At 41.4% G+C, this 105,152-nt stretch overlaps 1 protein-coding gene across 2 annotated transcripts; it reads right to left on the bottom strand.

Moving 5' to 3' along the window:
* Nucleotides 1–10,284: 10,284 nt before the first annotated feature.
* On the bottom strand, nt 10,285–96,089 carry dlc1 (DLC1 Rho GTPase activating protein). 2 transcript variants are annotated; one of them, XM_085276828.1, is made up of 18 exons: nt 95,647–96,089; nt 92,799–94,716; nt 88,401–88,535; nt 88,152–88,283; nt 70,882–70,915; nt 26,279–26,350; nt 24,869–24,950; nt 23,724–23,787; nt 20,129–21,774; nt 18,815–18,994; nt 17,169–17,328; nt 16,122–16,329; nt 15,409–15,625; nt 14,894–15,008; nt 13,531–13,746; nt 12,352–12,569; nt 12,062–12,235; nt 10,285–11,971 (listed from the first exon to the last, which is right to left on the bottom strand). In XM_085276828.1, exons 2-18 carry the CDS (start codon nt 94,650–94,652, stop codon nt 11,872–11,874), a joined length of 5,607 nt encoding a protein of 1,868 aa, XP_085132954.1. In that variant the 5' UTR covers nt 94,653–94,716; nt 95,647–96,089; the 3' UTR covers nt 10,285–11,871. The 2 variants fall into 2 exon arrangements, with proteins under 2 accessions (XP_085132954.1, XP_085132955.1); XM_085276829.1 differs by having other exon boundaries at nt 95,945–96,088.
* Between the last annotated feature and the right edge of the window lie 9,063 nt (nt 96,090–105,152).

Below are 105,152 nucleotides of genomic sequence, written 5' to 3'. Positions count from 1 at the left end.
GACTGACCAACATGTCATGGAGTGGGTGGGAGGTGTTATCCAACATTGTCTTTATCTTGGACAGCATCCGCCTCTCCGACACCACCTTGAGGGAGTCCAGCTCCATCCCCACAACATTGCTGGCCTTACGGATCAGTTTATTAAGTCTGTTGGCATCTGCGACCCTCAGCCTGCTCCCCCAGCATGCAACAGCATAGAGGATCGCACTGGCCACCACAGACTCATAGAAAATCCTCAGCATTTTCTGGCAGATGTTGAAGGACCTCAGTCGCCTCAAAAAATAGTGACGACTCTGGCCCTTCCTGTAAAGTGCTGTGGTGTTTTTAGCCCAGTCCAGTTTATTGTCAATGTGTACTCCAAGGTATTTATAGTCCTCCACAATGTCAACACTGACCCCCTGGATTGAAACAGGGGTCAAGTGTTTCCTGGTCTTCCTGAAGTCCACGATCAGTTCCTTGGTCTTTGCCACGTTGAGCTGCAGATGATTCTGCTCACACCACGTGACAAAGGAGTCGACCACAGCCCGGTACTCTGTCTCATCATCCCTGCTGATGCATCCAACCACCGCAGAGTCATCAGAAAACTTCTGAAGATGGCAGGTCTCTGTGCAGTGGCTGAAGTCTGTGGTGTAGAGGGTGAAGAGGAAGGGGGAGAGGACAGTCCCCTGTGGTGCCCCTGTGTTGCTAATCACCTTGTCAGACACACACTGTGGGAGACGTACATATTGTGGTCTTCCTGTCAGGTAATCAACAATCCAGGACACCAGAGAAGCATCCACCTGCATCGCTGCTAACTTATCACCCAGGAGGGTCGGCCTGATGGTGTTGAAAGCACTGGAAAAGTCAAAAAACATGACCCTCACAGTGCTCGCCGGCTGGTCCAGATGGGTGTAGACACGATTGAGCAGGTAGATGATGGCGTCCTCTGTTCCGAGACGAGGCTGATAAGCGAACTGAAGGGGATCCAGATGTGGTCTTACTATGGGTCGCAGCTGGTCCAGGATGAGCCTTTCCAGGGTCTTCATGATGTGGGAGGTCAGTGCCACGGGCCTGTAATCCTGGGGGCCACTGGGACGAGGCGTCTTTGGTACAGGGACGAGGCATGATGTCTTCCACATCACCGGGACCCTCTGCAGACTCAGACTCAGCATAAACAGTTTATGAAAGACTCCACACAGCTGGGGGGCACAGGCCTTGAGGACAAGGGGACTCACTCCGTCTGGTCCAGCAGACTTGCCTGAGTGAAGTCTCCTCATTTGCATCTCAACCTGGTATTGAGTGAAGGTGATGGGTGGGGGAGGGGTGTCAGGAATCTCACAGGAGGCAACATGTGAAGAGAGAGGCTGGCACAGTGGTGTGGCTCTGGATTCCAGGCTGACTGCAGGTGAGGTTGTGGGGGTGGGAGCAGACACTGTGGTGTCGAATCTATTGAAAAACAGATTCAACTCGTCGGCTCTATTCTCACCTCCCTCAGCTCCCCTGCTGTTGGTTGGCCTGAATCCAGTGATGGTCTTCATGCCCCTCCACACCTCTCTCATGCTGTTCTGCTGGAGTTTCCACTCCAGCTTCCTCCTGTAATTGTCCTTAGCCTCTCTGATCTTGTCCTTTAGTAACACCTGGACCTTCCTCACCTCCTCTTTGTTGCCCCCTCTGAAAGCCCTCTTCTTGTTGTTGAGGAGGGCTTTGATGTCCTTAGTCACCCACGGCTTGTTATTTGGGTAACAATGAACAGTCTGAGCTGGAACAATGGAGTCGGTGCAGAAAGTTATGTAGTCTGTGATACACTCAGTAAGCCCATTGATGTCCTCGGCGTGAGGCTCACAGAGTGTTTCCCAGTCGGTCACCTCGAAACAGCCCTGTAGTTCCGCTATTGCCTCCTCTGACCACCTCCTAACAGTCCTGGTGGTCACAGGTTCCCTCCTCACAATTGGCACATAGCGGGGGGTGAGGTGAATCAGGTTATGATCTGACCTACCAAGTGGGGGGAGGGAGGAGGAGCTGTATGCATCCTTGACGTTAGCATACAGTAAGTCTAAAGTTTTCTCTCCCCTGGTGGGACAGTCCACATATTGTTTGAATGTTGGTAGTGTATTGTCCAGTGATACATGGTTGAAGTCACCCGAGATCACAATAAAGGCACTCGGGTGCTGAGTCTGTAGCCGAGCTATGGCAGAGTGGATAGTGTCACATGCAGCTGTGGGGTTAGCAGAGGGGGGAACATAAACAGCCACCAAGATGACGTGAGAGAATTCCCTGGGTAAATAATACGGCCTGAGTCCAACAGCACACAGTTCAGTGTCCGGGCAACAAATCCTTTCTTTGATTGTTATGTTGGCAGGGTTACACCACCGGTTGTTAACTAAAACAGCAAGCCCACCTCCTTTACGCTTACCGCTAGCGATGCTGTCCCTGTCCGCCCGAACAGTGTGGAAGCCTTCCACGGAAGCATTCTCATCGGGAATGTCCTGGTGCAGCCATGATTCGGTGAAACACATCAGGCTACACTCTCGGTATTCCCTCTGACTCCGTACCAGTGCTGAGAGCTCGTCGATTTTACTTGCCAACGATCGCACATTTCCCATCACGATAGACGGCAGACACGGTTTAAACCTCCTCCTCGCTTCGAGCCTCCGCTGTCTCACCGTCACCTTTTTTCTTCTCTTCTGTCCTTGACCTCTGCATCCCCGATGTGTTTTCCTCCAAATTTCAGCTGGTACTTCTGCGGGCACTTCTGCGGGCCTATTATTTATGTTTATGTAAGGGGAAATTACCTTTCTCCAAAGGTAACAGGGCTTGAGGTCCGGTCTGGGGAGGTGTGTTTTTCTACCCCGGTATGCTTTTACTGCAGTGGCAGTGTGTTTGGGATCATTGTCATACTGATATATGAAGCTGTTGCCAATCAGATGGTTTCCAGATGGTATTGCACAGTGAATCAAAATCTAGCTGAAATACTATTGGTGTTGTTCCAAACCATGACAGCCTTTTTCCCTGTTTCTCTTCCATACGAATGTCTTCTTGACTAACTAACTAACCAACTAACTAACTAACTAACTAACTAACTAACTAACTAACTAACTAACTAACTAACTAACTATCTATCTATCTATCTATCTATCTATCTATCTATGTCCGAACATAGTTTGAAGGAAAAAGACGAAGGGCCAGTATTTATTTATTTCCTCTGTTTCTTCTCCTCTCCCTGATCCACAAGAAGTAATCAAAATATTCCAAAGCAAAAAGAAATCATTTTTTTAAATTAAACAAATTGTCTACATCTACACAAAATGAGGTTTTGTTTACAGTTTTTTTTATTGGTTTGGTGCAGTTTTCACAAGCAATTGGTACATTTTCAAAACTCTTAGTACTTATATCACAACAGATCATCAAAAGTGCACCTTTTTCAAACATTTCAGCATATTTTCAATTGTGTTAGTACAATACACATAATGACAAAATATCATTTTCACTACACAAAATAAGTGTTTCATCTAAATAAATGTTTCGTTCACAGTTACTGCCTTTCATAATGTTGTCACTATAAAATTTTTGATTTGCATCTCTTATTATTCAGTTTAATACATTTTTCTGTCATTTAATTCAACCGATCTTAATGTTTAATCAATGAATCATTCATTATGTCCATGGATTTTCAACTTGACTGATTGTTGTCTGGTCATTTGTAAGTTCCTTTTGAGAGGAACAATGTCCAGGTGAAACAACTGCGTTCAGAATATATTCAGGTACAACACTAAACTGGCATGCAATTACTGTAACAGAGGGTGATGGAGCTGGACGCTGCTGTGAATCATCACAAGTATATTTTTGTTGATGAGGGCGCTTTCAATCTAGCAAAAACTAGACACAGAGGACGTAACCTTATTTGGCTACCATCCACGTCCCTGGACAACGTGGGGGGAACATCTCAATGTGTGCAGCTATATCTGAAGATGGTGTGGTAGGCTGTAGACCAGTTCTAGGGTCATACAACACTGAACACCTGATAGTTTTTTTTAAATGAACTGGAGCAGGCCTGTCAGGGAGAAGACATCGTCTTTGTTGTTGTGTGGGACAATGTCAGCTTCCACCATGCACAGCTGGTTCAGGAATGGTTTCAAACACACCATATTCCCCTTTCCTCAACCCAATTGAGAAATTCTTCTCTACATGGAGGTGGAAGGTGTATGATCGCCATCCCCATGAGCATGTCTCCCTTCTTCAAGCCATGTGTGAAGCTTGTGGTGATATAACTGCTGAGCAATGTCAAGCCTGGATTCGTCATGCCAGGAGATTTTTCCCACGGTGCCTGAACAACGAAGACATCCACTGGGATGTTGATGAAAACTTATGGCCCAATGTTAATAACCGGCTTGATTAATTGTATAAAAGTGATAAAAATAAAATAAAAAATATATTGTGCTTATGTAAATGACTTGTTGTTTTTTCTCCCTTTTTCGTGTGTGTGTGTGTGTGTGTGTATGTGTATATATACATATACATACATATATATATATATATATATACATATACATACATATATATATATATATATATATATATAAATATATATATTAGGGGTGCAACGATACACAAAATTCACGGTTCGGTTCGGTTCGATACTTTGGTGTCACGGTTCAATATTTTTTCGATACAAAAAAATGTTCATGCCTTTTTAATTTGTCATTTATTAAAATTATAAATATATATTTTAACTCAAAAGTACAGTTTTTAAATTTAATGTTGCTGAAACAAAAGTAATTAAAAAAATAAATATATCTCAGGGCTCTCAAAATTTCAAAATCCCTGGTAGCCCTTCGGGCAGGGACTCTTCCGTTTTTGGTAGCCCAAAATAAATTTAAGTAGCCCGAATAAAAAAGAGCAATTTTTTTGATTGATGTTTTGTTTCCTTTACAATATTATACATTAAAGTATAATATTGTAAAGGAAACAAAACATTAATCAAAAAATTGTTGAAACACAAATTACAACATTGTATAAAAATTACAATCATCAACTCAAATACTTGGTTCTAATTGAACAGAAGTTTCTATCAACTTGTAAGAACTGTGTAGGACATGAATCAGTCTGTGTCAGATCCTGAATTTGAAATTTCCACTGAAGTCACGGGTAAGAGACAAGTGGAACCAAGATCGAGGCCATTTGCTTTTTGAAGTTTGCAAAGACTGCTAAATTTTGCCAGTGGTAGTTCACTCTTTGCAACATAGTACATGTTCTAAACTGATTTTTCAGGTTTATTTTTAGTATGTTATTTGCAATTGGTGTTTGTTCTGGGAAAGATATTGTGCAAATACAATGAACTCATGACATCAGATTTGAAAGAAAGAATGACTAGTGGTGTTACAAATGTGATCAAATGTGAGTTTTGTGCTGAGAGATTTGAAAATGCACACTTTAGTTGTGAAAATAGTACCAAACCAATTAAAAAAAACTGTAACATTTTACATTGTTCACACCAAACAGTTACTCTGATTGATCATCTGCCAGTTCCGAATCTGCTTCTTCAAACTGACTGTTGAGTCATTTCACCTCTCGGGGTCTGTCAAAATATGTTCTCCTGGCTGTAAGTTTCTGTGGCAATTGTGGTGATACTATGGTTACATTATTATAGCTATTGAACAGGATATCCACTCACGTCCCCTCATGCTTAACCACTCTTGGCTTTAATGATATACAGATGTTCAGAGCTCATCAGCTCTAAGGGAAAAGTAAAAGGGTGATTTGTGAAATTCTGCAATCTTTGGGGAAACGCTGTAAAAACGTTACACAGTGTAGCTGAGATTTTATGAGGCGGTGTGAACCTGATTGAGTTTTGTATAACGTGGAGGGACACCTCCCTCTAGTGGTTAAAGAATATTATTGCTTTAATGGACTTGTTTAAAAAAGTTTTATTTGTAAAAAGTTATTTATTTACAAAATGTCTGGATTGAATAAATACAATAAAATATGTATCTATTTTTAATCGAATGAATTTTAAAGCATGTCAAAGAAATGTTTTATACTGAAAAATAGAAATGTACATAGCATTAATGATCACTTGTCAACGTGCAGTTCATTATATGTAATATTTCGCACGGATCGCATTATTTGGTTCTTAGCACATTCTGATGGTACGCAATCCACAGAGAGCGCGATGAAGCAGTTTGCACTGTCATGTGATAGGCTTGTTATAAACACCCACTAGAGGGCAGTGTTGCACTGTGTAAACTGTGAGTCACAGCCTGCTCACTCGAATGATCAGATGCATAAACCAGCATACAGTTCCATGACTAACCTCAGGAGGTTAAACTTTCAGTTGAACTTTTTTTGTGTGTGATTTGTGCGTCCACACCAGAGGATGTGAATGAACAGGCTGGGTCTCACGAGGTTAAAACTGTGCAGACGCACAACTTGAATTTTGCTCATTTGCTACATTAAACACGTTACAGTGCCACTGATGATAACAGAGTCGGCACGCCCTCCTTTCATGAATCTTCCTTTCTCTTTCCTTGTCGCTCTCATATAATTTTAAATCCGATGTCACAAAAGCTAGAAAGGAAGTGTCATCCCCTATAATTTATTCTTGATCAACAATTTCCAATTAAATGTGTCTTTATTAAGAAGCTATACTTGACTGAGCCTTTTTATTTTTCTTTATTTAAGATCATCCCTCTTTATTTCTAGATCCTTGCAAATGTGCATCCGTATGGTTAATCTGAAGAGTTACAGACTAACCATAGTTTGCGGATTTGAAGCACAGAAGGAAATAATCAGTCCATATACTGATTTCAAAACCGATCACAAAATTTTACTATAGCAGATGTTACTTTGTATAACGATTATCTGACAGTTGCCCATTTTATGCAAACTATAAGTCTTCCTCACACGTGAATGATAGTTAGAGAGCAAACATGCTGGCCAAGATATGTTCTTTAACTGCCACATTAAACAAATCTCTACAACTGCCTTCTTTCACCTGTGCAACATTGTACAGATTAGGAACATCTGGTGTCACAGTGATTCTGGAAAACTAGTCCTGCGTTTGCCAGTTCAAGCCGGAATTATTGTAATTCTTTATTTTCCTTATTCCTTATTGTCCATCATCTCCTGTGGAGTGTAGTAAAGATGGCAGCCACTCTCTGTGATGATGCAATGCATAGGGCTGGTTCCGGTGCTGCTTTGCATGTCAGTAGCTTTGTGTGTTCTGTGTCAAATCGCTCCTTGTCTGTCTGTATATGGCCCTGAGTCTGAAGCTGCTCAGTAGTTACTGATTTAAAACAACAACAAAAACTGCTGTTTGTTTGGTTTGCCAGTCAGTGAAGACAGATGGCTGTTTTTCCTGAGAAAATTCTTTTGGAGCTTTCTTCCTGTTAAAGGAAGTTTTTTCTTCCTATACTCCCCACAGAGTGTTTGCACAAAGGGAATTTTTTTAATAACATAACAAAGCCTTCATATGGCATATTTTTAAAAAAGCAAGCAAGATTATTACCACACAAAAATACAGTTATAACAATTTGATCAATGCAAGATGCCCAATGTAACTAACCCCAGTTACAGATCCTAAGATTCAATTATCTCTTTACTTCCACTTACCTAGTTTGAGGGGTTGGGGGTCGTTTTTCACGCCATAAACAAAAAACAAGATAAAATGTATGGTATTTATCCACAAAACTGTGAAATGATTGTGCTACAGCATGCAAAACATTAAGCATACACAAATTAAGTAGATATTAAGTAAATATGACAAAATAACTCAAGAAAGATATAGTAAAGAGACAAAAGCAGAAGTACAATTACATAAAAATGAATTTAAAAAAGTGAAATAAGATAAAAGAGATTGGTGAATTTAGCAAGGAGCTTCTAGAGATCAGTAGAGCGATGGCTGAACAGTACCAAATTTGACAAGTTTCATCAACTCATTAGCATAAAGTCTGTAGCTCAGGCAATAGAACGGGTCAGCTACTAACTGGGAGGTTGGTGGTTCGATCCCTGGTTCCCGGTTGCTCCAGTCTGCATGTTAAATATCTCTGGGTAAGATATTAACCCCAAGTTGCCCCATATAAATAAGAGCACTTATGTAGAAGAAAGTGCTTCTATGAATGAAGTGCTTCGAGTGCTTGGGTAGAGTAGGAAAGGCCCATTTAAACGAACTGGGAACAAACTTCTTCCTTCTTCCCCTCTTAATTAATAACTTTGTGTGATTCTCAGGATCAAAAGCTTTAAAAGCATAAAACACATAAAGAGTGATGAGTTTCTCACTTTATAAATATTTACAGTCTCCCTTAAAGAATAATTACACAAACCAGTCACATTTACAGACACACTGGTTCTCAGTAGTTCATAAAACTATTTAATCTATCCAGCAGAATTCTTACAGTTACCAAGACTGCTGACTTTAACATGAAGCGTCCTGAGATATTGGGAACTGGCTTTTAGAAAAACATTGTATAAAATGAACGCAGGTCTGCAGACTCAGGCCTGCTTACCCGTGTGTTTATTGTACGTTGCATCATGTTCGTACACTGATGCATACGGTGTACTCGAGTGGTTCGCAGGCTTTGAATTTCTGAAATATAAAGATAATCAAAGGAACTACAGAAACACTGTGTGACTAAACCCTCGTTCTTTTCCCTGTTGACTCTTCAAATACAGTCTTATCACGATGACATACCATTTCTGTTGACAAAACAGTGCTACAGTTGATTTGTCAGAACATTCCAGTCCACGCGGAGATATGTGACACACACTTCCTCTCAGTTTGATATGTCTGTGGGACTGATAACGCTGGGAGAAAAAATAAAAAAAGTCCGGTGTGTAACATGTGCATCATAATGTGATGCTTAAACTGTAATAAGCAGGCAGCTTGCATGGTGTCGATCGTTTGACTTGTAAAGTAAAATGGAGAAAATGTGGTCACATAACGAGCCTCGACATATTTCTATCATTCAATCTGAAGCACAAAGGTTGTCTGTGCTGGTGTTATCTGTTTCAGAGTGGAATAAAATTGCATTATTCACTTAAGGAATAAAAAGAAAAAGACTGTGCAGAGCAACAAAATGCACACTGTTCTGAGCGTAGACGTCTTGAGAAATCTGGAGGAAGAATGCACACGCTCGTATTCATTTATCAATGTGGGAAACCTTCTGTGCCTGATTCTCAAACAGCTGTGCAGGAATGCAGCCCTGGTGGTGACTCTTGGTCAGCCTTATCTGGCCCTGCGTAATCTCCCAGAGGTGTTTGGGTTCTCAGGAGAAACACGTACTCAAGAACATGCAAAAAACACAGCAGCATTTCGAGTGTGCAAGCAAATGCACGTACACACACACACACACTAGAACTAGAGGGAGGAAGAGGTCACCTGGAGGTTTATGTTATTTGAAAGATTCTGTTAAACATTATGCGACAAATTCAAAGCCAAGCACGTGTGCGCACGTCTCCGGCTACGTGTATGATCTTGTTGGAGTCTCTGGTTTGTCTCCAGTTCTGTGTTGCACTCGAGTGTAAGAAGAAGTGTTCTTGATCCAACAGGGGGAAAAAAATGCGAGTGAGGATGCCAGCGTGAAATGTAAATGCCCCGTCTTAACTGTGGGCTTTCGCAGTCAAGTTAACACTTGTTTATGCTGTCGCTCTGTACGTATATGGAAAGTACTGAGACTTGAGCTATGAGAATACACGGTTCACGGTTAAGGATCATAACAATTCTTCTGTTTGGTTTACACCAGATCCTGAACAAAACATGTACAGCACGTGCGAAGGATGTTTTCCTGCCGCACATGGACACTTCTCACTTGGCCAAGTGGATAAAAACATAGATGGGTATGTTAGCTCCCCCCTGCTCTCAGCTCTAAACCCTGGAGCCCACCCCACCCTCCCTGCTTTGCCACATGACTGCTCTCCTCATTGTAGGGTCTGCTGTGTCCAAGCCAGGACAGCTGTGGTACAACAGGCCCCATTGTCTTCTGCTATATGACACTATTATGTAACAAACAGGACCGCGGGTGAGATCACCAAGATCTACCAAGCCTCTCTGGTCCCATCATGCGTTCACTGGTGTGGAGTAAACACAGAGAGCCGGCGATGAGGGGAAGCAAAAATGGAAGTCCAGTATCAGTCTGGAGCTGAGAAGGTGTAATTACTTGGAACAAACTGTTGTGCAAACAGGCGACCGAGCAGATTATGGGGGATCTGAAGAGCAAAGCCAGAACAAAGCCACAATACTTTGGCGTGAAAGTTGGCCGTGCTGTGGCCCTCCCTGTTTCTTTACAACTACATAACTCACAGGACACACACACGCGGTTATTATTTTAATACATTTAATAGTGCACTTTGATTAACCTGTACAGAAATAATATTATTAAAAAAGATAAAACATTTTCATTTACGTAACACAAAGCTTAACATGTACAATAAAACAGTATGATACAAAACAAACATATCTGAGGTATAAATATATTGGCTTTAAATTAACTGTCATTGTCATGCATTATTATTTGGCAGAGACACAGTTAAAACACTTGCGATGCGAACAATGGCTTAGTGGATTAATCGGACACGTCAGCGCGAACAACGCACAACCTCAGATTTAAGCACGAGTGTTACGAGTGAAGGTCAGCTGATACAATGTCTTTATTTTTTGAACACAGACGAGACAGCACAGCGAAAGAAGCTCACGCAAAGATATTTTCCTTCCTTCAAATTCACACATTCAGTCTGCCCTCCTCTTTACAGTAAAACCTGTAAAATCACCACCTTTATAAAAGGACCCCTCTTTTTTTTCCCCCTCTACTTTTCCTGTCGGACTACCTTTCTGTTCTCGTCTACATCAAAGCGACTGCGAAAGCATTATATGTTTTTAAAAACTTTGATAGCATACAAGCCTAAAATCTCAAAAACTGTGCTGTGCTTTAAACAAATCTAACACTTGTGACGGTGAGGAAAAGCTCACTGTGGGGAATCTACTGTTTTCATCTTGGGTTTTTAAAAAGAATTGGTCCATTAAATCAGTTTGGTCTTGCGTTTCGGTTCGTGACATCCATAAAGTGTGCCTATGCATCTCCGAGAACGCAAACAATGGCATCACACGCTCGAGAGACATTTGCCGCTTACTCAATTTGAATTCTTCTTGATGGAATTTAAGACATCTATCTGTATGTTAGTAAATGAGGCCCTTCCTTTGATCGCTCCTCTCAGTTTGGTGAGCCAGCCACCAGTACTCGTCTGTCTCTACCCTAAAACACTAAAACCCTTTGTGCTACCGGCCACCTGTCGTCTCACAACATCCTATCTATTGTCTCCGCTCAGTCTGCGCATTACCGTCTTTCTTCGCCCGTGGATTTATCAATCGGCTGACCATAATAATGTCTGCTGTGCTTTGCTGTAACAGAAAAAAAGGGGACAGAGGTAACGCAGGACATACGCCGACCTTTACTTTGAACAGACTACTTTATGTACACATTTTTCTGCTACTGGAAACCAGTATGACGAATCTGTGTTAACTGACGTATTCGCATACACGCTCTCACGCATACATTAAATCCCTCTTTTGCTTCTCAGAAGCAATAGCACCCTTTGGACAAACCATACATCCTGTATCAACATCGCCTCCTCTGGCCCAGATAAATGTTTGTCTGACATAAGTCCTCTTGGCAGCACGCTGGGAGGCCCCAAAAGAACAGTTTAAAAACATAACATCAATCTTGTTTGGACATAGGGGGGGAAAAAAATCACAAAAAAAGTCCTTCAATCCAGGATCCAGAGTTTGTCCTGATGTGAGGATGGAGGCTTGGACTTTGACCTCCCTGGTGGGATGGAGGTCAAAGTCCCACCCCCCAAAAAAAATTCCCCAAAACTGCCGCCGTCCAAATTGCACAGCGCTTTCTCATTTGTCCATGGGTGCAGTGAATGAGTCTCGTATCCGTGCCACCTCGGCAGCGCACAAGTGTCCATACAGTTTATTGTACCACTCTGGGAAACGACCCCTGATTAGACAAAGAAAGAGAGGAGGCTGTTAGCCTACTGCGTTGCTCTAAAACTTGATTTGTTTGTGGCTCTGGAAGTAATCCACTCACCTGCAGTCGGTTCGGGAAATGTGCGTGAGTCGGGATTTGCTCGCTCCACAGGGCTCTATGAAGTAGCGTGAAGTAAGAACATTGGCTCGGACGCCCACCGCAGACGCCCCTTCGTGATCTACAGAGGTACACACCAGTGCGCATGCTCCCTTTGGCAGGTCCGTTACCCATGTTCTGTTAGAAACCAATAAAGACACTTTAGATTAGAAACAGCATTAAATTAGATGTAAGATGAAAGATAAAGACAAAAGCAAAATAAACACAAAGAAGAGAAAAAGACAGCGATCTACCTGAGCACGACATGGTCTCTGGTAGGATGAGGCGCCATGGAGTTCCTGACATACTGGTAGACCTCTGTCCTGTCATCGAGGGTCTCCACTACACGGCTCTCGAGCAGGTCCTCATCCCAGTGTCCCTGCTCTCGCAGCACCCGGGTCAAAACCTCTTCGGGAGTTGCGGGAACCTCCACCGTTACTTTCCACAACCGCAGTGGATACCCATCATGGACCTAGAGAAACAGATGGCGAGACCCAGTTACTTTACTTGCAGTCCATTGATTTAAAGCACTTTATGTCATTAAAATCACAGAACAAAGACAGGAAATTACAGCAGACAGGAAATGTCATGCACACAGGTTCCTGCAGTTAGTTTTAAGGGCTTGAAAAGAAGGTGACTGGACTTGTTTAAGTATTTTCAAGACATTTCACCTCTCACCCAAGAGGCTTCGTCAGTTCAGTTTCACTCACAACCTCTGGTGGTAATATCTGACACCTTTTTCACAGTCGTGTAATAATGCACACGATTAATAATCAGTCAACGAGTGAGATGTCCTCAGCAAACTTAAAGAACACCAGTTGCCTTAATCTTATGCACAACAGCTAGGCTGTGTTTCAACATATTTCACTGCGCTCTGGCCAGGTCAGCTGCTTCTTTCTGCCATCATATGATAAAAAGCACACACTCTGTGCCTTGTGACTTTAAACTGGAGAAAAAGATAACCTCATCCAGGGCCTCGCAAACTGGACACAGGAAATGTAAGCCTGGGATAATGCAGAGGCTCTGTACGGGTTTGTGTTTGTGTGTGTGTGTCTCTATGTCAAGCTGATGTCATTCTGGGATGGAGTCCAGTACTGGGATGGGAATGAGATGCCAAGGGGCCAGGCCACTTTCGCACGGATTTGTTTTTACACAGGAAACCCTAACTGCAGGTTTTCCACTCGATATTTAGAGTTAAAAGAGAGGCAGGGCAAGGACTGAGAGGAAAAGAGAGGAGAGGAAACAGAGATGGTGTGCATGTTTCAGGAGTGACAGCTTGTTTACACTCTATAGAAAGATAATAAATCTTTCCTGTGAGCTGTCTGACAATTTTATCAATGTTTCCAGGCTGAAAGTAGCCGCACAGGCTGAACAGATGACATTTAAGAGGACCTAGAGATAGATTTTTAAAAAAAGAAAAAAAGAGGACCTACCTTCCTATATGCCAGGTCAGCATGCTCTGGCGTGGAGCAGCTGTCATATCCTTTGAACTTGTCTTTAGCCTCTTTGAGGAGAGTGTCCAGGCTATCTTGTAGGTACGCCCTGTAGCCTCCATGCGCAGCTTCTTCACCTGCAAGCTCCTCCAAGCGCTGCGGCAGCAAAGCCTGCTCCATATACGAGTTTCTGCAGCGATTCATTTCTTCTGGGATCTGTGAGAGAAGAGGAGATGGATGGTTAGAACAATTATTCATCTGCTTAGTCTGTTAGAGTTTAGGATAAAGAAATATCTTTTGGTTTGACAGACTTCTACAATTCCTACTGATGTTAGAGAAAACAAAGCACAGAAAACTTCAGAGAAAAAACTAAAAAATTAATTAAGACCCCCTTCACTAAAAATGATTGGCAGTGTGAGCTTACTGTGGGGAAAAACTATTATGTAAAACAGGTCTGATTTTAAAGATCTCAAAGCATTTCTGAATACGTGATTAACACTGAAGTCATGGTTTTTCTGGCTTTGTCATTATTACATTAATCCCATTAAACAAACTGGAAACACATCCTGTGTTTGCCTAGTGTATCCTCAATATAGTCTCCTTCATATCTTCCATTGTTAATTGCATCCTGACAGTGTTATCGTCAATCTTCCCTTTAAAAAAACCTCCATAAGCAAATGCAAATGTAATTAAAGAAATCATTTAAGGAGGTTAATTCGGTTTACTTGTGCAATGTGACCATGACAGGAAAGCAGGAAGCCTTTCCACAGCCTAATAGAATTTTAAACGACCTTAATGACCCACAGTGTGCAGCCTTTTAACATTTACTCTACCATGTCCAGAGAAGATGGCACAAGGCAAAGCACATTTCTGGCTTAATGTCAGTTTTAATTGGATCTGTAATGCTGTAGTTTTGCTGATTATTTCCTGTTGTGCTATCCATGTGGAGATGCCAAATCTCACTGACATGAATTTATGGATTTCTGACCCCTGTGATACTATGCTAGAGTTTGGGGGGCGTTTACTTGAACAGAGCTCTGGACAACATAGGTATTCAGCCCCCCGTAGCATGTTCACTTTCCATAATCCAAACTCCTCTTGAACGAATAACTGCATGAATTGGATCAATACCTTACATAACTGGGACTCTGTTTGTTGACAGGACAAACGCAGGGACACGAGGTATGCGGCAGGAAACCGGAGGTGACATTTATTCTGTCAGCAAACATACCCTCGTTACCTTAAATGGCAGTTTACTGTGAAGGTAGTAGCCAGTAACTCATTCTGCTTTTATTTTTTAAGCTAACTTTAAAAGTGAAGAGTTTGCTGCACAGGTTCTGCTACACGATTTTTAATCACTGACCCTAAAGAGTTTCCTGCACTCCTGGATCATGTGCGCCAGGCCGTGAGTGGCAGCAAGGTTTTCATTCAGGTCCCTCTGGTCTGGCTTTCCGAGTGTCTGCTTCCGGTTCATCACCCTTTGGGAAAGAAGGAAAAAGAAGAAGACATAATGAGGCTAATCAGAGCAATCACCACAAAAGAAAAGTAAAAAAAAAACTGGAGGAAATGGTTTAGCTGTATAAAGCTGATAAACCCTCACCTAGAAGTGCCAAATGTGGAACAATGCATGTGTTTTTTTATTTAGGTCTGGACGTTTATGTAACCTTTCTATTTCCTCTGTCTCTCCCCCTTCCTCTTCTCACCGGCTTTGCTCTCTTCCACACTATTCTGCCCTCGTGCTAGTTTGGAGTGACCCTTTCCTGTTTTCCAAAACTGCACAGGCATATTGTGCCCTTATGCAAGATGCTGCAACAAAAACTATTTTGATTAAAGGCATGAAACTGAACCGATTACAACGGCGCGCACTCAGACACACACCTCGGCGAGGAGCTCTCCTTCCGTCGAAGCGTGTTGAGGTGGAAAACGGATGGGGCCAGACAAACTGCTAGGTTGGTGGGAGTCATCTGATTCTCAGCCACGCTGGCCGTCACATCGCTGAGCAGACACAGCAGCGTCCGGAGTGCCTCTCGGTTCTCATCCGGCAGGAGCAGCACAGCAGCGCGAGCTGCCTGAAGGCGGAGCTCTTTAGGCATGTCTGGAGAAGAACATGGACTCCATCATCATTCCTTTTCAGTTCAATTTAGCACAAATTTATTTAGCTCCACAATAAGATTATCATATATAAAATTAAAAGCTCAAGGAGAGTCAGTCAGTACTAATATCTGTTGTCATACTACATCCTGTCATCGTTCTTTCCAGCTGTTGTTTAATTCAGGAAGTAGACCGTATCGGGCCTCCAATTACCTGCCAAAAACGAGTTATGATGGGATCTGTGTTGACCTGTTACATAAGCTATGTTACATAAGCTTATATGTATGGGTCCACTATATGCTTGACCTCTCATACATCACCTTACGCAAACGGTGTAGCGTCCACAGATGTGTGCTCATCTGTCTCATGTGTTTTTACAGCTCTATGGCTACAACATCTAAAACAAAGTATGTCAGCTGTGCAGTTGCATACGTCAAGCTGCGCGAGGAATGACGTAGACGAGCCTGGAAGAACATTTTCTGTGTTTTGTGTCTTCTTACACTGATAGATCTGCAGGAAGGTCTCTGAAAGTTTGCTGGTAAGCAAGGGCTCTGGTAAATCTCTGAAGTACTGCTTCAGCATGTCGGCAACGTCATAAGCTGACTGGCCCTCGTAGTTGACTCCTCCCCCGTCGGCGCCGCTCGCTTCATTCATCTGACGGAGGGCTTGGATACGAGATTTTACGCCCGATTTCCTGAAAAGACCCACCTGGGCGGGGAAACAAAGAAGAAAAGGGTTACGTCTCACATACCATGCAGAAACCTTTGAACTATAAAGTACCCGATCAAAGAGTATCAAAAATGACTCTCACAAACACACACACACACACACACGTCTTTTATTGCGTTAGGCTGTTGCATTAGGAAAATAACATTCTTGACTTATCCACAAATCCTCAGCTTACAGTCAATATGGTTACATCACAACAGATCCTGTTGACTGTATTTACAAGGAGCTCCAACAACAGCCAGTAGGCATTCTTGTAGTGAATGCTGTGTAGGACCTCATCAATGGCCTTTTAAGGCTGTGTGAAATGGCAATGTTGGGGAGGAGAAAAGAAGAAGACTGCTGGCTTGTTCACTGAATATTTTCCATGAGCTTTCACACTTCCAAACAGAGGCACTTTGTCTGTCCTTGAAAAGAGAGCCATCATTCTCTTTTGCATGATGCCATATTAAAAGCCATTTTTCAATTTGACTGCACCTTTCCTTCCTTTATAAATGCACAGACTGTGACAGACTGGGTATAGATTAAAGCGACACAGGTGACTGAGCACACTGACTCTCCCCTGGCACACAGAAAGTGTTTACACACTGAGTGGGCATCAGACTTTTTCCAATTCCCTGCCTCATGTTATGTAACACCAAGAGAAATATGCACATGTATTTAAATTGATATTTTATGCCGTTTGAGTAGCTTAAAGAAAACAAGTTAGCTAAAATAGTACTTAAAGCTAAAGCTGAGGTGGCCATTACATGTAAACTTGCAATTCCAGTGTATAAAAAGGTTTTGCACACATCTGTGCATATTTCTGTACTATATGTTACCTGGTCGAGGCACTGATTTCGTAAGTAGCGCATGGCCTGCTGGATTCCTTGAGGCAGGGGCTGTCCCGTCCGCTGGACGATGACTTGTAGTGGCACACCAAACACATTCCTGTCTTTGTAGTCGCGCACCTTGATGCGCTTCATAAACTTCGGCACAGCCCTGCAGCATACACACAAATTTGGATCTTTAAAATGGGTCAACATTATAATGACATACCTTCATTCTCTCTTTACTAACTGAGAGCCTAGACTGTAATCAACAAAAACACATCACAGTAATCAGGGCTAACACAGACATTCCACAAACACCTATTCATACACAGAAAATTGAATCACCGCCGCGTCAGAAATGCGTCAAATGGTTTATTTTTAGTTCAGATGCAATGTAAAACTCAAACAAATCCAATTAGGCCTTTTATCACACAGCGCTTGAGCCTTTTATGTGTGTGCAAGGCGAGTGTGAAAGTGAGCGAGTGCAGAGGTCCATCTGCAGGGTTACGGGGGGCGTGGGTAAAAAGGTAAGGGAAAAATGGGGATCGTGGAAAGGAGATGTACAAACCCGCTACTTTGTACATCTCCAGTCGACGTCCGTCTCCAGATTTGTCACTCTGGGCGAGCTTGTGTGCAAGGATTTGGTTCCTAGTGAACAGCAAGTCTCCATCCACAAACCCAGAGTTGAAACATGCAACCCTGACCGTTTCACAAGAATGTGCCCGCAGATTTATGGCTGAGTATCTGTCTGCATGGGTGTGAGTGTGTTTTGCACAGAGATGTTATGCGTGACTCAGGACAAGTGCGTCTTTGTAAGTGCTGGGGTTCACAAGACTCGGAGTGCTTCTTAGAAGCACGGTTTAGAAAAAAAAAACAAGAAGAAGAAAAAAAAAGAGCATGTTATGATCCCGGGCAGAATTCTGACTATGTTGTGGGCCTCCAGTGGCCAACAATTGGACACTGTCTTTCAGTGAGCCTCGACCTGTCATAAGACTGTCATAATGCCTTCTATTCCCGTTTAAAAGAAAGCCTCGAGCAGAAAAATAACACAGAATTAATGTGATTTTTCCACTTCTAGTCATCTTTTTTCCTTAACTTTAGCTTCTTCAAAACAGCCAATTCTAGGTAGCACTTTGGCTTATAGCAATTTAGCACAATGACACTTCAGTCTACTGTAATGTGAAGAATGTTCAGTGACATTCAGCTGCTTTCATTTCAGGGAATTACATTAGCCCAGACCTTAAGCTTAGAAGTGGTACAGAAGATAGCTTGGAAGGACAGTTATTGCGTGCAGCTCTTTTCAGCCTCGAGCTCAACACCTCGCGTGTGAACTGCCATGATTGCCCCGTTGAGAAAAAGACTATGTACGCCCCTTCCCAGCAATTATGGGCCTGGGAAAAGAATGTGAAACCCAACCTCTGTGGACAGCCATCCCCACACTATACAACAACCTGCAGATGGAGAGGATTTGGAGATGGGTAGGATTGAGAGGGTTAATAGCTGGCTGAATGGGTATATTAAAGGGCATTACTTAGAGGAACAATATGGCAGTGGCAGAAGCCATTTCACATGAAGCTTTAAAAAGAAAGAAAAACACTTCTTAATGCTTTCACCCTCCATTTCCCGTCCACAAGCCTTCCCTACAGTCCACTCACCAACTGAAGCCATGTTTGTTTGTAGGAGTGTGTTTCTCCAGTAGAGCAGTGAGCTGCAGAAGGGAGAGTTTCTGCAGCAGATTCATCTGTAGCACAGACTGGCAGCTAATCTGAAGCTGGGCGGAGGCCAAGCTGGGCCGATGGGAGTTCTGGAAGCTGGGCCAGCGGAGTTTCTGTGGTCTGGAGTACATCGGAGAAGAGCAGAGCACAAATTGAGATGTGAGAAGAATACTGACGATTGAGAAAGAACAAGTTTAACCCTCGGGATCTGCCTCATGCTTTTGTTCATGCATAAACGTTGACAATAAAACCCACGGCCACACACAGTATTTGTAGTTGTTATGTGCCAAGTGATCAGTTTGGGGATTACAAGGACTTATGTACACATCAATCAAGAGATTGTCTTTGAGACTAAAAGCCCGCCGAACGTAAGTCTGCCTGTGAATTCCTGAAAGCACAGGAACGGTCCCCATGGAAACCAAGCAGCATTCCAGAGCGCTCGGTAGCATTACATAAGGAGAGAAGTCTCAGCGTGTCCCCCTGTTTATCCTATGCTGTCACTTTTTATGTAAAACTCTTTTTGTTGGTACCTCAGTGCTGCATTCAGGTTTGCTTTGTCCTTTTACAGAAGAAAGACTGGCAGCATGAGACTTTCCACTTAGTATTAAAACTAAAAGTAGCACATAAAATTTTTCTTATATAAAAATATGCATGAAATTGTATTTTTGAGAATGGCTAACAGTGTGGTCTGGGAATTATTTAGAGTCAAAGTTGCTGTTTAATCTAGAGCAGGAGTATGAAATGGACCTGAGGGCCAGAACTGGCCTGGCAAAGACTTCAATCTGGCTCACTCCATATCTTAAGAAAATATGTGGAGGAGAGCATAAATTTTAGACTTTTAACTGTAGTTTTGGCTCCAAATAAAGATTCCCCCCACAGTTATTTATACAGCATTTCTTTATCATGTAGAAAAAGAGACATTGTGTTGAAACTGCACTTCTTTTTCTTACATCTCAGGTATTAAAAGTGTAGTTAAACTTCTTTACATTGATAAAAAAAGAGGGGTTTTACTGCTCGACCCACTTAAAATCAAAGTGGGCTGTATGTGCCCCATAGTGTAAAATGAATTAGACATCCCTGATTTAGGGACTATAGATATAAATGACCACATGTACTCTAACCTGGCATGTTTGCACCTTACTATAAAATGTAAGGATTTCAAACCTCTGATTTTTTTATTAAAATCTGGATGAACCGACCCTTCATTGATGATCTGCATTTGTAAAAAGATGGTTTTGAATTTTCTTCCCTCACCTGCTGGTTCGGGTTAGAGATGCTCCGACACCAGAGTCTCTTCTCTCCCTCATTCCTTCCTCCCCCTCGCCCAAGGGGTTTCCTGTGCTGTCTTGGTCGCTTCCGTTCTCGGCCTCCTCCAGGCGGTTCTGCAGAGGAGAGGATGGGCACGGGGAGGCCGAGTCCAGTGCTGAATCCGAGTCGCCTTCTTCCTCCTCATCTTCCTCCTCCTCCTCTTCACCAGCCGCATCCTCAGACCAGGCATTAACGAAACGCTGCAGGCCGCTGACGTGTTGAAGCACTTCCTCTAATTTGTGCTCATCCCCCTCTTCCTCCTCTCCCTCCACTCTCTCCGTGTAAGGGACGTTGTCATAAAAACTCAGACGGCTGTCGACCGAGCCCGATGAGCCACGGCGTTGACGTCTGCTGTGCCGTCCCCTGAGGATCACAGAGTTTCCATTATCATTAGTGCGTGAACTCCCATCCTGGAGGGCCTTGGGAAAGGTTCCAGGCTTATGGCCTTCTGGTAAATAGAAAAAGATCATGCCCTCCTCTTCCTCTTCTTCTTCCACTTGTCTGCTGCTGTCTTGCACGCTGTAGTTGTTCTTGCGGTTCTGCTCATCAACTGTCATCCCATTACTAGCGTGGCAGGGGATGGGTGGGGCAGATTTGGGAGCTTGCTGCTGATCTGAAGCTTGCTGGAGGAGGCTGAAAGGATCAAAACCTTCCAAATACATGCCCCCTCGCTTACTGGAGGTCGCTGCCGCACTGTGGCTGCGAGCTCGAGTCACTGGGCTCGGCGTGCTCACCGCACTCCCGCTGCTAGCTTCCGACTGGCTGCTCCCAGTACTTCCAGTACTTCCGTTGCTGGTCTGAGTGGAGTAGGATACAGAGCGATTGCGGTTAAGTGTCATAGTCTGGGTATTATTGCGATGGTGATTAAGATTCTGGTTGAGGTTGAGACTGGAGATGTCCACGCAGTTGAGCCTCCGCAGTTTGTCATCATCGAGACCCTCTTTGACGACAGGGCCGCTGATTTCTATTTTGCCTCCGCCGGTGCCCCCCTTCTTCTTTCTCTTAGAGGAGCTGCCACTGCGGAGCCGCAGACTCTCCATCCTCTTGAGAAAGCTCTTAGCTCTCGAACGTGTGCTTTTGCTGCTGCCGGATCCTCGGTCCAGACTTCCCCCTCGTCCGGCGACCCCCGTCTTTACATCAAAGGTAAACTGCCTGAGAGTCTCTAGGGGCGATGGAGGCAACCCGTCAGACAGAGAGTCCTCATTAGCACATCCTGACCCACCCGTGCCTGACGATGAACACATGCTAGCTATTGAGCTGGCACGGGTGGCATTAGGGGGCACAGCTTCGTTTACCAGAGCAGCACCGTGGGTCTTCTCTTCTCCTCTCCCTCCACTCCCACTGCTGTGGATGGAGCCGACTTCGGGCTGTTCACTGAGGTCGGTCAGCACACTCTCCGAGCTGTTGCCTTCTCGGAGGGTGAGCTTGCCCTTCTGGGATGCTTGGTCATTGGGAAAAGGGGGCTGGCAGGCATCTGTGGGCAGCGCGGAGAAAACCTCCAGCTCATCCATCCGAGACCAGCGCTTGCTGTCCCTCTGGAAGGTCCAGCGTCCACTGATGGCACAAGGCTCATCCTCATCTGAGTCCTCACTCTGAATGAATAAGGGGGCCAAGGAAGGGAGAGGGGAGAGAAAGGAATAGCAAGAAGAGACGGGGAAAAAAGAGAGGGAGGGAGAGAAACAGTTGGTGACATTATTCACTGCCACATTTTCCACTTCTTTTCCAGTATTCCTCACCTTGATCCAGGAAACTTTCTGTAGTTATGGAACTTATTTTAGAATGGATCTAATTTTAACCTACATGAAATATAATTATATACAATGGCTGTCAAAAGCTTCCATAACACAAGGCCTTTTATAAGAAGACATGTATAAATTTCAGCATGAAGCATGAGGTAATTATATTCATGGTCAGTCAGAAAACCTCAGAAAAATAAGTAGAATAAATTGGCCATTGCTGAGTCACATTTAATGTATATGAACCATTACAAAAATGCACACACCTCCCCCAGTTTGGTTAATCTGTCTCAGACCCCGAAGGGCGTTGAGGAAATTCCATTTTGACCCCATAGCTCTCAATGTAGCCGGCCAGACTGGGGTCACCCCCCGCCTACACCCACCTACACAGTCGTTATCTGATTGTGCACAGGCACTCATGGTTGGAGAGTAAAACAAGCGCCGTCACTGATATATTTTAAAATTTCTTATACAACCCACCTACAAAACTGGCGTCTATAGTATACAATCAAAGTCAAACACAGGCCTCAAATCTAAAATCTGAACTCATTAGAACACCAAAAACTTATAAATGAAGTTCCTATATAAAGGATCCTGGAGATAAGCACTTTGATTGAAAAAGGAAAAAAAAATCATCATTTTCAGAGTTCACAAAGGGCTTTATTATAGGCTTCGTTTCAAATAAAAGTGAATAAAGATTGTGATCTATCCTGGTACAAAGAGGATTCACCTAAAAAGAACAATTTAGTAATTTTGGCGACACTGCTCTATACGACCGTAGCCTGTTTCTCCAGTTACTCCGGTTGTAATGAGAGGTAACCAGCACTCACTGGTGATCATAGCTGGAACCATTTTTTACTGTCCACCCAGCAAATCATACTGATTGATACGCTGATTGCCACATCAATGAGGTCGCAGAATGAAAGCTATTCTTATAATCATCGGACAGTACGAGCAAACCACGAAGAACGGGAGACGAGGAGATGGAGATTTAAGAGAGGGAATGTAAAGACGTGACGAGATCAATGCATTCCTAAGCTGTCTGGGCGTGGGGGTGGGAGGCTGTTGTCCCGCAAGAGCGGAGGAGTCGAGGAGGCAAATAACCTCTTTGACTCCTCTGCTCTTCTCTGTTGACTCCTGAAATGAAAGGTGACACAGAAAGGGTCATCCTAATGAATACCACCACGCATAGAACAAGGATCTTCCTATGTAGCCCTTAAGGGCATTAGATTTGGTTGATTTGTAGAAAACAGAGAAATTCTTGTCACAAAGTGACAGTGTCTGTCAGTCTAGACTTTCTGCTTTAATTGAAACATGAGTGGTCTAAAAGTGGGATTTTTACATAATTATCCTAAGGAGGAAAAACACTTTCCACTAGGACGGCTTCCTTAAAAGAGACATTTAAGAGCTGGTGTTGGTGGGGGTTTAATTGGTGCGAAAAACTGCTTGAAAACATGCCTTTATAATACCTCTGAAATCATTGAAAGATGTATAAATACGAGGAAGTATTTTAGAAGAGAGAAGGTGAGCATACTTTAAATGAATGGGGGAGTTTTGGTCAAAGAAACCCCTTCATTTAGACATTAAAGCTCTCCTCCCTTCCCCTACTATCCCACAACCCATTTGGTATAGAAATGAACTCAACAGGTGCCTTCTCATTAAACGAGATGAGAGAAAATGCAGCTTTGCCCTGTGGCCAAGTGCGAACTGTGGGTTGAGGTGAGGCGGTGCAACTGTGGATAAGGAGATGTGCAAAGTGGCTTTTCACAAAGGAGGGTAGTTCAAGTGCTTGCATGTAGACTTACTCTTTTTCTTTGTGGCGAAATCTCCAGTCTCATTAAAGCGCACTTATTGAGGGTGTTCAGTCTCCTGCAAACACAAACACACGCACAACTGGTTAGATTTGAATTGCGTGGGCTTTAAATATTAAACCTCACCAACTTTCACTAGAACACAAGGATGTGTAAAGGAAGGAAAGATGAAACAAGGCAAAAAGGAACTGCGGTGCATCCAGTCTGGCTAATGAGATGCGGAGGGATAATCCCTACGTGGACAGGAAGAGAAGGAGAGAGTGCAAAGAGAATGAAATCTGCTGGAGTGCCGACGCAACCTCGGGGAGGGGACAGAAAGATTATCCCTTTAGCCACCTGGAGAAGGGGGTCCAACCTCTGAAGAGCTCTTAGAGCAGATCATGTAACAATGGAGAGATGAAGTGATGGGAACTCAAGGATAGCTGCGGATGTGGGGAAGGGATGAATGCTGCCAAAAGAGGAGACACTGAGATGATAGCTTCCAGATGTATGGAGGAACACCTGCTGTGGTTTATTACTTAAGGATCGAGTTCTGATGAAGAGGCTGAGTCCATTAAAGAACCATTAGTTCCCTCCTCATATGCTAAAAAGGACGGCAGGGGGACAAATTGAATGCAAACCCAGTCGTCTTCAATGATAATTGCAACCATTTGGATCACTTCACATATAAAATGAAGGCTCACAAAGCTCAGAGCCTTTTAAATGTTTATGTTTTAGGGAACAATTGCAGTCTAATTTTTTTTGTCCCCTACAACATAAAAAGAAAGATGCAGTGATGTAAGGAGAAAGATATGTGCCTGGGAGGATGGTACAAAAGACTCTAACGGCTAAGATAAACCCTATCAGTCCCAGATAAAGAAGAAAATAAAGGCGGAAGAAGGTAAGAACATAGTGAAACCAAACAGGGAGGGGAAGTGCACGGTTGCTTATCGTGCGATTCTTTTATCTCATCGGCAACTTTCCAAAGCATGGCTCTTTTTGAAGTCGTGCCCTCATGGTTTCATCAGAGGGAAAAGTAGTGATAGTACAAAAAAGAGAGAGAGAGAGAGAAGATGATGAGGAACAAGAAGAAAGGAACATACCATCAAAAGAAAGATAAAAGGCGTATGAAGGGTTTTAAGCATGACTTGTAATCTCACCTGCAGAGAGCCTCAATAGCATCCCGATCGAGGAAGTCGTGGTCTTTGGTGACTGAAGAAATGTCAATGGGAAACTGGGCGTCTAAAGAGAGAGAAGTGAGTCAGGTTACGTGAGGGCATCTCCCTGCCACTGATTGGATCAGTATGTTCAGATAAAACTAAAAGATACCACCCTCAGCTCCAAAGACACCCACCTACTCAAACACCCACCTTCCCCCTCTCACTCCCACCCACCCATACAGCCCTGATTAAAAGCTAAAAGAGGAAGTAGCGTCTTAGTCGACCAAACAAACACAGCTGCAGCTTTCAGACCCAGCAGGCAGGGGGGATATGCAGCACAGGGGGAGAGAACAGGGGACTGATTGAAGAATGACAATAGGTACTCCAATGTGGCTCAGAGGTCCCGCTTCCTTTTCTGCTTCTCACTCTTTCTCTCTGGTCTACCTGAATAACAAGGTCACTTGTTCGCCCAGTTGCTGGGCTGGTAAAAGCAGAGTGAGTATGCCTTGAAATTCTGTCTTGAATGCCAAGAATGACCAACTGGATATTACAAGGTTTTCTGGAATGTCGGACCAACCCAAAATGGGACTGTTGCATCCAAACCCTCAGGGGTCACGTTGATAAGAAAATGCTATCATGGGGCCAGCACCTTTAACCTGTACTGTACTGGAGCAGGCCTATCAGTCTGCCTATCTTTAGTGGGGCAATAGTCTCGACGGCACAGACAATAAAGAATCTCTTATGGAAATAAGGAAGGGAAATGTGTGTCACGTATCAACAGAGCAATTCCTACTACTACTACAAATGAGTCAAGCGCAGTTTTCAGCACTTTTGTATTGCTTTTTTTTTTTTGTCTGAAAGGTCTCAACACCTGTACAGAAACTCAAATAGGAAACCTTTCACAGTTAAGTGGAAATAAGCAGTGACCTGCTGACAATGGCAGCTCGGTACTGCTGTCATCATTCTGTAATTACATAAAGGGAACTGGTATGCCCCTGGCATGCAGTAGTATAGAAGACCTACAAGGAGTGAAGAATGTTTTATGTACTTTGGTGCTTATTTATATTTCAAGGGTCATGCAAAGTACTCTTTTTCAAGCAGTTGTCATTGCAGGTGTAGCTTTAGATGGAGCAGAAAGCTATAATTATATAGGTTACACTGTATTCAAAGCATAGGCAATGTTTGCAATACAGTACAGCTCGCTGGGGCTTACATGGATTTCTTTTCGGATGTAGAGCAAAAAAAAAAAACCCCACACACATCTCATTTGCTCTTCTGTAATGTTAGGCTGTGTGTTTAAATTTTGAAAACTAAATATAAAAATTATTCTTATTGCAAAGTGATAAAACCCAAACCCATCAGTCATGTACCAGTTTTGAGCAGGCTGCGGTGTCTCCTAGTGTTCCTTACCTTCATAAAGTTGGGCGTATTGCGGGAACCCTGCAGCTCGGAGCCACGTGCAGGCCTCTTTGGCTTCGATCTCTATGGAGAAGAACAAGTGAAACACACGTTAAGGGTTACAGAAGAACAGCATCATGTCAAAAAGCGTGTAGTAACATGAAAAGACATGAGCGTGGCTTTGGTAATAACATCACGAGTGTAAATGAAACATCATTTAATAAAGTTATCAAGTTTAAACACCAATCCAAGAAAACACTCTGGAACCCTCCAGCATGTTAGCAGCTTATCCAATGTGAACTGATTGACCTTATTAGCTATCTAACACTCCGTCACGCACGCCTCTCACATGTTTCTAGAGCTAAGAGCAACATACGTGCAAACTTCACACCATCACACTCTCAAGTGTCTTCCACTTAAGCTTCTTAGCTAGGTAATGCAGTGGAGTCACATATCTCTGACAGTAAACGTTGCCTAACCTTTTCCTCACGTGACACGAACAATGGTTGCCGTGGATCTGCATCCATGGAAAACATTTATTCTTTAAAGTATTAACATGTTACATTTTCTTTGCTTGTTGTCTAAGAGCATCTGTTTCCTCCTGTTACCATCACAAGTAAACTCTGAAGATTAGCGTGAGTATAGGAAAGGGAGTTTAACATTCAGATGTGTCATTCTGAGAGCTCGTACAGATTCTCCATAAAAGCCATTATTCCATACTTCTTAAAGGCTGACAAACAAATTCTCCCATAACTCCCTTAGAACACAAGCTGAGGTCTATAGTGTGTCACCGGTGCCACGAGGATGTCTCCCAGCTATCTGTGAAAGCTTTTTAGATGACATGTGCCAAATGGCTGCTCCAATCGCCATAAATGCTTCATTATCCCTGCAGCTACCTGTTTTTAGACAGGAGACCAAAAGAAGAGTTTTACAGTGTCCTAGTTCCTAGAATGATAGCAAGTACACACGCAGATCAACCTTGAGAGAAACAAAGCCTGAGTGACAAAATTGGTAAATGGCCTGTATTTGTATAGCGCTTTACATAGTCCCTAAGGACCCCAAAGCGCTTTACATAGTCCCTAAGGACCCCAAAGCGCTTTACACTACATTCAGTCATTCACACACTGGTGATGGCAGCTACATTGTAGCCACAGCTGTCCTGGGGCGCACTGACAGAGGCGAGGCTGCCAGACACTGGCGCCACCGGGCCCTCTGACCACCAGTAGTGAAGTGTCTTGCCCAAGGACACAACGACGAGACTGTCGGAGCCGGGGCTCAAACCGGCAACCTTCCGATTACAAGACAAACTGCCAACGTTTGAGCCACGATCGCCCCCGAGGCACAAAGCAAGTAAAAGACTTGGAGGACAGTCAAAAGTTCTTGCTTTTACAAACTGCTACACTGGCAAGTTTAATTGGGTTACTGTGTCTGGCTGAGTGTAATTAGCTAATCATAACCACCCGTAAAGAAACTGGATTTAGTGCATTATATCTTTGGTTCGCGCATTAAGCAGTTACACCCCATTTCAAAGCTAAATCGCTCCACACGTTATATATATCTTCCCACAAGAACACAAAAAGAGAACAACCTGAAAGGCAAGAAAAGTAACGAGAAACAGAGAGGTCAAGGAAGACTACAGCTGCAAAGGGTCTGGACTAAGCGATATGACATTTACATACCAACAACAAGCCTAGACGGCAGACAAACCCACTAACAACAAGGTGTGACACGACCAAGACAAGAGTCTCCCCACTGCCACTGCAGAGGCTCCAACTTCCTTTAAACAACTACCATGACACCAGCGCGCACCGCAGTGTCAAATGGCACATTAACAACTACACTCCGGCGTTATTTGTCAAACGTGCGCTATTTTTCCTTGTGGATGTGAAGCTGTATGCCTGAGAAAAAGTGTGTGTGTGTGTGTGTGTGTGTGTGTGTGTGTGTGTGTGTGTGTGTGTGTGTGTGTGTGTGTTTCAGCTGAGTATTTTTGGAGCGTAGTGAACCCAGAGGAAAGTACAAACCAAGCAATAATTATACCAGCATTCTTGAAAGCAAGCAGTGCACAGGGCCAGAGATTCCTGTGCTCGCTCGTGTTTAAATGTGTGTGCACAAGTAAGTCTGTCTGTGTGTGTTTGCATTGACTAACCTCATGTTTAAAGACAAACCACTCAAAAGACAGTAAAGCTATTGAAATGCAAATTAGACATGCAAACACATGGTTGGCCTTCCAACCCCACGCCCCCCTCCAGTCCCCAGAAAAGGAGCTACGCGAGCCAATAAGTGCCTTTTGCTGGGATGCTATGCAGTGACACACCCTACTGGGCTAGAATGTGTGTCAAATCTATTTTACAGTGAGATAATGTGAACTTAGTGTGCCGAGGAAATAAAATAAAGACAGCAGCATTCACCCCGCAGATGGATCCGACTGAATAATATTTGTCACTGAGCTACATTGTGTCCATTCATTCACAGAGTAAAAGCAAGAATATTTTTGTCTTTTGTTTGGCCACAGGAAGTGGACAGGGGCATGGGGCATCTGGCACAAACATTCTTAACAATAGAGCAGCACCCACTTGCACTAACATGCATCTGGAAGAATCAAAAGCCGGATCAACAAAGCAACAAAAGGAATTTACAAGAATATCCCAGGAACTCAGGCCATAAAAACATCATCTTTAACCAGACCTCCTAGCCATTAACATTTATGTTAGCTTCGATAGAAAAAGATTTGAGGGTGTATTTCAAATTTTTTCTTCACTCACTGTCCACCCTGGTTCCCTAGCCCTGATCAGGGAACTACCTCACTTCCCCTTCCTGCTTCCCTCACAGGAAGAAAGCTTAGCAGCGTGCAATGGCCACCGACCACTTGGCTGTACAGCCCTGCCTTCATTTGTTCCAGACCAGATAATAGACGGGGAGGCAGCCAAGACAAACACGGGCCCCGGCGATTGTGTGTACTTACCAAACGTCCTCGTGGTTAAAGATGGCTACAAAGCCACTCTAAACAAATATCTTGCGGCACCCACTTAGAGCCTCAACATTGCAGTGAGAAAGCAGAAAAGAGAGTTTTATCACCCTGATAATGACCGCGTTATTCAGCACGCGTGTGCCAAGTCGGCTCAAGAAGGGATAACACATACAGAGTGAGTCAAAGGTTCAAAGCCAGTGGCACCACTCAAAATGCTACATGTCCTGGCAAGCTCTTTACATCCAGCTCACTTCACTTCTCATCATGTTCAGTCTAATTCCTGGAGGATTTATCTTCTTGCTTTTGAAGGAAACTTATTGTACACCACTCTATGAGAACTTTGTCACTTCGTGCCATTAACTCGGGGTGTGAATAATGATGCGATTCTCAACTGGAAAAGATAATTATGCCAAACATCTCCCATGTTTGGCTGCTTCTTTTTTTTTAAGCCAGTTGCCACATGGTAGGTTTGGCACACTGTGGCCACTACAAGTGGGACCACTGATGATTAGTGGGAAAAAATAGGCCTGAAGCCAAGTATGATTTTTGTTTGAAAACTAAACAGGACTTTGCTGCTATAATACTTTGCTCCGTTTTGAATTTCAGTGTAGGGTGTGTTGTTTTTTCAGCTTCTAAGAACAAGTCTGAGAACCACTGGCGAGGTGACGGGCGCAGAACTTGGATAATCACAAGTTCAGAACAGACAAGAACGTCTGAAAGGAATGAGGCTTTGAGGTGACTTCGTCTAGACTTTCCAACAAATAATAAATATTCTGACATAATTAGCCACATTGATTTCTGAATCTTATAACCAAAAAATGAAGACAAGTCAGCTCCACACTAATCCTGACTGATATGAACAAGCAAAAACAACTCAGTGGGACACACTCCCTCTTGCTTGGAAAGATGAAGATGATTACAGAAGAACAGCAGATAACACAACTAATAAGATCCAAGCTGATGCTAATAGAGATTTCATATGGATCACGAGAATCTTTTCTCCTGCACATTGCCCAAAGCTAATCTGGTGAGCACCCAGTCAAGCTTTACCCACTTTCCCGAAGTATCAACTTCTAAAATTATCCACCACAGCTTTTCTTTGCTTTCCTTTTCCCTGCTCTCACCTTCATCTCCTGCGCTGTCTCTACTTATTTCAACTCTGCTCGCCACTTCTCTTCTCTCCCTTCCGGTAACAGGAAATTCTCACAATTGCCGACCACAGTCCCACCCCACCTCCCACCCCCAGTGCAGGAGGCAACGGGGTCTGGCTGGCTGAGTCTGAATGCTCAGCTCCAGTGGGAGTTTGTCAGCAGCAAGCAAACAAAGGATGCTGCTCCCCCACCTATAGCAAACTGGAGGTCAAGAGTCTCTATACAGTTAACAGTGATGCTGGGGCTTTGAAGCTGGCAGACTGAGAATAATGCTTGACTAACCACTGTTGTGAATTGAGGTGGCTTATCTTGAGTCATCTGATCACTGCTGAGTTTCCAAGTGCCCACTGCATAACAACCCAAAAAGCAGTCGTCAGATCCTAATGAAGTTCATTTCAGAGTGGGCCGTTCCAAAGTTGGTTTATATAGGTGATGTGATAAACCAGGCCAGACTGTGTGGCTAGCTCAGACGTAATAAGCAGAGCACCAGAGCCTGAATGCTGCCTTGCTTTTGTCCTTCACATAAGCACCGACAAGGATAAGCCTGTAAAAGACTTGAAAAAAAATTGAAATCACAACACACACATGTGAGAAAACCCAAGAACAACTGGACGTTGCAGATTTTTTAGCGTGACCAATGTAAAATCCCTCCTGTGCTCCACTAGTGGAATGTAAGGATGGACATTTTTTTTTCTTTCCTGATGGGTATCATGTTTTGTGATTCCACTGTGGAGACAGCTGGTGCTCACAGAGAAGGCCTGGCTGTTGGCTAAGTGATACGGTGCCAGGAATATTACCATCTGGCTGTTCTCAAACTATATCCCACTGACACAAACAAAAAAATAATCAAGTTACTAACATGCTCCATTCCAGTTATCAACCACCAGCTGGCGCAGGCATGCAGGCACGGATCCACGAGCACATCCACACGCAAACACACGGCTGTCCCAGATGGGTCATCGCAGCGCTAACCCCAAAGACCCCCTGACGACAGATTTATGCTCACATGGAGGGCCCTAGCCCTGGATCAGGTGACCAGGCATATTCAAAGCTTCTGAGAAGCTTTCAGCAACCAGATGACAGTCTACCTGCCTGCACCCCTCCCCTCCCTACCTCCCTCCCCTGATAGCAATCCATTAACATACAGATCCCAGGACAGCCCAGTACCTTCAGCCAAAGGAAGGTGAGAGCAACAGCGAACATATGACTTTTCTCACAGGACATGAAGAAAACAGCTGGATGTAAATCTTCCAGATAAGGTCACAGCTTCTTCCTGTTTCACAAAGAATCCAGATGAAGCATGTTTCCTTCATTTAGAACAACCCCAGTCTAAGGTGGTTTACCTCATCCCACATAGGCTTGAAAAAAGAAAAGAAAATGTGGTCTCTTTTACACTTTTGACTGGATAGTCCTTCTATTCCTAGTTTGCATAGTAGAATGATATCAGCATTATACTATTCCTGGATTAGTGGTTACTGTAGATAAAGTTCATTCATCTTGCATCATAATGGCTGGAAATGAGTATATACTGTGTGTGCGTGCGCGCCTTTGAGCACGTTCTTAATGCCTTTATGGCTCAACTGAACCTCAGCGCTCATATCTGTTCCAAACCTCAGGCAGCTGATAAGAAGCCATGTGTTGGAACAAACGTTGAAAACGGCTGGGACAAAGGAGAAGCAAACAAATCAAGCTAAGCCTGACAAAACTAAACTGAAAACAGGACTTAAACAGCCACAAAGCACCCCCTCAATATCCCCCCTCCCCTGCTTTTCGCAAAAGGTCGGCCGTCAGGCAAAAGGCAGTTAAGCAAACTGGAGGCGATAGGATGGCACTACTGTCGCGGGCTGGTACTATACCCAGGATAATCTCAAAACCAATTCAATATCAATAAGGCTACTTGAAATAGGCACATTTTGGAGAAGGTTTCATCACCACTATCGATTCTAACAGTGAAGTGTGCGCTGCTCTGCTAGAAACTTCTCTTGGCTGAGCGCGTAAAAGGGTCAGTCTTACAGTAGGTTTTTGGTTATGTGAGAAAATAGTCCCCATTTAGTATTGTGGAGGTCACCGATAAACAAACATACGAACAAAAACAAGCAAACAATCAAAGAAACAACAACAAAAACCGGACATATTCAGAGAATTGTGAACAGAGGTCGGGACTCCGTACGCGTCAGGCTGTGAGAATTTCTGACAGTCCGCAGCGCTGCGCCCCAAAGACGGTTTATCCAAAACCTCCACTCAAAACTAAACCTGCAGTAAAAGTTTTAAATCTTAAATTCCGAAAATAACCTTTAAAAAGTGCACTTTTGGGAACTCTTCACTCCCCGACGAACAGGAAACCGCTTCACTGGACGGACACGTTATTCATACAAACTGAAAACCATCACTTATCTAAACGCAGTTCGGTGGATAAGAATGAAATGAACTTACGTGTCAGTATCATTTTTAAGGTCTCAATTCCACCATAAAACCAAACTCCCGGCTGCACTCTGGCAGGGTAGACAGTTCAGTCAGATCTACTCCACCGTTAGGACGAAGTCCGCATGATAAATCCACTGTAGATAAAACGCAAACTAGAGAATCGGGTGCAAATGTTCTCCGACCGTTGGGCAAAGCGGTAACTCCATAGTCCTAACTAATCTTGCTGCGGCAAACAGAATTCCACAATATTCAAATCGTCCCAACACCACACCGGACCTTGAATGAAGCGGTTCCCAGCAGGAATGTGAATGGAGAGAGTAAAGTGTGATTCAAGCTTTAGGAATGGGCAGCTCTGCCGTGGCTCCACCCCGCCCCCCCCCCCCCCCCCCTCACTCTGCTGCTCCACACCTGATAAGGAGCTGGAGACATGCAGATGCACTCAGAACAACCTCTGCAGTTCATAATGTGCAGGGACTGGAGTTTGTTTGACGATCAGAGACACAACTTTGTGTCCAAACGCACTAACAGTTACAAACTGAGTTCCCCGCTACAAATGGCGACTTCATTCGATGATATCCGTTTCTAATTCATTTGCAAATGTATTTGCTCAGAACCGTAAAATATATTTTACAAATGTTACATGTAGATAAACTAAAGTTATTAACCGAGTTATATATTTTTAAAGACTTGCGTACTCTTTTCAGCTGCAGGATCTCTCCCGCTTCTACCACTCCCATAAGAAGTATTTGACTTGTAGGTTGGCACCCAGTTTGCATATCATTAGAAACTAATGGAGACAACTGTGAGACTCTCTTTTGTGACGCGGGATTTAGTCTGAAAAGCGCAAGTGGTGCCTTGAAAAGAAGTGTTGCAGGTATGGTAATGGCTGTGTCCATGACGCGCCAGGCGCACGTACACCATGCTCAGGCTGACTGCAGTGACAACACATTTAAATTCCTGACCGCAGGGCACATAGGACGAGATACTGAGATAATAAGACTTACAGTTCACTCGTTTATGTTTGGTATACTTAGAAACAGCCAGTTGAGTGTTGCAGATTCTGCCACATGCTCCCATGTGTGGACTTCTCATCTTTTCCTAGATCTCGTCAACTCTGTTATTGCCATGGTAACTCACAGCGCTGAAGCGGTGCAAATAAAAAAAAAGGGCGGCGAGTCAGTGGCACGGAAATATGTCTAATCCAGAGTTCGGACTGCCAGAAGGGGGAAAGGATGATGCAGAAAATCCTGGCTCTGTGCGCAGTCTGTCGCTGGCATTTATACCAGAACCAGCTGACGATGGAGTCACAAGTGATTCAGTCAGAACAGAGCCAGCCAACTACTGAAGTGAGCATGTTAGAGGCATATTGTTTTCATTTCTGATGGGTGATGAGAATAATTTGGAATTTTTGCCTTGAGTTTTCAGTTTTAACAAGAAGCAGTTTTTTTGTTTGTTTTTATAGCCCACAGAAGATTTCTAAACATTTAGTGTATGACTCGCAAAGACTGTCTATCATACATTTAGCACTGGTAATATGTCTAAAAGTCCCCAACACAAACATATTATTTCATTATATCTGGTCTTTGCAACCCTACCTCTAAAACTATAAAAAAGCGTGTATTGCTTGTGTTCTGCACTACTACTATTTGCTAAGTACTTTAAAGGCCTATCTTGTACTTACACAAATAATCAATAAAACAAGAGCAGTCCTTTATACATCCAACAAGACCTCCTATGTATACATTGAGTCACTAGCTCCTGAATTATGTATGGATTCAGATCCATTTGTGACATTTTCCTTGAAAACATAAAGACCACATTTCACACTTTTTCCTTTTTAAATTTAGTATGTATTTGGGAGGCTATATGATATGAAAATATTAGGTAATATGTCCAAATAATTTCCTGGATCCAGATCCGAATCAGTCTATGCAATCAAACTCCACCTTTGGCAAAATGTTCATGCCAAACTGTCAGCAAGTTTTTGCGTAACCCTGTAATAAATACACACACCACACATAACCACCTTGGCAGGTATTAAGCAGAAACAATGGATTTTCTCATATGCCACATGTGTGTGATTGATGCTGCCCATAATGTTTATACAGTACTATCCCTCCAAAAACTCCTGTAAGTACTTGTTCACAAGCTCTACAAGAGAGAGTTACACCTTTTTGGTGAGTGATGGAATCCAGACATTAGTACCTTCAGAATGACTATAGCATACACTCACCTTATCAGGTACACCCATTCAACCGCTCATTAGTGCAAATATCTATAACTGTCAAGATGACCTGCTAAAGTCCAGACTGAGCATTAGACTGGGAAAGAAAGGCGATTTCAAGTGATTTTGAATGTGGCATGGTTGTTGGTGCAAGATGGGCTGGTCTGAGTATTTCAGAAACTGCTGACGTACAGGAATCTTTCTCTCTAGGGTTTAAAGAGAATGGTTGAAAAAGACAAAATATTCAGTGAGCAGAATGAAAGGAGCCAAAGTGCTTTGAGCCAACAGAAAGGCAACGGTATATAACACAATATGAGAAATCTTGAAATCTAGGTAAGAGCATTGCTGAATGCAAAACACGCCTTGAAGAGGATAGGGTATAACAGCAAAAGACCACACCAGGTGCCACTCCAGAAGACTGGAAAAATGTTGCCTGCTCTTTATTGATTCCCAATTTGTGTTTCAACATACATATAAACAACAAGAGAACATTCTACCTTGTATCAACAGTTCAGGCTGCTGGTTATAGTTTCATGGAGTGGGGAATATTTTCTTGGCACACTTTGCAGCCGTCAAATCTGCAGTAACTGTGTGATGCTATCACGTCATTATGAACCAAAATCTCAGAGGAATGTTTTCAGCACCTTGTTAGATCTATGCCACAAAGAATTAGGGCAGTCCTGAAGAGAAAAGAGGATTTATCTCTGCTGACTTTTGGGGAGATGAAAATATCACATTTTCCATGTCCATTCACCATAACTATAAAATCTATGGTGATTCACGGTAGGGCAGTTTCGAGTGTTTGGAAAGAGCACAACAAGAAGCTCTTGGCCTCGAATCTGGTCGAGGCCTTTCTGTGTGTCCTCCCCAGGTACTCCAACTTCCTTCCACAGTCCAAGGATGGCAGTTAGTAGGTTAACTGGTAATTCTAAAGTGAATGTGATTGTATATGGTTGTAAGTCTCTCTCTGTTAGTCTTGTAACAGACGTGAAACTTGTCCATGGCAACTGAGATAGATAAGCACCCCTGGTGACCTTGAATTGAATAAGTGGAAGAAAATGGATGGATGAATGGATAAAATTCACGGTGGTGGTGATCTGTATAGTTTTTTTTTCCTTAAAAGAAATGTTTTAGCAATTTCTATTTTTAAACATTCCACATCAGATTTGTAAAAACCCAAAACAATCCAAAGTAAAGCCAATCTAAGCAAAACATACGGGACGGTACAAGCAGTCATACAAAAACATAACACACTCATATAAAAGTTCCTGATCCTATCTGATTTAAAAACTGAAGCTGTTTTCACACATGATATCCGGACAATGTCGGGACAGTCAGGTCAGAACACGGTTTACAGTTGTCAAATACAGCACAAGGCTGGAGAGACTTTGCATCAGCTGCACTCTCACTGCAGGAAACAGTCCAGGTTAAGCGATAAAGCATAAGTATGCAAATTATGCAAAAAAGATCAGCGTGATCACTGATGCATGAACATCAAAATATGCAATTTTATGAGCTCATAATCTGAAGGAACATCTCTTGTGATGACTATCCTTAACTTGTTACCTGAAGGGAGGAAGAAAGCTAATTGGGATTATTAGTCTGTGTGCGAGATAGAGGAAAAAGAGAGAAAGAGAGGGGAAAATGATAGAAGAATAGAGAGAGAAAGCAAAGAAAGGGACAAAAAGATGAAGACAGATTGCCAAACAAGGCCAAATCCCTGAGCCACATAACCCGACCACCCAGAGGCTGCAACCAAACCCCTAACCCAAAGCTACACTTGCTTGAGATGGGGCAACAACCCTGCAAAAAAATGAGGGGGGTGGGGGTTAACACTCTCAAGTTGGTTTGTGGCGATAAATGCACAATAATGCAAGTTGTTGTTGATGTATGTGTGTGGTAAATTGTCAAGAGATCAGACAAGCAGACTGCCGCTGCTGCCAGTTGCTCAGGGGAAAATGAGTGTGTCTCTCTCAAGTGTCTACAATTTTCATTCATCAAAGCTCGTCAGAGTCAGGCGTTTGTTTGGCTTATGATTCAGATACAGATCAAATACACATAAGTATAATGAGGGCTTTGGACAAAAGAAAGGAAATGGGGAGATGCATCAGTGTTGCACCAGACAGACACAGCGGATTAGAGCCGGCATTATGTGTAACTACCCTTTAGCAAAGGAATTAGAAAATACAAACATTACATTTAAGGCGGGGCAGTTTTAGTGGATTATCTTGTATAACGTAGTAAATTTTAAAACATGTCCCCTAGTGGTTCATAGTGATAACTTCCATACTGATGTCTTTTTTAAAAACAAAACAGACATCATCCAGCGTTTGTAGCTGGTTGTCTTAGGTGATGCTACTGTTGTAGGTTGTAAACTTTACAGTGTCACCTCTGACCCCGAGACACAGAGGGAGGGCCTGGAAGAGGGAAACGGGGAAAAGGAGGGTTAAAAAAATCATAAAAAATGAGTTGAGAAGAAGAAGAACGACTCAAAGCCAAATACATCAAACAGCAAAAAGCTTGAGAAAAATGAATGAAACTATTTCCCCTGCTGTAGAGACATGGGACAGCCTCGGGGTTTACACTCAGTCTTTTGCCATTCCTAACCCCGAACAGAAAGGCCAAGTGAGGGTCAGTGCAGGGAGGTGTCAGTCCAACTCACACATACACAAACACCCAAAGGCCATGTCAAAAAAGACTCACATAACAGATAACCAAACTGTGGGTTTGCAAAGGTCAATGAGGTCCACTGGAATCGGCAAAAAACTGAAGTTCTGTATTTATGACGGCACCACTTTGTCAACTTATTGTGTGCCTGTCATGTGATCTATTCATAAGCAAGGTAGAGGTAATGCATTTGCTTCTAAATTGGATCTACACAACTGTGAAGTCGAATCCTCTGATGGCAAGCGTTTGTCCTCTGCATTTCACTGATACAAAATGAGTTAAAGACTTTGAGACACAGAGAGATATAGTGCCATGAAAAAGTATTTGGCCTCTTCCTGATTTCTTTCTTTCTTTTTCTTTTTGCATATTTATCACACCTGTATGTTTCAGATCATGAAACAAATTTTAATATTAGCTCTACCTTCCTGGCCCTGTGTGAAGGAGTAATTGCCTCCTAAACTTAATAACAGGTTGTGCCGCCCTTGGCAGCAAGAACTGCAATCAAGCATTTGTAATAACTGGCAGTGAGTCTTGCTGGAATTTGGTCGTATTCATTGCAGAATTTTTATAATTCAGCTGCACTGGAGGACTTTGGAGCATGAACAGCCTGTTTAATGTCATATCAAAGCATCTCAATCTGATTTAAGTCCAGACTTTGACTAGGCCATTCCCAAACCATCATTTGGGGATTGTGGGATTTTTTCTTTGTGATTCAGAGGTGGATTTTATGGTGTCTCTCAGATCATTGTCCTGCTGAAAAGACCCAAGTGTGCTTGAGCATAAGGACATGTACAGATGGCTGAACATTCTCGTGCAGGATTTTCTGGTAGAGCACAGAATGAATGGTTCCATCAATTATGGTAAGTCATCTGGATCCTGAAGCAGCAAAGCATCCCCAGATGTTTGCACTATCACCACCAGGTTGGACTGTTGTTATGATGTTCATTTTATAAGATGCTGTGTTAGTTTTAGGCTAAATGTAACGAGATTCATACTTTCAGAAAAGTTACATTTTTGCAGTTCATTGGATGTCGTTTTGGGTTCTTTTGTGACCTCATGTGATTTTGGTAGGCTGACCACTCCTGGGAATGTTCACCACTGTATCATGTTCCATTTATGGCTCACACCATGGTTCAATAGAGTCCCCAAGCCTTTTGCAACCCTTTCCAGACTGATTGATGTCAATGACTCAATTATTTCTCTAGATCATGCTTTTTGACATCTTTTAGCCTACTTCACTTTGTCATACAGGTTATATTTCAGTGATTTCTTGTTAGTGAAACTGAACTAAGCTTTCCAAAAAATGTGGTTAATCGTTTGAAAATGACATTCTGTATTTACTTGCATTATCTTTGTCTAATATTAAAATCAGTTTGATGATCTGAAACACGTAAGTGTGTCAAATACACAAAAAACTTAGAAATCGGGAAGGACGAAAATACTTTTTCATAGCAATGTATACAGAAGAGTTATGGCGTTTAGGTGGGGTGGATGATCTTTTCATAACAGGAATCTCCAGAAATAGCTCATCCAGAGTCTTGGGGATCAACCCAATGAGACACTGATTAGAGAAAGAGAAAGAATGAGAGAGAGAAAGGGAGAGCGAGCATATGCTTCCATACACACAATGGCCGGGAGGAAGTGTGAGGAGACAGAGGCTTGGACCAGCACTCACACAAACACACACACAAACAAAGGAAGTGTGAAGCAGACAGTGGACCAAATGCCTTGCCAATACCTTCTCCAGGCTTTGATGGACTGACCATGATCACAATAGAGGCAGGAGCTAGTCATACACACACACTGACACAAACAATGGATCTCTGCACAGGCGACTAATACTTTGTATTTTCATCCATAGGGTGTGTTTAAAAAAATATACATACTATGGTGGATCCAGTTATCCCTTTGGTTTTACTTGTACATCACAGCAGAAGGAGTGTATTTAGATTATGGAGGTACAAAAACCTAAAGCAGGAAGAATGAACTATTGAAGGAGGGCTGCTTAAGATCTGTATTGTGCAGGGATAATGGGCTTTTAAGCTCCACAGTCTTGCATGCGGTTTGTTTTGCACGTCCACTTGAGACCACGTACTTACGCACATATCGTATCGAAGGTTTTCAGAACATCTCACATTTGAGATAACAGTTTCAAGACTTTCATTTATACATCACACATTTGCACATTAAGTCACAAAGCTACAGAAGATCCAGTCTTGGCTAGCATCGATGGGTTAACTTGGGATCTGGAAAACAAGTTCAGGCCCAAATTAGAGATGTACCGATCTAAAATCTGCCAGGTTTGCGACTGGTGAAGGATTGGTCAGCCTCACGTATGCCTGATTACGAGCAGCCCTTTTTATTCATGTCCAACATGCATACAACACTGCAGGTAAATTATCACATACATACAGTAACACGCTAACATGTCCTTAGCAAGGAAGCTCTTCACTGTGATCCAGAATGATCCAGCGACGTAACGTAGTAACGATACGTACAGTTAATTTATGAAATTACTGTAAAATTATGCAAATACTTGACATTTGTTTCATTACATAATTCTGTTGCACATGCTTAGGTAAAATATGTCCGGTAAAGGTTGATGTAGAGCAACTCATTTTTTAGTTGCTTTTTTGTTCCTCTTTCCAGTAGCAGAATATTTTGTTTTCAGTTATTTAAGTGAGAGGTGATCTTGTAACTTAGATCAGTTTGGTGGAAACTGTAAAGTGTAATAGTTTCATTTATATTTATATTATATTTTATATTTTATAGATAATATTTTGCATTGGAGAAAAGCCATTTTTGTTGCATAAACTGCTGTAGTCATAGCTCTGAGAAAGAGAACTTCAGCATCGGCAGGGCAGACTTTGGAATTGGGCAAAGAAAATTGCAATAATTGCAACTCTAGTCCAAATTATTTCCAGCCTGATTTGATTTTAATTTGGGGATTTGTCATATTGAGCCCAAGATTCAGGTGCTTGTGTAAAAATACAGATCAAATAACAAAGAGGCTGAATGATGATGATGAATAAGTAGAAATTTAAAACTATACAAAATTTATAAAACTTCAATTGTAGCCCAGATCTGTTCAGATTAGCCTGACTTTTTATAAAGCTTAAAAGTGTGTGTGTGTGTGTGTGTGTGTGTGTGTGTGTGTGTGTGTGTGTGTGTGTGTGTGTGTGTGTGTGTGTGACTAGAACTATCCGAACCCTTTGAGCAAGTTTTCAGTCTATTTTTAACGTCAGAATTAAGAGAATCTTGTTCTTGTCATCACTGATGTCTTAAAGGAGTTAAATCACTGTTTTCTTGTTAAGCGCTACCATATGTGGTATCTACTCAACCTTGGCTTTCGGACAGTTGCAGAGGGTATTACTGGCGAACACTGATGTGTAAATGCAAATGCAAACTCTGTGTAATGTAGCAAATACACACGTGTACACCAAATGCACACATAAGAACTGGATATTTGCATAGATGTTCATGTAGATATTTTATTCTGCACATTGCTGCACTCTCTTGTGTGTAATGCTTCATTAAGTGTTTGCCTACAAAAAACAAAAAAACCAGTCACTTTGTACAGAGACCAGGGGTGTCAAACTCAAATACACAGTGGGCCAAAATTCAAAACGGGAACAAAGTCGCGGGCTAACAGTAATATTTATTGAAATATATTTATTCCTCCAGATATAAGAATGAATCTTTTCTTATGGACTCAAACACGTTTTGCTGAAAAACTGAATATGGAACAAGCAAAGCTTAATACTAAACAATATATATATTAGCTGTATAATACCAGCAGGCCAGCTCTGATAGTAATTTGGTATGGCTTCGCGGGCCAAATGTAATTAGGCTGCGGGCACAATTTGGCCCGCGGGCCAGAGTTTGACACCTATGCTCTAGACGCTACACCGAAACAGGCACGTACAACAACGCAGACATTTAACAATTTCAGTGATTAGCAAACCACTTTAATGTTCCGATTAACATGAAAAAGGAACACACACATGCACAGAGCTCCAGATTACCTTCCATAGTTTTCATATTAGTCATGCTTGAAGAAAGCAGATTAGTGACGGTTTGCTTTTGGGTGAGAGATGGGCGCCAGAGGAAGAGCAGATCCAAAGGTACATTTAAAGATGTTTCCAAAAACACAGATCTCTCATGGAAACAAAAAGCTGGGCGTTGAATTTGAAGGACATGTGAAAACAGTAAAAAGGTTGGAAGTCAGTGTTATAAATGTGCAATGATCGTGGAAAAAAAAGAGAGAAAGATTGAGAGAATCTAAAACAAATAATAAAATCTGTTATCACTAAGTGTTATTCCACAGTACGTGACATTTTAAATAAGAAGAAGACTTTATTCCAACTTCCAAATTTGGTAAAAAAATAACTGTGGTGGGCTTTCTGCAAACACTGGTTGATTAATGCCATTAATTTCACTGCAAAAGACTGAAAAACAATGTTTTATTACAAAGTGCCGTTGTTACTGGCCTAAAATGAATGAAACAATTTGGCTTGATTTATTTCTACAGGCTGTGGGACTGGTAAAATGGCACTTAATCACATAAAGAGTTACTGTGTGCGCAACCACAGTTTCTAAGAATTACAAGAGGTGGAGGTCTGCCTGGGAAACTGAGATGAATTCTTAGGGAGTGGTTAATGATGCCAACCATATGGCTCTGAAATGAACACATATCCGCAGCTCCTCCGTAATGCCTGGAAATCTCCAGAATTCCTATTTCAACTAAGTGACGTACAATAATTACTCTATGGATTAAGGTGTACTCTTACAGGCCAGGCTTTCCAAACTAGAAACATAGAGAGAGCAAAACAATCCAAGTGAGCTCAAGTCTTTCATCCCATATCGCTTCAAGTTTAACAAACTAAAAAAACGACATCTCCAGCTCCACATTACTTATACAGATCACAATATCATCAATGTTTTAGAACAGCGACTTGGATTTGTCATAAAATCAAAGAAAGACTTACAATAATCCTCCGAGTGCACTACAGAAGCGTAGTGACACACGTCCGTAAGAATGTACGGCCTGCTGATAGCGTCTGACATCATGATGAATTGCCCTGAATGAAGGTGGGGTTGGTATATATGCAGCACTTGGAAGAGTTGCATGCCAACTACCTTTCAGCAACAATGAATTGCAAGGCCTTGGGTGCAAAGTTTAAGTTGCAGTGAGATTGAAATAAGCCCAGCAGCTATTGTGGAAGTTTGAGTGTGACTGAGTGAAGGGCAAGGTGAGAACAGATGGACGTTTGATATGCCAGGAAGATGAAGAAATATGACATCTGGGAGAAAAAATGGCTGCATGCCTGTATATGTTTGTGTGCCTGTTTTGTTTTGTTTTGTTTGTGTGAGTGGCATGCTTTTTTTTTTTAAACATATCACCGCATCCTGCACGTGCATGTTCTTGCTGAGGCATCCAAAAGAAGCTCTAACAACTCCCCTCGTCCCCTTTCTATTTTCTTTCCTGTTTTTGACTTTTGTCTTGGAGTTCTAATTGTGTCGTGCAAAGACCGAATTCCAAAGTACCATATATCCATTCTCTCTCTGTTTCTCTCTGTATAACCTGCCTGTGAGTAACACAGGAAGTTCATGCTTTGGTTCTTCCCTGCCCTGACCTGTGACCTCCTTTGAACCCTGACCTACAGCGAGCCACGTGACAAAGCATGCAGACTCGAAGGCTGTCACGATAAACACAAACCAGGTTCAGCTGGGAGATTATCACTGATCCTGGAGCTTCTTCGGCCATAGAGCACCAAGCAGGTTTCAATTTCAGAGTGATTTCTGCCAGCTACTACTCCTGTTTCATGTGACATTGTTCAGAAAATGAGTGAAAGTGCTCCTGCAGATCAAAGACAGCTGGGATAAATGACAAACATACCATGACAAATAATATACCAGAAAAAATGGAAAGAAGTGCATGAAATCAATTTTTTCACCTTTCCGTCGTAAAAAAACAAACAAACATTGTTTTGAACTGAAAGAATTTTAAACTAGAAATTTTGGTCTCACTGGAAATCTACTTGTGAATCTACATGAAACATAATTTCTTTTTGTAATATTTTATTATACTTCAATCAAGATCACATTGATTAAAAGATGATTATTATTTGCATCTATAGTAACATGCTCCCCCCATCCCGAGAACAGAGGAGGCATCGACGGCAGTGACCTAGTCGGACACAAGGAGGAGCTATAGTGGAGGTGGGTTGCAAAGCAGCTTGCACAGAAAGCAGAAACTATAGGGTTGATACTGTAAATCAAACAGAGACCTCTATAAGATCTGTCAGTTGGATGTCTAGACGGGTATCAGCTACCCGTACCTTCCAGCAGGTTTCTCTTTTTACTAGAGACCCTGCAAACAATCTTAAGTATGGAAAAGATAAAAAACTTGCGATGCAACTGACCATTGCATTTACTTGATAAAAATGCTGCATTTACTACATCAAATGCACAGTAGTGCAATAAGTGTTAGTGTTTACTATATTCTAGAAGCTAGAAGACTTTGTCTTTTTAAATGTCTCTTTGAGTTGAAGAACTTTGCTGATGAAAATAATAACCTTCCTCCTCTGGGTAAAACCCTGTGATTATTATTATTATTATTATTATTATTATTTTTTATCTCTCATTGCTCACTACTCCATTTCTGTGGGAGTAATTTTCTTCCCTTCGGCTCTGGTCTGTCAAATCACAGCAGGAAGGTCAGCCTGTGGATATTAACTCATTCCTCATGTGACAGCCTGACCTACTAAACTAGCGATGGACATGAGATTCACAAGACAAATGTCTGGCACACACAGGAACCTAAGGAGATTCAAGTAGAAACAATTTCACGTGTGTGCCTGTGCAAACCTACACGTACATTTATTTGCATGCTTGGCATTTTTTTACGTGGTCTTGTGTAAGCGCTGACCAAAAAAAGAAGCTTTTTGATATGTTTATGAAGGGCTGTAGTTCAATTGGGGAGTCTAAATGCTTGTCTTTATGCATAGCTGACCTGATTCTAGAGCATAGGAATCTAAGGAATCTGGTAAGCTAAATACAAATAAACTGAAAGAAGTAAGTGTATGTGTATAAGGAGAAGAAAGCAGCTCTGCACTTAGGCAGTGAATGGAAACATCTTGTAAATGGACTGCGACCCAGATGCAAATAGGATAAACGGGAATCAGGGTCAAGCACTTAATCAGCCAAATAAAAATGATCACTAATAAATGTGGTCCACTATTCTTACCAATTCTATTAATGAATTCTGTTTTAAATATAGCAGACTGGAGTTACATTAGATATAAAATATAAAAGTCTAATGTAGAAGGCTCTTATTTCTCGAGAGATTCTAAAACACGTTATGTGATTAACACTAATGCCCACATTCACCTAGACTGTCTTTTTGGCCTTCACAAAGCTGGTTTATTTACTTTGGGAGCTAATGGAAAGCACTGAAACGCTTTAGGGTGGGAAAACTATGTGATGAACAGGAGCCAGAGTTTAGACCTATGACTCCCCCCTCATCCCTCTGCTCCTCATTGGTCCCTGGAGGATGATAGCTCAAGCCTTGAGTACGGAGGGGGAATAATACCATCCAGCTGGAGGCTGGCAGCAGCGACAGAGCCCTCCATATGTCCAGCAGATTGGGTTATGGCTCTCATCACTGACCTTCCCCCATTCCTCCAGTTCTTCACATGTGAAGGAAGAAACGTGAGCAGATGGAAAAATTAAAACAGAGATGCTCTGAGAAAGAACTGTTTGAATGTGAATGAACACATTTCTGGCAACTTTGTGCTGCTGGTTTTGAATCTATCAGTGAGAGAATAACAATCATATAACAATCATACCATCAATATAAGGACCCACAAATATCAGCAGATACCTGGAGGTAGATCGCTGAAACTATAAAAGAAATTGAATGTAGTGGAAACAAATATGGGGAAAAATGTTTAACTTCAAAAAGAAAAAAAAATACCTGTAAAGATGAGTGGTGACCCAGGAGGGAAAAATGTCCCAGCATTTGGCACCACATATGAAACAACAGCTCATGACCTTGCTGTAATTAACATGTAATGCACCAGCATAAACATAAATGTAGGCAACAGCGTCGGTCACTGCAGAAGTCTTAATGAGGCATTAAAAGGTAGTATTTACGTGTAAATGCTGACATCATAAAATTAGTAAATAGGGATATACCGATTGTGAAATCAATAATTTTCAAAATAACAATTTAATTCTTGCTTATTAACCTATATAGGCCAAAAAGTGCGATTTTGGATGAAAAAAAAACTAGCAATATGCTCACAATCATAATGCATAAAGCATATAAGGCGTCAGTCATGCATGCATACTTGTCACCTCCAGTTGCTAGGGAACAATGTGTCCTCCATGCATACTATGGACATCCCAGAAATCTGGTCGTGACCACAAGGGTTTTTGTGCAACAGCCTCTTTGCAATCAATTTCATCCACTAACTACAAGGAACGTCCACCAACCACCCATCAAATAAGTTGGGAAACATAATTTTTTAAATCTTGAGTGGTGGTTATATCACATCTGATGTGGCGGACAACACTGAAGCAATGTGTGAATGATGTCACACAATGCGAGAGACCCCTGAAAGAGAAATCTGGCTTTCTTGCATTAAAACTGCAAATATAAGAGTTTATTCAAAGAAAAACACATGATGCTGGCACAAGACACAAACACCTGCCATTTTCTTTTTTCACAAACAATAATGTCCTTGTGACCAGGCAACAACCACACAACAAGAAACAACAAACAACAAACAAATTCCTCTTTGCGTCTTCAGGTGTTGTGTTAACAGCTTCATTGTGCAGTATTGAGGCATGTGAAGAGAAAAGGTTTCAGGGTTACTGTGCTCTTGGTTTATTCACACATAGTTTTAAATTTGATCTTCAAAAATGACATGCTCGGGAGGCACGAGTCATGTTTCAGTGAGCGCACATTGTTAGAGCCACTCAAGTGGTTCACATGACAGCTACACTGACCCCGAGGAAAGACAGGAGAAGACAATAAAAGACCTAGCATGTTTACCATTCATTAAGTTTCAAGTGAAAGGCATTTCAGAAAGAGACAGATGGTTGTGTTAGAAAGGAATTAAATAAATACTGCAGGTCCAAAGTCACCTCCAGAAGACTCAAACAAACCCTTCCTTTCATTATATCCTCAGAGAGATTTGTTCAGAACATTATAAACCTGCTGCTTTTATAACCTCGGGATAAAAAATGACTGTGTCCTTGGAAGCACGGGGCTATTGTGTAATCTGTCAGGGCAGTTAGCCCAAGGAACACTAAGTACACAATGCTCACTGACCCTGACCTCTACCACACAAGAACCAAAGACATTAAGGTGTCAAAATGTCACTTAGCTAACACGCTAACGCTAAGCGCCCCAGTGCTTCTTTTATTAGCAGCTATAAAGAGTTAAATGAAGTTTGGCTTGGATGTGGGGAGTGACAACACTTGGCGAGTAGCCTTGTGTTCACCTATTCAGGGTGGTAAAGAGGGTTAGGATCCCTGTGAAACCGCAAGGTAAAAGGTTGCAGGCAACACTTCCTGATGAAAAGGAGGAAGAAACATTCAAAGAGACTATTTTCAGGCTCCATTGAGGCGTCTAGGCAACACAACAGAAATGTAAGTTCAGCTGGAGAGACCATCTGAAGATGAGATATTTTAAACAGAATAAAAAGCAAGCACTTGCTTAAAAAACAAGAAAACACTGTAGTAACCTTTTAGCATCCAACGCAACTTGTGATCGATCACACTGTTGCCCTGATAAACCTTTTCCTTTGAGATTCTCAGAAAACAGTCTTTAAAAGACCAGAAGGAGCCTGAAGGCATCCTGTCTCAGCAGCTTATCAGAGCAGCTGATGCATTTTTATTGGCGCTGTTCATGGGTACAGACTTCTAACCAGTTCCCTGACTGATGACCAGATTGTTCTCAGATTGATCAAAATGGCATTTAGGTAATAGTTTTGTCCAAGCAAATTTAACGAAAACTAATTAGGACATGGAAAATGAAGAACATCCTTGCTCGAGGACCCAGAGTGTCTGCAAGCCATCTCCAGAGATGGGCAGTAACGCGTAACGCGTTACTGTAATCCGATTACTTTTTTCAAGTAACTAGTAAAGTAAGGGATTACAATTGCAAAAAAGGTAATTAGATTACCGTTACTTTCCCATAGGAACGCTGCGTTACTGCGTTACTAAAACCGTGATTTCTTTGCGAGAATGTCTCATGACAGTGACGTAAGCAAGTGCGACGTTCGTGACAACAGCTGTGTGCAGATCAACAGTGGATCATATATCGAGTGCGGGAGACAGTATGAGCGTGCAGCGTTTAAAGCGTGGAAGTACTGACCTTACTTTGAGTTTGATTCCATAAAAAGTGACAAAAACATTAGTGTCCGTTGTGCGTGGGAAGAAAACATCTTTTTACAGCGAAAAAAAACCCTAAACGTCCAAGCAAGCACCGAGTGCGCAACGACGTAATGGGAAATTCAGAGAGAAACTCGCGGATTCTTCCACTGACCGCTGCGGCACACCTGCACCAGGGTAAACCTCCGCCTACCCCACTCCTGCTTTACAGGTGAAAATAGAGCAAAAGGACCGCTGAGTCTTTGACTTTATTTATTTTCTGCTGTGTTTTACTTGCATCTATTTGAAAGAGTGAGTGTAAACACACAAAAAAATTATTTTATTTTATGTGCTGGAATGTGCAGAAAATAGGTTTAAATATTAAACTAATTTATTCAAGTCAGAGAATGTTGCAGATAATAAAATTTTTGCTTGATGCCTAAAGTTAAAAGATTAAAACTAATAAAACAAGTTTTAAAAAGAGACTTTTCCATTTGATTACATTTTGTATGATGGATTATGCAGAAAAAGTAGAATTGGGCTGAAAGATCTATCGCTTTATCACCTATTTGGGTTGTAAATCGTGTTTTTAAAAAGTAACTAAGTAACTAAGTAATTAATTACTTTTGAAAATAAGTAATCAGTAAAGTAACGGGATTACCTTTTGGGGGAAGTAATCAGTAATTAGTTACTGATTACTTTTTTCAAGTAACTTGACCAACACTGGCCATCTCACAGACAGAAAATAGGAGTCACTTTCCAGCTTTATGAAAATGAGTCAGAAACCAGATCTGGCATAAGTCGCAGGAGGTTTTTAAGCAGAGCGTCCTTGATTCTATTTCTAGATTTTGGAAATCCATCTGTAATTGATTTCTCTCGCTCCTCATATATCAATGATCTTCTCCCCATTTTCTATTTGGTTAAAAGCAGTATTTTAGCAAGATACCGGAAAGAAATTCAAACCACAACACTGGTACAGTACTTGAAACAAAATATGGGCCGTTCTGTGTTAGCATGGTTTCCCCGTGTCTCGGGGTACTCCGGTTTCCTCCCTTAGTCCAAAGACACGGGCATGGGCTGTACCTTTCTCTTGCACTGTAACATGATTTAAATTGCACCTTTCCTATTCCCAACAACAAAACTAGATTTAGAGAGAAAGTTTCCAATTAATGGTATACAAAGGGTCAAAAATATAAACAAGAACAACAAGATTAGCCAAAAAGCTCCCGTCGACGGCTCAGTAAATTAAAGATAGCTAACCCCCTGAGAACTGTTAGAGGGCTGAAAGCAGCAGACACACAGGAAATGAAGGCCCACTGGAGAGTAAACAAGCAACATACCATAAGATCAGGCACCCCAAGAGGTAGTTAACTCACGAGAGATGAGACTGTTTTAATGGGGCACTAAAACTTGTTTTAAGTACACATCTGGAGTAGATTCTTCCAGAATGTGGCTGTTTTACAGCTAATGACCGGTGACGAATCGTCACGCCATCATCCTCTCTCACAAGTCATTTCCAACTATGAACAGCTAAAAAGGCAGGCACTAAAACTTGGAGCTTGTGAGACACAAAGACCTTGGACATAAAGTATTAAAAAGATTCTGACAGATGTGTAGATACACCTGTCTTGTGCAACTGCAGTACAGTTCATAGTGGGATTAATGTGCATTCACTGTGCAAGTAAAAGATGCTCAAATCGTTTTAAATGCACAATCACTCATTCTTACAGCTTCTATCCAGAGTGAATGTATCCTCATGATATTATTGTTTTTTAATTTTCACTAAAGATTATTATCTTATATAAAAGATACGAAGGCCAGATAAGAAAAATCTACGGCAGCAAAAACCTTAATAAAATATGGAGAACACAATAGTTTGCTCAATCATAATTAAAATATAAATATGATGCAAAAAGGAGCTCAAATCTACGATGAGGTGTTGTGGTTTGAGTTTTTAGCGATTTTTAGTATCTGTTCTTGAGGCAGCGGTGATGAAAGACGTGTTAGTGAAAGTGTTCAGCTGCATGTCTAGTAAGTGCTGGAGAGAATAGTTTGGATCCATTAATTATCCACATCCATTCGCCACAGATGCAGCCATTTGGATGAACTCTGCACCAACTGATGGAGCGTGTGGATTCAAACAGCACCAGCAACGGTGATTAATATGAATTTGCATTCCAATTGCATGAAGTTCAAAAATTCATCCCACAGAAATGTTCCTTTGCATTAGCGTGTCCGCGATTATGCTGCTTTTCAATTACGTGCAACCCCTCTGTATTTCTTCGTTCTACTCAGTTTAATGTTCCTGTACAGCTGAAAAGTCCTTAAGCCAGCTACGGTCACACTGCATTCCAGGAAATGTGAGTGTGGCAATGTCTTGCTGCAACGCTCCATGACATCAAACTACACTCGCTGTGTTCCCTCTGGTCTTAATCATCTCACGAGGCCTTCCATATTATTGATATAGCCATTGCATAAACACCTCCTTTTATTAGAGCACAAAATCACATGACAGGCTCACTTTGTCCTCCAGTGTATATTACATTTTTATATTGCAAACACAAGCATTCTATTCTCAAGTATTTATCGAGCCATAAATTCTAGCCTCCCTTTCTAGCCATAAAATTTATGGATTAAAGAAATAACTGTGATTATTTATTTATCATTTTCTTCTACAAAAAAGTCTCACAGGCTGTCTGCAGACGTGAAATACGTGTTTTGCTCTGATTTACTCTCTCTCCCTGGTTCTGTAATTGACAGTGCATGACTCCTCTCAGCACGACACAACCTGCTGTATTGATTAAAGCTGGGGAGGCACATATTACACGGTGACTCAAGCTAATGTGAAAAGGTCCATGTCTGCTGACAAAGCAGCACTGCCCCAAAGAGAAATCCCACATTTCTGCAACTGCAGGGAGTAAAGACGTAGGAGTGGACGGGCCACAAAAGACTGTGGTATGAAATCAGCAAGTACAATTACCAAGTAAGCAGGAGTGAACCCCACAATGTGTGCAAATATTTGTGCACATTGCTTTAGAATTCCCAAATTTTTGCCAGATCAGGAGTTCTGTGAGTGTCGACTCTGCAAGCATCTATTCAGCAAACAATTTCAGAGGATACTTGAAATGGCAAAGCTTGTTGTTCCAGCTCAGTCGTGCCCAGCCATTTGAGTCTGTGAGGAAGTGTGGGAGACTCTAGGAGCAGAGCACTGGCAGTGAATGGGACCATGAGAAGTCAAGAGCACGCATAGAGTGGGCCACTTGTGATCCTGCTGACAAGTGCTAGACATCCCACTTGAGTCATGGCTAGGTCTAGAGAAACAGAAATCAAAGAAAAAGGGTGATTAGGATTCTGCTCACAAAACAGCAGACTGAAGGTGCAGCTCCTCATAACTCTGGAGCGAACCCACGCAGACACGGGGAGAACATGCAAACTCCACACAGAAAGACCCCGGCCTGATGGTGAAATTGAACTCAGGACCTTCTTGCTGTGCAAGATAAAAGGCATGGTTGACCTAACTTTTATTTCACAAGCTCAAGAGATGCTCCCATGATCAAACATTTTCTCTTTAGAACTAAAGACAGAACTGATTCAATATAGCTGGATCAATGAAACATAATGGGAGAGTCAAAAGAGCTACTGAGTAATTTCATGGCTTTAAAAAAGAAAATGAGAAAAGCCTGAAGGAAGGAGAGGGAGCACGGGAGAACAAGCAAAGTAAACAAGCTTGGCTTGAGCCTACTGGAGTTACTGGGTTTAGCAAAACATTCCAAAGTCTTCGAAACAGGCGGCCTTGTGAGGGAGAAACAAGTGGGCTTTAAATCACTGATAAGGAACAGTGTTCATGGCCTCTAATTCAATCATAATACTAAGAGTGTTCACTCTCACACACCAGCAGTGACACTGAAGTGGCTACCAGGGCCCTATTTCAGGAAGCCGGTTTAGAAAACTCAGAGTGAAAAACGATACTCAGGGTTGAGTAACCCCGAACTGTCCAACTCGGAATATTCGGTTTCAGAAAGGCTGATAACAATTAGTTCAATCAACACGGAGTTGCTTTAACCCCAAGTTAAACGCGCGCACGAGGATACATAAAGCCCTGATTAGTGGAGCACAGATTAAGTGAGTCACCATGGAGACGGAGGGAAAGAAGGCGCGGTCAATGTATTTTACAGCACTTGAGGCCGAAATTCTGATGGCAGCATATGCCGATAACATGCAAATTTTGCGGAAAAAAAGTAACACAGCCTCAGCTGCAAAAGAAAGGGAGCATGCATGGCAAAACATAGCCGACAGAGTCAATGCGTGAGTGTTAATTTAAACATTGATCTAGGGATTTCCACCCATTTAACACGTTATTTTATTATATTTTATTTTATTTTGTATTTTATACATTTTATTTTGTGACGTGATTTGAGCGCAGGTGCAACCCAACAGGCCCCAAACGTTCCTGGCAGCAAGTAAAAATGAAATATAAAAATATAGTCCAAACAGGTAAGGTGTAATTGTATCATGGGCCATAGTGCTTGGTCTGTTTGTCCGATGTAAATCAATTGCAGTTAGAGGCTACATTAATTTCCCCTCTGTAAGCACTTATTGAAATTATCTGAGCACATTACAAGTACATATTTGCTTACTCTGTATGCTCAAATGTGACCCGTTATAGCCAACAGAAAAAAAAGCGGAGGCCCGAAAAACAGGTGGGGGTCCTCCACCACCACCACTCACAGAGGCTGAGCAGTTGGCTTCCATATTTGTGATAATGTTGGCAGCATCACATATGATCTTCACAGTGCAGAGAACACAAATTAGCATCCATTACTATAATGAAATAATTTGTTAGTTTGAAATGCTACAGGGAACCATGTACCTGTACATTGATGCTGTGGAAAGACTTCCTGTTCACATAGTCTCCTTCATTTACTGAAGGAGCAATGATTGGAATGTGAGTGCCATCTATACAGCCAATCACGCCTGGGAACCGTGAGAATAAATGTAAAATTTAAGTAGTAGTTCAAGTATCACCACATCATGAATTAAGTTTCGTTCATCCTGCTACCTGCAATTTTGTGGCATCCCTCTTTGATAAATCTTGTGGGTCTATGACCGGGGAACACCACAAACGAGTACAGGAGACGTTTCAGTGCAACTGTAACATTCCTGACTGCCCGACAGACGGTAGCCTTGGAAACGTGCTCAGCGTAACCAATATTATACAGAAAGCTCCCGTTTGCAAAAAACCGAAGTGCGATACAAATAATATGTACAGAACTGAGAGAATGTCTGCGATGTGTCACATGAGCAATATTAGGCCTGAGGATGTTATTCAAATAAATTATAGATTGTGCTGAAAAACGGTAACGTTCACACAGGAAATCATCAGGAAATGATAAAATGTCCAAACGCGCTCTAATCACTCTCTCCCGGCGGAGAGCTCTGCGGAGAATTTGGGCTTCAACATCTACTGGCTCTTCAAGGAAGGGGCACGCCATGTCTGACACTTCCTACAGTCAGGTTTCTGACAAAGAGGCGGAGAAGGTCAGGGTTAGTTGAAGTAAACCTGCTAGGGGGCAGGTTAGCTTCACGGAGTGTGTCGTCATAGTAACTCACTCAGAATTAATCTAAACTCGCTTTGTGAAACCGAAAACCCAGAGTTTTCATTAACTCAGGGTATACTTACTCAGAGTTTGCACTAAACCGGCTTCCTGAAATAGGGCCCAGTACACTAACGTATAGAACGATGGGACACAATCAGTGACAACAATTGAGCCAAGCCTAATAAACTGGGAGAGGACAAAGTGATTTACTGACATGAAGGCACAGGGGATTTTACATTAAAACATATACATGTAAATATGAAGTAATAATACGAGGGGGAGGTTAATGGATGTAGTGAGGGAGTGAATGAGGGATGGTGCAACAGAAGAGGATACAGAGGAGGCAGATGATCCACTTTGGCGACTCCAAAACTGAGTAGCTGACATAAAAGGAAGAAAGACACTTGCAGCCTCAGAAACCATCCATCCATCCATCCATCCATCCATCCATCCATCCATCCATCCATCCATCCATCCATCCATCCATCCATCCAGCAGCCATCCATCCATCCATCCATCCATCCAGCCAGCCAGCCAGCCATCCATCCATCCAGCCAGCCAGCCAGCCAGCCATCCATCCAGCCAGCCATCCATCCATCCATCCATCCATCCATCCATCCATCCATCCATCCAGCCAGCCAGCCAGCCAGCCAGCCATCCATCCATCCATCCATCCATCCATCAGCCATCCATCCATCCATCCATCCATCCATCCATCCATCCATCCATCCATCCATCCAGCAGCCAGCCAGCTATCCATTTTACAATTCAAGGTCTGGGGTGGCTGGAGCCTATCCTAGGTATACATACAATAGGCAAGCTAAAAAGAAGTGTCAAACTCTGATAGAGGTGATATATGCATTAAAGTAGATGGTATGAAAAACAGCACGACAATCTCAAACCTCGTCCATGAAACTCAGACAAGGTGCATTTTTTTAAAAAAAGGCAAAATATTTGGAATGCATAGACCTAGCATAAGGCTTTAGACACACATAACGCATTAAAGGTGTTACATTTTATAATCCACAGAAAGCTTGTAACACATTTTTTGAAAACTTGGTAGTACCAAGGTGGAAACTCAAACTTTTACAGCCCACTGCCCACAGAAGCTGGAGAAAAACAGACTTTTCGGCAAATTTAATTCATTTCACTTTCTCCTTTAATGAGGGAAACACACTGAACTGAAAGTGTGGTGTTTACTACACAAAACAAAAATCATGCAGCAATGGGAAAAGGTTGATTACGAGGCTGAAGGAAAAAACAGTGTGTCCCTGGCATGTGTCCCATAGTCATGTCTAGTCAGGAATGACTGTAATCTTATATAGCAAACATACTTACGCTAACGCGGTAAAAGGGTCCGTGCATGCTTTTGCGTATTCCCTCAATTACTCACACACTTACACACCCACAAAAACAAACTGTTTTTATGGCTCTTTCAGGAGGTTCAAACATAGCACATATCCCTCAAGAGACACACGTGGGATTTAATAGAACCTCTTCCACTGAGATCACAGGAAAGGAAAGTAGTGTTGGCCTACTTTTCTTCATCTTCATGAAGGATGAAAAACACGCAGAGAAGTAGACAGCGGAGTGCACTTGATAAAATAATAAAGCCGTGCTATTTATAGTCACAAATGAGCAGCTTGACCTAAATGTCACAGCAAATGCTCAAATGTGACGTCTGAAACTGGTGGGTGCCCAGAAGGAACATCACAAGCCATTCTGCAGAATGCACGAATGGACGACCACAAGACAAATCACCAGAGGAGCATCTGCTGCGGCAAATTAACGATACAAAGAAAACCTTAGTGGAGAGTTTTGTCCTGAAGCCACTTTGACATCAAGATGGGAGTAGAAAAGGTCAACTTTAGAAACAAGGACCTCTATTAGAGTTGTAGCCAGGCTCGAAACCCTAAAAGATGCACGCAGCTGTGATGTCAGCCATTGGTCTGTTGACTTCTATTTTAAAGATTTAAGATTAGGCTCAGCATTTGCCTTTCTTTTGGAATCAAGTGATCATATTCACAAACAGGGTCAAGTGATCCAGTTCAGTGATGTCAACCAGGTGAAGTGAAGCCTAGAAGCTGAGACTGGTTGGAAAACACCTCAAAGAGGCCACACCCCTCACAAAGCAAAGTCATAAGCCTTAATACAAGCTGAACACACCTACACAGGTATACTTGTAAACATAGCTTTTCTGGGTGTTTTTGTCTTTTGTCCTCTCGTAAATGGCTTTTCAGATCACTGAAAATGGAGTTTCTGAAAAGTTCCTTGACAATTTTTTAGAAACTGTCAAAGCTGTGCAACTTAACCTCCTTTGTTGATGTCAGACTGTGAACTCCTTGATTGTCTGTAGGCTTCTGATTGGCCAAGATGAGATGTGACAACCTGCACAAAACCGTCTGGTACATTTTCATTGCAAATTTGAGTAACAGAAAATGAGTATACTTATACTTAGTATAAAAACCATAACTATGTAACACATCATATGTAGATCCCATATCAAATTAACAACTTTAAAACGAGATGGGACAGTAATCATAAGCTTTTCTTTTCCAGTTTATAAAATCTGTGCATTAAACATACTTTTCTTTCTCCGGGAAATACAGAAAACTTACATTTAGCTCACATGTACATATTGTGACAAACTGCAGAGAAACAATTAGTGTGACTGGTTGGTTTGTTGAGCTATTAGAAAAGTTGCACTTGAAATGACCTGCCACTTAAAAAAAAACCTTACTCCATTCATGCTTGCTCATCTTCAGTAGAGCTAGCTAGATGCTGAAAACGCGACTATTTACACGCACAATGAACGCATCACTGACGTGAGAAGACAACGGAGATGTGCTAAAGGTGTAAACAGCCGTGGGATGTCATTATTTTCTCATGACTGATCAAATAACTGGCTATCAGTGCCAGGTTACAGCACATGGCTAAATAAACCAGTGGACAACAGTCTGCCAATCACACTTGAATACTCATTAGTTGAAGGTGCAGGAACGCTGCTCTTGATCGGCTACCATTAGCCATTTGAAACGTGCTATAGACAAGTGTTGCGAAGACAAAAAAGTACAAGCTGCAACCCAACAAATAGTTCAGAATAACAACATAAAAGCAACAGCAAGGTGAACATGGTGAACAAAGTAGTGTGTGATACAAGCTTTTTCAGTCCCAGCAGTTAAAATGGACTTTGTCGAGAAAACACACAGAGTGATTTTGTCTTGTTTATCTGCAGCTAAAACAGCCGCTAAATTTTCCATTCTTGCTGTGAATGTATGTTGTTGAAGCTAATTTGTTACACAGTTGCCTTGTCGGTTTTCATTCAAAGAGGTCTATGCTGATGTCACAGTGGTGCACCCATTCTAACTTCCTCTTTGGGCGTCCTTCAGGCGTGAAATGACTCTGTTGGGTCCCTGTAGAGCCACAATAGGTCCAGAACATCTGTGTGGTTTAACAGTAGACAGAGTCTGAGCAGACCGGAACATGTCTATGGGCACCCCACTGACCCACCCTTCAGACCCATACAAAAGCCTGGCTGCCACTTAACAATCACACATGGACAAGCAGGGGCACAAAGACGCTCCCATATTGAAACACTAGCACTTAAATGCACTAATTCCTAACAGATAATTTTCAAAGTAACATGTCATGACCTTGATGTCTCTGTTTTGGCAGTGGTGAAAAATTTTAAGTAACATTATTCTTAGCAAGTGCTGCAGAGTTATTGGTTTCCCCAGTCCTTCATCACGCCCACACCACTTTGGTCCAGATGGTTATGTGTCAGCACCTCGTCAGCTTCACGTGGCACAAAGCAGGTTTTTGTCTCTGTGTGCTTCTGGTACAAGATGGACCCACTTATATAGTTCAAAATGGATGGAGCGGTAATGCAGATTTGGAAGTGCAGTTATTTTTGGTTTGTTCATTTTGGCGTTGAATTATGGCTCCACAAAGACTCGGCACAAGCAAACACAGTCTGTGCTTTTTTATAATTAATAAAGCTGGTGAAGCTGCACACACATAACGGCTGCTGTACTCATTTAAAATTTCACTAGTTCGCAAGATCTTAACAAGGGACACTGTAGTCACGCCAAATAACTTATTTACTATGCAAAAACCCCAAACATATATGTAATATTCATGGAAAAATGTGGCTCTTTTGGATAGACTCAAATATGAAATAAAAAGTTAGGAATAGGTTACACTATATTATACGGTTACTGGGACCTTAAAAGTCAAGGCTCGGACAAGAAGTTGAATTCTTTCATGAAGATATAGATAAAAGTTAAGCTAATTTCAACACGGCAACCGATTTAAGAGGTTGCTGTGAATAACAGTGCCTTAGTCTTGTAGTAATATTAAAGAAATTGCTGAAATGCTCTAAAATAACCAACTTAATACACCTGTTGCCTCCCTTCATAAATAGATTTATTGATCAAGATCTGGTTCTTATGCAACAGTATTACCCTATGAGCATTACAGTAGAGATAAAGTAGTTAGACCTCTATGGTAGCTGTCCAAACATGGTGCAAATGTAGAGCAGAAATAAGCAATCCATGATTACATCTCAGAAATGGCACAATGTTAAAAATGAGGTTCAACACAAAATGTGAATTTTGTCTAAATACAGCCTTCAGAGAAACTTCAGGTCACATGCATTGTTTTAGTGCACAGTTAGCATATGTATAGATGACACCTTTGTTAGGCTGATAAGAATTAAATTCAGCAAGATTTGATTTAAAAAGAAAAAAAAGGAATGTCAGACTGGCGACATGCGGGTGTACTGCGTCTCTCGCCTTTGACTGAGAAAACATTCGAATGGCTTTTGTCTGCAGCCTCATTGGTTTACTATCTGCTGACTTTCATGGTTAAATTTCATACCTGTGGCCTAAATGTTGCATTCATTGCTTCTTAAAGAAACGCTGTACTGAAAAAGTAGGCAGATTTAAGTTGGTCTTGAGAATAAATAGCTTGAGGAAGCGGTGATCTTTTTGCTTACGTCTCCAGTAGACAGTGTGTACAAAGACTGGACTAGAAGCTGGGCTTTGTCAGTGGATGAACTCTGCAGTTGAGTACATCTTTCTCCTTTCAGCTGTAAACACACTTAAATATGTGATGTAAGTGTAAGGATGACAAGGGTGGGAAATGTCAACAAGGCTATTGAGTTTCAGGACGTGTGATACTGTGCAGAAGTGAGATCCTTGAGGATCATACTGTCGGTGTTTGTTAGAAAATGCACATGCGTCATCAAGGTTTACAGACCAAAATCAAGTCATTGTCATGAGTTAAAGTAAATAAATATCATCTTACCCATCTTTTGTCCTCTAGAGGTCAATTTAGATGAGAAATCATTTTACAAGGGACTAAAAAGAGTCTTGTTGAAATGCTGTCATCTCCCACAGCAAGAGAAAATGTTGGACTCACACATAAAGATTATAGAAAACTTTCATTAAAGCTTCATTAAGGGGCTGAAGACGTGTTAAGCCTGTTTGGTTCCAAACACACTAAGGCACAACTATGAATGTTTCGTTTCAGAACAACATGTTCCTGCACACTAATGTCATGAATGACATCACGCACAGTCAAAAGTTAATTACATACACATTTGCTGTTGAAAGCCTTAAAACTGAGCTTAAATCTTGAGGAAGTGACGTGTATTGAAAAAACAAAAGGGAGAAATTAGTGTCACAACAGGAGAGCTGTAATTAGATCCTGTCATAATTCTTTAGCCTACTTCTCTAGTCTTCTCTCTTTCATGTAAGATAGTGATCTATGCTTCAGTGTGAGACATATCTGGAAGTGTTTGTCGATGGATATTTATTACCTGGTGCTCTTTACTTCTACTGAGGTTAGGTCCACAGGGCACTCACCTCTGGATTGATGGGGATTTTGTGTGACCCCCTTTGAAAAGGCACATCCAACAACCGAGCTGAGTTGCAAAGAACACAGATTTTAAACATGACGCAAGGACATAATGTGGCCTTAAATAAAGATACCTTTTTCTTAAAAGCACTTTGAAAAGACCTGAACTTGTAGTGGATGTCAGCCATCTGGGGCCAGCATTCCTAAAGAGCATCTCTGTAAATGCACTCTCTGTGCTGCTGCTTTTATATGATCAGGGACTATTTGTATTATTTAAAAGCAAGCTTACCAGAGACCTGGAAGTCTATTCTAATGGACTCAGTCCTATGTGTGCATAACCAACTCATTAGTTATACATGGGCCAAACCTGGTCACTAGAGAGACAGAGTAGGTATGACAGCAACACTGCTCTCTTTAAAAAGAAAGCGTCAGCCATGTTCACGAACATCTACCAAAAACGAGAAAGCTCTAAACATGACACAAACCCGTCAAAACAATCCGAACTGCTTGTTTCCTTCTCTGAGCTTCAGTACCCCACCCATCCATTAAATCCCAGTCAGCTGTTGTTCTATTGATCTGTTTGTCAGAAATACAGCTGACTTTACAGAAGCCTGGCCATAAATCCTGCCTCCTCTCTGAGACAATGACAATGCATTTTTGTCATAATGTTGCGCATCATCTTAGAGATGATAAACTACACGTGTATGTTTTGTATCTAAACATTCATATATGCAAACCGTTAAGAGGAAAGTAACGAGAAGAAAGGATGTGCACACTGAACCAGCAACAACACGAACATGCTTTTGCCACTCACCTGCCAGACGAGCCTCTCGAGCGGGCTTGCTGAGCATATCTAGGGCTTTGGAGGTAGAGGACCTGATGTGGTCACTGAAGGACCTCTGCAGTAGCAGCAGCCTCATGGAGCGAGACATGGTGATCCACCTAAGCTTACCAATGTCAGACTCCCACTCTATCTGCACACTTATTCCTGACTAAGTTGTCTTTTGTGCATTTCCCTCTCGTCAGTTAATTGGATAATATCTATCTGGAATAGCTTAAACATCACTATCATCAGTGCTCAAATATCCAAGCGTAATCTGACTAGTTTCTGCATCTACCTGGTTTTGAGCTATCTTCTGCATTGGGCTGCTTCTCCTTCTCCTTCTGTTCTGTTCGAGTCTGGACTGTACACTCCCGTCTGCTGCAGCAGGCATCAGTGCGGTAACTGCTGGGACACATCCAGCCAGTGCTGCAATGCTCTCATATTCTATTCTGCCAGAGTGTGTGTATGTGTGTGTGTGTGTGTAGTGCTGTGTGTTAAGGTGAGTAAGTGCTTTCTGACAGAAGCTTCATCCCTCTCTGTGAATAAATGAGTGGGTCACAGTCACGACTTGCATTTTATCCTGTATGTCTCTCTATTTTTGCCTCTTAACTGTTCCACCTTCCTTCACATCCAGTCTATTTACACCTGCCCTTCCCTGTCTAGACACAAGGAGCATCAATGCCTGTTATATAATGTATTTCCAAGCCAGCATGCTTGTTCTGAAGTTCCACCTGCCCTCACCTTAAAGAAATAATACGAAATGGAAGTGACGGCAATGAAGGGGTGCAGGATAACATCTAGATCCACTCAGAGAGGACAAAATGTTAGAAGCAATTAAAGAGTGAAAAAAAGTGAGTTTAACTTGCTTTGACCACAAAAACTTCTGTCATTCCCAACAGTCAATAATCACTTTCCTAAGCCAATCCTGTGTTAAACCGTCCGACTCATAGCATGACTTACTGTAAATATATTATGGACAGACGAGAACATACAGTGAACACATACAAACACACACGTCCATAAACACAAGCTCAAGTAAATTCTATTAGTTATTGAGAAACACACATGCACTGCTGATTCTTACATAACCAAACTTAAGCTTCTGAAATGGCCAAAAACAGCATAATACAATCCGTTACTACTTGTACCACCGCGGTGTTGATCGGATAATCATGATTTGGCTTCTATTTAGCAAGTACAACTCTCTGAGATCAGCGAGGAAGCTTAAGCATTGGCTGAATTTAAAAAAAGAAGCTGTAGTAACATTTCGAAACCTTTAAACTGATTTTTGTACTCTTTTATTTTTTGGTGTTGATTTGGTGTCACATTGCAAAGGTGGGGCTACACAAGCTACTTTAAGCCTTTGAAAGATAAAATCTAAATAGGAATGTGCCTTTCAGTCAAATAAAAGTTTGTTATTACATTTTAAATGGTTTTAATATTTCATGCAAATTTAATAAAATGCTGTAAAGACAAAGAAAACACAAACTTGCACGAGAGCTACGCTGTGTTTTTAATGTTAATGCTTAGTACTCTATTTTTACATTAAAAAAGGCTCATATTGTTACCTGTATGTGAAATGGTAACTTCTTTTTAATTGAATGCTTTTAGATTCACCAATTTGCATAAACTGCAATTGTAAATTCACCAATCAATAAACTAAGGGCTGTGGTTCAAAAGGTGGAGGGTCATTCACTAATTAGAAGGTTAGTAGTTTGGTACCTGGCTCCTCTACTCTCTATTTGCCCTTGGGCAAAATACTAAATCCCAAATGACCTCCTATGCATCCATTAGCATGCTTGCTAGGAAACTGGGAAATACTTGCAGTATTTGTTATGACCACCTTTATTCTTCAACCTATCTTTCTTGTAATCTTTTCAGGAACAGTTCTCCAGATTTCTTTCTTTCTGAGATCATTGTCATGCTGACAAATCGAGCTGTTGCCAATCAGATGTTTTCCAGATGGTACTGTGTTATAGATTAAAATCATAATGTGGTTTTCTGTGTTCATAATCCCATAACTTTTAAAAAGACTTGCAATAACATTGTCACGATCCTGGGTCTTATGACCCAGTGTTTTGAGTTTTAGTTCATTTTGATGTTTTAGTTTATGTAAGCCCTTCAGGTTCCTAAGTTCATTTGTTATCATGCTTAAGTGTTTCTAGTTCTTATTATTTTCCCCTCGTGTTTCCAACTATGGTAAATCTCCCCTGCTTTTCATGTGTTTCATGTCTGTGTCTTACATTGTGAAGTTTGGGTTGTCATGTCTACGTCTCATTATGTTTCCTGTTTTATTGTGAAGAGGTCTGGTGCTTCTGTGTTAATCGTGTTCAGTTTTACTCTTCCCCTGTGGCGTTGTTATGTTCATGTTGATCTACTGTTCCTTTCTGTTCCATGTTTCAGATCCCTATGTTCTGTCTCCCCCAGTCTGTTAAGTCCACATGTCTTGAGTTCCGTCAGTGTGTTTCCTGTTTTACTTTCACAGTCTGTTCTATGTTAATGTTTCCAGTTTTGCTTCCCTTGCCTCGTCCTGCTTAATTACTCTCAGCTGTGCTCTCCTCCTGTGGCTCATTCCCCCTCGTTATCCCTCAGTGTATTTAAGCCCCATGTTTCTCTTTGTCAGTGTTGCGTCCTCCATCATAGCTGTGTGATTTTTCCCTGTGGCTCCTTGTGCTTTAGTTTTTCCAGTTTAGTTTATTTTGTATTGTTTTTCGTGTCCCACTCCACGCCAGCAATAAAGCTGTGTTTTTTGAGTTTACCTTTTGTCTCTGTGAGTTTGCGTTTGGGTCCTACTTTTGCCTGCACACAGCCGTACTGTGACAAACATTGGCTAAAATGCAGCTCCAAACTACGACAGGCTTCGCCATGTTTTACAGATGGCTGCAGAGGCTCTGTTGTACCTCTCTCCTGACCTCACCTGTTGTTGTGATAAAGATTTGTTTCAAAGACTTGGATGTATCACTACATAAAAACTGTTGCCACTGGTTTTCAGTCCAGTTCTTGTGTCATATGTCATACCTGAGTCAAAGTTGTGCTTGAATGACTCATAAGTCAGTATTTAGTGAGATAACTGTGTTTTCCAGCTACAACAGGACATTATTTTCAGTACAAAGGCAAGCAACAAGCTAGTGATTGCAATGGAGAATTTAGCAGCTAAAGCGCAACATATTTTCTTCAGAAGATAATGAAAAGACAAGACAAACAGTGATTGTTTGACCAGAAAGAAGACTGCAGAAAAATATATTATAAGGTGATAATAATTTCATTTGCATTCAGTTTGTTATGCTGCCCCCAAATAATCATCCAACCAGAAAAAAAGTTAATATCTCACAGTTTACTGAACTTAAAAACACTCTATCGTCTTTTAGACCCAACAGTCTCATACTCGTGTGTGTGTGTGTGTGTGTGTGTGTGTGTGTGACTATTTGTGTTCTGCTAAACTGCATTTTGTTACATTTCACACTAAGCTCACACTTGAGAAAGATCAGCCAGTCATGCTGATTGCTCCAGCAAGTGAAGGTAATGCTTAGGCTAATTGCAGTTTCAAGATAGCATTGTGCTCATCACGGCCAGTTGACTTTATGGTCTCCCGGGGTTTGCTGAGACTCATAACGTTGGATTGTTGCATCTTAACCTTTTCACAACCTTTTAGTTCATGCTCCCACAACTGTGGACTGATGTCCTGGACAACCTAATAAATAAGGATTAGGGCGTGATAAAGAAAAAGAAACTATGGAAGTATCAGAGTTTCCGTTCCTCCTTCACACACTGGTTTGACTCACATGACATGAGTTGTTGTTTTCAGGCGAGTGCGCTTGTGTGCGTACACCAGGACACAAACAGAAACCCTCTGGGTCAGTGTGTGTGTATCACAACATATTGGTGGACTTTCCCTCTCTGTCTCCAGTATACCTGTGATAGGGGGCAATACGCAGACTGTAACCTGGATATGAGGGTAAATATGCTGAAGCAGAAAACAATGCAAGTCTCACACCTCAGGAAGGAAAGCACTGCCAAATGCCTCCTTTGTCAAACAAGTGTACAGCCTGCCAGGAGTGTGCACGAATACCAGAATCCACAGAATACAGTCTGGAGAGGGTTACATGCCAACATACTGACCCAGATATGGAGACAGGGGTGTTGTGCTTTGGGAAGACTTCAAACAGTGCATAGGAACAGTATGCCAGGGTCTTCCATCAAAATGTCTATGAAAAACAATGCGCCCATTGCAGAAAAGCCAAAGATGTGTTATGTGTGTGTGTGTGGCACAGTGTGACTGTAATTGTGTGCAAGTTCCTTTGATGTGACCACCCACTTGATTTCTTAAGCTTGATTTAGACTTCTGTGATAAACCTACATCCTAACTTACATAGTAACCGGAAACTTCTTTTGTCCCCACATTGCAAACTTCCATGGCATTCTAGTCATTGTGCTACGCGTTGACCTGACGTGTAGATACAATTTTCAGGAGGTGCTCGTCAGGTTACGCAGAACTTTGCTGCGTAGGGTTAAAATGGAGTTCCAGTTATGGCGTAGGTTATGATGTAGATGCAGAACTATACACTCCCTCACATGCTAGCTACCAGTTAATTCAAGGTATAAAAATGAAGTTTCTGAAATCACGGAAAAAAAAAACCCAGACATCTTAAGATATATAAAGGAAAAAAATCCACCGACTGAGTGAGAATCTGAGTGAACCTCAGTCTCTCTCCCTGACAACCAAACAAGGGGAATAAACCAGCCAGGGAGTGACAGAGCCTGCTGAGCCAGGACTGATTCATTAGCCTCGGGACAGCATTGGCATGCTACACCATCATCACTGGGGAGATTTACAACCTCCTGGCTATGGATGAAAATTCCTTCAGGATTATTTAAGATAAAGAATATATTTAAGAGGATATACACCTCTTTGAAAATGATAATAAAGAGAATAGGGAGTGACATATCCAGAATGGCATCAATTGGTTACTTAGTTACCTCCCAACTTATCCATGTTTCTTATTTGAAGCAAAAACCAAAAAATATTTATTTCATGTGATGAAAGCCTTTGCAAAAAATATTCTCACATCCGATGTCTAAAACTAACTTTTTGGTTTCCTGACCAAGAGACAGACAAGCCAATCCACTGGCTAAGCATCGCAGAGATCAAATTTACATACATACATTTACATAGATATTTAGGTAATAATTATGTATGCAACCTTAAAGACATGGTCATTATTTGAAACAAATTATGAACAAACAGAAGGACCTGTATAATTCATATAAATCTACTTTGCTATTAAATGTATTCAAGAATGAAACCAACTTGATGGTTTTGTTAAACATGTGATGTTTATCGACCTTCTATACACTCTCTGCAGTTACCCTGTTCCATTTACTCACCTTTGTGGTGGACAACCTCAGAGAATTACCCGCCAAATGGAAATTTTTACCCACATTACACCTGTTACCCGCCCTTCACACAGGGAGGTAGAAGGTAAGTGCCAGAAAGGTCAGAGAGTGTTTTTTAAACCACAACAGAACTTATTACCTCAACCTTAACCTAATGTCATGAGTTTCTATAAATGGTGACATTAAAAATAAAATACAACCAATATCAAAAAGGTTTCTTTATGCAAAAAGACTAAAAAAAGACAATTTTCTTTTACGTCACAACAGCAGGTAGCTCCAAATGTTTGATTTTGCTGATGTTTTTTTCCTGATGCAACCCCAAAGGGATTTGTGTCTCTGACTGGGATCAAGCCTAAACCCATTACCAAAAAACTAAAATAAAAAATCAGTGACAAATATAAATTTCTCACCATCCATGTAGAACATTTACTCGGCAGCTTCCATGATAGTCTTCTTCTTCTACATACGTTGCATGTATTGTGGGTACTGAATCAATAGCTGTTGAACAGCTATAATAAGACTGATGACGCAAGGCCTCTTTCACCTCTTCTGGCTTATTTCTATAGAACAGGGGAGACTTTTGTTGTTGTAGGTTCGGGAGTTTCAGGAGGAGTTCCTGTTGTAAATTCCCCTTCATGTGTGGTTTCCTTTTCACAGTAAAGGAGATGGATGCCCAAAGAAAGAGCTCTCAAAATTCACAGGAGGAACACTTACTGTAATACAATATGATTCAACCAGAAATCTGAAGTAGCAGAACAGTGAAAGATCAAATGCTTCCAAACTTTTTTAAAATTCCAAACTATCCCAGATATCCTTTGACATCAAGCATGAGGAAACTGGATTATGTACATTCAAAGGGAACAGTTGTGATTTGCAGTTGTAAATCTTTCCACCTCAGACTCAAAAGTTTGAAATATAAACCAACTCAGCTGCAGTATGTTACACTACAGGTCTCCATACAGGAAGTAAAGGAGAGGGTGTCAAATGGGAGGGGAGAGGAGGGGCTGGTTGGGGGGGGGGTTAGGCCATCAGAGACGGATGGGGGAGGCCAGGAATGTGACCTTGCACAAACACATTGACTCCTGTACTTGGTATGAAGTGGGGAGGGCAAAAAGTGGGATAAGGCAGACTCAATTAAAGAAGAGGAACAAGCAGCAGAAAACAAACATCAGTCATGAGCTGCTGTTGACTTGGCTCCAAATACGAAGAGCTTGTTTACATCTGTCAGAGCGCTTTCTCAGATGACAGCGCTGCCGTTAAGAGGGCACGCAGCTGCAGGAAAGAGGCAATTGTCGCAAATGAGAAAAGCAAGTTGTTCAACTCTGCTAACTGTGATGTTCTCTGAATTAAGTGGGACGCTGTGTGGGAACGTGGTCTGTTGGAGCCAAAATGATCAGTCACAAGATCTGCAGAGAAAACGTGATCCTTAAGACACCATCTGTGCTCAGAGGACTGATTTACTTGTTTGCACAGATGACTAAGTCTGTCACATATTCCTCACAGATACACCATATTTCTAAGAACTTCTACTAAAGGAAAAAAAATAGAAAAATATACTTAAATTTCTTTTTCCCCCCGTTTTATTAGATGAGTGGATCAGTTCTGTCTCTTTTACACAATAAGCCTTCTGTCTATTTATTGAGCCTTGTTCTGCTGAAGGTGTATTCCTCTTAAAAGGGAATTTTTCCTTCCCACTGTCACCAAGTGCTTGTTCACAGGGGTCACCTGCTTGGTGTGGTGTTTTTCGCTTATTGTAAAGTGTATTACTTATAATATAATAGACCACTTTGAGGCAACTGCTGTTGTGATTTGGTGGCGTATAAGTCAAACTATTAAATATAGTTAAAACATCTTTTTAGCTGCTTCTTTCAGATTCAAATCTTCACATGAATCATATTGACATTACAGATCAGAAACTATTGACTTTATCCACACGCTGATATCTTTTCACTTGACCAGACGGCTGTGCCTTCAAAAGGGAGTTTTTTTGATGTGAGATTTTCTAATGATTCATTCTGGGTTCCCCACAATTTAACGCTCAGGTCACTTCAAATAAACAATTATCTTACCATCAGCCGTAAATACCAGTAACATCACTGTAACTGGAAAGAATAGTGACTAACAGGGAAACAGGAAAAAAAAACAGCGCCAGACAGACATGATGAGGCAAGTTATTCACAGTCGGAGTATGAAGAATCCCACTGAGGGTATCTAACCCTCCAGTTTCCTTATTCTTCTTATCGCCAACTGCTAGCCAAGACACGTAGGTCCAGGTAAAAAGCCGGGATTTGACCCTGCTATTGGTTGGATGCCCATCATTGTGTTTTATATTTGCACTGGTTTATATTTAGATCAGTTAGGCAGATCATGGTGCCTCTAAACTCAACTACAGCCAAGAAAAAAACACAGAAGACAGACCGACTTTGCTATCAGTAATCTGCAATGTGGATTTCTGACATGTTTACAACATTGCAAGTTTTCACATCAGTGAACATTCAGTTTAAGCTTGTGTGTTATTACCCTCAACAGTGTCTATTATTATCAAACTTAGTTTGGATATCAAGTTATATTGTGGATCTGGATCCCATTCAGCAAAGAACCTGGATTCGTTTCATTTTGTAGGCAGCACATATTATCTTGTTTTGGCAAGACCACTGTCACTGGTTCAAATAACAGAAGCTGTTGTTTGAATCATAAACAATAAAAATGCCAACATTTAGCTTTTTTTGTTACTTTGTGCTCTATCTGCTACACTCTGTCTTCTCTGTCTTCAAAAATTAAAACACCATCATTTAGCTGTTAGCTATTTTCTCTTTAGCTTGCAAATTATGAAATATAGATAATCAAATAATTTAGGATATTGGTAAAAAAGATTTGTTTTCAGTAAGATAATTATCATTACTGTACTGGATACGGATTTAACCAAGTGCTATAATAAACAATTATGTTTTTCTGCTTTCACATTTCAGTTTCTGGTTATGACATGGAGGGCGATGTCTACGACATTTCTAAGTCATAAATTGGCAATAAAGGTTACTCCCAGATGATCCAATAGTACTGTAAGAAAAGCTTCACAGTAGCTAACCCTAGTTGTTAAACCTCACCCAGCCATACCAACTATGTGCTACCTTAACCTGCTCAAATAAAGAGCAGATAAAGGAGTGCTTGAAGTGTTCAGGCCTACAGCAGAAAGCATTAAAAATATTAAATCCTCCAATATAGGCTGTCTTTGCTGTTTTCCTTGTTGTGTTTTTACTCCACGAGGCAAGTCTGTCAGCTTCCTATCTTTTATCCAAGAAAAAGTTGCCTCTGAAGATAAACAGAGGCTTTTTTTGTTTAACAAAAATTGCCTCTTTGTTATAGTAATAATACATTTGTGGTAATGAATAAATAAATGAATAAATCTGAGTGTATTCTTAGTTTCAGCAGCATAACATACACATCGCATCTCTCACCTCATCATGACTGTCCTTATCCTCCAATGGTATGCGGTATGTCTTGTGTCTTTTCTTGCTATTACAGTTAACTGGTACTTTGCAGGCCCTGTAAAATCAGGCAATAACCAGCAGGACAGGAGCTGTAGCTCTGCAGAGCAACAGACACATGGTCTTTGTGCGCAGCCAAGCCATAAGGTACATCCAGTGCCACAGGCAGGTCATCAACCGTGCCATTAGGGAGCATGGACTGTGGAAACGTCTTGTTGATCACTAGTGAGCTTCTGTTGTTGCACACATAGTAAAATTAACCATGAATGAGCTGTCTTTCATAGCAGTGCAGCAGGAGCCTTCAGGGCATGGCGTGTGATGTAACACTGTCAGAAATGTGTCATTCCAAGAGGCCTTAAATGCTGGCGATACAGAGAGGGCTTTGAAGTGCCACAATGAACACTGGGCCTTGTGCACCCCCCCCCCCCCCAAAAAAAAAAAAAAAAAAAAAACCTCCCATTGTAACCCCATCCTCCCCCTCCATCCACATCCACGGGCCCTATCACACAGACGCAAAGATTGAGGTTACATAACTTGCTTACAGGGAGTCAGAGTGATTTAATTTAAGAAAAATGAAGAACAGACTTTGACCCCATTGAAGCTGGCAAAGTACTTTTTTTTCCCAAGCTTTAACTTAGAATGCAGGTAGCACTCACATATGCACAGCATGCACACACACACAGACACAAGGACATATTTGGGACATTTTCCATTCAATAGTGGTATTAATTAGAGAGAGAAAGGGACAGACAGAGCAAGCCTGAGTGAGGACTCTCATCAGGCTTTGAGACAGCAGGGGGCAATATGAAAGCCTCATCTCCTACGTCGAACCACCTCTCCGGTATTGTTTACCAGCATACTGACGACATGGGGGGGGGGGGGGGGGGTGTTTAATGAACACTGCTCCCCTGCCGTCTGTCTGCAAGTAGGTCTGTACATCCACAGTTTCCTGTGCACTATGTGATAGAGAGTGGAGGGAGCATTCACTACAGATTTGAGTTTTTTCTTTAGATCGATTCATAATAAAGTGGCCCATTGGGAGAATTGCAATGTAATGATATAACATGTCAATAGAAATAAGTCTTTTCATCAGATTCATTCATTCAGAATAGATTATTTGTATTGCTAAATTATTCGATAAATATTGCTTAGAGAAACTTGTGTGCTGCTGTATGTATTTGATATAAGATCATTATTTCTATTTGCTTTTTTCCCCCAGTTTTCTTTTTTATACAGAGTCTGGAAAGTGAGGGCAAAAGGTAAACGAGGGAAAGGTTCAAAGTTTTGGGCACAGACTCGACATCCAGTCTGGCTCTTATCTCGGAAAGGCGACAGGCTTGATGGTTTCGTAGATGAGTCTAGGATCTTATCTACACTCATATCCAGAGCCTCATAGCACCACAGTCTGTCCTTGTTCAGTCAAACACTCCACCTTCTCTCTCAGTACTTTGCAACGGATCCATCGCAAATTGTCAAGAATCTCCTCACATAAACCACTTTAGGCGCAGACCAGACACACTGAAGACAACTTTCACAACTTCTACGTGACCGAAAAATGAACAAGGTAAAAAAAAAAAAATTATAATAAGATTCTCATCTAGGCAGGCACAAATGATAATGAAAAAACAGCAAGCACTTACCAGCTTTTTCTTTCTCAGGAACAACGGGGGTGCTCTGGGAAAAAGAGGAGAAAAAAAGATTATAGTCACGATAGCTTGGCTATGATGCATTTCCATGATACTTGATGCCACGGAGTGATTCACACAGGAAACTCGCTTGATTTTTCTTAGCACTTGTAAGCATTCCTAAATAAACCTTGACCTAGAGAGTGTAATTAAAATAAGCATTCATCCTGTGTTATTCCAGTGTTTCAGCAGCTACTTATTTCATTCCTTTACATGTTATCCCTCTTATTTGAGGAGCATCTGCAGTTTTATAAACCAGTGTTTTAACACGAGCTCAGCAAATTGTATGTATTTGCTGAACTGCTTGTTCGTGTCGGTCATCTGGCCAAAGAGAAAAGCATGCCAGTCATTGCATAAAAATAAGTGTTGATCTTCGGTATTAACCATATATGCTTCTAAGAATCTTGCCTAAATGGAGCGTATAATTACACCACATTGTTTCATGACATACCGGGTTTGAGATACCAGGAATGTGGTTGCCAAAACCCAATATGCATAATTTTATGATGTGTAAACATTTTAATAAATGGTTACAGTAGATAACAAACCTACCAAAGAATTCTGAAAAAACCACATCATTAAAAGTGTTCACACAGCACACTTTCCTGTGAGTTAATGTTGATTCAGCTCTCACGTAGGTCGTCTGGAGAGACATTACTGATAAAATCACAACACATTTTGTAGCTGTAGTAGATTCTTATTATTCTAGTTGCTTAATATGACCTTTTTTGGATTTGTTGCAGGTTTTAGAAAATAATGCTGCATCAACAACCTTTCTGGGTAAAAATAGAACAGTCTGTGTGTCGTTTCAGTGGTAAAGTGCATGTGTGTCTGCACGTGCGTAGAGTGGAGCATTCAGCTGGAATGTAAAGGTCTTTCTTGGTGCTGACTTTTGACCTCAGGGTCTTTTGCTGATCTCCACACCCTGACCTGTTTAATCCAAACTCCCCTGGAAGAGATCAGACAAAGTAAGCAGGACCATTCTTACAATACTCTCACACTGCCCAGAGAAGAATTCTGTTTTCATAAAGTCTAAACATTGTGATATTATATGCGATATGATATTTGTATTAGGATGAGTTTACAACTCAATGTTTATTTTCCCCTCAGAAATAGCTAAACAGCTTTAATGATGTTTAAGTATGCTGTTACAACTTTGACCTCTTTCATTCCATCCTTCTTTTAGAGCGATAATGCCTCAAATGGCACCAAAATTCAAATTAATCACATTGAGTGGAAGCAAAAGAAATGAATCATTCTTGTTTCACCTTCAGGTGATTAAAAAACAGCAGAAGTTAGAAAACGTCAGCCAAGAGACCAAAGGTTGTGTCCTGTCTGAGAGCTTGGTTTCACTTATCACTCACTGATTTGTTTCATTTTCACTCGCTTATTAGTTTAGGTTTAGACACCAAAATCTACTTGGACAGGTTTAGGAAACGCATGTTGAAAAATAACACTTTCCTATTGCATTTAAATGTGATGCCAAGGGTGCACCCATATGCAATGAGTTTGGAGTGAAAGACCTATCCTACTAATGCCTAAACCCACATTGTGGCACAAATACCACAGGACAGCTGGCTGGAAACATGTAGTTTGGGTTAACAGTTGAGGCAATTGCCCACACACTCACTTTGGCTGAAGAACGATCACATTCTGTTCTTCCGAGAGTCCTTACTCAGTGATACTGGCATCAGAGATTGGCATAAGGAGTCCTTTGGTGATGTGCCATAATGGACTCAAAAAAATGAAGATCCTTTAAAGAGTGACTATTTCCTTAAGGAAAAAACTCCATTCAAGAAAGAAGATATTTAGTGTTTCCCTAAAAGACCAACTTGTAACTTGTGTTTTATCCTTTCTGTACCATCCGTAAGGTTGGGAAACACGTTACCTTGTAAACATATTTCATTTCAAACATTCTGGACTAATGCTGCATTTCATTTACCTCAGAGATCGGGTTTCAGAGCTGTGAGTGATTTCACTCATGAATTGAGCAAGTTTTAGTAGCAAAGTCAGTTGTTTTACTTCCTAGCAAGGTAGAACTATTCATGCATCACAAGAAATACAGCGCAATGATGCTTTTTTGCACGTAAAAGATCTCCAGCGTGATCATGGAAAGAGCCTAGTCAGAGCTCTGCGTATGGCTTATTTATCGAGTTAGAAATACACAATAGTGGCTGTACAGTTTTAAATCTTTACTGTTTTACTACTGCATATGTTCACGACTGCCATCATGTCTTGTTAAGTCAGTGTTGGTGGGGCTGCTCTAACTATTCGAGTTGGAAATTTGATTTGAGGGGGTGTTCCAGTTGGAAATTCTGACTAGGAATTTTGAAATTGAGCTGGAATGCACTACAATGCAATACGATGCCTCTATCATCATTTATCACATGTAATTTTTGGATGACGAGATACCGCAATAAGCTTACAGAGAACCGGCGTTACGCTAGTAACCAAACAATTTCCACTGTTTCCTGAAATTTGATGTCAACACTAAACTTTACAAATCTGATTAATACAAACTCCCGGCCTTGTAAATGTTTCTTTTTTTCTCTGTTAGTATGAGCACAATATATTTTGCCATAAAGGGAGCATTACTTTGATTATTAATCACTTTTAATTTCATTGGCATCAGGCTGCAGTACGGTCACATTCAAGAAAGAAACATGACTAATCATTACAGAGCAAAAAATATGGCTACAGGCGATTTGCTCCTCCAGTCTCAGAGGCAGCCCCTGTATTTTATGACTGAATAACCACAGGTATGACACGGTCTGGCGAGTATGAACACAATGGCTGCTCTTATGCACGAGTTTGTTTTTGCTAACGTGTTTGCTGATTCACGCTGGATAAATGAATTATCTTGGTCCTAAATCCAGTTTTTAGAATCCAACGAGTGAATTATCTGCTCACACATAGTTTAAACTAAAATCCACACAAAATCGTAACTAGATTTTTATCTGGCGATGCATTTGTTTATGGTTGTTGAGTATGCATGTGTACGTGTTTATGTCTGCACATGTGTAACATATCATATGTGTGCTGAAACAGCAGTAAATCATTTGTCGGTCACTTTCAGACGTAACACGGGTGAAGTTTCCTCTGTGGACAAACAGCTTCACAATTTATTGCTAATTAACAGCCTAAAAAAGACACCAGGGAGAAGCTGAAGGCTCCTGTCATTAAATTATCCGGAACAAACAGAACATCAGCAGTGAGGTGATGCCAGACATACATTTATACTCAGTGCTGTTTCAGCTGTTGCACACGGGTAATATTAGCTCTGCTTTTTCAGCCACAATGTTTTGTTACAGGAAAACATTATGAATGGTATGAGACTCAGCTAAGATAACACAAGCCACCTGCTCCATTTTTGCCTTTTCATCAGCTGGATATAGGTTAGAAACAGTATTTATTATTCTTGTTTCGCCACAATATACAATTTTATTTGAAATACTACCAAAATGCCAAAATATATCCTCAAACAGCGTTTTATATTTAAACAGCACCACATTAACTCAGATTTTGTACATGTACAAGACATGTTATTCCTTTATATTGTAGCAAAAAGGTTCTTTTTAAAAAAAATCTGAATGGCTAATGTTTTGTATTTTCATCTACAACTCTGAAGGATGGAAATATGGGAGGTCTGTGTGGCTTCTCTGTTTAGGTCTAACAAGACATTTCAGTTCACCAGTGCACCCATCTTATTGTGTAAACACGACACCACGGGTTCCTTTCAGTGACCCATGAGATCACTTACACACAGTGTAAACCTCAGCTTTCACGTACTGTTGCGTTTCACTTTATGATAGCAATTACAGATAATGAATACATTTAGAAATTGTCATGGTCCTGGGCCGTGTTGGCCCAGTATTCTTAGTTCTCTTGTATTTTTGTATTCAGTTCCCTGTTTAGGTTCTGTTTCCTGAGTTGCCCTGTTATGTGGTTCCCTGTGTGCTTTCCCTTTGTGACTCTCACCCCCTGTGTGCCCCTCTATGTATTCATGAGCCCTTGTCCCCTTTCGTGTTTTATTCCATGTTTTCCCCAGCCTGTTATGTCTGTGTTCTCCCCGTGCTCTCTCCTCCTGTCTGAACCTCTGTACTTCCTGTTTTACTTTGACAGTCTCTCGTCAGTATGCGTCATGTTGTGTTCACTCCTGCCCTGTCTCGTTATGATTATCTGTGTCAGCTGTGTTCCCCGTGTGCTCCCACTTCCCTCGTTAACCCTCTGTGTATTTATGTCTGCGTCTCCCTCAGTTCTGTGTCGTAGTCTCCCTCATGCTGCGTGGATTTCCCTGTGTCTCTCCCCAAGTATTAGTTTATTGTGCCCAGTTTAAGTTTTGTATTTTCCTGTCATCTTGTCAGCAATAAAGCTGCCTTTTGAGTTCATCCCTTGAGTCCGTGAGTTTTGCGATTGGGTCCTCATCCTGCCTGCCACACAGCCGACCATGACAGAAATATGTTCATATATTTATGAGAACAAGAATGTTAACGAATACACGTAAGTACCAGTGATTTCACTGCACCACACTCACATATTTTCTTAATGCTTTTCTGTTCTCCCCCCCACTCTGCATGCCACAGTGCAGGTTCTCCCAGTGTGGGGTCGCCCAGGCCGTGTCAAGTGTCCACTGGGGAGCTGCAGGCTGCACAGCACACAGGCATCAGCTGCCTCATTTACTGCCACTAATTTACTGGAAGTGGTTGGTGTTGGGGCACAAGGGGTACGGTATGCGTCTGCCTCACATGAGTATGTAGTGGCCTGCAAGCATGCGTGCCTGCATGATTACACACTGTAGGGTTGTTAATTAGGGTCATTACTCTAAGCAGCAGGCCGGTGAAATTGTTTTTGTCTTGGTTTGGGTTTTTTTTTTTTTTTTCTCCAAATCACTTTTAGTGAATAAATTTCAAAAATCCAGGTATGAAACTTTTTTTGTATTTATGTATGTATTTACTTTACTAAACATTTTGGATATTTTGATTGGAATAGTATGGAGAACTTTGACACTTAATATTACTGCCTTACTCTAAAAGCTGTTCAGTTATTCTAATGTTTGTTAAGTGCTCCTGGCAAGCAGAAATCAGGTATATATTTTTAAAATATTTATCTAACTATTTGTAGTATATGTCCCCAGAACAGATGCTTGTGACACCCTTTGATATCAAAATTCTGGAAACATGATGAAAACACAACAGAATTTGTTCTTGTAGTAGGAGGAAGCAATAGTGGAGTTCACTGGGAACAGGAGAACTGAGTAAAAAAACTCCAAAGATTAAACAAATATAGCATGAGAGCAGAGAAAGATGCAGTGGACACTTTTCATTGCTTTTAACACTTGTTTTCACCTCAGCTTTTTGTAATGTTAGAACTTCACCCTTCACTCTTTCTTCCTGTCCTTTGTGCTGGTGTAACAAGTGAAGTTCCCCAGTGTGGAGTTGTTGGTCAGTCATTTCTGCAACTGACTGACCAACAACAGCACAAGCAAGCATGGCCCAAGGCCGGTTGTAGCACTTACTTTGTACACTCTCTCCATCTGACAACAGAGCTTTGCGAGCTGGAGCAGAGTTACATGCATGTTACCTCTGCTGGACCATCCTTGTATAATGGAAATATGGGAGGTCCTATTCACCAGGGGTCGCTACAACGGATGAATCCCGCAGGTTTGATTTGGCAGATTTTTAACACCAGACGCCATTCCCGAGGCGACCCTCTCTCACTTGAAACAGGGCACTGCACAGCTACAAGCATTTTACCTCATGTCATACTTTGCATGGTTGTGTGTGTGATAAATAAAATTTGAATTTGAACATTCACATGTTATATGAATATGTTAATTACAAACCTTCAATGTAAATAAGTGTTAAATAAATGGTCTGCTACAACAATGCTGGTGATAAAAAATTACTTTTTAATACAGGAGTTTACGTTAAAGTACATGGGTTTGGTGCTGTTACCAACTACTACATTTCTGGTATTGTGACATCAGCCCTGCTTCTGACATTCATCTGGTTTGGGACGTCGGTCCGTACTTGCCCAGATTTTCTGGTAATGAGAGGGGATTACAAAACCACTCTTAACCCTCCTGGAATGCTCGCAGACTCATTGGAGCGTTCTCAATAATATATAGCTTGTCTGATATTTAAGAGTTAGAATTTAGATGATAACAACTGCAGTTACACTGGGACATCCACAACAGCCAATGTGAGAAAATGTACAACTAGACAAGTGAATGGGAAGAGGTATGAAAGGTAAGATGCTAAGGACATACGAACGAACAACCAGTAATAGGTGTGTTAATCAGCATCAGACACCAACCTGTCAACCTATTTTCAAGGAAAAAAAATGGCTAGATGAGTCAAATAATGTGTTACTTGTGTAACAGACTGACCACTTGAGAAAAACGAATGCTATCTTTAAAGAGGCTTTGAAGCATGGCCGATGCTTCCTCACAGATGGTCTGCTGCCTGCTGAAGAGACGTTCAAAGCCTGGGTTCAGTAACTGAAAGGTTAATTTATCTTGTACTATGGAAACATGACAGCTTATAGACAAATAAGTAAAGACTTTCAATACTCAGTCCTAGTAACAAATATTATTTTGTCTCTTAGTAATGGCCCCTCATTGTGTGTGGCATGCCTTTCTGTGTGAGTGAGGTAGTCAGAGTTGTTAAGCAAGCCACTGGCATGTGGCTCTTGCACAACAAACCCAAGCAGTCCACCAGGCCTGTTCCAACCCCACCGCCAACCTCTCATCCCCACCCCCCTCCAGCACTGCAGCTGCAGTGTGTGTATGAGTGTGTGTGTGTTTGTGTGGATGTGCGAGTGTGTGTGACCACCCATGGTTTGTGCTGGCCAAGGATTAGGGGGCTCAGGCAAACCCAAACTTTTTTCTCAGCCACTTAACACGAATGGCTAAATCGGTGCAGATGGCTTATGCCCAGGTAAGCTTGAGTCTCCAGCACTAGATGCTTAAGGTGTGTGTCTGACAGAGGAAAGAGAAATGCATCTGACTGTGTGTGCGTGCTTTCCTAGGAACATTGGAGATGTTATCTGGAACTCACTGTATTTTGACTGGCATTCATGTGCTCTTTTTGCCCTGCATTTACAAAGGAATTTATTCAGAGCCCAAGACTCCATGTGTGCAGGGAAACGTGGGAAACAATTTCATTTAACCTTCTCCTTTCCAGAAAAGCCCCCCTCCCACACACACAGTTATCCACCCCACACATTTTCTCCTTTCTCCCCTGCATCCCCTTCCCTCATTTTAATAGTCTCCATATGTCACACTTAGAATGTGTCAACAGGAAGTGATGCGATGACTTGGTTTAATGATCCACTGGAACATTTCTTGTAGAAAAAGTATAGTAGCGTCCAGATGTTGGATTTAACAGTGACCTCGCAAAACGAGGTGATGCTTGAAAATGTCTCTGTGACGTTTACTGTGATCTTTTAATGCAGTAAAAAGCTCAAGTAAAACCTACAGCACGAATGGGTGCACTTTCAGTCTTTAGCTGTGTGACGAGGTTAATGATTTCACCGTACAACCTGTGCACTTACTCACATTCACACACATGCACGAGACTGCCAGCTGAGACTTTGTTCCCTCGCCCAACCTTGAGTCATGAGTTATGTTCTGTACGTGCTGATGTCCACTGAAAGGGAGTAAGAGAGGGTGAGATGTGCACAAACGCAGACAGCCCCATACATCTGACTCTGTTTACACACGTAAGCCAAAGCAACGGACTTCTGGTTTCAGGCGCTGTTGTGGAAGGGTTTAGTGGTGGAGCGTAAACTGTGAACTGTTCAGTGGCCCTTGGATTCCATCACCAGACAAGACAATAACTCTTCACTTGTCCGACCAGGACCGTTTTTCTCCCAAAAGGAAAATGTTTTATTTTTCTCTCTTTGAATAATGCCATTGCTTTACCTCATATGAGTAAAGCATTAAGGAAACCACTTTATGCATCTTAAGGGACAATAATCCTTTTCATGCTTGTTGTATGACCAAGCCTAATGAGAGCAGCAGAACCAGAGCAAGCAGGTGCCAAAAAGAATCTGAGCTGAAAATGTGCAAAGTGAGAAATATGATTTTAAAAGTTTTAATTTTTACGAATAAAGAAACTGATAAGGTGCTATGAAAGCAGGCAGTCTAATGTATATGTTTTGACAAGTAGAACAAATAACCACACCTTAGGCATATGTTTGAACATGCAGAGCATATACTGATGCAGCTCTTTTCCCTCCATTTTTTGGTTCTTTCAAAACAGAATGGTTGGCACCAGATCGAGGCATACGCACAATCATATCTAAAACTAATTAATCACTCTGTAAGCCTAGTTATTGCTTTTTGGATTGTACTCTAAAGTAGCTCCACAAAGGGCAATGTGAAAAAAGTGGGATAAAAAGTTCGGAAACCACTGATTAAGCCACACAAACTAGTTTTATAATTTTAGTTTTACATCTCTACAGTGTCACTACGCTCATTAAGGCACTAAATGTGTCACCTGCTTCTTCTCACCAGGTCACATTTGTGGGTTATGGACCAGAGTTAATAGAGATAAGCTAAGATCCCAACTGCAACAACAATGCTGCCCACAGGATTAGGTGCTGACATTTTTAAGGACAAAGCTGAGAGTAGGTTAACAAGGGGGATTAGAATATCCTCTGCACAAGATTATGGTGGCCCTGTGCTGTGGCAAAAACAGCTACTCGATCGCGGGGGTCACGGTTTTGTAACATCTACTTTAGGTTTAACCATTCGCTTTTCAGGGCACTACATCCAGTCAAAGAAGGTCACTCAAGTCTCTTCTCTTGCATGACCTAACTGTAAACCCCTCACCTGTACAACTTAAAATGCCACAAGCACATCTAGCTATAAACACAAAACACCAGTGGGCTGCATTCCTTCCTTAAGATATTAAGGAAAGCTGAAGAATTGAGCAAGAGGTTCAAGTATCTCTTGACTGAGGTAATCTAACTTCAAGGCAAATACGGATGGAAAACAAAAAAATGCAAACACACGCTTGACTTAAACGTCCCAATTAAAACCTCAAACCGCACGCCTCAGTGAGTGTATCTTGAATTGCACCTGGTTTTACAGTGGGTTCATGTGTGCGTCTGTGTTCCTGAGACGCTGTTTATTTGTTCTGTGATTTACTGCACTTCATTATCTGTGTATCTGTAGGGGTATTTCCAGATGCCTGCATTTTACAGTCATCCTCATGATTTAGTGTCAACAAGTACCATCATCTTGCAAATATTTGCTACACGTTCTGCAGTGTCCTCTATGAAATCGATTCACGCTTCAATTCACTGACTCAGTGCGTTCCACGATACCAATAGTGAAGCGATTTTTTAAATGTAATTATGGATGAAAAAGTATGATTCATTTAAGTAAAAAAAAAAAAAAAAAGCAGCGATATCCATATGGAGGCAGTAAATCGCATTGATGATTGGGCTGGTGTGATTTGGGGGCGGTGCCACGACATGTTATTATAAAAACAGAGAGTTGCCGTTGAGCTGAGTGTGTAAACACTAAGAATCATGTGATATTTGACATTCATGACACTGCTGAAACAGAGCACTCCTTCTGTTAAAGAGTTAAACACATCAAATGCGTCAGGCTCATGTATGTGGACAATACCAATATCTCTAAAATACACCATGTGTTGTGCTTTCTATTAGAGTTTCACTTGTGATTATATTAATATGATATTATGGGGTGGCTGCAGCTCAGGAGATAGAGCAGGTCATCTACTAATCGTAAGGTTGGTGGTTTGATGCCTGGCTACTCCAGTCTGCAAAATGTCCTTGGGTAAGATCCTAACCCCAAGTTGATTTGTGATGGATAGTGAACATTGGATAGAAAGCACTTATGTTTCTGTAAGAATTAATCCTTTAGTTTGTATAATATCTTTAATCAAAATTATATTTTTAATGCTAAAATATCAATCATTGCTGTTGAATTGGGGGGCGGGGCTGGACCAGCTACCATAGGGCAAGAGGCAGGGTCCACCCTGGACAGGAGGCCAGTCTCTTTCAGGACTAACACATAGAGACAGACAACCATTCACACTCACATTCACACCTATGGATAATTTAGAATTACCAACTAACCTAACCCCCGTAATTCCATGTCTTTGGACTGTAGGAGGAAGCCAGAGTGTTTACCCAGAGAGAACCCACGCAAACACGGGGAGAACATGCAGACTCCTCACTGAAAGGCATCTTGCCAGGACCTTCTTGCTGTGAGGCAACAGTGCTAATCGCCGTGCCACCATGCTGCCCCGTTTTACAAAAGAGCAGAAAAAAATAGTTACACACAGTTAATATATTTTGATTACAATGCCAAATTACAGTTGTTTACTTAAAAATAGAATTTTAGTGGTTGAATGTTATGCACAATTCATTTCTTACTGAGTCCAAGGTGCTGGCTCAAATTTGGATATAAACGAGTTCAGATTGATAAATGATAAATAATGATACATTTTTATGAGTTTTAAATATGTTTTCGACAGTTGCTTTCTTGTTTTTGTGACAGGTAGTCTAATACATTTATTGGGCACTGAATCAATTCCCTTGGAGTACTTTATGCACTGCCTTTAGCCTTGATTCAACAGGAATTTCCTTATGGGGCATGAGGAGAAATTCATTTTCCACATCCTGTTCCAAACATAAGCCTTTTCTTTTTTCTTACCCTCTTTTTGGAAACCACAGCAGGTCCCTGTTTGTCTCCTTGTTACAGCTGTGCTCAGCAGAGAAGTGACCTTGAGGACAATGACACTACACAAAGCTGCTAGCATGGCCATGGCCAGAGCCACTGCTGGCAGCCCTTGACAGACTGAATGGTGACTGGTTTCATAGCTCCCTGACTCATTATGGCCTACTACAGCCTTTAAGCCAATACGTGGGTGGAATGTAGGCAAACATAATTACGCCTGTTGCCCATTGTGTCGACTATTGACCACAGACAGGAGTGGGAGAGAGTGGGAGTAAATGTAAAGATAAATAAAAGGCAGTGAAAGTAGCAAAATACTCAGACTTTTATCTGCCTGGGACGCGGAGAAGGTGTGGTCTGGATGTAGGATGTTTGGGGACTGCGAGGCTGCCAAACCGGAACATGGAGGAAGGACAGAGCAGAGATCTGCCAGTGACCTTAGCACGCAAACCACAGCACTTCTATTGTCCACCAGACAGATAAAGAGCCATGTTCATACATAACCTACTGACAGGGAGTAGAGTCTTTCCGTCATTCTGAAATAGAAATATCTCTCAATCAATCATCCCTCCCAGAAAAAAACAAAACAATCCCATGAACCCAGATATGGAAACTTTTACTTTCTAAATTCACTGGCAGTGAAACCAGAGGTAAAATTGAATACTGTTGCTATGGAGATAGAATACAGATCCACACATACGGTCAAAGGTCACCGCTCCATGGAATGTTCACCGAAGACGGATGAGAGGTGGTGCCCGCCAGCACCTTCCCTGTCATCGTGTGCATGACATGGGAAACACCCCTGTGCTAAATTTAATGGGCAGTTATGCGATTTGTTCAGCAGCTTCTGTGTTACATGCCTTACTCATGGGAACTGTTGCTGCCCAAGGTGACTGATATGTTGTTTCCGACTAAAAAATTAAAAGGCAGGTGGATAAGGGTCAGCAGGCTCCGCCTGCCTCTGTGACTTGGCACATCCTTTGCAGCGGCAGAGCCCTAAAAATAGTCTCATAACAAATACTTCTTGCACTGTGGATGGTGCAGTAATGTCACTACAGAGTGCTTATCTACTCTAATTTTGGACAAATAAATACTCATTTTTATACTAGGATTGTATTAGTTGAAAATTATTACACCTGTTTACTGGTTTAAGATGGTCAAGCATGAATAATTTTATACTTTTTACTGTTCTAGTCCTTTATAATGTAAAATGAATGCTCTTGTGACTTTTAGAAAACAGTTGATGAAACCAACTTGTAATGTAATCAGTGCATAATCATCAAACCAAAAAACAAAAATAATCATTATTTACAGCCATGAATACAATATACATTTGAATCAGTGTACCCACTAGTCTATAAACCAAATAAAACCCACCTGTTGCAACACAATAATGCAAGCTAACCAACAGTTCAAGACACCTGCCACACTAAGCAAGTAATATAAACCTGCCAACAAAAACACTCAGAGTAAAGAATAGCAGTTCCAGCATAAGAACAAACACCTGCTGCAGCACAACATCCGCTAAGTGTTCGGCTCACATTCTATGCAAGAATAACAGCCACCTGCTGGAGGCTAACAATACCCACCGTCTAAACTTGCAAAGAGCCAAGAATGCATTCGCATGAACCCAATACCTTATCCACAGCAGCAAAGGAATGATACTGCGCATGCCAAGTGAATGTCCACTCATCACAAACAGATACAACCCCATATCACCTTTAGCGTGGTTACGTAAAGGTCGGGACAGCATGAGACAGTGCTTCAGTAGATGCGGTGTGTTTACACCCGAGTGTTGCACTGTGTTTATGGAGGTGTCATGGGGATAGTGTCAGCACAAACACCAGACACATCTTGCATAATCCAGCTGAAGAAATGGAAGGAATGTTAATGCAAAAATGATAAACACTTTACTTTTAGCACATCCTGCACAAACATACACACGCAGAAACGCATGCATGTCAGCGATGAGAGTGTCACTCTTTTTCACCACAGCTTTCCTGATGCTTTGATGTACATGTGGGAATTACAGAGAATTCAGAAAGAATTAGAACTGCAGTTAGACAGTTATTTCAAATCATACTATGCCCATATTTTACTTTCTCAGATGGTCCAGACTGTGCTCTAATTGCTTCAGCTTGGCTCCTCTCTCTCGTAAATTACAAAAGCGTGCATGGTAGCGTTTTACCTTCAGTCAGGCTGCGCTCACCCCCCGGTTTGCTAAAGAGATATGTTGTTTGCTCTGTCCTGTGTAAACTTGCAAATACCTTCCTGACTGATGTCAAGAGATGCTCACGGCAACATGTACAAATGTTGGTGAAAAAGCGATGCAGAAAAGGGCGAGAGATTTCCTAATAGGGTTATTTTTTTCCCTTTTAATTTTACAGCAGGCCTATCTGAGATTTTGGTTGTTTCAACATTTTTGTAGTGAGACAATACAAGGCTTGTTTTATGGGTATGACCTGATTGTTTGGATATGTCAATTTACTGTGTATGGGGCAACTAAAGTACAGGTACCTCCTAACTGTATATAATTCAGAGGCTTTTCAATAAATCCTATTATTCTATTGTAATGCTTAGATATTGGCGACAGTGTGTCAGAGGGGTGGTAATTAAACCTGATTACGATTTAGATGCCTTTTGTGATGATGCATTTGTACTTCTGGCAATTCAGTCAACACATGTACAATCTATAAAAGCTGTCATTAGTACAGAATAAAAGTTAATACTAGGAATTAGGATTAAGCTATTTCCTATTATAACCTGAGATTACACCCACACAAAAGAAAAATAAATCTTAGACAGTTGCCTCGTACTGCCTTTCCTGTAATCTCTATTTAGAGTTGCATGTGTGTTCATGTCTACAGGTAAGTGACAAGACTGTTGATAGTAGAAGGTTGTTTTGCAGTCTGAATTTATATTAGAGCAAACACTGGTTGCATGTCCTGGTAAGGAGTGGAAAAGTAACATCTCAAGTGCAATCTCAAAACTACCAGTTAACCAAAGTTATTATACGTAACTAAAGATAAAATAACAATTAAAACTATCCATCCATCCATCCATCCATCCATTCATTCTCTTCCACTTATCCTTATTAGGGGCATCGAGAGGCTGGAGCACTATGCTAGCTACAATGGGCCCACCCTGGACGGGTCGCCAGAATATTGCAAGTCTAACACAGAGAGACAGGCAACCATTCACATCTATGGGCAATTTAGAATCATAAATTTACCTACCCATATTAACTTCATGTCTTTGGACTGTGGGAGGAAGCCAAAGTACTCAGAGAGAACCCACGAAAACATGAGGAGAACATGCAAACTCCACACAGAGAGGCCCTGGCCAGGTGGTGGATTCAAACTTGCAGTGAGGTGACATTGCTAACTACCGTGCCTCCATGCTGCCCCACAGTTAAAACCAGTTTTTACTAAATAAAATAAAAAAAAAATGTTAGCCAAAGTTGTTAGCCAAAGAGTAAGCACTTATAATCCTTCGTTTTAAAAAATATCGTAACCAAGATTTACAAAACAGGCTTTATTTTTTATCTACTATGACTCAAAATGTGTCTAAGGCCATAAACCCAACAGGAAAGTGTTCCCAAAGGTCAAATCAGAAATCTGTTTATCTATACACTTCTTTAATACTTGAAGTCTTTTTGCAGCCACAGCCATCACCATCTGGTGGCCCTGAGATAGAATGCAGGTTTAACCCTTCTTCACTGGCTTCATTTTTCCACCCAGAAGCTTTGTTCATCTTTGATAAAGTCTACAGACCTGACAAATACCAACAACCTGTCAGTGTTAAAAAAATGAGTCTAAGCTGAACTGAAGCATTTAAAATAAATAAAAATAATCAAACAGTCTTGGCACAGATATCTGCTGGCTATATCAGAACCCCTGTCCTCTCCAGAGGCTGAACCCACCAGAAATAGCCAATAGGTTGCCAGATTGCCTTTCCTGTTTTCTTTTAGGAAAGGCCAGTGGATTTGTATTGTGTAGGTAAAAAGATTAAGTGGGTGTCACAACATTTTATGTCTGAAAGGACCCCTGCAACTATGAACTACTGAGATCCCCTTCACCAAGTCTTCATCTCTTTGGCCTCAATCAATCACTCCACAGGGCCACCACTGTAAAAGGCCTTCTATTAGGCACAGTGAAAGCTGTGTTTACCCAAGCCTAGTGAGTTACCTTGGGTTACTGTAGGAATGGAGGTTGTGGAAACTGCTGGCTACAGACATAATAAATCACACATCACTGAGGATGTTGATATGTACCCTTTAAATGAACCAAGAACTGTTCTTATGTTTTTTGACGGCAGGGAAGATAAACAGCACACAGCAATGTCAACTGTGGCATTGCAACAGATAAATCGTGAAATTAATATATATATATATTTTAAAGTAACTCAGACACTTCTGTAAGGTTACAAAGTTATACTCTATGTCATTTTAACCAGTTTTGACATAGAAAGGCTTGCTTGAATGTAGGCAATGGCTATGCAAGGCTGACAAAATCATTAAGTGAGCATGCAAGGGTTTTAGACACACGTCTCACTCGAAGCGTGTCCCCCACTGCTCCCTCTTGCCCTGGCTTTTCACCTCCCAGACCCCCCCTTCTGACCCTTTTGATGGGGTGAAGGGATCTAGATCTTTGGAACCAGCCAATTAGAGAGTTTTAACGTCTGCTTTGCTAAGCCCTGAGAGCTGAGGGACATTCCTACAATTGGAAGATTGAGTATGTGTGTCTGTGTGGTCCAGATATTACTAGTGTTGTGGGGACCTAAATCTGTTTACTCAGTAAGATTATGGACCAATTTGGAGTGGAGGTCATAGTTACATCATTCTGGTGGCAGTAAAGTAAAGGAAAACCAGTGAAAGCCCCAGAATAGGAAAACATGTCTCTTTTTTTGCTGCTGTTCATCAAAAAATATTGAATGTATTTTTCTAGTATGATATGATAGAAGTGGACCTCTGAATGGAGACAGATTGTGACACAGGTCTAGTTTCTGTGCAAGTCTTACCCAGACTAATGCAAACTAAGGTTTTGTTGCACGGCCTATAAATATTAAATGGCATGTATAGAGTAAGAGGAAAAAGTTGTACACTTGGTGTGCGTGTGTGAACTGGGAGCCTAACTGAGTGTCCAACTCAGTGATTCTCAAAGATCAGGTTGCAACACTGTTATGTGTGTGAATGTGTGTGTGAATGGGTGGATGACTGGTTGTGTAAAGCGCTTTGGGGTCCTTAGGGACTAGTAAAGCACTATACAAATACAGGCCATTTACCATGTTTTATCTATAGAGTTGCAACCAATCTCCAGCCACTTGATTGGAAAGACAGTAAGTGCACTCAGTTTGGCAACCTTTACTTTTTTTTTGCTAAATGTTAAAACCTAGAGCCTTCACGGGTGTTCACCGGATGAAGCAGGTGACCAATATACTGTTAGGCTATTCCAGAGGTCCAGGTTCAAATATGCCCGGGGACATTTACTGTGTGTCCTCCCCTCCTCTCTTTCCAAAGCTTCCTGCCCACTATCAGACCATTATCTCATCATACATCTCAGTGGAAGCAAAAAAAAAGTCTTCACACCCAAGCAAAAAGATAACCCAAGACCCTTCCTCTTTGCCAAATACCTGCATTGGGTATTTCTCCACCATGCCATTCTGTTTCACACCTGCAGAGGATGTTAACTGCATCAGGTCTTTATGTCTTGAATTACATGCCTGAGATTGGGATTCTTAGTAGCTGTCTCATCTATTCTAGCACCACTGAGTAACTTAACCACTATACCACTTTAGTCATATGATAGGCATATTTGTGTCCTTGACATTTTACAATGAAACACCCGTGTCAGCTCATGTCTTGCGAAATAGGCCTCAGGACTAAAATCTGGCATCAGGGGCCCAGTTTAGCCAGTGTTTCGGAAGTTAAGAGTAGTGCCTGATTTGTAGTGTGCTGTTGTGGCTATAGAGGCACAAGCAGGTTATCGACTTATTGCCCAAGTATCATCGAGCAGATCACCAGACTGTAAGCTGATCGAGATCAGGCGGGCGCCTTCTGTGGCAGCTCCATTACAACTGGCATGTGAACGGGTGACTCACATTGTAAAGTGATTAGTTCGAACACTTAAGCTAAACGCGAAGACTATTTCCTGTTACAGTTTTTTTTTTTGGGCATACTGTGAAAGAAAAAAACTATTTTATGTTAGAAATGTACCTTTTTATATGCAGGATATTCTTTATATTTCATTAACATTTATTTGATCTTTCACCTTGAAAAATTAGGTGTTTTATTGTCACTGCTTTTTAAGTTTAAATGTTAATGTCAGTTTATTTTTTGCTGTTTTTGTCTATTCTATTTTCTGGCTTTTTAGTCCTTTTTTAAAAATATTTTCATATTTTAACTGCCCACGTGTTTTAGTCATGTCAGTGACATTTTGCCAGAAAATGTGATCAGTCAGTTGGAATCTGGAACATTGTTTTGATTTCTATATACATTCGGGTGCTGACTTACCCCACTCTTAGGCTTTGCTCCAAGGGCTTGTGGAGATCCTGAAGACAAAGCAGCAGCAGCAGCAGCAACAACAGCAGCATGTGGATGTGTGGGTGGTTGTGACGTTGCTGAAGAGGATCCTAAATCAAACTCCTGCACAAGTAAAAAAACAAACAATATAGTTCACTGAGAACGCCGTACTGCTGCACATTTTCAAATATAGAAAAAACTGCTGTCACATCCAGCTAGATAACTCAGTTGTGCGGGTACCGGGTGATGCCGTCGATGGAAGGTGGCTGTGCTGTCCATGGAGGAAGTAGCACTGAGGGCATTCTCAATTTCCTGATCTAGCTGGTCCAACTTCATCAGCAGCAGCACCATCGAGTCCAAGCGAGCATGCCCACGCTGAGACAGATCAGTGGAGAACAGTCAAACTCACAAAACTATTAAGACCAGCATTAAATGTGCCGAAATCAATTTGTTCCACTTCTCTAAGGAAACTTTTTTCTCCAGTGTCATCTGTGATCTCTGACCAGATGATCAGGAAGAGAACAGAAACATGAAATATATATGTGAAACGTAATTAGAAATGTGACCGGAAAAGCAAAAAGTCAGTACTATACAGTAAGATCAGAACTATTCACAGAGTCGGTGACTTTGTTTTAAAGGCTTATAACTTTTAAGCATGATTTAAAGTACAAAATATATCTAATTGTTCCTTTGTTCTTTGTCCCTCTATGTTCCCCAGCAACCTTCCACTTCAGCCAATTAAAATAGCTGATTTACACATTGTGGCCATTTAATGGCTATCTCTTTTGTTTCGCCTCTGTCATTACTTTAACACTCCACTTATTTGCCCTTTAATATGCTGTGCTAATTTATCCATCTTAGGGCTGTGATAACAAGTCTCATACTGACCTCAGGTGGTTTGACTTGTGCAAGACAAGCAGACCGACATGCTACAATCCAGCATTGCATCACACTCCACCTACCACTCTGTCCTCTGCTAACCTTAAGCTCTATGTTGTTTTCATGCAATTTGAGCAGGAGTAAAACGTGTAATATCCTTTTCTTCACTGCTTAAAGCAGTATGTTTTCATTTCCCTCTGCCTGTCTTATCTTGGCACCGGGTGTGGCTCCCTGCCTGAGCTTTACCCTTGAGAAGAACCCGAGGAAATTTCATGGCTGGCCCATTACCCGCAAACAAACCTTGTTACAATCCCCGCTAACAGATGCTGTTAAACTCTTAATGAGAGTGAGCTCATGGCACACACACAGCCACTGTGACTGTATGCTTACGCAAAGCTACAAAAACTAGTGGATGTGAGGCTGGCTTTCATGCCTGGTTTGTCTCTACATGCAGTACCTTGAAGAGGAATCTTTGGGTTATGCACTTTTTACAGATCATAAATGTGTCTGCTGAAATGGTCAGCATGGTTTAATCATAAATGTGCTAATAGAGTCAGGATACTAAAGGTAGCCTCATCCCTGCGTCTGGCTTCCAGCTCCAACCCTAATAATGTCTTATGACTGCTTCTACATTTATTTTCCAGTTAGTGCCCAATTTGGCTGTCAAAGTCAGATCCTATCGGTTTGCTGAGAGCGCAAATAGACATGCCGTGTGTGTCGGGGAAATGCGCTTCACACTGATGCATTCACTGACATTTCTAGCTCGTGGCAGCGCGCAGCTCGTGGCAGCGCGCAGCTCGTGGCAGAGCGCAGCGCTACGGTCCCATCTTCTTGGCAAAGTATCACAATGAAACATTGTACCGTTGTAAAACAATGACATCTTTACGAGGCCTCGCTGAATGAACAAAAGCATCTGGCTCGGGATGGCAAAAACAACCACAAAACGGCAGAGTGAAAAACAAGTGCAAGCGTAAACTTCAGTTGCCTCGGAGGCAACGTTTTTAGGGGCATTCTGGTGGTTTGGGTGTTCTCAGAAGGTTTCTTTGCTGTCTTTCCCATGTTTGAGGTTTCTGTCACATTCCACTTAACTTCCTGTTTTTTTGAGATGGGAGATGTTTCCCACACTGTTTGAACTCTTAGATCCCTCCTTCCCCTTAACTTGTTCTTTTTTCAAGACCCCTCAGTCGCCTGTCTTACAGCCAGTCTGCATCCCATTTCTCAGACCTCTGCATTGAGTGGGCTCTCTTAATTAATACAGACAAAGAGGCCAAAAAGGAAAAGAGAGAGCACTGAGGGTGATGCTGCCAAGTTGTCTGCTGACTGTTGAGCCAGTTTGGCCTTGGGGTCAGGATAAGGCCTTGTTGCTAAAACAAATAAACACAGTAACAAAGCCCAATATCAGCTTAATCTCAAGCTGTTATGCAAACCAGATGGGTTTGTTTTACAAGCTGAATCTGTAACAAAAACTTGGTCTACTGGGGGATGCAATCATTAGTCAGTACAATATCTTGTCAGAGATCATTCCAGGCTGCTTCTGTCATTATCCACTAAAGAAACTAACATAAGCTCAGTAATTCTCTTCGTGATATTGAAAACACTCTTCTCCATTTTTTATGTCCCGTGGGATAAAGCTTTACATTTTTAATTTATATTTTATCAGCATGGTCTTCTATACGGCACAATTCCTGCGCTAAACTGGACACACAAATCACGTTGCTGTCAAAGATGAGGCAAGCCATCACCATATGGTAGATGAATTGTTGGCTTCTTCCACTGGCTTAACTGCTCTTTTCAAGTTCCAAAATCCTGCTTTTTTGGTGGGGTATTTAAAGTCATCATTTCTAAGTTTGAAATTAGAGCCAGGGGAAAATGTGGCACTGGTTTTCCATGTCTCCCTGTTGGAGTATGACCTATTGTTTTTGGCAGTTGGTGGACTGACTTCAACATTAGTCATGGCTAAAAGTGGCTCCAAAGTTTCTAAAAAATTTATGTGGAAATAATGCTATGATAATCTTTAGGATTACACAACCCATAGGCTTTTCAGGAACACAGCTATAACCAGAGTGTCAATATATGACACATAAACCACTCAGCACCAGCTGATTTTATGGTTTCTATTCTAGACTACAAGCCAAATATTTTTTTTTATTGTATGCCTGCATTTTATTCTACTATTAGGAAGGGGTTGTGGTATATTATTAGGGTCATGGCAGCACACATCAATAGATTTATATACAAAACAACTGAATATGACCAAACAATAGCACAATAATCAGCACTATTTTCACATTATGTAAACTATAGCCAACAAGCTATAGTTAACCACACACTACACAGTTGCACATGGACTCCTTTTGTTTCAACAAATAATGAATGAGTTGTAATAACATAACTTATGTCATCACATGAGAAATTATAATTGCTAACAATACGGTATATTCAAAAATAGAACCCAACCGATATATCAGCCATGCCAATACCAGCTGATATTGGCTATTTGCCGATACATTCATTTCAACATTTATAACAGGCGATACATGTAAAAAGTAAAGAAGATTCAGGAGAAATACTCTTCAACCATGTTATGGGTAATAATGCAGCAAACTTTGCCCACCACTCTTAACTTCACTTATGGCAGCATGTATCTGGGGACATCACAAACACAAGAGCCAGTGGATTAGAGCAGAGTCAAGAGTGAACGAATAATCCACAACTTGTGACGGAAAAAATGTCATATTATCTTAGTAGGGACCCATCAATAACTACACACAACAGGTGTTAGGGAAATCTATTTATGCTTTGTATCTCTCAACGAATAAATATCAATTGGCATATCAGATATTTAAATCACCAAACACTGGTATGAGCCTTAAAAATCCTATATCAGTGAGTCTCTATCAGGAAATATCTGTGTGGCTCTTTGCAGTTACCTTGGCATTCTTATAAATGGTGTTACTATAAATATCTATACTTCTGATTAATGCAAAATAGGTGAATTAATATGAATATGAAACGTTCCACGAGTTTTTATAATAAAACAAACTCAGATGTGTCACTGTTTACAAGAGTGTGATCAATTTGATCTTGAATGTCACACAAGAATTTAACTTCTCACAATACGTTTCTTGTCCAAACAACATGCCTTCTTAATGGGCCCTGAGTTTAAATTAATGGGCTTCTTACTGTTATTTTAAAAGGACTGAAACTACAGCAACTTATTAGCGAATACAGTTTCAATTGTCTGATTGTTGCTTTGCTTCACTGATCCCAAATCCACGAACTGCTTCTAAGATTTTTGGTATATTTTTGCACCACATAAGCATGCTGCTAACAGTGTGAAAACAGCACAAGATACAGTATTTGCTAGAGAAAACAGTTTAAGCATTTCACCCTAGAGATTACTTTGAGCTTCCAACCCCTCTGCGTTCATGGTCTCCATGCCCTTATAGGACCTTGTTTTGCAATGAGCGGTTGAGAAAAAGTACAACATTTCACAGACCCCCCCCCCCCCCCCCCCCCCCCTTCCACACAGCCCCCTCACAGATCTGTAAGCATGTGAGAGTGAAGTCAGTGTTTTCCGAGACACTTGCCAGAGTGTGGGACCAAAATTATGTGTGCCCAGTAAGTGTCTGTTCATTAGAAGCATTCAGGTCGCAGAATTACAAAGACAGAACTTGCAAAACTGATCTAAACTAGTATACATGTAGTACATGTAGTAATTGTACATCCATTACACTTCTGTATCATATTTATTCTTACCTTTCTCAGCCGCACTTTGAACACGTTGTCTTCCTTCTGATCTGCATGCTCATATGTTCCATCTAAAGCCGAACTGCCGTCTTGTGTATCGTTGTATATAACTGAACGTATGTCTTCCCTTGACGCCTCCATTGTGGCTCCTGGCTGGTGGTGTTCTCTGTGACCATCTGCCACCTCAGAGGCAGGTGACTCACTGAAGTGAGGACCTGAGGCTCGGTTACCATGGAGTCCCTCGTTGACCTCTGTAGAGCATGGTGGCAGGTTTTGCGTGTGTTGTTCAACAACCTCGTGTTTATCATCCAAACAGCAGCGCTCAGCAGCTGGATTTGGGGTACTGTTAACATCATTATTCTTTTGAGCATGAAGTAGAGAGCTGTCTTTTGCCTCCACAGGGCTGATCTCTGGTATAGTGTCCAGTTTTGAACAACTATATTCTGTCTGATGAGGAATGGCGAGATCCTCACTAACAGGCACTAAACTTTGGTCAGTATTTCCCAGTGACTGACTTACAGAACCTTTCACATCCTTATCTGCACACTGTGTCGTGTTTGTCCCAATGGCATCTCCTGCATGTCCAGAATTCATTTGTTTAGATGACACGTTGCTGTCTGCCATTAAAGAGCAGCACTGATTTATGACACTAACATCAGATGATTCAATAGGTCTGACGTGTCCTTTTTTCTCGCTGCTTTCTGCTTGTGCACTTTTCACTCTCTGGGGCCTGCTCTCCGCTAACATTTCAACATTGTGCTGCTCCAACAATGTCTGGTTGGATATTTCCCAACCATGATCCTTATCCAACGGTCCAGCACAGTCTTCATGGTCCCGCTCTTCTCCTATAGTGACTCTTGAGAGACAGCTCAGTCCTGTATTTTCATTTAGAGTTCCTAGGTCACTCAATCCATCTTGCTTGTCAGCAGAACATGCACTCCGGCTCTCAGATATTCCTTTGTCACATTCTCCATCTGCTACTAATGATTCCACAGTTTTGTTGATTAGCGCCAGTGCTTCACCACCCTCCATATTTGCTGAGCTTAGCAGAGCATTCATACCAGGCTGGTCAGAGATGACAGTCTTGCTTTCCTCAACATCTGGGAGATCGGTTTGAGGTTCCTGTTCGCCAGCAGAGCAACAGTTTACTGTGGCCCCAGTGATTTCAGGAGGTCTGCTGTAACCCTCTCTATGGCTCCCCTTTGTATCCTGATGGTTTGGAACTTTGCCAGGTTGCTCACCAGCACATTCAGACAATGGAGGCACATTGTTGGAAGAGATAGAGACGTATTGTTGGTGAGAGATATGTGTACTTTTAAAGACCCTGTCATCGCACATGCTGTGATTCTGGCAACTTTCTGTGCCCAAATCACTTTTATTATCGATAGTTTTATCACTGCTATCAGTTGCACAAGAAATATTTGCACTAGACATACCACTGTTTGAATTACAAAACTCTCCAAAATTCCCAGGGCTTGCGGTTTGGAGAGCCTCTGAGTCAGAGTCAGTCTTTGGGAGTATGCCAGCACCCACCAACTCATAAGACCGATCCACTGACTCCTGTAAATCCTTTCCATTGTTTTCCATTAGTTTTAAGTGTTCCGGTTCAGTATCATCATTCATCACAGAAGCTCCCCCTTCACAAGTCTGAGCAGGGTCATCTATAGGCAGCTGGTGGCATCCCTCTGGCATAGAGGAACACCTTGCCCGTCTACCTTGTTTCGAACCCGCAGAAGCCATCCATAGCCCATCGCCTTCGACCCCATGACAGCAGACGAGATCCAGATCATCATAGCTGTACTGTAATCCTGACGGGTGAGTCACATGCTCCTCCCAGCTTCTTTTACGTATGGCAACTGGCATGATGGGCAGCCAATGCTATCCCATAAAGCTGCTTTTGATGCCAGGTTAAATAGAAGGGCCAGATCTGGTGCAACAAGAGGAGAAAAGGAGATAAGAAATAGCCAGTGTTGCAAAGTTTTCACTTTGCAGGAGCTGAACGTACAAATAATGCTTCAACTTTCAAGTAAGCAATCCAAGTGTATTAATTTAACCCAGGAAACCGATTTCTTTTGAAGTTTTTCCATATTTCAGCTTGGCAACTACAAGTAAACTACTCTGATCTCTAACAATTGTTTAATTTTTTAAGACGGAGAAAGTTTAAATCGTTGAGATTAATGTAGACATCCCTCCGATTGTTTATCTTATCACAAACAGGAAACTGTAAACAAAGCAGTTTGTCAGATTTGCACCATTTTAACAGTGAAAAAAAAAAAGAGTCTGAAAAAGTGCTGGGTGTTAGTTAACAGTCTTCTGCACCCATTCACCTACAAAAATAAGAGACTGAAGTAGATTGAAGTAAAACTGGAACAGAATCCAACACTATCACAGAACCAAATGCAAGTCTTATCACAGAATTCAAAGTAAGATATACTGCATTACACTGCTCTGTGTTTTTTCTTCCTTTTGTGGTTGATTTCAATTTATAGATGTGAAGAAACATAGTGTAAATCATGGAAGATTTACACTACTCCGTAAATCTGCTATGTGTCGAGACAGACAAATAAAATATTTTGATTAAAGAGAACCATTCTGTACTATGTAAATAACACAATTCAAAACAACATAGCATAGCCACCTTAAGTAGTCTGTGACAAAGAATCTGATTTTTTTTAAGTGTATTGAAAGTATTTTAAAAATGGAAGACCTGCTTGAAGAGTTTCTTTTCCCAAATATTCATTTTAAGTCATAAGGATGGTGGTTCTAACTGCCATTTGCACCCTTTGGCACAAACATGTACCAGATTTGGTTATATGTAAAATAAGGGAAAGATCCAAAAAGCAGTCGCTCCTCTTACTTGCACTCCAACGAACAGCTGACAGCCGAACTCCACATTCTACAGTGGAGGAACACTGATGTTTACTTCTCATAAATACTCCAGTGATGACACATTGTTTAGCAACATAATCTGAAAGCTTTTGTGGAAATCCAGAAGTGGAATATATAATCCAAACCAAAGATTGCAGATCAATTAGTTCCTGAAATGCAGTTTGCCAAGAGATGTTACTCAAGCTGACTTTTCATTCATCCATCAAAAGAAATCTGTCCACGTTTGGGAAATTTTACTTCACTCTTTCCAAGCAAGAAGTCCTTACTTTAAGCTATACGAGCCTTTTTCTAGACTCGAGTCAGTATCTTCGCAGTAAAACTGTTGGACAGGCAGTGAAGCCCCCAGAGGAAGGCAGAAAGCCGGGAAGCAGTGAAAAGTCCATGGACAACTTCCATCTTGATCACATTATGGTTTTTGCTGACGCTGAACGCTCAAGAGTCGGGGTGGTGTAAGAGGGGCTGGGTTTTCTTTTCTCCCGGCCCTCCCTTCTCTCCTCCGCTCTATCCTTTTTTCTCATCAGGTCCCCTCCCCGCTGGTTTTGACAGTGAGTCTGAGTCACATCTCAGGAGCCCCATCCCCCGTCTCACAGCTCTCGAAGCACACCATACACTCCACCCTCCTCTACTGTACACTCACTACTCGCTATTTCAGAAATATTGCTTCTCTTTTCAGGAGACATTTTCTTCATTCTTCTTTAGCTCCCTATTTCACCGAGCTGGGAAGGAGGAGTTGGCTTTGATTAGTAACAGACAGGCTGCTTCGTAAGACTTCGGGCTGCGAGCCAACTGAGATTGCTCTAATGTTTTGGCAGTCATATCTGCAGCAAATTTGTCATCTTGTAACTACAAGTATTCTTAGATAAAAATACTGGCACTCGTGAAAAAAAGACAAGGCAAGATATCTTTATAGTTAATCTGGTTGGGGAGAGGTATTTAAAAATACACTAAAATGGTAAATCATATTTCAGCATTAAAACATACTTTATAATAATGGAGACGGCTTTAAAAGTGCTACGAACCTGACAATTTTCTTTTCAAGGAGATTAAGTGGGAAGAAAAAAAAATATTTAGGACCAAAATACCAGCAATTCATTTCCTAATATAGTAATTTCTCTGTGAAGCACTTTGCAGAAAGAAAGGGCAAAGCTGGCAATGACTGCTCTTCATATCACAAAGACCAACTGACATAATTTGTTTTTAAACCCATAGTGAAATTAGGATCATAGCACAAGCTGAATATTTCATTTGGAAAGCCCGGACCAGTTGAAAACCTCAAAACGTAAGTAATCTCCTAATTTCACTAAAATTTCAGCTATGATCAGATTTATAATGAGTGTTTTTTGTGTTGGGTTTTTTTTTTTTTTTGTTTCAGTTGGATCAGCTGCATACCAACAGGGACAGTCCAAGCACAAGAGAAAACTGGAATGAAGCCCCCTCCAACTATCTCTCTAACCCCAGCCTCTAACCTCTGGGTCATCCAGATGTGAGTTGAAGCTTTGGATGAGTCTTTTCTTAGGGGCTGCACTGGGAAACTGTGCACTACCATAAATGTTGCCTCTCCGGGGACACAGATGGTCGAACTCAAGGGCAAGCCATCCAAGTACAACAAGACTCTGCTGTTGCATGTCACATGATGCACTCTGCACTCTTACACCAAGTGCCATGTAATGAAATGCAGATTTTTTTTCGGTTACAGAAGCTTCCATGTGGATACAGTTGGTGTTTGAAGTGCGGAGCCCGACACAGAGCATGACTCAGGCTATCCACTCATTATCTCCTGCGGACGTCCAATGCTGCTCTATAATTTAAAAGGCTATGCCTTCCCCTGCCAATCACACCATCTTGCTTGTCCTCAGGGCAACTGGTGTACGTCACAATCTGATACACCAGTGATACTGTGAAAACACATATTTAGGCAACAACATGTGCAAGAGAAGATGCCCATCAGCAATGTTTCTGTGTGTGCAGTTGTGTGTGAACTGGAAGAGCAGCGAAGCACTAAATGTGGGAGGTTAAAGCAAAATGTAGCTTTGATGTGAGTACAGATCTACAACTACTGTGGAAGTTCAGGGAGGGACTAAATACAAGAATGTGAACATACCAACCATGACGTAACAATATGTATGCTGACCTTCAGCTAGGAAACTGTTAGGAATGTTCTCCATTCATGAAGACAAAGCTTGCCAGCATGCCACCAATTAATATTTAACACTGAACACAAAATACAAGTAGGCAGATTTAAATGATGTACTTTGCAAAACATACATGAAAATACAGTATATAAAAACATTTCTACATTTCTAACACGCTTGAAAGCCAATATTTGGTATGACGACCTTTATTCTTCAACACAGTTGTTTTAGGCAGGCTTTCTTCTAATTTCTTTGAGAAGTCTTCAGGAGTAATTCTACAGGCTTCTGTGAAAGACCTTCAAAGCTCTTCTTTGGTTTTTGGCTGCTGTTTGTTCTCTTCCCTATCAAGATGATCCCGTACTTCTTCAATAAATTCTGGGCTCTAGTCAGGCCTGATAATGTCCTTCTATCCAGATATGCTTTTACTGCATTGGCAGTGTGTTTGGGATCATTATTGTGCTGAACAAATGAAGCCATTGCCAATCAGAAGCTTTCTAGATAATATTGCAGGTGGATCAAAATCTGACAATGCTTTACTGTATTCACAATTCCATCAAGAACTGTAGCTTCATTTGCTGAAATACAGCCCCAGTACATGACAGAGCCTCCACTGTTTTACACCCAGGCACCCACAGCTGACAGTCTCTCCTGACAGTCTCCCCTGACCAGCTACATATATATTGACGAGAATTTGAAAAAACAAAAATTGATTAATCACTCGATAAGACCCACTGATTTTCAATCCAGTTCTTATGTGATTTAGAATACCCCAGTCTTTTCTCCCTGTTTGTCTTCCTTAAGAATGGCTTCCTGACATCCAACCTTCCACTGAGACCATTTCTGATGAAGTTTTGGCAAACAGTAGATGAATCAGCTGAAGGGCCAGATGTATCTCTCATGTCCCATGTCTGGTCTTTGCTGGAGTTTTTCCAGTGACTTTTAGATGCTGTTCATCTGCTGCAGACATTTTTGTTTCTTTTTAGGTCTCCCTCTCCCTCCAAGCACTCTGAAATTGGATGATTCTTTTTTGTATCATTGTGTAGATATTTGGTCATAAATCACAAAGCCAGTTTAGCATTCAACTACATAAATAGAGACAATATTATGACACAAATCTATGACAATACCAGGACAGATCATTTGTTTTTAACTGATCTTTAGCAGGAAGCACAAAAAGGATATGAGATATTTCAGGGTTTTTTAATTGGACTTTCTTCATTTATATGGGCACAGCGGATTTATCCAAAGGATTCTGCAATATTTCAGTCTGGCTTTACCAACAGATCTGCCATCCATTAAGTCATGCCATAAGTCGTGTTTTTTATGGGAACATGTATTTGCCTTAGGAGTCACTGTTGCAAGTCAAACTCAAAGTCCCACACAAGAAAGGATGAGCATGACCATTTTTATAGGCATGCAATAGTGCGGGTCACAAGTCTGGATCAGTCACATACATGGATAAGAAAGGACCATTCATGATTCACCCTATAATCCCCCACTGTTCAACCCGTCAGATTCTTAAGTGGAGCAGCGAGGGCCCAGAGGAAACAACCCCACATTCCTCACTGATATAGTTTATTATTGGAAAAATAAGTCAGTCTAAATCATGTGCATTGAAGAACAGTGTTTGCCCATGTAGGAAAATCTAGGTGACGTTTGCAGAGAAGAAAAATACTGTCCCGCCCATAACTGAGTCATTTTCAGTGCTTTCATATACAAAGACGGCTTTGAGTAGATCTTGTTGCTCTTTTTTAGGGTTTCTTTAAATAACTTTGAAAAAAAAAAAACACTGTACTTGCCTGGTAGTTATGAGAAGTTGTGAAAATTGATCTTAGGTTTATTAACACTAAAAATACAACAAAACAAAGTTTCTCATCAGATGATCTAAATATAACATCTGCAAACCACACCGAGCTCTTTGCAAATCTTTCCTGTCACTTGCTATGCCCTGTGGTTAACAACTCTTTTTGTCTACAGTCATGCTAGTCTAAATAACCGTGTTTGAGGGCTGGGTGGGAACTTGAGCAGTCACAGTATTCTTGAATGAAATATCTCAATGAATATGATGCAACTTAAGAGGTTTGCCTTGATGTTTTGATTTTAAAAACTGCTTTTGTTCATTTGTTGATTTTGACTTGCTTTGTTTATGTGGGTCTAACCTCAAAGACAATGTTGTGGGAGAAACCCAGAGGCCCACTGATCACAGGTCATAGTGTGACTCCAACCGTGGGAACAGGAAGTACAAGTTATTAAGAATACAGACCATAATAGGCTAAAATAATCTAATCTTCCTAGGGAAGGGGCTCTGTGTCTGTGTGTGTAAATGATGCAACTGAAGGACATTATAACTGTGCATGATGGCAGTTATATACGGTGTGGATGTATGCAACTGTAATAGACTACATTTGTTTTTCAAATCAAATGATGGGCTTTACATTTGTATGACAACAGTGGAAACAAAATCCTCACACACTCATAAAAGTCCCACCAGTGTTCACAGTGGACCATCCGGCCTTTCTTTTTTTGGTCTCTTGCATGGTTAAAGAGCTTGGACAGCCAGCATTGTATTGCCATTTCAGAAGTCTCATTAAGAAGGCACCCCCCCACCTTAAAGAGGTCCCAGCAGATGGCTGCCCCTTCCTGAATCTGGTCTTCCTGGATGTTTCTTCCTGTTAAAAGGGAGTTTTTCCCTTCCCACTGTCACCAAGTGCTTGCTCATAGGAGGTCTGATTATTGAAGTGTTCTCTGTATTGTTGTAGGGGTGGTGAAGAGAAAGCTGAGCGTAAAAGCGTAGCTCTCAATTTACTGTTTAGTCTACTTTCCTACCCTCACCTATGGTCACGATCTTTGGTTAGTGACCAAAAGAACGAGATCACGGATACAAGCAGTGGAAATGAGCTTTCGCCGAAGGGTGGCTAGCCTCTCCCTTAGAGACAGGGTGAAGAGTTCAGCCATCTAGGAGGGGCTCGGAGAAGAGCCGCTGCTCCTCCACATAGAAAGGAACCAGTTGAGATGGTTCAGTCATCTTACCAGGATGCCTCCTGGGCGTCTCCTGGGTGAGGTGTGTGAGGGTATGTCCCGCTGGGAGGAGGCCCCGGGGCAGGCCCAAGACACTCTGGAGAGATTATATCTCTCAGCTGGCCTGGGAACACCTTGGTGTTCCCCGGAAAGGCTGAAGGAGGTGGCTTGGGAAAGGGAGGTCTGCGCTTCTCTGCTTAGGCTGCTGCCCCAAACCTGGCACTGGATAACCAGAAGAAAATGGATGGATGGATGGTATTGTAGGACCTTTACCTTATGATATAAAGCATCTTGATGACTGTTGTTGTGATTTGCTGCTATATGAATAAAATTCAATTGAATTTATCAGAATTTTTCTGAGCTGAATTGAAGTGAATTGCACAGTCACTCACTCAGTCACTCACTCAGTCACTCATTCAGTCACTCATTCAGTCATGCTGGTTATGGTGTGTTGGCTTTGTCTCACTGTGCAAAACCAGGCTGATGGAGAGCAGACACACACTCCTGTGTAAATACATAAATAAATAAATTTGACTCTGACTGTCATTCACTGCATCATTCAAAAGCAGGAACCTGCAATGTGTGCTACCGTACCATAGTGGAATATTTATTTAGCCCCAATTCTTTTAAACAACACATATTTTCAAAATATTAAATATATAATAATATATAAATACTGGAGTTATGGCACATCTGGCCAAATAGGACTACCTGGAAGGGGGATTTGAGTCTTGCATGTATTGCTATGTTTGCTATGGGTGATTGTATTCTTAAAAAGCTACAGTTATATTTAAGTTCCTAATTATAATTGTTTACAATTATTCTATAAACCTTACATTGGCAGAAACAATAAATGCTCTATCTAGCTTCAGAGTATATGTAACCACAGCGAATGCTGAATTTCTTTTTTTCTTTACTTTCACAACTCGCAGTCTTTATATAAAGCCACTTTCAGCTGCTCCCTGACTACAAATGACTACAAATGCAAACAACTTATTCAAAACAAGATAGTGACAGCATCACAAACTGGCATCTTCCATTTCCCAGAAAGTCCCCTCCTAAAAAAACAGCAAACTTTTATTGGTGACCTCATTCTGGAGAAGCAGGCATACTGTAAACAAAAACAGCAGCCAAGAAAGCCATTTCAGTTTTTTTAATTTTATGAGGGGAAGTCCTAAACTATCCAAATAAAGGACTTAAAGAAGGAATTGTAATCTCCACAGAGACCTTTATGAAACTGTTACTTCTGATTGTGACCGTATGAGAGTTACTTGACACTCCTTCTAAAAAACAGCCTTTCTCTACTAAAGCTGATGTTGTTTACAGTTAGGAATGTGAATTTCAAACATCCTGTTTAGGCAGTAACTTTTTCATCTAAGGAAGGACAAAAAATAAGATACAACTTTTTATCTTGATGCTTGATGGCCCAGGTAAAGAAATCACAGAAAGTTGATTCTGTTCACTTGTGCTCTGCGTTTTGAGTGGGAGAAACGTTTCATCACTCATCCAAGTGAGCTCTTCAGTCACTAAAGAAGACTGAAGAAGAGGCTGTAGAAGTGAATGACTGACAAAATGTTTCTCCCACTGAAAAAACAATGTCCAGATGAAAAGAACCAACTTTCTGGGATACAACTTTTTAAGTAAAGGCAGACTATTCCAGTGGTTCTAAAATTACCCAGAGGTTCCTGAACCACAGCTAGTGGGTCTGCATAGCATCTATTCATCGGTTTTCTTGCACTTGTCCATCACTAGGGCGCCATTCATTCCACCTAACACAAGGCATAAAGCAGGGTATACCCTGGACAGGTCGACAACCGTTCATGCTCACAATCATACCTAAGTACAATTTAGAATTGACAATTAATACTGTAAAAGGATCCCAAAACAACTAACGAGAGAAGCCATACAAGCATGGGGTAAACATGCAAAATCCCCACAGAAAGGTTTCAGCCAGGTAGTGAATCCAAACCCAAGACGTTCTTTCAGTGAGGCAATACAGTTAGGTTCCCCCCTGTCAGAGAGGAATGGATCAGGCCCCGCGCTGCACAGCTCTGTTTTGAAGTCGGAACTTTCAGCCAGATTACCTGTCAAATTGGTGTTAGTATTATGAGGCAGCAGAGAGGTCTTGTAAATTTCTCTCCCCTTAAAAAAGTCACTGGCCCCCAAAATTTTGGATCTCAACTTTATAGATCAAAGCCTGGTAAGGTGGTGATGACAGCTGGATTTGATCGGTACACTCTGGCTCAAACACATGCCTCAGAAGCGTATAAGCGTCTGCACCTCAGCATATTGTAACACCTCTGTAGCCTTAAAGTAGCACAAAGAAAGATGAATTCTTACATATACACAAGCTTATACGGTTCTGCAAACACACGGTCATGAGGACTTGCTAAAGTTTACCAGATTTATAAAATAAAAGTAAATCTGTCTGTTCTTGAATCATATTTATTTAAACAAGATACAGACAAGTGATAGAATTACTTTACTCGTCTTGGAAGACATTTTGAAATGTAAGCAATTTATCAACGCTTAGTAAAATGCACCAACCTTGCAGGATTCCTTACACAATCCCAAACTGGACAGTGTCTGCGAAGTGAGAAACTGAATATTTATCCTGAAGTCTTGTTGTTCATGAGGAATTACTCTGCATGCTGGACCAGACCCCGTGCAGTCCAAGTTAGTGAGGTACTACACCCTCCCACCCAGAATTCTGCTGAACATATGCAGCACTGGCATTAATTCATCCAGCTGAGAACCAGAAAAAACGTGTTGTCCTTGGACACTGTTGCCACAGCAGCATCAGCAGGAAATACTTCAGACCAAGAGTCAGAAAATGAGGGGCCAGGAGTCGTTTCATCATATGATGAGCGAGACCTCTGAGCAGCTATGTTTCCGCTCCGTGTTCATTTGTGTTTCAGTTCCAAGCGAAACCTCCCTGCATCTGCACCGGTGCTCTTACATACACTTGAAACTGCTATTCGGGTGTTCTGCAGGATCTGAATTAGCTTGCTTTTATTATATGCTGATTTTTACTGAGAATGAAGATTTGCCCCTGTGTTCATATGGACTTCAGAGTTACTAAAATATCTTTATGTGTGAAATTTTACTTTGCAGGAATGTTGAATTTGTCATTTAAGAAAGACTACTCCTACTCACAGTTACTTTTCCTTACAGTCTCCCACCTAGTGTGTTTATTGCAAAATCAGAAGCAAAGCATTTCTTCATCATGATATTGTGTGCGTTCAGTCCACTTGGAAGTCGTGTCTTCAAACCTTCACATTAAGACAGGAAACCTTTTGGGTAATACATTAAACTATGTTATTGTGAACTTGGGCATATTGTAAGCTGTTTGGTTATCAGCTTACAATATGCAAAAAAGTTCAAAGAAAACAAAAATATGACTCACAAAGGGGCAGATTTTCAGGACTACAAAAGTAGTGAAACAAAACACCTCAGACTCTACTGAACTACACCTTGCCCTTACTTGGACTAAATTAGCGTGCATCTGGGATGCTAATTTAGTCCAAGGGTTAGGGTAAGAGTTTGGCTAACCCAGTACAGTGTACAGTGATTCAATCTGAGTAGTCATGAGCTAGAAGGTCTACAAACACCCTATCCTCACATTTAAGCTGAGGCCAAAATTCAAGCGCTGGAGTACTCAAACAGAAGGACTGCAGGTGTTTGCCTGTAATTAATCAGGTAAATACAAGTTGATGGTCTTAATGGGATGACCTTTGCATTTCCTCAATATGTTACATACACATGCTACTTGATTCAGAGCACAAAAGTGAGCGAATTTACCGAGCCGAGCGAGATTGTGAGGTCCATTCGCCAGCTGTACAGACACTCCTTCCCCGTCAGAGTGAAACTGCGCACACGACGTGCAGTGGGATAAGTAAACGTTTCAAGTGCTATACAAGCTCACTCATTTTTATACAGTCAAAGAACAGCTTTATCAGTAAATCACTCATTTTTATCACCTGAACATTAACTACCTTTGGAGGCTAAATACCAACCACAGAGGTGGCACACTTACCAGACCGGAAACACACCCGCCTAAGCTTAATTTTATTCTTCATTAAGCCTCAGCACTCATTTCAAAGATATATTTTGTACCACTAGGAAGCACGCGTTATTTGCTGCTATTAAGCTACTTTCATCCACTATTAATCACGACCACAAACAGCAGTTACATCTTTACTCCAGCAAACGGCGCCAAATTCCACACAAGCCGCTGGCGTGCAAGCCGATGTGCTGCGTTCAGGCACAATGCGACAAATATAGATATTTTTAAGGATTTTTTGTTAATAAAATACCTATTTAG

The sequence above is a fragment of the Mchenga conophoros genome, linkage group LG6 (assembly GCF_057382185.1).
Source record: "Mchenga conophoros isolate Kocher_MC1m ecotype Shallow Benthic linkage group LG6, M_conophoros_male_GT1.1, whole genome shotgun sequence".
NCBI classification, from domain to species: Eukaryota; Metazoa; Chordata; class Actinopteri; order Cichliformes; family Cichlidae; genus Mchenga; species Mchenga conophoros.
Note: the sequence above shows the minus strand (reverse complement) of the source record. Positions and strands in the feature narration are given on the sequence as shown.

Bases quoted from the DNA above. Each gene is read 5' to 3' on its own strand.
- dlc1 (XM_085276828.1), bottom strand. From the start codon at position 94,652: ATGCCAGTTGCCATACGTAAAAGAAGCTGGGAGGAGCATGTGACTCAC. The intron at 26,351-70,881 runs GTAAGTGCTTGC...TCTTCTCCATAG, and splicing joins TCCTGAGAAAGAAAAAGCTG to AGATCGAAGCCAAAGAGGCC. The intron at 15,626-16,121 runs GTAAGAAGACAC...GTTCTTCTCCAG, and splicing joins CTTCCTGCAGATCTATCAGT to ACATGCCTAAAGAGCTCCGC.